This window comes from Rhinatrema bivittatum, chromosome 9 (genome assembly GCF_901001135.1).
Source record: "Rhinatrema bivittatum chromosome 9, aRhiBiv1.1, whole genome shotgun sequence".
NCBI classification, from domain to species: domain Eukaryota; kingdom Metazoa; phylum Chordata; class Amphibia; order Gymnophiona; family Rhinatrematidae; genus Rhinatrema; species Rhinatrema bivittatum.
In genome coordinates this window covers 97,027,937-97,132,926 of record NC_042623.1, presented here as the reverse complement: position 1 = coordinate 97,132,926, position 104,990 = coordinate 97,027,937, and the positions used below count along the sequence as shown (strand labels likewise).

General features: G+C 42.6%; 1 protein-coding gene across 3 annotated transcripts; it reads right to left on the bottom strand.

Moving 5' to 3' along the window:
• Positions 1–27,757: 27,757 nt before the first annotated feature.
• TMEM168 (transmembrane protein 168) lies at positions 27,758–94,371 on the bottom strand. 3 transcript variants are annotated; one of them, XM_029615457.1, is made up of 6 exons: positions 94,067–94,371; positions 89,775–89,909; positions 80,585–81,844; positions 45,047–45,189; positions 42,007–42,281; positions 27,758–32,702 (listed from the first exon to the last, which is right to left on the bottom strand). In XM_029615457.1, exons 3-6 carry the CDS (start codon positions 81,719–81,721, stop codon positions 32,155–32,157), a joined length of 2,103 nt encoding a protein of 700 aa, XP_029471317.1. In that variant the 5' UTR covers positions 81,722–81,844; positions 89,775–89,909; positions 94,067–94,371; the 3' UTR covers positions 27,758–32,154. The 3 variants fall into 3 exon arrangements, with proteins under 3 accessions (XP_029471317.1, XP_029471316.1, XP_029471318.1); XM_029615456.1 differs by lacking the exon at positions 89,775–89,909; XM_029615458.1 differs by lacking the exons at positions 80,585–81,844; positions 89,775–89,909; positions 94,067–94,371 and adding an exon at positions 54,189–54,338.
• Positions 94,372–104,990: the final 10,619 nt, after the last annotated feature.

Genomic DNA, 104,990 nt, shown 5'->3' with positions numbered 1-104,990 from the left:
CCAATAGTAATCATTTTTATAGATATATGCAATACTGTGTGCAGCTATACATATCCTACAGTTCCTGTCTTTGTGGAGTTTATAATCTAGTCTAGACACAGACACAAGACAAATAAGAGTCTCCAGGAAATTTGCTTATTATAGTAAACATGGTAAATCAACAAGGCTGTGATCAGGAAAAGCCAGGATTTAAGATTTAAAAGGTGAGTTTTAGGTGGGACTTGAATATGACCGGAGAGAGCATGACACACCAAATCAAATAACCTCAGGTAGGCAGATCGGTGGGACACTACAGAGTCTGGAATTGGCAATGGAGGAGAATGGCAACTGAGTTAAAGCAGCTTTCCTGATGAATGAGAGGTTGTGAGGGGACAGGAAGGGGAAAAAAGAGAAGAGGTAATAAGAGCTACTGTGATTGTACCTGAAGGTGAAAAAGAGAAACTTGAACTGTATGTAAAAGTGGCTAGGCAGCTAATGTAGTGACTTGAGAAGAGACGTTATAATGACACTGGAGGAAGATAAATCATGCAGCTGAATTTTGCATAAATCGTAGTGGAGAGAGATCATTCATGGAAGACCCGTGAGAAGCAGGTCAAAATAGTGTAAGTGAGAGGTGATGAGACAGTGACAGTGTTTTCAGAAAGAAAGGGGCAGATTTTAGTGGTGATACAGAGAAGGAAACAACTTGTTTTGGTAGTGGTTGAATGTGTTCAGAGAAAGAGAAAAGAAGTCAAAGATGATCCCAAGCTGTGTGCTTCAACTTCTTCTAAATTCCTATAATTTAACAAAATTGCTGAAGTGAAGACCTGTTTAACCCAGTGCACAGGGATTAAGATTTTGTGATGTATTGATGTAAGATTCCTCTGAGCTCTGGCCTGTTTTCTTATCTATCTAGCAGCATTCTGGAATTATTTCTGTCTCTTTATGTTTTTATTTTTATGTATGTTTACTGTGAGCAGTTTAGCGCGATGTATTAGCAGCATATAATTCCTGAACTAAATAAAAATAAACCGGCGTGGCTCCCATCCTGGTCAACTCTTGGGTATGGGACGCACAGGGAGGGTCCCAGACCACACAAGACCACCATGACCTCCCGATGTTTCTGCATAAGGGGGAAAAAGACAGTCTTTTCAAGACCCTTCGGGTTTTTTGCCCCTCTGGGCTCTTCTGCTTACCAGTTCCATACCACAAAAATCACACTTCACTCCAAAACTGTTATTCAAAATAAAAGTCTGACTGAACTGATAGCTGTAAAAATACAGAACTTGGAATCCTCTCTCGTATTTTGATCACCCTGACTGCGTCACCTGGGTGCAGCAGTTTTATACATCGCTACATCTCTACCATCCCTCCCAGTGTGCAGTGGCACACTTTACTTACACATCCCACTACACTGAGGGGCAGGGTCTGTTCAGACCTCGGATACCTACTGAGGCCACTGATACTGTAAAGATAAAGGTCAAGTAACAGTGCTAGTAAGGGGCAGATTTTGACACCCTTTTACACTGGTTATGGTTAAGGACACAAGCACAAATACAATTCAGAATTTGATCATTCTTCCATTGGGGCCAGTGCAATATGGGGCAGATTTTAAATGTTACGCGCACGGGGTACATTTGTGCGTGCTACCCGGCGCGCACAAATGTACACCTGATTTTATAACATGCGCGTGCTGCCGCGCGCATGTTATAAAATCTAGGGTCGGCGCGCGCAAGGCGGTGCACATATGTGCACCTTGCGCACGCCGAGCCCAAGGGGAGCCCCGATGGCTTTCCCCGTTCCCTCCAATTTCAGAGCGGCCTTGGAGGGAACTTTTTTTTTGGCCCCCCCACCTTCCCCTATCTAACCCACCCCCCAGCCCTAACTAAATCCCCCCACCTTTGTTTCAAAAGTTACGCCTGACCAAGGCAGGAGTAACTTGCGCGCGCCAGCCAGCTGCTGGCACGCCATCCCCCGGCACAGGCTGCTGTGCTGGAGGACTCGGGACCGCCCCCGGACCGCCGCCATGCCCCCAGCCACGCCCCCGGACTGCGGCCCTGCCCCCGGCCCGGTCATGTTTGAAAGTCCCGGGACATACGCGAGTCCCAGGGCTTGTGCGTGCCTCCAAGCCTACGCAAAATAGGCTCGGTAGGTTTTCGGGGGTTACGTGCATAACCCTTTGAAAATCTACCTTTATGTGAGCAGAAAACGGCGCTCAGTGTTGAGTGCCCAGTTTCCTAACACGCGCCCAGCCACCTCTCCTGGGTGCATGATGCAATATTTAAATTAGGGGTAGCGCTAAAAAGGAGGTGCTAGGGAAAATTGTGCGATCCTAGTGCTTCCTCGGCATTGGGCGCGCAGGAGAGGTGGCTATCAGTGCGGGTTGGGGAAAATGAACTCTCAATCTACGAGCGTCCATTTTCTCCTGCTACTGGCATATACATGCACAAGATACACAGCCTGGACCATGTGTCTTGTGTGTGTATATTGGGCATCCAGAATTTTCTTTTTCAAAAACTTTTTTTTTTTTAACCTAAATCTGCTTTCTTTGTGTCCTCCTACGTAGTATCATGATGATACTATTAGGAGGAATCACAGAAAGCAGGATTTTTCTTTTTTTTTTTTTCAATGCACCCTTGAGCATGGCATACCTTTAAGCCAGCCCCAGGTTGGTGAAAATTTGACGTGTTGCAATGTGCGTGTTAAAACTGTGCACTAGCCGCTGCGCATGGTATTGCATCAGCCTCCTAATGACTGATGCAATGAAGGATAGAGTATGGTCTTTAAGTGGAGACAAGATTAGTAATTCTTCCTGCACTTCAAAGCTTCCAGTGACCTGTCTAATTCTGATGTACAGCCGTGTTGTGTCGCTCGCCTGTGGACTCATCAAGCGCAAAACTAAATGCCGGGCAGGAGTTCAGTTTCTTTTTGTTTTTCTTCAATGTTCTCAGTCAAATCTACAATTCTTCTAGCTGCCGTGAGTTGGCTCCAGGACATCATCTTTCTTTACTCTTTTGACCAGCTTTTCCTTCTCCCTCAAATCAAATGCAAGTGCTTCCAGTGCTATTAACAGGGTTTCTATCAAAATTTCTGCATCTGAAAATGACTTTTTTCATCTTGCCAAGATCCAAGCACATCTGATTGTAGAAATCTGAATCCTGTCACCTTTACCTCTGACGTTTTCAATGTGCTCCTTCTGCATATTTAGTCCAGTTTTAACTTTTCTATATCCTGCTTTCTTTCCTCAGATTTGGGAAGACATCTCTTCTCAGTTTCACTGTGATTCGCATCATAATGGTGTTTTAATATTGTATTTCTTACCAACAAACGGAATCTTGTTGCAGAATAAGGTAGTATAGTTTAGTCTCTCTTTCTATACTAAATAACTGCATTTCCCATTGGGGACTGATTCTGTGATATTCAGCTTCCAAAGTTTGAGCCACCTTCTTTGGTGGTTCATGGCCACTGTTGGCATGTTGGGATTCCTGGGAATTTGTGCTTTTTATCTATTTATTCATCTTCAAAGTACACGACAAGACCTGAATATAAGTGGGGAAACATCAGTAAAGTAAAAAAATCAGTCTAATACAGTTTGCATTACATTATTTAAGGAGCAATTACAATTTAATTACAATTACTTTTCCAAAGTTTTTAATTACAAATACAATTATAAGTACTTGGTCACATTAATTTTCAAATTACAATTACAAATTCAAATTACAAGTTCATGAGCAAAGTTAATTAGGTAAAAGTTTTTTTTTCTAGAAAATCTCAGACGAGCCGCACCCCAGGGTTAGGTGGGTCGTATTTGGCTGCAGAATGCATGTTGGATGCCCCTGATGTACTGAAAGGTTGGCTTAGTGTACTGGAAGCATTTTATTGTAGAAGTATTCTTTGTTCTTATTTGCCTGCCAGCTTATCATTGCAAGTGTGACAGTATAAACAGAGCGGTGGTAGGTAGAGACTGCCCATCCTCAGAAAGTGAAGGAGCAGAGCCACATACTGTGGAATTTGCCTTTGTTGGAAAACTATTATTGAATCGCACTGGAAAATGCAAGGATCATTTGCTATATTGTCTATGTCTGCTTTCTTTGCTATCTCAACTGTAAGTATTGTCTGTGGGAATGACTAACACTTGTGTGAGAGCAATAGTTATTGAATGTTGTGAAGGTAAAGTAAAATGGGATGTTTTTTTTTCCGCTGGCAAGCCTAACAGACACAGAACTAAATTGTTGAATTGGTGCTTGAAAGTAAAATTGTACAAATATCTGGAGGTAGTTAGACCCTGCTCCTTAAACCACAGTTAATGGTTTAGTTGACTGGCTATGGGGCCACCAGGACAGCTTGTAATTTGAATTTGGGAAGCCCTGATTATGATTCAATATGCCATAATAAAAATCCAATTCTCAAGGGCTGCAAACCAATCTGGTCTTCAGGATTTCTACCAGGACTACACATGAGAATGCAAACAAATGCGTTTCATGAAAATTCATTATGGAAGTCTTGAAAAACCAGCCCAACTTGGGGCCCTCAAGGATTGGAATTGGGACTCCTGTGTTACACTACTAAAAGTATGACATGGCCATGGCCTACTGCATGGATTTTAAAATATTACACACCAGGTTGGTCCTGCTCCTTGAAAAAGGAAAAAAAAATAATATTTTTTGGCCCATCTGTTTATCTCAGTTTCTTTGGGCTTCCAGCTCAATCCAAACTGGTTTCTACTGGGAATGTAGCACTGTTTCCTTGGCTTCCCCTTCCCCATTTTTAGACCACCTTCTACTTAACCCAACCATTATAATGACAATCCTTCAGCCAGTGGCCACATATCCTCTGGAACCTGGTAAGCGTCCATTAAGGTGTCACCGTTTTGCAATAATTGGGACTGCTCCCTTTCCTCTGGTAGTGCTAATGTTGCCTCTACAGCAATCCACAACCCCGTAACACAGTTTTGTAGCTTGTAGCCAGTGTAAGACCTACTCAGAAAGATAAGAAAGCAACAACATTCCCTGTAGCCTGGCACGGTGGATGATAAAGTCAGAACAACCTTACCTCAGCACTATTATTAAGCAAAATCTGTTTCGACCAAATAATTACTAGTAGCTGTCGCTGTATCTACCTATCTAATCACTTTCCTTAACACAAGCAATTAACTTAAAAGTCTGCAAATCTGCAGCAGTGTTTTGTTTACTTTGCAGCAGTGAATTATTGTATCCCGTAAAGGAACTACAAAATATAGCGAAGAAATCCTATTGCTCATGTCCTGGCATCAACTTTTCTAGGATGCCCCATAAAAGTAATTATTCTGCACTTAGCCTAATCCATCTTGCTTTCTGACTTGCTGCATATGTTGAATGTTACCTTGATTTTGATATGATTTATTTATTTAAAATGCTTATATTCCAACATAATCCAATACAGTCAATAAGCATACCAATAATATCATAAACCAGGGGAATGCAGACATAAAATTCATTCTGCATTATTTTCTTGTCAGTGCTCTACAAAAGAATTTAGTGGGAAAGGTTTTAAAAAGAAAAAAAATACTAGGCATGCACATATTGGTGAAAGTTTCACTTTAACCAAACAAATTCACAAAATAGATTTCTACTGATGTGAATGCTGGTAAATCTCAGTGCATTAATGTGATCCTCCATACTCAGGAGAACAACACATGAGCATCTTACGGGGAACATATAAATGTGAAGAAAGGGGACAGGGAAATAACTACAGTACCTGCAATGTAATCCACGTTGAAGTGCAAAAAGTGGAATATAAAACAAACAAATTAATTAATTAATTAATTCATTAAATAAAAGGTGGCTACTAAAGAACCCAGTAAACCCCATTTTTGGCTATTAAGGACATGGAGGTGGAATAGAGGGCAGGCTAACAGGAGCTAAACACATTACCCCAAAATTCTAACGAGGTGTTAACAGATTCAGAAACATCACACTGTATGCAGGAGGTTTCAAGCATGCTTAATGGGATGAGATGAGGGGGAAGCTTTTGTAGGAGTGGAGTAGAAAAATCTCTGGAGAGGAGTAAGGGAAAGGAAAGACAAGAGAGATCTTTTATCCAAAAAATGCATCAAACATTCATTTTCTGGAATCTGTTCTTGGGGTTAATTTCGCTATAAAACAACTTTCAGTCCTTTTCCATGTTATCACCATCAACCCACTGCCTCTGCTATTGTAAGGAACTACATTAATCTTACAATGGCTTATCTGACATTTAAATATGATAAAATAAGGACCAAGTCATGCAAAGAGAGCAAAATGTCTGCACCTTTTCTTGAGGTTAAGATAGTAATTTTTTTATAGCAGCATAAAATATACCTGGTTTTATATATGATCAGTGATGTTTATTTTGTTTAACAGAGTACATCACTCTTGTTGCATAGCTTATAAAAAAGACCTGAAGGCCATTGCTGGATAACTCAGAGGTTACTGAAATAAATGAAGATTTGGGTACTTATCCAGCTAAAATCAAGCTAGAAATTACCTAAATAAAGGTAATATAGGGGCGTTCGGAGCATAACTGGGAATAATTTAGTTAGACAGATAAGTTATCTGGCTAACTCTTGTAATTGGAATTATCTAGCCAACCCTGCTGGGCCTGTAAACTGGTCAGGTCAGCGGATACATTTATCTAGCTAACTTTAAGATAGCTAGATATATTTACGGCAGAGGTGTGCTGCTGAATATATAGGCTAAGTTAGCCAGTTAATTAGCCAAGCCGCAGAGCAGCTGAATATGGACCTTCCTATGTCTAGCCCAAAGTTAACTTGCACTTCTCAAACACAATTCCAATTGAATACCCCACGTAAAATAGAATCATGACAGCTGAGAAAGACCATATGGCCTATCTAATCTACCCATCTACCTAACAGGTCGATACAGTAACGTGCGGTTGAAGATTTCCCGTCTGTAACGTGCTGGGAGCGCACAATACAGACGAGTAAGGCGATTCAGCGATACAGTCTCCAGTTTCACGCATCCCTAGCGCTTCCTAAAACAGACGCATAACCCTTTCCACACCCAGCATGTAAATGAACGAAAAAGCTGTATAATGAAGGAATTAGCTATTCCCCTCCGATACTGTAACGGGCGCTGATACTATCTCCTCAGTAACCCGCTGTTTTTCCGCGGCCTTAACATGTTAGTTTACCGCCTCCCCCTAGTAGGCGTTAGTGTAGTGTAAAAAACATTGCTTACCTGCCCTGGTCCCGTCCGGTCTCCGGTGTAGCCCCAGTCCGGTCTCCTGCAGCCCCGTCCAATCCCCTCCTCCCGAAGAAAAAAAAAAAAAAAACGAAAAAGTAGCAAGGCTCGGGCCTGCTACGGTAGTCCCTTCTCCCTTCCTCCCAATTTCGCCAAAATCGCACGGGCATTCATCCAGCAGAGGGAGCCGACGACCGCCGGCTCCCTCTGCCTGGATGACCGCACAGCCCCCGCCGGAATGAACGCCCGTGTGATTTTGGCGCTCATGCCATGAGCGCCAAAATCGCACGGGCATTCATCCAGGCAGAGGGAGCCGACGGCGAACGACCTCCGGCTCCCTCTGCCTGGATGAACGCACGACCCCCGCCGGAATGAACGCCCATGCGATTTTGGCGCTCATGCCATGAGCGCCAAAATCGCATGGGCATTCATCCAGCCGGACACGCGCCCACCCATCCAGGCAGCGGCGGGAGCCGGACACGCGCCACCCGCCCCCCGGGATCTGAAGCCATCAGCAGGATCGTAGCTCCCCCCGACGAAGACGAAGATGGCCGCCTGCACGGGGGAAAGCGTGCAATTGGCCGCTGAAGACGTGACGTCACATCCCATGACGCCAAACGTCGTGACGTCACGTCTTCAGCGGCCAATTGCACGCTTTCCCGTGCAGGCGGCCATCTTCGTCTTCATCGGGAGGAGCTACGATCTTGTTCCTGATGGCTTCAGAAAAGTAAGTTACTTTTGCGACTTACTTTTGGGATCTTGACAGATCCCAAAAGTAAGTCGCTTTTGGAAAAAACCAAAATTGTCGCTTTTTGAAAAAAAAAACAAAATTGCTTTTGGTTTTTTTTTCTTCTCTGCCCGCTGCTGCCACCTATCGAACACGCGCCCACCCGCCCGATCGAACACGCCTTTGGGTTTTTTTTTTGCTTCGCCGCTGTGTCCCACCTCCTCCCGGAGCAAGGCTGCTTTCGCGCCCTGCTCCGGGAGGAGGAGAGACACAGCAAGAAGTAAGTCGCTTCGCCGCTTCCCTCCTCCCGGTGCCTGTCATTCCAAATGTCATTTGAAATGACAGGTACCAGCGCACCCAGGTTACTGTATAGGCGCTGTATTAAGCGCCTATAGAAAATGGGTTGCGCGGGCATAACCCTTCCCTATCGCTTCACAGCCGCGGCATGCATTTGCATGCAATTAGAAGAGAGTATCAGGCGCTAGGTCTAGAGAACTGTGCGTGCGGGGAGGAAAGGTGCGCCTGACATTGCCGCACTGTTTCTACCGCGGCCTTACTGTATCGACCCGAAATTTAGCTTTACAGTTCCCATCACTCCCTCAGAGATTTCCTATATTTATCCCATGTTTTCTTGAATTCAAATACCATTTTTGTCTCCACCACCTCCTCTGGTGGAGACAGTGCATCCACTACTCCTTTTGCAAAGAAATATTTCTTAAAATTGCTCCTGAATCTACCCCCTTTCACCCTCATCCCAATACCCTCCATTTGTCACCTTCCACTCAGCCAGTTTCTAACCAGGTCAGCCACTCTAGATCCCATACCAAGTACTAATTAGTCAGTTAATATTGCACTGATCAGGAGTGCATGAAGACTTCTCAGAGAGTGTCTTAAGGCTCTCTCTCTCTCTCTCCACTGCAATGAGGTTGACCCTCTCAAAGGGTCTGGTCAGAGTCCTGTCTTGTGGCAAGCTACACTACCATCTCAGGGTGACAGGACCCAGAGTTTACAGAAGCTCTCTAAATTGTGTAGGCAGGGAACAAGGTTGGCTTATAATAACATAAGATATAAGAACATAAGGCTTGCCATACTGGGTCACATCAAGCCCAGTATCCTGTTCCCAAACAGTGCCAAACCAGGTCACATTACCTGGCAGGATCCCAAGGGGTAGACAGATTCCAAGCTGCTTATCATAAGAATAGCAGTGGATTTCTGCAACTCTACCTTAATAATGGTTAGTGGACTTTTCCTCCAGGAACTTGTTCAAACCTTTTTTTAAAATGCAGCTATAGTAATGGCTTTCACCATATTCTCTGTTAGCAAATTCCAGAGCTTAATTATGCGTTAAGTAAAAAAATATTTTCTCGTATTAGTTTTAAATGTATTACCCAGCAAGTTCATTGTGTGTCCCCTTATTTTTGTACTTTTTAAAAGAGTAAACAACTGATCAACATTTACTCGTTCCATTTCACTTATTTTATAGACCTCTATCATATCTCCCCTCAGCCATCTCTTCTCCAAGCTGAAGAGTTCTAACTTCTTTAGCCTTTCTTCCTAGGGAAGTTGTTCCATCCCCTTTATCATCCTGGTCACCATTCTCTGTACCTTTTGGAATTCTGCTAAATTTCTTGAGATGTGGTGACCAGAACTGAACACAATACTCAAGATGAGGTTGCACCATGGAGCGATACCATTCCAAGTAATCCTAGCATTCTATTTGCTTTCTTGGCTGCTGCTTCATACTGAGAAGCAGATTTCAATATATTTTCAAGGATGACATCTAGATCCTTTTCTAAAAGGTGACTCCTAATATGGAACCTTGCATTGTGTAGCTATAATTTGGGTTATTCTTCCCTAAGTGCATCACTTTACACTTGTCTAAATAAATTTCATTTGCATTTGCATGCACAGTCTCCTAATTTTGCAATGTCCTCTTGCAATTTCTCATAATCCTCTTGTGATTTAACAACTTTGAATAATTTTGTGTCATGGGCAAATTTGATCGCCTCACTTATTGTTCGCATTTCCAGGTCATTATTAATTACTAGCCGTTAAGCCGTTAAAACGGGGCAAGATTCCATCGGTCAGACCGGCACGGTTAGACCCGCTCTGTTCTCCACAACTTCCCTTTTCCTTCCATCCTATCCTGTCCTTACTCCTCCACTCTTTTTTCTCTTCTCCAGAATTTACCCTTCTCTGTTCAGTCATATCCTCTTCCCTTTCCTTCCCTCTCACCTTCTTCCCTTTTCCCCTTCTATCCTCTCCTCAGCCTTCTCCACTCCCTTTTGTTCTCTACTCCATTTTATCCTCCCACTTACTCACATCCTCTTCCTTCCATCTTCTCATCTTCCCTTCCTTCCCTCCCACCTCCTCAACCCCTTCCCTCTCCCTCAGCCCTCCTCCACTTCCTTTTCTGTACTCCAACTTTACCCTCCCCACTTACTCAATCCTCTTCCTTCCCTCCACCTCCTCCACAGCCCCTTCCCTCTCCCTCAGCCATCCTCCACTCCCTCTTTCTCTTATCCAGAACGAGCGCCTCACCACCGGGGGTCTCTCTCTTGTGTGCGCCTCTCCACCGGGCTCGTTGCTGGCCTGCCCGACGCTCGGTGATGAGGCACGCGCGAGAGAGAGACTCCCGAAGACCTCCCATTTCTGTCTGTGCCGCCGCCACTTCTCCCCGCGTGAGTGAGAGACCCCCCCCCTGAGACCTTCTGTGCTGCCGCCGTCGCTGCTGCTGCTCCTCCCCACCACTTCCAAGCAGCCCTCTGCTGCTCCATTCTTCCCAGCACCTTGTTGCTGCCCTCTGACGACGTGCTCTTGCGCATGCGCAGTAGAGCTGCTCTCTACTGCGCATTTGCGGCACGTCGGTCCAAGCCCATTTATATGGTAGAATAAAAAGCAGACATCCCAGAACAGATCCCTGGGGCACTCCACTATTCACCTTTTTCCATTGGGAACATTTACCATTTAGCTCTACTCTCTGTTTTCTATCTTTTAACCAGTTGGCAATCCACAATAAGATAGTTGGCAGTATCTCATAACATTCTAATTTCCTGAGAAGTCTCTCATGAGGGACTTTGTCAAATGCTTTCTAGAAATCCAGATACACTATATCAACTGGCTAACCTTTAGCCACATGTTTTACACCCTAAAAAAAAAAAAAAAAGTAGCAAATTTGTGAGGCAAGACTTCCCTTGGCTAAATCCATGTTGATTTTGTCCCATTAAACTATGCTGATCTATGTTCCTCATGATAGTTTCTACAATTTTGCCTGGCCCAGATGTCAGACTCACTGGTCTGCAATTTCATGGATCACCCTTGATCCCTTTTTAAAAGTTGGCATTACATTGGCAACCTCCAGTCTTCAGGTACCATAGATAATGCTATTATTAGTTTACAAATTTTCAATAGCAGGTCCACAATTTCATTTCTCAGTTCTTTCAGCACTCTGTGATTATACCATCTGGTCCAGGTGATTTGCTACTCTTTAGTTTGTCAATTTGCCCTAGTACATCTTCTAGGTTCACTAAGATTTGTTTCATTTCCTCTGAATCATCACCTTTGAATATCATTTGCTGACATAGGTTTATCTCTTACATCTTCCTTAGTGAATACTGAAGCAAAGAATTAATTTAGTCTCTCTGCTATGGCTTTGTCATCCTCTAAATGCACCTTTTACCTCTTGATCATTTAATGGTCCAACTGACTCCCTTGTAGGCTTTTTTACAATCAATGTACCTGAAAAAGTTTTTATTATGAGTCTTTGCTTCCATGGAATGTTTCTTTTCAAATTCTCTCTTTGCCTTCCTTATCAATGCTTTGCATCTGACTGGCCAGTGCTTATGCTGTTTCCTGTTTTCTTCATTCAGATCCCTTTCCATTTCTTGAAAGATGTTCTTTTAGATATTGTCGCCTCTCTCACCTCACATTTAGTCATATCAGTGGTCATTTAGCCTTCTTTCCACCTTTTCTAATGCATGGAATACATCTGTTCTGGGCTTCCAAGATGGTATTTTTAAATAACATTCATGCCTGAGATAAACTTTTAACCTTTGCAGTTGCTCCTTTCAGTTTTTTTTCTTTATTTTTTTTTCAATTTAATTTTTATTGAATTTTAATCAACTTTACAGAACATAAGTTCAGGATATCAGATAACATAAGTAATATCCCATGTGTATTAACAACCAATACAATACAAGTAAAATTAAAAAGTATTTCTTTTTCTTATCTGAAAAAATCATAGGTAAATGGGGAGTCCAATATACTTTGAGCAGTTTACCAAAGAAAAAAGGTAAAGCTATTATTTGACCAAGCATCTCGCCCTATAGAATGATTCCTGAAGGATTACTTAAATGCCCGGACATTGGGGCAATTTCAGAATGTGAGTCCAGATATATTCGCAGCTGTGCAGGATCTTGAAAAACATACCTAGAGTCTTGGACAATCAAAATACATTTTGAGGGAAAACGTAATATAAATTTTGCACCCCTATTTATGACTTCTGGTCGCATTTGTAGGAAACTCCTCCTTCTCACATGCGTAGCCTTTGTTACATCTGGATAAATCCAGATTCTGTAACCATGAAATGCAAGGTCTTGGTTTCTAAGAAAATTTCTCAGAACAGAATCACTTTCAGAGATAAAAACAAATGAAACAAACATTTCCCTTGTTGCTATTACAGTGTTCAGAGTCATTTCAAGGAGTGCAGTAACATACAAAGACTCTTCTTTCCCTCCTTGAAATTGTGTTGAATTTTCTTGTTTCTTTTCCTTGGCATTAGGCAAGTAATATATCCTAGATATGGCGGGTAACGCCTCCTCTGGGAATTTCAGGATATCTTTAACATAACTTCTGAACAAATCTCATGGTGACAGTCCCTTAGCCTTCGGAAAATTCAATATCCTCAGATTAACTTGTCTGTACTCATTTTCCATTCTCTTAATTCTATTGTAACTTATAGATTCAGATTTTACTAAGTTGTTTTGAATTTCTTTTATGTCCTTAATTCTTTGTTCATTCTCTGTCACTTTTTTTTCCAAAGTAGTAATTTTAGTGTCCACATACTTAGTATGTTGCAAGTTTTCTCTAAGTAAACTCAACTCATTTTTTTTCTGTTTTCCTCATTTTATCATAGTCACCTTTTTGAAAGTTATATGCTGTCATAATAGATTTCTTTTTTGTGCTCCCCCCAGATATTAAGTCAAATTTGATAATGTTATGATCACTATTGCCAAGTGGCTCCAACACTGTTACTTCTCACACCAAACCCTGTGTTCCACTAAGGACTAGGTCTAAAATAGTTTCCCCTCTTGTTGGTTCTTGTACCAGCTGCATCATGAAGCAGTCATTTATTTCATCTAGGAAGTTTACTTCTCAAAATGTCCTGATGTAACATTCACCCAGTCAATACTGAGGTAATTGAAATCACCCATTATTACTGTGCTGCTGATTTTGTTAGCTTCCTAATTTATTTTATTTCATTGTCTGTTAGTTCATACTGGCCAGGTAGACAGTAATACACCTCCCACTATTATTTTATTTCCTTTTTAACCTGGAATTTCTATCCATAAAGATTCAACATTGCATTTTGTTTCTTACAGAAGTTTTATCCTGTTTGACTCAATGCTCTCTTTAGCATATAGTGCCATCCTTCCACCAATTTGATCCATCCTATCATTTCGATATAATTAGTACGCTGGTATCACAGTGTACCATTGGTTATCCTCCTTTCACCGGGTCTCTGAGATGCCTCTACCTCTTCATCCAGTGCTATACACTCTAACTCTCTCATCTTGTTTTTTAGACCTCTAGCATTTGTATATAGACATTTCAAGTATGTTTCTTGTTTGTATCAACAACCTGCTCATCAGTTGACAGGCATAATTGGAATCTTTCTGCACTTTATTTGAAGGCACCTGTTTTCCCTTTGGCATTTATTGCAACCTCTCGATCAGGATGCCCTATTTTCCCTGTTCTCTTAGTATTCTTCAAAGATACATCATTCTGAACCATATGTTTCTGATTGACTATCAGCTTTCCCCCATCATCTAGTTTAAAAGCTTGGTTCCACTCTGGTTAAGGTGGAGACCATCCTTTCAGAAAAGCCCCCCCCCCCCTTCCCCCAAATGAAGCCCAGTTTCCTGACAAATCTAAAACTCTCTTCCTTGCACCATCATCTCATCCGTACATTGAGACTTTGGAGCTGTGCCTGCCTCTGAGGTCCTGCATGTGGAATGGGGAAGCATTTCAGAGAATGCTACCCTGGAAGTTCTGGATTTTAGCTTTCTATTAAAACCCTAAATTTGGCTTCCAGAACCTCCCTCCTGCACTTTCCTATGTCATTGGTACCCACATGTACCAAGGCAGCTAGCTCCTTTCCAGCATTACCTAAAATCCTATCTATGTGATGTGTGAGGTCTGCCACCTTCTCACCAGGCAAGCAAGTTACCAATTGATCCTCACATCCACCAGCCACCCAGCTATCAACTTTCCTAATAAGTGAATCATCAGCTACAATGGCCATCCTAACCCTTTCCTCCTGGGCACATGCCCCTGGAGACCTATCCTCAATGCGAGAGGATACTACATCAACTTGAGGGCAGGTCCAAGCTTCAGGATTACTTTCTACCTCATCAAGCTGATGCTTTCCTTCCAGGTGACCTTCCTCCTTCAAAGCAGCAAAGGCTTGCGCAAGCATAAGATTGGCAAGTATGATAAGACAGGTACCCCAAAGTTAATGGAGCAGGATTGTGCTGAGCAAAACTCAGTCTCAAAGCTTAGGTTTGAACTTCATTAATAGTCTCATGAAAAGTCTCATGTGTTAGGATGGAAAGTATGTGTGGGTGTGGGTATGTGTGTGTGTAAATAAAGTGAAAATTTCCAAAAATCTGTAAGTCTGAAGCCTTTTTCTTGATCAGGGCATCATGCATATGCATAGCATCCAAAAATTGATATTCATTGGAGATTACCACAATCCACTGGCATAGGGTTGGTCTGTTTCTGATATGACATCTTCTAGGTGATATGTTTATGTATATTCTCCCAAGAATGATGATGTGGGCTGGAAGACATCTGGTGAACAATATTGAGCTTCATAAGTAGATACAGAATTCATTACGGCCATAAGCTTAGCAAGTTTGTGTCCAGTGGCACCAACTAAATTGTAAGGTGAAGGCAGATTGCTTGATATGGGGAACAATAGCAACTTCTTCACTTAGGTGTAGTTCACAAGTATTCCATTAAAACTGTAGGGGGCCATCATGTGGTTCAATTTCCATCTTGTGTTGCTTGGGCTATACTCAGTTAGGTTTTCAGGGTAACTGGCTTATCCCTACACTGTTCTTCCAAGTTCACTTCTTTACATTCCTTAATTCCATTACTAAATGGAATTAAGGAATGTAAAGGGCTATATATATATATATATATATATATATATATATATATATATATAAAGAATGTATAGGGCTCCCTTACTCCACGATAAAACCCCTACAGATGTTACAAAACACCACAGCAAGACTCATCGCAAACTCCCGAAAACATGACCACATCACTCCCATCCTCGGGGACCTTCACTGGCTCCCCAATCCCCGCCCGTATTCATTACAAAACCCTAACCATAGTCCACAAAGCCATCCACGCCCACAACTCCAATTGGTTAGACCTTCCCTTCGCTGCCCCCCAGTCCACCCGCCCTACCAGAACTGCCAACAAAGGTACCCTCTTTGTGCCCTCACTGAAAACAGCCCACCTCTCATTTGCACGCAACCGTGCCCTCTCGGTCGCACGTCCCACCTTATGGAATACCTTGCCTCCCAACATGCACCTCGAACCATGTGTGAGCAAATTCAAAAAGAAATTAAAAACGTTTCTATTCAAACAAGCCTATCCAGAATAGGCTTTCCTTCAAATCCACCACTCTTTAAGCATCACTTGTATTTTCTATGCATTCCTCATATTGAGGCCACAGTTGTTTTGTAATCTTCTCTTCATAACTGCTCTTTGTTACCCCCTCCCAGTTCTTGTTTTCCTTGTTATCATGTAATTTCCAAGCTTAATTTTGTTTAATTTGTTGTATGTAAACCGGTATGATGTCCCAACTAATACCGGTATATAAAAAAAAAAAAAATTCAAATAAATAAATAAAATTCTTGTCATGTGCTCTCTTTACTCAACCCACCTGATTATCTTATTGTTTATATATTATTTAGGACTGGAATGAGAAAAGACTCCATTTGCTCTGTCTCTTGGAATAGGTAATAGCACTCTACTTTTATGTCCAACACAGATGTTATGCTCAGGCTTGTGAACCCTTGGGCCGACAGGAGGATGGAATACCTTAGGTGGAAGATCCATAGGTTCTCCCATTGGGTGGTGAGGCAGGAACAGAAGACGTGACCAGCTGACCCTCGGCACTGAAGACAGAGGCGACTGTGGAGGCAGATGAAGAATCGTGACGTCGAAGGAAGGGAGTGTGTCTTCGCCACTGGAAGTCCTCAGTCCCCCCAGGAGGCGCCCCCGTAGGGACCCAGACCGCTGGGACTTAGGTGGACCTTTGAGAAGTCAAGAAGTTCGGTGCAAGGGCTGACTGGAGCTTCACCCCTGGAAGCCCGCAGTCCCCCTGGGAGGAGCCCTTAGGGACCCAGGCCGCTGGGACTTAGGCAGGCCCTTGGAGACAACGGTCAAGAAGAAGTCCGAGGTCAAGTGCCAGAGGGTCATCGCTTACCAGTCCGAGGTCACGCACCGAGGGATCACCACTTGCCGGTCTGAAGTCACACACCAGAGAATCACCGCTAGCCGATCCGAAGTCACACACCAGGAATCACCGCTAGCCAATCCGAAGTCAGGAACCCGGAACACCAAGACGAACCAGGAACAAGGATCCAAAGCACAAGAACTCACTGAAGCAAGCAGACCTGACTAATCACGGAAGTTGCCAAGTCAAGGAATAATCAGAGGAAGCCTCCTTATATACTTCCTCTGCTCTGGATCATTGAAGGCAGCTGAGTGTAATTAAAGGGCTTAGATCCCTTTAATTCTGGTGAGGAGGCGTGGCCTCGCGCCTAAGATGGCGGCGGCCATCTTGGATTCCACGCAGGGGAGAAGCTGTAGTTGCCGCACCGGGGAAGCAGGGATGGCTCCCAGCCATATGGGAACCCCAGGGGCCCGAGCCGACATGCAGGAACCGCAGCACTGGACCGGGGCTTCTCACCCGGTGTTTGCCGCGGTGGGTCACCACCGCGGTCAGGTAGGGGGACACGCCTGTGGACAGCCACAGGCGCGGACCACAACAACAGACATGTCTATTGAGCTTGCTGTGTGATGGGCACTGCTTGTACTTAATTAACTATTCCATGGAACTAGTAAGGTAGTTAACTTCTAATATTTCTGATTTGCAATACCAATCTCATCTCCCTAATATGGATGTGTACTTTTTTTTTTTTTTTTTAAAGCAAAATGAAAAACATGACAAAATTGTTTTTCATTTCATTTCATTTGCAATAAAATGAGATAAACTGGCAAACAAAAAATGAATTCCATTTTAGTTTATTTCATCGTGTTGTCCATTAAAACCAACGGGTGAAGTAATGCATTTTTTTTTTTTTAAGTCAGACAGCTTGGAGCCAGTGGGGGATGGCAGAAGACATAGTTTTGCTATCAGCCTACCCAGTTTCTCTGAAAATCAAAGGAGACCTTGAACAGACATGAGTTTTAGTCACTTCAGTATGTGACTTCTGAGCATAAATGCAAGAGGTTCAGAAGTTTATTAGAGTTGAGAGTTAGAAGAAAGATTATTAAAAAAAGAATTCTGATGATTGAGAAAGTCTGCTGCCATTCACTGTGCACCTCTCTGCTTCTTAGTATGCAATGTTATTAGAAGCTGTGTAAATTCAGCTAAGCCCTAAGGTTTGCTGTTTGTTACTTTTAGAGTGATACAATATAGCTGCAAGATTGAAAGCCCACGCAGTCATTGTCAGATTAATCTCGTGTGTGTGTCTTTAGGAGAGGTAGATATTAGATTTTCTGTGTTTTTTTCAGTGGGTGCTGTGCATGTGTACTGTGAAAGCTTGTCTGTTTAAGATTGCAATACTGAGAACAACACAGCAGCAGAGTTTGTTAGCACATAGCAGAGCAATACTATTTCTCTCAATACAACCAATTACAGTGGCTCCCTATTGATAAAAAAGTAGAATTCAAAGTTCTCTCTATACTCCACAAAGCAATATACAAAGCCGACTACACTGCCTTTGATGACATCATTCACATACATTGCTCTCAACGAACAACAAGAACTACTAATAAAATTCAACTAGTGATTCCCTCACTTCCACAGGCCAAATTATCCTCCACAAGAAACAGAGCCTTCTCCATTATTGGCCCAAAGCTATGGAATTCGCTACCTCACTTCCTCTCCAATCAAGAAAACTTAAAATCCTTCAAAAAAGACCTAAAATCCTGGCTACTCAGCCAATCTTTTAAGGACAGCACTCAATGACTTTTTAAGGACAGCACTCAATGACATTTAAGTACAATTAAAGTTCAATAACATAGCCTGCTATCTTTCAATATCCTCCTAAGTCAATCTCCCCTATTTCATGATACAGATGCCCCCTTTCTACGATGCCCAGATATCTCTGTTCATCTATTCAGGGTTTCTACCCTGTGTTATCTTGTTCCGTTCATTCTCCTAGCTATGTCATCTCAGGATCTGCCCACAGTTGGTTCAAATCTTTCCTCTATAATAGATCCTTCAAAGTTAAAATCAACAACAAAGAATCGCCATTAACAAAATCCAATCTAGGAGTACCACAAGGATCTTCCCTTTCCCCAACCCTTTTTAATATTTACCTCCTACCCCTTTGCCAACTGCTATCCGACCTTAATTTAATTCATTATCTGTATGCAGACGATGTACAGATTCTTATTCCTATTACAGAATCTATTTCAAAAGCACTTTCCCACTGGAATAACTGCCTTATATCTATCACTAACCTCCTCAATAGATTAAATCTGGTCTTTAATTCTTCAAAGACGGAGCTCTTCCTCATTTCTGCAAATGAAGAAAATACTCCCATACCATACCCTCACAACGCATTCATCACTCATAAGCAGGTGAGAGATCTAGGAGTAATTCTGGATAATAGACTAAACCTTAAGAAAATGGTCAATACTACATCCAAAGACTGTTTTTACAGACTCCAGGTTCTGAAACGACTCAAGCCACTTCTTTTTTTCAAAGATTTCAGAACAGTACTCCAGGCGTTGTTATTCTCCAAGATAGACTATTGCAGTGCCCTCCTCCTTGGCCTACCCAAATCGACCACTAAACCGCTTCAGATGATTCAAAACGCTGCAGCAAGATTACTGACTAACACCAGCCGAGGAAATCACATCTCACCCATCCTCAGAAACCTACATTGGCTACCAGTAAATTTTAGAATCCTTTATAAAGCAATCACCTTAATACATAAGTCCATCCATCATCAACTCCAACTCGACCTTGAAATCCCCTTCAAAATTCATTCCTCCAATAGGCCAATTAGAGATAATCATAAAGGTACTTTGAATTACCCCCCAACTAAAGCCTCACGACTTTCCTCGACCAAAGACCGAGCTTTTTCTATAGCAGGTCCATCTATTTGGAACAACATTCCTTCAAGGCTCCGACTAGAACCCTGTCTCATTACATTCAGAAAAAAACTTAAGACGTGGCTATTCCACCAAGCCTTTGATGATCCTCCAGACAACCCTTAGTCTTCTTTTTCCTCACTTGGATTTAGAAGATTAAAGTCCTACAACCTTTCAAACGAAGAACTCTGGCACTTACTGATTAAAGCATCTTTTTGCTCTAATCCAAATTCCTTTTGGATTATGCTTCTTCAATTATTTTTGACCTTTATCTTCCTTCCAGCTCTTAAGCTTCCCAAGTTTTTACTCCTTGTTAAATGTAACTTTATCTTATTCTCTTCTCTTGTTAATTACTTTTATTTATTGCTTCTGTTATACCCTTGTTTTATGTAAACCGATCTGATATGGTTTAATTTACTATGAAGGTCGGTATAAAAAACTGTTAAATAAATAAATAAATAAAATTGTTAATTTTTTAAATTTCAAACATCGTTCAATGTAACATGTTGTTTTGTATGTAAACCGGAGTGAAGGCAACCCTGCTATACCTCGGTATATAAAAAAAATGCTAAATAAAATAAATAAATAAATAATCACTGTCTATGTGTGTGTATGTGTTTTCACTCTAATGTGCAGATTGGAACACTCCAAACCTCTCTACACTGGTGATCTCTTGAAGAAAAGAAAAAAAAAAGGCCATCATGGCATTAAGAGGCAGACATGGCAATGGGAAAGGACAGAAGCCTGCTTAAAGGAACGCTGTGCCAATGATAGCTGTGGAGAATACTAGCTACAATGGTGATGATAACCATGGAATCAGCAGCCTCAGTTCCCCGGCCAAGATCAAACATGATTTTTTTTTTTTAAGACGGAGAAACAAGCTAGAGAGGTACTGTAGGTTTGGGTGGAAAGCTAGAACAGTAGTGCCTGCTTCCATCTCCACTGTTATGATGGTGCAGGGACAAAAGGAGGCAGAATCAGTGGAGGGTAGCAGCAGCAGTAGAGAGTCACTAGGAGGGCATCAGCTGAAGCTAGCATAGCTCTCCCTGCTCTATTCTGACCAGTGTCTAGAGCAGACCTTTCAAGATTCTACTGATTAAGATGAATCATATTGGGATTTTAAAAAATGAGAGGAAGTGGATTTTTAAAGTGCAGTAATTTCAGAGTTTGGAGAACCTGGTTATTAGCATGATACCTGGTGAGCAGCTACAAGTAGACAGCATAGCTGAAGAGGTAATAACTGTTATTGCTGAGGCCAACAGCACCCCCTAGTAACAGCTGAGTATAGGGTGTGAAGTACAATGGACTGGAAAAGGGCAAGGTAATGTTAAACATATTTGATTGATCTCTTTGATTGGATGAACAGGGAATTTAAATAGTGACGTGCAGCATACACTAAAAGGAAACAAAAGGAATTTCGGCCAACTCTTCCCCACCACCCAGCCTTGCCCCTCATCCCCAGGTTACCCAATCCAAAGGGGGCAGGAGGAAGCCCCAGTCATTCTTGCCCCTCAGGTGCTGTATTTCAAAATAGCACCAGCTGCCCCAAGGCCTGCACCATTTTGAAATCTGGAACCAACAGGGAAGGGTGAGTGGGGATTTCCTCCGCCATTTTTGGATCAGATAAGCCGGGGATGGTAGGCTACCCTGAAACAGCTTTTTTTTTTCTTTAAGTTGCAGGAGCGAGGGGGGGGTGAGAGGTCAGGGGGATGCGAGAAACGAGTAAGTCCCTTAGTGCATACTATATGAATGTAGCGCACACTACATTAATTTAATGCACATTATTCATCAACAGCACATAGGGGTAGATTTTCAAAAAGGGCGCCCTCGCGTACTTTTGTAGGCGCATCAGGCGCAAACAAAAGTACGCTGGATTTTAGCAGATACGCGCGTAGCCGCGCGTATCTGCTAAAATCCTGGATCGGCGCGCGCAAGGCTACCGATTTCGTGTAGCCGGCGCGCGCCGAGCCGCGCAGCCTACCTCCATTCCCTCCGAGGCCGCTCCGAAATCAGAGCGGCCTCGGAGGGAATTCGCTAACGCCCTTCCCTCACCTTCCCCTCCCTTCCTCTACCTAACCCCCCCCCCTACCTTTGTTGGGGGATTTACGCCTCCCAGAAGGAGAAGTAAATCCCTGCACGCCTAGACGCGACCCGGGGGCGGTTCCGGAGGGCCGGCCACGCCCCCGGACCGCCCCGGGCTGAAACCATGCCCCCGGGCCCGCCCCCGAAACACTGCGTCCCGCCCCGAAAACGGCGCGCCGCTCGGCCCCGCCCCGACACGCCCCCCTCGGAAAACCCCGGGACTTACGCGAGTCCCGGGGCTCTGCGCACGCCGGCAGGCCTATGTAAAATAGGCGCACCGGCGCGCAAGCCCTGCTCGCGTAAATCCGGGCGGATTTACGCGAGCAGGGCTCTTAAAATCAGCCCCATAGTAAATACATGCAGTGTGTGCTATTTGCAAATAGTGTGTGCTAACCATAGAGAACATGAAACAAAATTAAATAAAAATACACAAAAAAACCAAACCTAACCTCCAAAATAAAATGAACATATTTTGTATGCATGCCCCTAGAATTAAATGGGAAGTGGGTCTTCATCCTGGACTCTCAGCTATTCCTATCAGCCCCTTCTTTGCTCTCTCCCCCTGCTCCCATCTCCTCATTGTTATAATAATAATCAATTATGGTTTACTCAAAGAATGAATGCAAGAAAGAATGACAATTATATCAGAGGCTAGAGTCGGGGGGCAATTTGTATGCCCCCCCCAACCAAACCAAAAAGGTGTTCCACTGCCTTTGATTTATTCAGCCTTAGAATTATTGTACTACTTTGCTCCTGGCAAGAAATTAACTTTCAAATGAGAATACCCACACTTCTCAAAGTGTTGTACTGAAAAACATATTAGAAATGTAAAACCCCTAGAATTCAACTATAAATAAAAAAAACCCAAGCATTTCAAAAGAATAAGAGTATAGTAAAAACCTTTAATCTATCAATAAATAAAACCAAATGTGCTCAAATAGATTTATTGAATGGACAAATTAGATCATATAATCCTGGTTTCCTATATTATGCATCTATATATGAATCTATACCTATTTATATACACAGAAGCCCAGATGTATGCATAGGCAATGCCATCTGCTCCCTATACCTGTTTTTACTGTTTCAGCCCCTCCCCTTCAAGCTCCATGCAGGGAACAATTTTTTTTTTCTGCCTTACATGCGAAGAGAAACAGATGGGGAGAGGCTGAAAAGGGAGCAACACAATCGTCTTCTACTACGTATCTGCTCTAACTTCACTCCCTCCATGCCTATGGAAACAGGCGGCATGCGAGGACAAACAAGAAGGGATAGGCTGAAGCAGATACAGTTTAGCCTGCAGGCGCCTGTGATCGCAAGACTTGGGACTCAGCAGAGGCGAAAGGAGGTACCCCTGAGCACAAGTGAGGTACCTGTGAGTGATTTATGGGGGTAGGAAGGAAGAATGCTGGGGCCAGGGAGGTGTTAAAGGAAAAAGTGCTGGAGTGAGGCCTGAGGGAAGAGAGAGTATGCTGGGTTCATCCCTGGAAAAGGTAAAAGACAGAGAATGTGGGTGAGAAAAAAAAAAGTGTGGATTAATGGCAGGAAGGTAGAGAAAGTTGACAGGCATCCTCCCCACCCTGCTAATCAACAGCAATCTCAGGGTGACCAGAACTTAAACATCCCCAATAGGCCGATCCCATCTCTGGCACCAGACTACAGCTTGAAGCAAACCAGTGGGGATCCAGATGGCACCATGCTCTCCTCTAGCCCAGCCAGCAGCAATGGAAAGAAGGTATCATGGGGCTTGTGAGCAGGTTTGTGCTCATAGACCCTGCAGATGCATGAGTTTGCCTTAGTAATAGCAAAACCTTATAGAGAGGGGGGCAGGGCCTGCGAGCATGCACCTACTTACTAACTTCTTTTCATTGCTGCTATAGGCCAATGCGGAGAAGACAAGGTGAGAAGAGGAGTAATAAAAGCCAGGGTGAATATATCATCAGGGTTTTGTGCAAAAAAAGTATGCTAAACCTCAAAGCTGTGAACAATATTAAAATAATGAACAAATATGAAAATAGGCTTGAAAATGAGCTTTAATATAGAAATTAGGTATTCCTTCCAGTGCAGGGAATTGAGCTTTAACTAATTAATTAATTAATCTAATTAATTAAATCAATTAATTTAATTAATTAAATCAATTAATTAAATTAATTACTTAATTTAATCAATCAATCAATTACTTAATTAATGATTTTAATGCTGAATTTTTACTTCAGGGTCTGAAATGAAGTTAAGTTTAACTTCCATTTATTTACCTAATAAAAATAAATGGGGAAAAAAAAAATCACCTAGGAACCCCAAACTCCTAGTACCAAGAATCTCCAAGTTAGGAGCCCTGGGCCCGAGTCTAGACCACATGAACAGACAGCCCAGAGTTGGAGTATTCCAGACCCCATCGCTCAAAGTCAGGGACCCCAGACCGAGGTCCTCTGATCCAGCAGCCCTTTCACCCAGGGCTCAGAATCTAGGCCCCACAGACCTGAGAGTCCAAAATCAGGGACCCCTGGTCCTGAGACTTTCTAACCCAGGACCTTGGGCCTCGAGTACAGCCCCAGACTCCTAAGACCAGGGTTCCCTGATCTGAGAGTCACAAATTGGGGCCTGAAGGGTCCAGGGGTCTTTAAAGCCATGATTCAGGGACCCCTATGCACAAACCCTCCAAGCCAAGATCTCCAGGCCAACTAACACCCCCCCAAAAAACCTCTGCACCTGCTATATCTGCTACCCACTAATACACCTCCTTTCCACTAATGTACCTAACCAAATCCACCACCAAGCTCCCTGACTTCCAACTCTTCCTTCTCTGAAGGCCATTTAAAAATGGCACCAGGTTATTTTAAGTTTAAGTTTTTTTTTTAGGTTATGCCTATTTAAGTCATAAACTTGGGTAGGGGCCTCCATAGGCAATTCCAGGTTCAGATGAATTCACTAAAATCAGAAACAGGTCTGAGCTGCAGCTGTGTTTACTTAACTCTGCTGTGCCATAACCCCAGGTTAGAAGGGTTAAGAAAACAAAGCTGCAGTTCAATTAGTTTAGCACAGTGAACTTAGCTGCAAATGTCATTGCCTGCATTGCCCAAGGGGATGAGTGGGGGCTTAGAGGGGGAGTGTTAGTAGATGAGGGGCTTTAGTGAGTGCTGGATTTACTGGGGGTGTGTTAGTGGGCAGCAGTAGGGTACATTGGGGGGGGGGGGGGGAGAGCAGAACTGAGTGGAGAATTGCATTAATGTGTGGGGGCTCTCTAGCCTGGGATGTTTTCTGGCCTGGGACATAGAATCTATGGTTCAAGGATCTCAGGTCAGAGGCTCTCTGGGCAAAGGATCCTTGAGCCTGAGATCCTGGTTCAGAAGCTCTCTAATGCTGGGGTCTTACATCAAAGGGTATCAGGCCAGGGGTTCCCTGGCCTGATACCCTTTGATGTAAGACCTTTGATGTAACTTGCACCTTCAACTACTTTAGTAGTTGAAGGTGCAAGTTAAAACACAATTTGTGCACTACAGATTATTCAAAATGCTGCAGCCCACATTTTGACTGGGTCGAGCATTCATGACCATATTACACCAGTGTTAAATGCCTTCCAATGGCCCCCAGTAGTGTGGCATGCAATGCAAGCTGGCCACCATCATATATAACCACCCATACAACATCACCACCCCCTCAAATAAGCTCCACACTAAGGCTATATACCCCAAACTGAACCCTTCGCTTCTCTAGTCAGCATCTCTGACATTCTGTCCCCATGACATGCCTGCCTTGTTTCATGTGGAACAGCCTTGCTCAGTAGCTGGTCCTGTCTTCCCTCACTACTCCACAGCAGTGATGACACTAAAGAATTTTAAAACACCCTCAAGACCTTTTCATTTATTAAGACCTTTAAGCTGCCTGACCATCATATGACTGTTGAGCTCCCATTTAGTACATCCCTGCTCTCTTTGCATGCTTCTTTAAGCACTTAGGCTCAGCTGAATCTTTATCCTTGATCATCACTCCCCCTGCTCCAGCAGTGTCCATATGTTAGTTTTTATTGACTGTTTAGCTTTATGTATAGTTTAATATTGAATTTTATGTTCTTATGTACCCCACCCCAAACCTCAGAGGGTGCCAGTTAAAAATTATTTTAAATAAATTAAGAACAGCAGTAAAGTTAAAAATAATTACTTTTTCAGTGCACTAGTGTTTTAGTGTAGTTTTTAACACACATTTTTTTAAACTATAGTACGTTATGCATATTACATTAGTACATGTTGATTTTATTGCAATAGCCCTATAGATGACTGCTTTACTGTTGGATCAGCCTTTCATGAGCATGTGCGACTTTGATACAAAGAGTTCACGCTGTGCTTTTTTTTTTTTTCTTTTGCATGTTTTCAGATCATAGCTAGTTTCTTAATGTCATGATCCTAGACTGCATTCTGCTTTTCTCTCTCTCCTTTGACCTCAACTAGTAGTTCAGGTTTTTAAAAAAAGTGTTCCAGAGTAAAAATTTGAGAGACTCTCTGTGCTGAATTAGATTTTAAAACCTTGATAAGCTGCTATATTTCTACTGGCTTCTGTTGTCACATATCCAATCTATTTCTTTATGATGTCCCCTGGTGGTGATGTGGAACATTTTTACAAAGCTCTTGATATATAGCACATGACAAGAAAATTCATTATATTCTTATTGGACTTATATCAGATACGTAAATATCTTAAAGAAGCAGCATGAACAAACATTTCATTTTTGTTTTAATTATATTAGTGATCCTTTTATTTCTGCGGGTGCAGTAAGTTTTTGCTCTGTCTGTACTTGTCACCATGGCTTTGTCACATTAGTACTGGGTTGGCATCTCAAGCAGTTATGAACACAGATTTCTCTTCTCATGCATTTTGAATTAGGCTGCCGCAGGCGATCCATAGTCTTACGAACAAGGATTCATATTGCAGGTCATCCCCAGCCTGTTTTGTTCTGGATTTTCTTTTCCAAAACTTCCAGCACTAGCCACTTCTAAGCAAATCACATTTCTGTCATTATTTGCTCCTGCAAGTATACCCTAACCACACAGAGGATTATTAGCAAATAAGTGTAGAGTTTAATTAATCTGGCTCATGCTCCTTTTCAAATAAGTATGACTCTAATTGCCTTTGTAATGTGGTGGAATGATACAGCCTTTTAACATTTTGCTTTCTTAACAGGTTTCCTTGTCTCACAATGTGACCTTTGCCCCCTTTTACTAGTGGAAAGGCAAATCATTTATTAGAGGTCTCGGCAATATTAGCCTCACTGCTACTGCCTTTCCACTCAAGTTTAGCATGTAGGTGCAGATGATCTCATGCATAGTTTTGCATATTAAGTATTTAAATAAATGTGTGATTTTAAATTTGTATTTCCATTATCCCAACCTTATTTAGCATTTTTCTTTACTTCTTCAGCCCCTACTGCTTAAATATCCAAACACCTTTCTTTAACCACGTCTGCACAAAGCTTCCTGAACATACTTAAGTAAGCACAACCTTTTGAAGATGCTTTCAAATTTAATATTCTTATTTGTAATTTTACTCAAGTTCATTTGCCCCTGTATCAGTTTTGTAGTGCAGGATCTGTTTCAATACTATTGATTTTACTGCACAGTTTCCTATCACTGCATGTCCTGCTTTTGGTCTTACCAGTACTGTTCTTTTGGCATGATGCTGACCTCTTTCTTCCACAACTAGACAGAGGGCTCGCCAATGAGCAAGCTACAGCAATTCTTGAAATGCTGAGTAAGGACAACCTACTATGGTCTTCAGCTCTTACGCTTGAATAAGTTCTTCTGACTGCAGATCTTTCCAACATTATTGGGCAGAAAAGCAAAATCAGGACAAAACAAGTTACCCATTTAAAATGTACATTTCAAATTCTTTGTTTTCCTGTTGCCTTGCTGAACTCTCTCGCCTTTGAAAAGATTACAAGCATCATCCTCTCCTTTTTTGTCTTATACAGTTCTGGAGACTCCATGAACAATTACCAACCCTAAAAATGTATTCAGGATGTACTAATTCTGATAGTCTTTTCTAAAAGCCTCAGTGGCTATGTATTGGACGATATTGGCTTACACATTTTAGCAGCAGGAGACATGTGGCATGTGCTGTTTGATTTATCAGGAACTTATGCAGGAAATAACACAAATAGGCATGAACTTCCACTAATTGCATAATCTATACATACCATACTGATTTTGTATTTGAGGAACATTTTGCATTTATTGTGACTTTACTTAGGATAAAAGTGATTGGACCGATTCAATTCTTACATTTGGTAGACGTTTAGCTACACATCAGGACTTTGTTTACCAGAGAAAACACAGTTAAAGTAGCCGATTTGGCATTTTTTAGTGAATAATTTTCTGTACATAGCAAATATACGGCTACATACAAGGTCTGAATTACATCACAGTTGCTTTAAGATATCATACATTTCTTATTGAACTTGTTTTCCTGAATGCTGTTACAGCAGTTGCACAAATTCTTTGTTTTATCAAATAGTAGACAATGGTCCCTTTATATAGGCCCAAAAATCTCTCCCCCTCCCCAGATTCACCTGCTTATGCCTTCAAACAATACATTTTTTATTATGTTCCAGTTTGGGCTTTCATGGACTAATAGAAAACCTTAAAAACATATATATTAGAGTGGACATGCTAAGAAACTTGGGTCTGCCAAGGAGTTTTTCAGAAGCTTTTAAAAAGAAAAGTAAAATAAAATTAAGAAAGCCTACGAGTAATGACAAGTATTATGGAAAATCTAAAGGGCCTACTGAGGGAGAGATAGTCCCTTTGAAACAACTTTTAATATCAAAATTATTAGTCAAGCTTATTTTACAAACTCGGATTACAAAAATAAAGATTTTACACCCAACATACCTCCCAAATGTGTCAGTAAAGGAGGCCAGATGTTTTAACAAACATCAGTAAATTCTGCTATAAAACACATTCCTCTGTGCTTTCTGCAGCATTGCACCACTTCATTCCCGACAAATTCCCATTGCAGCAAAAAATACTCTGGCATCAGGGGAAACAACGTGAACACATTAAACAGTCCAAACTAAGCCTGAACAGCACAGGACACATTTTCATTAACTACGGAACTGCATATATAGGAACTGAATTTAGCAAGATGGGAGGCAGTTGTTTGTTTTGCGACAATTATTGTGAATAAGTTACCCGTAAGATCTGAAAGTCCAGGTACCACATTCTGCACACTCAAGTCCTAACTCCACAATGTTCTAAAATGTTGCTGCAGACTTTTCTTAAGTGTAGCTTTCAAATATGCATGTTAAATAATTTAAAAATGGCTTGTAAACAGCACACTCTCTCCGGCTAACTTGCATGCTTTTTAGATACTGTACATTTCTCAAGCACTTAGTTCGATATATTTTTTTTTTAACCTCCACAAAGGAAAATGGTTCATCCATGCCTCATATTTCCTCTCAGCCAACTGCTGAACAAAATGATGGATTTATTTAAAAGGAAAAATAAATCATATTTTGATGTATGTGGAATCTGGAAGGAACAATGCCATCAATTTGCTGAATCATAGCAAAATAACAGAACCACTATGGTCCACCAGTCCCCCATCTTAGCCATGGCAAGTTGCAGTAGAAATTTGGTGCACAATTATAAAACATACTTTACAGATATCAGTTTTGAAAACTGATGCATAGCTCCATTGCAGTTCATCACTGTAAAATGCCCCAATTATAAACAAACCATACTGAATCAGATTGGTTGGTTCAGATAATTAGGTTGCACACACACTTGATTGACAGCACTGTGTATGTATAACAATTTGTGACTGTGGGAGATTTCCTTAAACGCAGAACTGTGGGTTGTGCTGACCTGACTATAGTCTTATGTACATATCATCTTGCTCATTTTATAAAGAATAATAAAAAATGGTTTCTAAACTGGCATTTTTATAGGATAGGAATAAAAAGTAAAGTTTGATGGTCAGTTCATAACTCCTAAATTATTTTCTTGTTAATATTAGTGCTGTTTATTTTTGAATGGGGAATAGATGGAATATCTGTGTATGCCTACTCTAGAGCATATGGCCCAGGGCCAACAGATGATATTGAAGAAGTTACAGGACCTATCCAGTGCGCATGAATCTGCACATTTTCTCTAACCAGTCATGTTTAATAAACAGGTTTCCATTCTTATGTCTATTTCAGGCCTCAGGGTACCAAAATGGAAAATAGATATTTCTGACCCATTTACCACATTTTTGAAACTTCTTCTCATGTTACTACTTCTATTATGGAATTAGCTACAGGAAAGTATCAGATTATATGTAAAAATTCAAATTGTTGAAAAACAGAAAGATGACTATTGCACACAGAATCAAAAGTTTGAAAGGAATTTTTTTCGTCATGTAACAGTAGTCCTCCATTTCCAAGTGCCAAAATAAAATGTAGGCAAAATGTAAATCATGAAAAACTACCAGTGAAGGCACTATGGTTTTCATTGTAGACTAGTGAGTCTAGATTTTACTTATGCTGTGTTATACAAAATGCTGGTTTTTATGATGCCAACTTAAAGGTTTGAAATGGACAAAAAGCATTCATGTGAAACACAATTAGTCAAAAAGTGTTGAGAAGGATGCAAGCCATGTCCAACACAGGAACACAGTTGCTGCCTTAAAATAGTGCTTACAGGATTATGCACAAAACCATTTCACTTTTTCATTTTGCTTAGGCACTAGTCTAAAATTTCTGCATTACAAAAAATAAGTGAAAATAATGTATATTTAGAGAGAAAAATGCAAAAATATATAGATGTACAATTTTACATTATGCAGTTAGAAATCCTCAAAATAATAAATTGCATATTTGGTTTTTAAATTGATCTTTTAAAGAATAATTTTAAAGTGTTTAATTAATCATTTGTGCACAGGTACCCTAATAGCTGAAATAGACCCTTGTATACAAATTTGTAACAAAGTTCCAAACCACAGTGCCATATCTGAGATACCAACCCAAACCAATGTCTCATGTAAAACAATGGTAAGGTACAAATCTTCCTTAGCCCTCTCACTAAGGAGAGCCTTCGTCAGCACCTGGGCAACCAGGTCTCTTGACCTCTACCCCAAAATTAAAAAAAAACAAACTACAAACTGTAAAAGAATTACGTGCATCTAAATAAGGAGTGTTTCATGGCTTCCACACTGTAGCATTCTACCTTCAAAGAAATGAGCTTTAATCCAGCTCCTGCGCCTCATCTCTCTCAGAGGCACGTTAGTCCTGAACCTGTGCATTTCCCTCAGCTCTGCTGCTATTCTGGACTCAGCAGACACATGAAGATATTCATTTAGGCTAACCACTGGGTCTCCTAGTCATAACTTGGTCATTTCAGCACATCTTTCACATTTTTATTTGTACTTGGAAGCGAGAGGATATGCTTTCAGTCTACAACAGTTCAAGAGGGTCACTTTGGAGTTGTCAGATGCTAAAGACACAATTACCTACTCTTAGAGAAAAATGAACATGCTGGCTGAAAAGGACTGCAGCAAAAGCAATAAGAGGACCCGGATTAGACCACATGAATCTGTTTACATATTCCTTGCATCAGCAGCAAACCAGAGCATGAGAGAAGTAAGTAACTAGGCTACAGTATGGAAATCAGAGGAGACACACGCAAGTGCTTTCCCTCTGTTTGGGAGGCTGATCTATTTATGCCTGGCAGTTTTCTCCCGCTCTTTTATTTGCAACTATCTAGGTTGTTCATCCCCTTTTTCTTTACTCCCCTGCCATCTAGTTCAGCCTTGAACAGAGCACATAGAGTTGGGCCATTAGTGCCACCTCAGTGAGAGAGCAGATATTCTCCCCCCCTCCCTCTCCCCAGGGAAATACGAATGCCACCTCTGCAGCCCCAGCCGACCTGAGCAGTAGATGGGCTCATGGATGTTCTGGGAGTGATTGTAAAGTTTGGGGTGTGGAAGACATTTTTAATAACTTGCTTTTGAAGCCTGAGAAAAATGTGTTCCGGTGAAGCCATAATCCTTCCACTCTCAGCTACTTTTCTTAGGGAAAGATTATTATTTTACACACACAATTTCTGTTAAAAACAAAATGAATGATAGCTAATACTTTCCAGGTGCAGAGTATAATGGGATGTTAACATTGCTCAAGGATTAAACCTCATAGTGCACGCACACACACACACACACGACATGGCAATATCCTCCAACACCAAAGCTGCTGTTCTAGCTTATTGCTTGAACTAAGTCTTCCCCCTGTTGTCTTCATAGCAGCTGCTCAAGAAGATGAATAATGGGTGTATGGCTACTGAAGTAGCATGATTTCTGAAACACAGAAAACTATTATGTATATGTATAACAATAATAAATATATCTATATCTATATCTAGCTATATAGAATGTCACATATATATATACATAGATATAGATATATATATTTATATATATAGAGAGAGAGATATCACTCTCACACCTAAGAAATCTCCCAGTTATCTCACAACTGCATATATCTTTGTATCTCAATTAAGATTTGACAAGTTTAAAGCCTTGCCCTGTGTCCAGAACTGCTGGAAGAAACCAGCTCATTTTTAACCTTTTTAAACATCTGAAACAGGCCTTACAAGCCCAGAAAAGGTTCAGACTACCACACCAGATTGCTAAATGTACCAGTGGATAGGTAATACGGGGGAAGTAGATCATCCAGTGTTTGGCAACATCACTTCCAGTTGGCAAATGCAGAGTGTAGTCACTCCAGCGTTTGGACACCCCATACACTGCTTTCACAGTCCGCCCCTTTTCAGACCAGCTGATGTTATTGTCAGGGTTAGTATTGTATTCCACCCATTCTCTTGTAAAATCACCCAGCTGTGGAGCGTCTGCTTCTTCAATGTCTACAACTTTTGACAATTCTGCTCCTTGCACAGCAATGTACTGGTCTCCAACCTTTCTAACTTCTTTAACCCAGGGCTGAGCATGCTCAGAGTCAAGTACAACGATAAGCCGAGAACACAACGCAGTGTTCTTCTCCCGCCACCATTCTAAGAGTGAATCAAAGCGTAGTGTATCACCACCTGTAGAAGAACAAAAGATATATAAATAACGTATAGTACATTTGACATAAACAGTTATGATATGCCAAACTACACATTTTATTCATAACACTCTGTATTTTTCATTTTAAAATTAGTGGACAGAAGTGCAGTTAACCCTTTTAGCACAATTCTGACATAGGATTAGGACATATATTCATATGCCCTTACACCCCCCATGTCTTATCTGCTAGCCCCCAAATACTAGGTGCAACAATGTAAGTTCCAACAGACCATTCGCTTGACTGACACCTCTGTATTGTAAGCAATGAGGATCAGCCAGCAATTTCAGCATGGCTCCAACAATTGTAGCATCATGGTTTATACTGGCCAATGATAGAGTTAAACAGATTTTAGTAGCATCAGTATAATAGCTTGACCCTTGTCATCAGATCGATTCCTCAAGCTGCTTCATGAACAAAATTAGTAACAATACTGGAGACTCCATGGACACAATGAGAAATCACATGCAAGTGACACCCTTCGGAAAAAATGCAGTGTCAATCTCTTCCCCCCCTCCACCTCCCAATCAAAGCACTTTCTATCCGCACAGCAGCAGTAAAGGATCACTGGTAACAATGGGAGACAGCAACCTGCTCCTCACAAGCCTCGCACTGAACCATCTCGCTCCACTAAAATCTGTGAATTCAGCTGCATGACTTATCTTCCATGAATATCACTACACCTACATAACCCCTCTTGTCAAGTCACTTCATTGGCTATCTGTTCTTGCATAAAGTTCAAGCTTCCCTTACTCATCTACAAGCACATTCATTCTGCAGCTTCTCATTACCCTCTCTTTTCTGATCTTTCCCTACACTTGTGTCTGCCTGTCTTGCTTTGTGGCAAAGTGCTAGAGGGGTGAGGGACGGGCTTTTGGAATGAAGCAATTGTCAACATTCTACAGCACTAACAGGTTCCCAAACAAACCAAGGAAATAGTTTTGGTAAGCATGGTTCTCTGAAAAAACTGACTTCATGTTCCTGGTTTCGAAACTTGTTCAAGATGTTCACATTTTTTTCCTGAATACCAAACTGAGTCAATTTTCATACCTTTTTGGAGAGTTTTTGTGACTACAGACTGATGGATGAAGAGATGAGCATCAATCCTTTTTATATAATTCCTTCCAACATTCCATATGTTGGAAAGCATAAAAGGATCTGCTCTGCCATTCAGAAAAGACAAGTATGTCTCATTCCATAAAGAGAGCTATTGTGGGGTATGGGGAAGACGTGGCATATTTAGTATTGGCAATAAATGATAATTCAAGAATAAAACATGACTCCATTGAAATCACGGATCCCATCTCATAGAGTTGTTTTATCTTCTGAATAAAACTATGAGAAGTATAATAGGGAGAAATTTTGCTGGTGCAATAAAACACTGAATCAGATTTTTCAGTTTATTGCAGTAAGAAAATCCCCAAAGCATCTTAAATGAATCTCATGCCTACAAAAGAGGTATCTTTTTTATGATAGATAAGGGTTACTTTTAGATTCTTATTCTTCTTTTAGTTTTAACCACTTTGTGAATTTCAAGAATGTTTCCCTTGAGTGTGCCCACATAAAAAAAATGAGTTTTCCAACTGTTTTCAACAAATAAAGGTTACTGTAATGAGAACTACAGTGGCACCAGATCTAGCTAACTTCTTTGGAGCACAGTTTGAAAAGAAATATATTTGTATTTAGGAAATTTGAGCTCTCAAATGTTGGGACGAGCATGGAAGTCTCACAGCCAACCAGGAGGAAGTGCTGAACTAAGCCATGGCAGACTCCCTCAGTTACAGCCAGACTCGCTCCCTTCCAATCCTGGCACCTAAGGTTAAAAACGGTTTAAACAGACTAACACTTACCGGTTAACTATTAAATATATTACATCCTTAATGGGGCCAATTTCGAAACTGCCTAGGAAGCTTGTGGTACTCATAATATTGGATGCTACTTTTGAAAGGGAAACTCATTGCGGAGTCTGCTTTTGAAAACTTAGGATTAGTGGGGACACTTATTTTGCAGTACATGCAAAGTACGAATAGAGATTTCAAAATAAAATTCCTGTGCGTACTTTGCTTTCCTCTGTAGTGAAAAGTTGCGTGCTGTTTATAATCACTGAAGGGAAGGCAATTTTCAGCTTGGCTACCCTGGCAAACTCCTTTGAAATCTGTCTTCTATAGAGTATTATAAAATAAATATCAACAAAAAAAAAAAAAGCTTTTTTGGCACTATTACTATTTTAGTTCGCATTTTATCATTCAAACAACTACTGGTCTTGTTTCAGTGATAAGCATTTCAGAATTCTTCAAGGGAACCAAAAACAATGAAGGTGTTACAAGTAAAAGAAAATTGGTTCTTACCTGCTAATTTTCGTTCCTATAGTACCAAGGATCAGTCCAGAGAAGTGGGTTGTGTATCCCTACCAGCAGGTGGAGTCAGAAAACAATTAGAACTTTGGGCTCTGCTACATAACAAGAGTGCCACCTGCAGTCCCTCAGTATTGACCTGTTCCCAAGCCAAACAACCAATACTAATGGGCGAAGGGGCGACCAAAAACCACTGTCCCCCACTTCGCCCCAAGGAAACAACATGAGTAAATAAACCGTTAGAAAAAAACTGCTCCAACAATCATAATCTGGAAAAAAGGAGCTCTATGAAAAACTAGGCAAATTGTAGCCAAAACAGTCTTTCGGTAACTGAAGTAAGGGGTGGGCCTCTGGACTGATCCTTGGTACTATAGGAACGAAAATTAGCATGTAAGAACCAATTTTCTTTTCCCTATACGTACAAGGATCAGTCCAGAGAAGTGGGATGTACCCAAGACACCCTACACTGGGCGGGAACCCAAAAGACCCCCACGTAGAATACTTGCACCGAAGGATGCCTCATCAGAGGCCTTAAGGCCCAAGCGATATTGCTTAGTAAATGTGTGCAAAGAGGGCCACACCGCCACCCAGCAGATCTCCTGAGGTGATAGCAACTGACACTCTGCCCAGGAAGTAGCCTGAGCCCTGGTGGAATGAGCTCAGAGACCCAAAGGCACTTGGCGGCCGCTGATCAAGTATGCTGAAGTAATAGTCTCTTTAATCCATTGAGAAATGGTCACTTTAGACGCCTTGTCACCTTTCTTTGCACCCCCGAAAAGAATGAACAAATGACCAGAGCGTCTGAAGACATTGGTAACCTTTAGATAACGCAATAAGACCCGACGCACATCCAAAAGAATAAGATCCTTGTCCTGAGGAGACCCCCTGGAACCCTGCGGGAACCCTGGAAGCTCCACTGTCTGATTAAATGAAAGGCCAAAACCACCTTAGGAACAAAAGGAAGGAACCGTGCATAACGTCACCCTATCGTCGTGAATCTGCAAAAAAGGGTCACGGCACCACAGGGCCTGCAATTCAGAAATCTGACGCGCCGAGCAAATGGCCACCAAGAACACAGTCTTCAAGGTTAGATCTTTCAGGGAAGCAGTGCTTAGAGGTTCGAAAGGAGCGCCACAGAGCACACGCAATACAAGATTTAAACTCCAATCTGGACACACCGCACGGACGGGAGGTCGTAAATGTTTGACCCCCTTGAGAAATCAAACAATGTCAGGGTGTGCTGCAAGAGAACCACCGGCAAACTTTCCCCGCAAGGCTCCCAAGGCTGCTACCTGGACCTGAAGAGAATTGAATGCCAAACCCTTCTTGAGCCCCTGTTGCAGAAAATCCAGTACCAGAGAGACCTCAACCGTTAAAGGATTGCAAGAGCGCTGATGACACCAGGTCTCAAAGAGCCTTCAAACCCTCACATAGGTCAGGGAAGTGGACAGACGTCTTGCCTGCAATACAGTGGAAATAACTTGTTCAGAATAACCACTCAATCGTAAACATCGCCTCTCAAAAGCCAAGCCGCGAAAGAGAAGTGATCCTCCCGATCTGAAAAGATGGGGCCTTGACGAAATAGATGCGGTAGATGAGCCAGCTGCAAAGGACCCTCTAGGGTCAAGCGAATCAGATCCACGAACCATGGGCAGCGTGGCCACTCTGGAGCCACCAGCACCACCCTTCCGGGGTGGAATTCTTTTCGACGGAGAAGCCGACCGATGAGAGGCCAGGGGGGAAAGGCATACAACAGAATCCCGTTGGCCAGGGGCACACCAGAGCGTCAAGACCGACTGAGCCTTGTTCTTTTCGACGGCTGAAGAAGCGTTCTGTCTTCGCATTCCCCTGCGTTGCCATCAGATCAAACTGTGGGACCCCCCCATCTGGCACAAATGCGGTTCCATGCTTCGGGAGACAGTTCCAACTTCCTGGGTCGAGTTGTCGCCTGCTGAGAAAAAACACCTGCACGTTGTCCACGCCTGTGACATGGCAATTCCCCCGAGATGATGCTCTGCCCAAGCGAACAGAAGACGTGCTTCGAGCGCCACCGCGGTACTTCTCGTCCCGCCTTGTCGATTGACGTAGGCCACCATCGTCGTATTGTCTGAGAACACTCGAACCATGCGTCCCTGAATCCAGGGTAGAAACGCTTGTAGGGCAAGACGTACTGCTCTTGTTTCAAGACGACTGATGGACCACGAGCCCTCTGTTGGAGACCAAAGCCCTTGGGCGGATCTGGTGTCACACACAGCTCCCCAACCTGAGAGACTCGCATCGGTGGAGACTATCAACCAATTCGGTGGGTTCAAATCCACCCCCTTCTCCAGACTGTCGCACGAAAGCCACCATGACAGATTGGCTTTGGACTCTGGAAGCAGAACAAGGGTAGGTGGAATTGCTCCAACACCGGACTCCAACAGCGCATGCTGTAGCGGACGTAAGTGGGTGAACGCCCACGGAACCAAGTCTAAGATGGATGCCATTGATCCCAGCACTTGCAGATGATGCCACACAGTGGGTGTTTGTCTGAGAAGAAGTGTCTGTATCTGGCTCTGCAACCTGGCTACCCGATCCGATGCCAGAAAGACTCTGCCTCGCAAGGTATCGAAACGGGCTCCCAAATAGGTCAGCTCTTGGGTGGGTTCCAGGTGACTCTTCTGAAGATTGATGACCCATCCGAGCGATCTCAAGGTGAATATCACCATGCGAACCAATCTTTCGCAGTCCTCCCTGGTCTTGGCGTGACTCAGCCAGTCATCCAGGTATGGATGGACCAGGATCCCCTGCTTGCGAAGGAAGGCTGCTACCACCACCATGACTTTGGTGAAAGTTCGAGAAGCCATCACCAGACCAAATGGAAGGGCCTGACACTGGAAGTGTTGTCCCAAGACCTTGAAGCGTAGAAACCTCTGGTGACATAGCCATATCGGAATATGGAGATAAGCCTCCATAAGATCCAGGAACGCAAGGAACTCCTCCGTCCGAACAGCAGTCAGTACCGTCCGCAGGGTTTCCATGCAAAAATGAGAGATTCGAAGACAAAGGTTCACCTTCTGTAGGACTAGGATGGGACGAACCGTGCCCTCCTTTTTGGGAACCACAAAGTAAACCGAGTAATATCCCCGACCCTCTCTGCCTCCAGAACCGGGACAATGGCCTGTAGCTGGATCAGGTGCTGCGGGGTCTCCCGTACCGCTTCCTGTGCGAGGCCACGCGGGACTCCACGAACACCTCCTGCACGGGACGTGAAAACTCTAGAGCGTAGTCATCTCTGATCACCTCCAGGACCCAACGGTCTGAGGTGATCCTTGCCCATTCCGTGTAAAAGCTGGACAATCTGCCCCCAACAGCTTTGACGACGAAATGGGGACTTGTGGCTTCATTGGGAGGGTTTACTACCTCCTGTCCCGAGGTGTCCAGAATCCCGGCCGGGACAACGACCCCCTTGAAAGGACTGTTGCCGTCCTGAGGTCTGCTTAGACGTGGAAGGCGAGGAATACCTGCCGGAACGAAAAATGCTGCCAGGCCCGTTGCAACGGGTTGCGCTGCTGAGCGCGGTGAGCCGTGCCAAAAACTGGCCGGTGAAGAAAAGACTTACCCCATCCCGTCAGAGCAACCCGGAGCCCCAGGAGTAGAGGGAAAGGGAGCCGAAGGGCTGCCAAACACCCCGGAGTGCCTGGAAGGCTGGCTGTCCCAACCAGACTCCTTACCTCAGCTCAAAACCATAGAGGAAGTCTCACTCAGTTTTACTGTTTTTTTTTTTTTTAAACTTTACTGAGTCCTGTAGAGCAGAGAGGGTCGAAGGAGCAGCTTTGGAGGAGCAGCCACGGAGGTGAGTAACCAGGAGCTCCTGGTCTTCACACTCCAAGTGGTGACGGACGAAACCCAGATGGAGGTAACCAAGCCCCCGGATGTTTGGCTTCGACTGAGGGATGGCCCACGAAGGTGCCTAACACCTCAGGAAGCAATCCTGAAGAAAAAAACCCGGAGAAAAAAATCTAACTAAACTGAAAAATTAACTAAAGACTGCAGGTGCCTGTCTTCCAGCTGCTGGAGTCAGAGAAATACTGAGGGACTGCAGGTGGCACTCTCGTTATGTAGCAGTGCCCAAAGTTCTAACTGTTCTCTGACTCCACTTGCTGGTAGGGATACACAACCCACTTCTCTGGACTGATCCTTGTACGTATAGGGAACTAAATGCTCACCAGAAATCTGTGGAGGGGGGAGATTTTATTAGTGCTATTCACTAAGGGGCAGATATTAAAAGCCCTGCTCGCGTATATCCGCCCGGATTTACGCGAGCAGGGCCTTGCGTGCCGGTGCGCCTATGTTCCATAGGCCTGCCGGCGCGCGCAGAGCCCCGGGACTCGCGAAAGTCCCGGGGTTTTTCAAGGGGGGCGTGTGGGGGGGGGGGGGGGGGGCCGATCGGCGTGGCATTTTGGGGGCGGGACGCGGCGTTTCGGGGGCGGGCCCGGGGGCGTGGTTTCGGCCCGGGGCGGTCCGGGGGCGTGGCCGTGCCCTCCGGAACCGCCCCCGGGTCGCGTCTCGGCGCGCTAGCGGCCCGCTGGTGCGCGGGGATTTACTTCTCCCTCCAGGAGGCGTAAATCCCCCGACAAAGGTGGGGGGGGGGTTTAGACAGGGCCGGGGGGGTGGGTTAGGTAGAGGAAGGGAGGGGAAGGTGAGGGGAGGGCGAAAGAGAATTCCCTCCGAGGCCGCTCCGATTTCGGGAGGGAACGGAGGTAGGCTGCGCGGCTCGGCGCGCGCCGGCTACATGAAATTGGCAGCCTTGCGAGCACCGATCCAGGATTTTAGCAGCTACGCGCGTATCTACTAAAATCCAGCGTACTTTTGTTTGCGCCTGATGCGCCAACAAAAGTACGCGAAGGCGCACTTTTTTAAAATCTACCCCTAAGTGAAAACTGAACAAGCTTCAATGCTAAATTTCACTAAACCGATCAAATAGGAAGTTATCACTTTTTCAAATGACAACAATCAGATTACCCGGGAAAAAAATCCTCCACATGGCAAAACCCTGCAAACAGTGAATACCTCCCTGGAATCTACAGACAAAGATAAATCTAACTAATATACAAGTAAGTGACACAGCAAAAAGGAAAAAATTATACTGAGGTGCTTCTAGCACTGTTGTTAAGTTTTAACGTCTTGGACCTTAAAGACCCTGAGCTCTAAACATTACTGTGCTCTGTAAATCTAAATAGCCCAATGCCATGACAAACTGGGTAATAAGCCCTTCTTCCTTTATTTAGCAACATATGGCAGAATTAGTCATAAGAGGACCCAAATGTGGAGCCTTAAAATAAAGATACTCATCTCTAGTAGTATTGGACTTGTTTAACAGGCTTCATGGGCAGTGAAGCCGACAGCTCCACTAATAGATACAAAGCTTTACATTTAAAAAAAAAACAAACAAACTGACTCTTGCCTTTCATATTCATTCAGTGAACATGAGCTCCCTGGCTATTTTATAGCTCATAGTGTATGCATGATCAGTTAACAGCTTCTTTCATCTACTGCTGCGTTACTTCCCAGCTTCCAACCACGATGAGAGATTGTTAGCGATCTGATATCAACAGCATGTTTCCCTTACAGATATCATTACCAGGAAAAGATTACAGCACTGCTGCTGTGCAACATTAGGGCCAAGGCCTCCAGTAAATGCGGCTTTTCTGCTACAGCGCAGGGTGTCATCGTTTTATTGCTACCATCTCTTCAAATCCTCTCCAGAGGTCAGAGGATGGCACAGATAAGAGGTGCTAATGACTGTTTGTTCCATCTGTCATACAACATCAGTGCATAACCATATTAGTATAAATCCCTTCAGTTATTTAGTCTATAATTCCTGGTGGCCTCCAAAGGCTCTAACAAGCAGAAGGAGATCTCCACCGCAAACTATACTTTAGCCCCTCTAAAGATAAGAAAATCTGTTAAAAAAAAATAAAAATGCTCGGCCACAACAAAAAATCCAGGCATTGTTTTTTTTTTTGTTTTCTCCCTTGGATTGTATGTCACATCTTCCTCATTTAGCAAATTACAGAGCCATATACAAGGCCAAGTAATTGGAGATATTCAGCCCAAGATCTATTTGTTCATGCTACAAAAATGTTCAGGCTAGCTCAGGAAGTATCCAGCTGTCCTGTGAAAATGTACTTTTCATGTGGTGGAAGAGACCATTATGTGCCCTCTTGACTCTACCCTTTGCTGAGTTTAAAACGCTGTAAGCAAAAATCTCTGACTCCAGGAAGTCACTAAGGCATTCTCAGACTGAATACATTTACATGTGCTTCAGGCAGGAGCAAATCCACTTAGCTTCTGTATACAGGTGAAGTTGCTGGCAGCCCCCTCTCCCAAGAGCAGGAGAGGAAAAGACAGGTGCGAGAGGGGAAAGGGGAGGCAGGAGCGATGAGCAATATTAGTAGCAGAGGGGGCAGGGAAGTGATATAAAGTAAGAGGGAGGCAGAGGTGATGGCGAAATATGAGAGGAGAGGAAAGGGTCAAGCACTGAGTGAGAGGGCTGGCAAATAAGCAAAAGGTGAGATAAAGGGTTCAGAGGAAAGAAAGGGAGAAAAATATGGTAGGGAAACAAAGAGGTGAATCGGAGATGATGTAGTGATAGATGGTTTATTTCATCACTTAAATATAGTTATTTATCTAAAGCTTGATTCCTAAAGTTCCCCACTTAATATTATTCCTATTATATTGCTGTGGAGCCTTCAGATTTGTGAGTTCTTCTCTCTGAGATATTACCCTAATGCTGGCTCATGCACAGATGGAAACAAAAACAATGAACTTTATTTCTTTCAGATGTAATCACAAGCTCTCTCTACATCCTCAAATGTAAGATTTATTTTATTTTATTTTTTTACTGCACATACTCTTTAGAACACAAGCACACTAAACATGGATTACCTGCTAGCGCCCATTCTCCACTGCTATGGGAGTGCCCACTATAGTATATAATGTAAGTATCATGTCTAGGCCCATCGGCTGTCCGGAGCTCCAGGAAACTCTTTAGCTTGGAATGAAGTGCATCAAAAGTAAAGCCACTTGTAGAGTAGTCACAGCCATAGGTCTCTACCATGTGATAAGCAAAAAACCTCTGGATTGCATTCAGCATGCCCGTAGACTTCAGGTTTAGCTCCTGTACATGCTCTGGAGGAAGTAGGGTTGGTTGGCCATCGGGACTAAAAAGGGGAAAGAAGAGGAGTTATTCGTTTAACTGGAGGAATTGCTCTTTAATCACGTAACTGACTCCAAAAGGCATTATATTCACATTGGGGTCAATTTTCAAGAAATGTAGTGCTTCATTTAGGTGCCTAAATAAGTGGATTGTCGGACAAATTTTGCAGCTAAGTTTTTGGCTGAAAACTCAGCCATATTTTCAGACCTAAATCATAATTTACAAAATTTAGGCCTACAATTCATGTGCCTATATTTAGACTCAAGTTAGATGCATACTGCTAAAAACAAGAAACAGGATGGATTTTGAAACAATATAGCCATTAGGGCTATGCATTTGTTTTGGTAGCCTATGCATATACAATTTTTTTCAAGCATAAAATTTGATTTTATTTGCGAAAGTGCAACCTATGTGCATAAATTCAACACTAGAGTATTTACTCATATAAGCTACCAAAATGATTGAAACAAATTGAAAAACATGCAACAAAAATAGGACAAAGCAAAAGATCAAACTGAAAATGTTTTGTGTGCATAATCCCTATTAGCCATCCAAAGTTACATCTGAATATTAGATTGTAATGATAACTGAGAGCTCCTGTTAGATACCTAAATCCTTGGTGCAGCATTATATGGAATACTAAGACATCCAATATAGTGCATATTAGCTCAGTTTATTCAATGTACATTCATATTTTGAATGACCAGCTTTTTAGCTGTATAACAGTACTCAGATGCTAACTTGATTGTTGAAAAAGTATTAGTAGGTATCTACCTGGTTTCTGTACACACATGCATTTCTATTTTAGACAGCTAATGGCTGTGCAATTATTTGAAGTGTTAGCCTTATATAAAAAGTGTCATCTTCGAAATATTCCCTATACTTCAGGCTATTTCTGTTTCAAAGCGTAGGTGAATTCTTTTGATCTTTTTTTTTTTTTTTTTTTTTTTAATAAATAGTGCTTTCACATATTACTAGATCGTTTTTGCATTATGCAATTCTTTTAATATTCTAGAAAGAAAAAAAAATGCATGACTTTTCAGGTTTCCAAAATTTCTCTAAAAGATGTATATTAAGTTCTGAAGCCAGAGATATCACATAATCCTTTCAATAGTTGGATCCTTATACACAATTTTAAATTATTTGGGATAAACTTCAGCTGTGCTGAAACTTTGATACTGGGGATTTTCATTCAGTTTCTTGAACTTTAAACTCTAGAATCAGAAGGAAGGCACTGAATACTTATACTCCATAATTAATTATGCTTGAATGCACCATCATACATGTAGCATGCAAGAAACAGCAATGTAATCTGTTTTTTCATTTAGGTAGTAATTCAACCTGAAATGCTTTTTTTAAGCCAAGCTGGGACAGTATGCAACTACTAATATGAGTACTGATTACAGTTCTTATGTTCCTCGGTTTTGATTTCTACCAATATACAGTTTTATCCTTGACTGAAAATTTGCTAGTACCATACTGAACCAATTATAAGATTTTTGTTTTTACATTCTTCATATCCAAAATCTCACCTCATCTTGTATTTACAATCATTAAAAACTGGGTAGGAAACAGTGCAATTCTGCCCAGGTTGCAGCAGGGAAACAATCTGCAGAGTCCTACTGGGTTCAGGTAGGGAAAGAAGCAGCAGTGCCCCACTGGGCCTAGTGGAACAGGAGACAGCGGTGGCAGTGGTGCCCCATTTGAGCCCAGTGGAGGAGGGAGCAGCTGTATCATGCCCATGCTTAGAGAAGGAGGTTTTATATAAGGTGAGTCTGAATATAACAGGACCATCTTATATTTGAGGTAATTTCATAATAGGGTCAATATGATATGCCTTCTTGTCCATATAACTCACAATGTTCTGAAGTGTTCAATGGTGTATTTACTAGCACTAACCCAGATACACCAACCACTAACTCAAAAATTATATTTATTAATAGAATGCTATAGCACTGAATGCTGCGCCATAAGAACATAAGTGCCATGATAGGTCAGACCAAGGTCCATTGAGCCCATCATTCTCTTTCTGACAGTGGCCAGTCCAGGTCACAGGTATCCATCAGATCCCCAATAGTTGATCTATTTCTTGTATCTTGTTCCCAGGAATAAGCACTGGTTTTCCCATGTCTCCCTGCTAATAATTGTTTATAGACTTTTCATTCAGGAACATGCCCAATTCTCTTTTAAACCCCACTGTTAGCTGTGTTGACCATGTCCTTCGGCAACAGATTCCAAAGCTTGATTGTGTGCTGAGTGAAAATATTCTTCCTACGATTTGTTTTAAATATGCTGGTTGCTAGTTTTATGAATTGTCCCCTAGTCCTAGTGTTGCTTGAAAGTGAAAATTACTGCTCCTTATTTACCTATTCAACCCCACTCATGATTTTATAAATTTCAATCATATCCTCTCCTCTCTGTGTCATTTCTTTTCCAAGGTAAAAAGCCCTAATCTGTTTAGCCTTTCTCCATAAGGAAACTTTTCTATTCATTTTATCAATTGTGTCTCCCTTTTCTGTACCTTTTCTATGTCTGCTATGTCTTTTTTTTTTTTGAGATGGGTGACCAGAACTGCACACAATACTCAAGATGCAGCCGCACTATGAATCTATACAAAGGCATGATGATAGTCTTAGTTTTGTTCTCTATTCCATTCCAAATAATTCCTAAAGTTTTATTTGCCTTTTGACCGCCACAGTAGACTGAATAATGAATAATAAGTAATACAATATTATCTGTATAAGGTGCAATTAAGAAAGGTAACTATACCTGCAAAAACTGGTAGGAATCACAACAGCATATCCAACACATGTTCCACCCAAACAGTTGCCCAGTTCATGGAAAAGCCCATGAGCCATAGATTCCAGCGGTAAAACCATCAGGAACACACTCATAAAGATTCCATTAGAAGACTGTTTAAAAGAAAAAGTGTTTACAAAGTCAGTCTTCCAAATTAAGATAGAGGAAACCCCCTCCCAATAAAACACATTTTAGAGTTACATCTAAAGAAAAGACCTATAAGGTCTAGAAGGTTAACATACTACATCTTCTTTGGATTACTTTTACATTACTCCAAAAAAAAAAAAAAAAAAAAAAGCATTACAACTTGCAGAGAAGGCAAGTTTGCTTACCGTAAAATAGGGTTCTCCATAAACAGCAAGATGACTTCGCTATGACACATGGGTGATGCCATCTGATGGGACAGAACAAACTCTTCTCATTTAGCTCATAGAGCTTTTGCTTTATTGAGCAAGCATGGGAGTTCCTGCACACCAACTGCCTCTTGAGTGCTTCAGTTGATCTACAGAGAACCCCGTTTACAGTAAACAAACTTGCTTTCTCCATTGACAAGCAGAGCTGAATTAGCCATGACATGTGGGGAGTTCCTAACTGAGAGTTGCAGAGGTGTACTTACTGAAAAGCAACCCAGACTGCACCATGGAGAATGGATTATTGGGAGAACAGGCTGTGCAAAATTGCTTGCCCAAAATTACTGTCACTTCTTGATAGATTGTTCAGAAAGTAATGGGCCGTAAAGGTGTGAAGTGAGAACCAAGTTGCAGCTTTTAAGCATGGTTCACAGATGAGCCACTGAAGTAGCCCTGGCTCTCACTTGATGAGCTTTGACAGAGTCTGAGCTGGAGGCCAGCCAGAGCACAGCAGTCTGCCAGCCACCTGGACAATATGTGCTTTGCAACCACCAATCCTAGTCTGTTAGGATCGTAAGAGTCAAAAAGTTGAGAAGCCTGACAATGTGGTTGAGTTCTCTTCAGATAATATGCCAAGGCTCTTTTGCAGTCCAGTGAATGGAGGGTGTTCATGTGCATAAAGTCTTGGGAAAACATGAGCAACACAATGGCTTGATTCAGATGAAAAGCCAAAACCACTTTTGGCAGAAACTTGGGGTGAATGCAGAGCACCACTCTGTTGTGGAAAAACTGCATGTACAGCGAGTAATGAACCACTCACTGTCTGAAGCTCACTGATTTTTAAAGCCAACATAATGGTTACTAGGAACATTGCTTTCCAGGTGAAGAACTTTAAGGAAGCCAATTCTAATGGCTCATAAGGCAGTTTCATTAGTTGTGAGATCCCATGGCACCGGTGGCTTGGTGACCAGAAGTCTCATATGCCACAAGTCTAACACTAAAGAATGTATGGATGTTGGTTTGCCATCCATTTGGATGTAGTAAGCCACAATGGCATGGAGATGCACTTTGACTGATGACGTACTGAGACTCGAAGAGGAGAGGGAGAAGAAGGACTGTAGCAGCTCCTTTGGCTCGCAGGCCAACAAGTCCAGTGAGCTTGCTTTACTCCAAGATGAAATTCTTTTCCATTTAAAACTGTAAGCTCTTCTAGTTGAAGACTTCCTGGTGGAGATTACAATATCCTTGCTTTCCTTAGACAATGTCACTAGCGAGGGTTCAACATCTATATTGTCAAGATGAGATGACACAGACAACCCTCCTTGAGTTACCAACATCGGACTGGATCCCAGAGGGATTGGATCACTGATTGACAATCAGATGAAATAAGAGAACCATACTTCTCTGGGCCACACTGGAGCAATGAGGATCAGGTGCATCCAGTCCTTCAGTGTCTTCTTGCTACCAGCGGAAGTGGTGGAAAAGCATACAACAGATATGCATCCCACTTGAGCAGAAAAGCAGTCAAAGCAGACCTGAACTTGCTTTGAAGAATGGAGCAAACTTTTTCTATTTTCCTCTTGTTCTTTGATATGAACAAATCGATCAACAAGTGATCCCAGAGATCGAACAACCCATCTGCCACTGTTTGATCTAGAGACCACTTCTTGGGATGAAACACTCTGCTGAGGCGATCTACCAATTTGTTGGAGATCCCAGGAAGGTAGGTCATTTGCAGGAAGGGTTTGTTGCTACAAGCCCACTCCAAAATTCTTAGGGATTCATGGCAAAGGGTCCATGATCCTATGCCTCCTTGTTTATTCACAAACAACATTTCTACTTGGATGTCGGTTTGGATCAGAATTCTCTTTCTCCAAAGGAGATGTGAAAAAACTGTCAATGCACGTCTGATTTCTTGTAGCTCCAGATTTATCTGAAACAGACATTCTGGCTCTTTCAGAACTCTTTGGGTTCTGAAAGAGCCAGAATGTGCGCCCCCATCCCTGGTGGATGCATCCGTTGCCAGTGTTACTTGATGAGGCAGAAGTCAAAGGGGAGCTCCCATTTCCAGTATGTTTGGGTCTAGCCACCATTGGAAAGACCCTTTCACATTTGTGGTGAAGCTCACAGGGAACAAGGGCTGAAGCAACTGATCCCATTGAGTAAAGAAGCTCCACCGGAGAATCTGCATGTTGCAACGGGTCATGGGAGCCACATGCACCACTGCCGCCATATGTCCCAGGATAATCAAACCTTTTCAGGCTGGGACTTGATCCTGCTACAGTAGGCTCTGGCTCAAAACTCGAAGGCAGCATACTCTTTCCAATGGGAGGAACATTCTCTTCTCCAGGAACATAAGAACATAGAAAGCTGCCATACTGGGTCAGACCAAGGATCCATCAAGCCCAGCATCCTGTTTCCAACAGTGGCCAATTAAGGTTACAAGTACCTGGCAAATACATATATATTAAAATAGATCATATGCTACTAATGCCAGTATTAAGCAATGGCTACTTATAGGAAGCTGATCCATGCCCTGATGAATTAGATTATTTGGGTCGGAACAAGGTTTGACTTGAAGTTGATAATGAACCCTAATGAATGAAGGAGCTGGTTTGTCTTCTGCAGGTCCAGTACCCTTGCTTGGGAAGGCCCCATCACTAACTAGCTGTCCATGTAAGGAAGGATACAAATGCCCTGACCTCAAAGGTGTACTGCTGCTGCTGCTCTACTGCTAGGCTTTTTGTGGAGACCCTCAGGGATGCAGAGTGCCCAAAAGGAAAAGAAAATTACTTCTTACCTGCTAATTTTCGTTCCTGTAGTACTAGGATCAGTCCAGACGGTGGGTTATGTCCCCCGTCCAGCAGATGGAGTCAGAGTAAAGTTTTGAGGGTGCTGGTATATAAGCTGGTGCACCCTCCTAGATCCTCAGTATCGAGAATATCAAAGCCAAGCCAGAGAACTGGACAGAGCAAGAATGATGGATCAAGCATAAATGCAAACAAAAGCTTAGACAGCTAACCAAATTGATGCAACGTGCAATGAGAACTGTCAAACAGAACAACACGCAAATAACCACTACCCCCGAAGGGGAAGAGTAGAGAACAAAAGGACAGGAGATAATAGTCGAGCAGGTTCACACCGGGTGGGCGTCTGGACTGATCCTAGTACTACAGGAACGAAAATTAGCAGGTAAGAAGTAATTTTCTTTTCCCTGTACGTACAGGATCAGTCCAGACGGTGGGATGTACCAAAGCTTCCCTAAACCGGGTGGGTCCCTGAGAACCCTGCTCAAAGTACCCTGTCCCCAAACGAACCAGCCTCCTCTACTGGTACATGAAGTCTGTAGTGTCTGGAAAAAGTGTGGAGAGACTTCCAAGTCGCCGCCCTGCAGATTTCTTGTATGGAGACGAGTTGAGACTCTGCATGGGAAGTGGCCTGGGCCCGCAACGAGTGGGCCTTGATGCCCGCCGGAGGATCCTTCCCGGAACCAATATAAGCAGCAGCCACCGCCTCCTTGAGCCAGCGCGCGATGGTAGTCTTTGTCGCCTGTTGGCCCTTTCTAGCACCGGACCAAAGGACAAAGAGATGATCGGATATCCGAAATTCATTCGTCACCTCCAAATAGCGAAGAATCGCTCGTTTAACATCCAGGCACCGAAGCGCCGCAGGGGCGTCCACTGAGAAGGCTGGAAGTTCCACCACCTGGTTCAAGTGAAACGAGGAGACCACCTTAGGCAAGAACGAGGGCACCGTTCGCAGAGAAACCCCGGAGTCCGTGAACCGCAGGAAGGGCTCCCTGCACGACAGCGCCTGTAGCTCTGAGATACGCCTTGCCGAAGCTATAGCAACCAGGAAGATCGTCTTTAGGGTGACGTCCTTGATGGAAGCCTGACGCAAAGGCTCGAAGGGGAGCCCCCCCAGGGCACGTAGTACCAAGTTGAGACTCCAGGAGGAGCAGAGAGGACGCACCGGCGGCCGCAAGTGCTTGACTCCCCTGAGGAACCGGGATATGTCCGGATGGGAGGACGGATCCGGCCTGCCTGAGGCGCGAGCCAAGGACGCGAGGGCTGACATCTGCACTCGAAGCGAATTGTAGGAAAGACCCTTCTCCAGCCCGTCCTGCAAGAACGCCAGGATGTGATGTCGTGAAGCCTCGGTCGCGAGGGCACCCCGCGCCGAGCACCAAACCTCAAAGACCTTCCAAACCCGCACATAGGCGACCGATGTTGACGCCTTACGCGCCTTGAGGAGTGTGTCCACCACGGGAATAGCGTAGCCCTTGTTCAGGAGCCCCCTCCTCTCAAAAGCCACGCCGCAAGACAGAAGGGTTCCGCCTGCTCCACAAATACTGGGCCCTGATGCAGAAGACGTGGAAGGTGCGCGAGTCGAAGTGGACCGTCCACCGACACGCCGAGCAGATCCGCGAACCATGGACGCCGCGGCCATTCCGGAGCCACCAAGATGACCTGACCGCAGTGTCGCTCCACCCTCCGGATCACCTTTCCCACCAGTGGCCAGGGGGGAAAGACATAGAGTAGAATCCGAGTGGGCCAGGGGAGAGCCAGAGCATCGACGCCTTCCGCGCCGCGCTCCCGTCTGCGGCTGAAGAAGCGAGGAGCTTTTGCGTTGGCGGCGGACGCCATGAGATCCATCGCCGGCGTCCCCCACCGGCGGGAGATGAGCAACATCGCCCCGTCGGAGAGAGACCACTCCCCCGGATCCAAAACCTGACGACTCAGGAAGTCTGCTTGAATGTTGTCCACCCTGGCAATGTGGGACGCCGCCAATTGATCCAGGAAACGCTCCGCCCACGCCATCAGGCGCGCGGCCTCCCACGCGACCAGGCGGCTCTTGGTGCCCCCTTGCCGGTTGATGTACGCCACCGTCGTCGCATTGTCGGAGAGGACTCGAACCGCTCGACCCCTGATCAGAGGCAGGAACTGCACGAGGGCCAGACGAACCGCCCTGGTCTCCAGGCGGTTGATTGACCAGGTCGACTGGTCCGTTGTCCACCGGCCCTGAGTCGAGCTCCTGAGACACACAGCTCCCCAACCGGACAGACTGGCATCGGTAGTGACCACTACCCAGTCCGGCGTTTCCAGGGAGCAGCCTTGAGCTAGGTTCCTGGGATCCAGCCACCACCTCAAGCTGGACCTGGCGGCCGGAGGGAGCGGGAGAACCGCCTGGTAGTCCTGAGAGACTGGTTTCCACCTCGAGAGCAAGGACATTTGTAGAGGCTGCAGGTGTGCGAAGGCCCAGGGCACCAAGCTGATCGCGAACGCCATGGACCCTAGGACTTGGAGATAATCCCACGCCGTGTGTGTCGGAAGAGAAGCAAACCGGATGATTTGATCCCGCAGAGATTGAGCCTTGTCCAGACGCAGGAAGACCTTGCCCAGAGCCGTGTCGAAACGCGCTCCCAGGAAATCCAACTGTTGGGCTGGCCGCAAGTTGCTTTTGCTGAAGTTCACCACCCAGCCAAGGGACTGTAGGAAGGACACCACCCTGTCGACCGCCGCCCGTCCCTGCGACAGAGACTTCGCACGAATGAGCCAGTCGTCCAAGTAAGGGTGAACCAAAATGCCCTCCTTCCGGAGAGCGGCCGCTACCACCACCATAATCTTGGTGAAGGTTCTGGGCGCGGTCGCCAGACCGAAGGGCAGAGCCTGGAACTGAAAATGTTGTCCCAAGATCTTGAAGCGAAGGAATCTGTGATGGGCCGGGTGGATCGGAATATGCAGATACGCTTCCGTGAGGTCGAGGGAAGCCAAGAACTCCCCTTGATGCACCGCTGCAATCACAGAGCGGAGTGTTTCCATGCGAAACTTGGAGACCCGGAGCACCTTGTTGATTTCCTTGAGGTCCAGTATGGGACGAAAGGATCCGTCCTTTTTGGGAACCACGAAGTAAATTGAATAATGCCCCGAGCCCACCTCTCCTAAGGGGACGGGCGAAATGGCTCCTAGGGTCAACAGCCTGTCTAGCGTGTGTTGCACTCCCAGGCGCTTGAGACTTGACCCGCAGGGAGAGAAAATGAAGCGGTCCCTGGGCGCCCGCACAAAGTCCAACGCGTAACCGTCGCTTAGGATGTCCAGGACCCATTGGTCCGTGGTGATGTTGGTCCATTCCTCGCGAAACAAAGCAATGCGACCTCCAATCCGGGGCAGCGAGGAATGGACTGGCCTGGCATCATTGTGAAGGCTTGCCCGAGGCTCCCTGTGCCGAGGAGTCCCTGGCAGGTCTGCGACCCCGAAAGGGCCGCGTCCACGTTTGCGACCTGGTGGAAGGTGTCCTAGGTCCCTGCGGCCTGGAACCTCGGTAACGCCTCTGGGCGCGGTAGCGATTCCTGGGAGTTCCAGAGGACGATCGAAAACCACGCTGCCGGTCCTCAGGCAACCTGTGGACCGAATTTTCACCCAGGGTCTTTATGATCTGATCGAGGTCTTCTCCAAAGAGATACCTGCCTTTGAAGGGCAGAGCTCCCAGACTCGCCTTGGAAGAGGCGTCCGCCGCCCAGTTTCTGAGCCACAGAAGGCGCCTGGCAGAAACAGCCGAGGCCATGGTCCTCGCCAGGACCCTCAGCAGATCGTGCAGGGTATCTGCCCCGTAAGCAATGACCGCCTCCAGACGGTCTGCCTGGGCTGCCTCCTCGGGCGGTAACTGTTGAGAGGTGAGGAGCTGTTGAACCCATCGAAGCCCGGCTCTCTGAGTCAGAGAACCGCAGATAGCCGCCCGGACCCCCAGCGCCGAGACTTCGAAGATCTTCTTGAGGGCGACCTCCAGCTTTCTATCCTGTATATCTCGCAGCGCGGTGCCCCCTGTGACCGGGATGGTAGTTCTCTTCGTGACGGCGGACACCGCTGAATCAACCTTGGGGACCCTAAGAAGGTCCAGGAAGTCCCCCGGAAGAGGATAGAGCTTGTCCATTGCCCTGCCGACCCGAAGGGACGCCTCCGGGTTATCCCACTCTCTCACCAGAAGATGGAGAAAGGAATCGTGAATGGGAAAAGTCTTCGCTATGGGACGCAGGCCTGCCAAGACAGGGTCCCCCTTAGAGGTAGCGGAGGCTACGGAAGGAGCCGGGGGTCCCGGTGGCTCAATGGGAGGGTCGAGATCCAGTTCCTTGAGAACGTGAGGGATGAGATCCGCCAATTCCTCCTTGCGAAAGATGCGAAGGACCCGTGGGTCATCGCATTCCAGGTGTGCTGTTACGCCCAAATCATCATCCACTTGTGCCAAAGGGTCGCCCCCCGGATCCGGCGAGGGCGACGGACCACCTAGGAACAGCGGTATACTCTGGGCCCCCGTGGCGCCGCTCCCTACGGCCCCCGGTATCGATGTCGTAGCGCCCGAGGGTCTGGGGGACTTGGCGGGGGGAGGAGAGAGAACTGCTCCCCCCTGAGGAGTCAGGCTCTGCAAATAAGCCTGGTGCATAAGTACCACGAAATCCGCCGAAAAACTGAGCGGCACCGCCGAGGGCGGAGGCATGGGGTCCCTGGAGGGTCCGGCCGAGGAAGGCAGAGGCCCGGCATCCAAGATCGGGGGCGCGGAAGGCAGAAAATCATCCGACGGCTCCTCCGTGTCTGAGCCCACGCTGCCCTCTAACTCTAAGATGGCCACCGCTCCCGCCAAAGACGGGGGCGGGGCTATCCCTCGAGGGCCGCGGCGCTCCGAGCGCGGCGGCGAGGTCGTCGGTGGGCCGGCGCCCGCTTCACCCCCGGGGGGGCATCGACCACACGGACCGTCCCTCGAGGCGCCGTGACTCGGACCGCCGCAGGACGGGCAACGAGCGCGCTGCATCGCGCGAGGCCCGAAACAGACGCAGCAGCCCGAGCACGCAGTAGACGACGATCGCGGCGCGGGGAGAGCGGGCTCGCCGTGCCCTCAACCACCACCCAAACACCCTCAACCCCGGGGGCGGCAGGGGAATGGGACCTCCTTGCCGCCTGCGGCCCCGGGGAATGAGCGTCGCAGGGCCGCGGGGGAGGCGCGTCGCCGCGAGAGAAAGGAGGGGAGAGGCTGGCCCCACCAGCATCCACCTCAGGCTGCGCCGAACCTGTGCTGAAAGAAAAGGAACACAAGCCCCAAACAACCCGCTTCCCCCAGCTTACCCCTCAAGAATACAAGGAGCGCGAGAGACAAACAGAGCAGGTAAGACAGTCCTGATGGCAGGATCAGCAGAGGGGCCAAGGGAACCGGCTTCCCTCTGACAGGAACAAAGTTTCCTTCTTCCTCTTTTTTTTCAAACTTGATCCATCATACGAAAGATAGAAAAATCAGTAAATGTATAGCGGAAAACCACTAAATAGGGGAAACCATGAGATCCCCTCCTCACATCTGCTGGAGTCAGAGAGATACTGAGGATCTAGGAGGGTGCACCAGCTTATATACCAGCACCCTCAAAACTTTACTCTGACTCCATCTGCTGGACGGGGGACATAACCCACCGTCTGGACTGATCCTGTACGTACAGGGAAGGACCTTTTATTGGTAGTGAGAGGAATCCACTATGAAAGAGGTATTTCCAATGGGATTGATAGATGGGAATATGAACATATGCTTTGATGAGCTGTGTGGGGCTTGCAAAGTGCTTACAGACCCTAGTTTGCAGTGCTTCTGTGCTTTGCTCAACCCTGCTGGAGCTGGAAACCAGTGCCACAGAAGGGGAGCTTTGCTAGAGGAGCTTTTACTCAATGGCATGAAGGGAACATAAAGAGGCCCCAATCCAAGAGGAGGAACAACTTCAGCTTTTCACCAACCTGTGAAATTCTATCTTCCAAGCTATGTTCTTCTGGCACCTCGGTGACTTTCAGCCACAGTCCTAGCAGTTTCTGCATTGTGGTCTGGACCTAGAGATTTATAACAAATATCATGGGCATCATTGATGGCCACACACATCCAGTCCTTGAAGCTACTGGATACAGCCTTCTTGTTTTGGACATACCACTGAAAAGTACTGTTGAGGGGTAGCTGAGGCAGTGGAGCAACTCAAAGTGAGTTACAACTAAAGAAATTATCAAGTACCAAACAACTTAGAGATCATATCCATCCATGCAGAAGCTCAGACAAAAAAAAAAAAAAGACTGTGGGGCCTCATGAGGCAGCATGCACCAGGAACTCCCATGAATGCTCAGTTCAGCAAAAGCTTTATGAGCTAGGAGAAAAGGGTCCATTTGGTGCCATCAGATGATATCACCATTGTGTCATGGCTAATTCAGCCCTGTTTGTCGATGGAAAATCCAACTCTAAGTTCCTTGTTACACATTTTCTAAATATCATTTGAGAAACTTTCAATCAAATTAATTACATTTGAAAAAGAAATCGTTGCAAGGGGATAGTTATAGGTTCAATAAAACTCTTGATAAGAGTTAAATCCACAGTAGATAAATGTTAAGTAAAGTTTCAAAAACAGAAAACATCTAGAAACAGACTACATGAAGAGAAAACTAAACATGCGAGGAATAAAAGCAATCAAAATGTGTCACTTTTTTTTTTTTTCAAATTTCTGTTCAACAAAGGTATTACCAGTTAACCTTAAGTATAATCCTTTTAAATATCCCACAGTCTGCATTCACATCCTCCAATTTCCTGTGGCAGCTCAAGTGTAGATTCTGCGGTATTAGAAAATTCTATGGCAAAGTTTCTGAAATTCTGCGGCACAATAAATACTGCAAATTTGGATTTTGTTTATAAAAATAAAATTATTTTCCTATATTTTGTATCCAGATCATTTATTATTTTTTTCTTTATGGAAAAAGGATCTTAAGGACTGTGCTGGGAAGGGAGAAAGGGGACAGGAAAGAGGATCTTGGAGGAGATGGAACAGGAATATTGTGGGAGGGCGCACTCAAAGTGCAGAGGAAGGAGAAGATGGGGAATCAAAGAGCAGAGGGAAGGGGGATCAGAGGAAAAGAGGAAAGGAAATGGGAACTGAACAATAAGCAGAAGATGGAGGGGCATCCTGGACTGGGAAGAGGGAGATACCAGATCTCTACATTGATTCCTTCTTTTAAAACATACACCCCTTTGATACCCTCACTCACTCTCACAAGGTTAAAACTTCTTCCCCTAGCCAATTTACTCTTCCCCACCCCCAAATCAATCCCTTCCTCACTGATTTGATCTTAGATGTTAGAAAGAGACAGCAGTGGTGCCTCTAGCTAATTCCTCTTCTTCTGTTGCCAGGATCCATAGGGTTGTATTTTGAACCATGTGACTGAGATGGCTACATTCCAGTAATGGGCACTAGAGGAACAGAAAGCAGTCTGAGATACTGTGCCGATGATGGGGCCACTGCCATGATCTCTACTTCTAATTTGACTTGGCTTTTGATTTACCAGTGATTCTGCAGGGAATGGGGAATTCTGCAGCAAAGACTGGATTGTGTGGCCCTTTCTGCCATTTCATGGCAGGCTAGGGGCTCTGCTTGTATTACATGTTAGAACATTTTGAGCAGCTTGAATGGTCATTTGCAATCAGCTGATCAAAGATAGTGTCCTAAAAAGTATATACCCTTGCTACTATTAGCTAGTTACTTTTAAAATGATTAAATTTCAATACATTATACAGTATCATAGGCAATCTGTGCTGATTAACAATATTCAACATATCTTGGGAGCTTTATGGTACTCAAATGCAACTTGTGTCAGCACTAGAATCACTTTATCAGATGCAACCACAGAACAGTCCTACCTCCTTGTGTCCAAGTGCTTAAATATGTTACCTCACCTTTTATCATAGGACCAAGCATTCCCCAATAGGTAGATTTGATAAAATTGCACTTCAGCTCACTTCAAATAATGAATGATGTAAAAAAATGTCTGCATTCTCCTCTTTGTTGCTGATTTTTGGTGTTTTCCATGAATCCTTATTTATGTGTTCTTCTCTTTCATATAGTGTACACCAAGCAAATAGCATAGTTTCTCTTAGTTTCTCTCTTTTTCCATTTTTCTTAGTAAAATTTTCCAGCAATTATTCAGCGTTTAAAGACTTAAATATCAGATAAAAATTAGTGCAACAACAAAAAAAAAAAGTTCAAGTAGTCAGAATTAATAACATTCAAAGTTATGTGGAATTGTTTGCAAACAAGCAGGTTCTAGATTGATGCCATTGGCAAAGTTATACTTTCATTTCTTCAGTATTTCTGCTCAGCAGCTAAATAACAGAATTTTTCAGATTGTAGGAATACCAGTAAAACCAAGTTACTTATCTGTAATGGGTGTTCTCCATAGATGGCAGAATAATCAGCCACACAAATGGATGATGTTATCTGATGCTGCCAACATGGAGCATTTCATAACAAGTCATAGAAACATCTAGAAGGCTTTATTTGACGTACGCAGAACTTCCTGTTCTGCTGCCACAAGGGGCCTCCCTCATCAGTCCAATGTAAAAATTAAGCAGCCAATTTCACAAAGGGAAAATGGGAGGGTATTTATGACTAATTATCCTGCTGTCCACAGAAAATACCTATTACAGGTAAGCCACTTAGTTTTCTCCGCAGTCAGCAGGATTTTATTTTATTTATTTACCATTTTTCTATACCGAACTTCATGACAAGCTTCATATCAGGCCGGTTTACATCAAACTTGGGGGTTAACTGAACAAAACCATATAACAGGAAGGCCGAGGCGCAGATACAAATAACAGGGAGAATGAACTTGGGGGCTAGAGTAGATTAGTCAGCCATACAAGTGGAAATCTCTAAGGGATTTTTTTCCAACAAAAAGAAGAAAATAATGGACTGCCAATGAGCAGGTCAACAATATTTTTATGGAGTTAGACTCCTATTCATTTCTGTTCTTTTTTTCCTCCCCAAAAGAAGACAACTCAAAATCATAAAAAATGGGAGTGGAGGGAGTCAGATTCTATCCCTCATAAAGACCCTACACAGCAGACTGACCAAACTTACTGTTGCACTAGGAGTCAGTGTCCCAACAATAATGAGAATTTAGTGTGTGGACAGAAGGCCATGTCCCAGCCTTTAAAATCACCTCAATAGAAGCTGATCCCAGATGGGAAACTAACGCAGCCATGGCTCTGACATTATGAGCCTTGGCATGATCTTTTAGAATCAGATCTGCTTGGACATAACGAAAGGAGATGGTATCCGCTATCCAATTAGAAATGGTTCATTTGGTTGCAGCAAGTGAAATGAAACAAAAAGTTGGATGGACCTTCTAAGGGCTAATGCCCACTCCGGGAAGAATTTCTTTTGCCTTCCAAATAGTGTAGGCCCTGTTCACCTTGGAAAGCATGGGTACTAAGAAAAAATGCTGGAAAGCAATTTAATGGTTAAGGTGAAAAAATACCACCTTAGACGAGAACTAGGGACAAGTGTGCGGCAGTAACTTATTCTGATGAAACAATAGAACGTGGATAAATCATTAAGGCCTGGAATTCAACGACTCTGCGGGCTGAAGTGACTGCCACCGAAAATATATTTCATTTCATTTGATATTCTGGTGTGCCATTGCCATTACCATTACAAAGTGGATTATATTACAGTTAAATATGCCACTACAATAAAAATACAGTAGCTATAATAAAAGTTTTAAAAAATCATAATAAAAGAAGATTCCATTAAATCTACTGACATCCTAACTAGCCAAAAATGTGTCTTAACAATCAAGTCAATTATTTTCCTGAAGGAAAGGAAATAAGTTTTGGTGTGAACTTCAGTGGGGATAGCATGCCACATGGTCTGTGCAAAATAACAAAAGCTTTCCACCTGATAGATGTTAGTTTACTGCTGACAGCGACTGAGTAATCAGTAAAGCTTGCAGCAATAATTTAAGATTTCTGGATAGCTGATAGTATAACAACTGTCAACTATTCAGGGTCCATTCAGTTAAGGCATTTAAAATCTATGCACAGAACTTTAAACAAGCAACCAAAGCAACTCCTTCAGAGCCAGCATAGTATTGTTGCTTTTCCCCCTACCAACAACCTAGCTACTGTGTTCTGGAGGAGTTGAGGATCCTCTATATCTATTCTACAAAATTCCTTGGTATACAGAGAAGTAATAATCAATGTGGTTGATGACCAGTGAATGTGGTTTTTACATTGATTATATGTAAATCTGGAGCCTCAGATAAACCAGAAGTATATACTGTTAAAGTCTAAAGCAGTTATATATCATGAAATTATTCATTTGGTAAATATAATCAAAATTTAAGATAGGAGTACACTCCATTGAACTAACACTACTAAGAAGCCATTTGGAATTAATATAGTACTGCAAAATCTGAAGGACTGGATGACAGTAGTTTTCAGTAGAACAGATGGCAAACATTTGCAGATAGAGGGAGAAAGGATGGAGCATGCCTTTTTCAATGAATCTGGATTGTATTCGACTGTAAAACCTCGCAGCCAGAGCAGCAAGTAAATTGCATCTGTAATCTTAACTAAGCCAGTAAAATCACTGAGGAAAGTGAGTCTGGATTTTCTTTTCTACCACTGCTGTTTCTCCAGCACCAATTAGAAAAGTATCAATTTATCGAGTTCCAACGGTGTGAAAACTGAACAAACCTCATTATTTGAATATGACCAGCGTTAATGTACATACATAACACTTTAAGAAACTGCAAGTGATATTTTAACATATGCATGCTAAAGTAATCTAGCCCTTCAATTATAAAATGTCCTGAAATGATTCCAGTAACATAGTGTTTCTCATAAATAATGTTCAGGCCTTTGTTATCTGCTGAATTAATAGGAGGAGGATTGTGTAGCAGGGCCAGCCACAAGTGAAAAGAAATGCTAAATGAACTTGAGAATGTTATCAATAAGCACATTTCATGATGGACAGACTACCTTTGGAGAGTTATGACCCTGATATAGTACTGGGAAAATCAACAGAAAACAATAGGAAGTGATGAATGAGGGAAATAAATTAATAACAAAACCAAGTGATGAGAGCTGAAAATACAATAGAAAGAGGAAGGACAGAAGGAATGCATTAGAGATAAACTTTAGACTTAGCTGATTGCAAAAGTAGGCTAAACTGAGATGTCCCTTGGGGTATATGGTTCTAAACTATAGCATTAGACATTTTCAGAGATATAAAAAAAGGGACTGGAAAACAGCCAAGCAGAGAACAGAAAGCTCCTGAAGCAAACTAAGCCTAGAATTACAGAGAAAATGCTTCAAAACATTTAACAGTAATATTTCTGATCAGCATAGTTGCTTTATTCAGATATATTCCCATTGACTATGCCTATTATGAAACATTTTGCTGCATATTATCCGACACCTGATAACATGCTCTTCAGATACTAGCTCATCACCCCTATGCTATTTTAAGGTGAAGCTGAAAGTCTAGACTGTAAGAATATTAAAAGAGCTATAACTAAACTGTGGTTGAAAAGATATGCTTTACCATGCATGTTCTAATTCTCGATATTAAATTACCTAAATGTCATTACCAGTCCTGGCCAGACAAGACAATAAATCACACAAACTAGAACAGTACTAGTTTATCCATTCATATTGCAACAGCATGAAAAACATATTGAGGTTCATATTCAAAGCCATTTAGTTATTGGCTAGCAATAATCTAGACTTCAGCTCAGCTAATAATCTAGCTAACACTGAATTCCGGCCTGTTGTCAATAAGGGATAAAATTGTACTGTGCAAAGCTGAAACCAAGCTCCATGTGAATTGTAGGGTGCCATTGTACAATCATGAATTAATATGCAGCAAAAGGGAGATGAGGAAGGCAGAAAGGAAATGGTGGAAGTGTTCCACTACCTCCTCCCACCAGCATTTTATTAAGCTGTGGGCTGAATACAGGGCTCTCTTTGTGGCTATCAGAAATGGTTTTAGGACCCAGCTTCAGTCCTCCCTTAAATCACCCACAAGGACTATTAGTTTTTTGATTGGTGGTCCTAGGAAGTAGTAATGTCAATTTCAATTTAGCCCTTAAGTTTTTGCTAACTCTATTCTTCAAAAGATCAGCTTAACACTGCCAGTATCACAGCCTTCCTCTCTCCCTATTTGCCCCAATGTAAATGGACCACCTTTATGTAACTGTTGTCCCTAACTGTAATTTCATTGTGGTTGGTAGATCTGAAATTGAAGATGTTATGGGTCAACTTAAAAAGTCCTCCAGTATTTTAGACCCTTGCTCGTTTTCAGTTTTATATTCACAAAATTTAGTTGATATATTTGTGCAACTTGTGAACTATTCTCTCCGTGAGGGAATTGTTCCAGTTGCTTTGAAGAAAGTGGTAGTATGGCTCGTCCTTAAGAGGAACAATTTGGCTGTTGAGTTACCCTGTAGCTACTGGCCCATTTCCATCTTAATCACCATTAGGAAGCTACTCGAAAAAGTTGTTTATACTCAGTTTGATGAATTTCTTCAGGATAATGATATAATTACACGTCTATCAGTGTGGATTTTGGAAAAAACAAGTACAGTACAGAGAACTTGTTACCTGTGACAGATTTTCTTTCACAGCAATTTGATAAAGGAGGGACTGTGATTTTTTTGGATGTTTCATCCACTTTTGACATGGTCTCCCATGCTATTTCATTAGAGCGTTTACAGAAATTTGGTTTGGAGGAGCAGTACTCATATTTTAAGATGAGGTAACAACAAGTTGTTATTGACTGATATGTTCCATCTTCTGCTATCAGCCGCACTTTTTAATGTTTATATGAGACCTTTATATCCTTTGTTGAAGCAAAATTCCATCCTATTTAGTCTATACGGTGATGATGTTCAGCTTTACTTTCTGGTTATCAGTGATCCCTCTAGGGTGCTAAATAGGATTTCTAGTACCTTTTCACCGATTAATAACTGGATGTGTTCAAACAAACTGAAGCTAAATATAGGGAAAACTGAAGCAATTTGTTTCTCGGATTGAGAGTTTCTGGCCAAACACGATATTGTGTCTATTTCTTTGTTGGGGGACCTCAGTTGTTTTCAAAACACAGTTTGTAATCTGGGTTTTATCTTTTACTCAAGACTTTCATTTAAACTTCACATTCACCAGGTACTTAGGATCAGAATATTTCAAGTTATGTCTACTTAGACATTTAAAAAGCATTTTTAGAGTCTAATGATTTCAAGACTATTGCCCAAGCCTTTGTAATTATAGTTATTGATTATTATGACGCACTGTTTTCTGGGCTTCCAGCTTCTTCTACCAGGGCCCTTCAGGTTTTACAAAATTTGGCTGCTCATTTGCTAATGGGAGGCCACCGATCGGAACATGTATCCCTGCTATTATGAAAACTTCACTGGTTCTCCATTAAGCAGAGAGTGTACTTCAACATTGTTATTAGTTTTTTTAAATTATGAAACTAGGCAGACCACTTTCTTAATGATTTGCTTAAACTGTATTTGCCCGCTCAATCTATGTGAGTCTCTGATAATTTTTTTTACTCAAGGTGCCCTTTGTGAAGACTGCTTGGCTTGCCAAAACATGGAACCGAGCTTTGCATGTAAGGGCTCCTCTTTTATGGAACATCTTATCAGAATCCCTGTGTGTAATTGATGATTTAGTTATTATTCATAAGTAGTTGAAAGCTCTGTTATTTATATCTGCTTTCTCAGGTTCAGAACAATGAACCTAACAGCTTGGAAGTCATTTATTTAAATTGCCTGTTTAACTGTTGTATTAAGGATTTTTTCTTTATTAGTTTTTTTTAAATTGTATTTATATTTTAAACTGTAATCCCTTAGCACAGGACAACTTGTATTTGCAGAATTATAAATATTTTTAATAAATAAAACAGCTAGTTAACTCAAGTTTTCCTGCTAAATGGCAATTTTTTGAATACTGGGGCTCTTGTCTGGCTAGATTTTAGCTGGATAAATCCAACGAAAATGGGGGCGGGGAGGTGGACTTGCGAAAGCCGGCAGCCATTGCACCGCCGCAGTGTTATAGCTGCGGATTTCGCACCCAATAGTGCCACTGTGAAAGGTGGAGCTATTGGGCGTGACACTGGCAACAATAACGGCGCTTACCTTATCGCCGCCAGCGAAGACATCGCAGCGTCCGCCTCCTTGCCGCCCCCCCGGCAAAACTAGATTAAAACTTCACAAAGGCATCAGTAACCACAAGGAAGGACAAAGATGCTTTTAAGAAATGGACCACATCTGGATAAACAGACAAGGGTCCACCATCCACCTGACCTTGGAATAGTCAACAGCCAGCACCTATACCTTAAATGAATTAAAGGCCAACCCTTTATGTATAAACAATAGATATCCATCCTGCAAAAATTCCAAAAAGAGCAGGATCTTAATCAAATAAGGAAGAACCCCTCAATCTTTACACCAAGCCTCAAACATTCGCCAAACCCCTAGATAGGCTAAGGAAGTGGAGAACGTTCTAGCTCGCAGCAAGTTGGCAATCACCGGATTACAATATCCACGCTTCAGCAACCAAGCTCTCTCAAGGGCCATGCCATAAGATAAAATACAGTCAGATCTACATGAAGAATAGGCCTCTGCCATAGCAGATCCCTGTGAGCCGGAAACCAGAAGAGGAGAGTACATCAAAAGCCTTCAAAAATCTGCATATCACAGTCTCCTGGGCCAGTCTGGTGCCACCAGAAGTACCATTCCTGAGTGACTCTCGATCCTTCAAATCATTCTGCCTAACATGGACCACAGGGGAAAGGCATACATCAGCTTTCCCTCCGGCCACTCCTGTATGAGGGTATCGATTCTCAAGGATTTTTGATCCTTCATGCAACTGAAGAAGCAAGGAACCTTTGCATTGTGAGAAGTTGTTAGCAGGTCCAGAAAACAGAAGGCCCCAACAATTCTCTATGAGCTGGAACACCTTGTTTGACAATTCCCATTTACCCGGATCCAGACTCTGCTGAGAAAGTCTTTTCCTGCAAAGTGTGAGGCTGAGATCTCCTTAAGATGCACTTCAGCCCATTACATAAGTTGGGCTAGTTCCTGTGACACTTGCTGGCTCGTGGTTCCTCCCTGCCGATTGATGTAAGCCACCGTCGTCGCATTGTCAAACATTATCCGGACCACTTGACCTTGCAAGCGGTCGCCAAATCGCAAGCATGCCAACTGTATGGCACAGGCCTCCAGCCGAATGATGCTCCAGAGAGACTCTTCTGTACTCCAGTGCCCTTGCACTGTAAACTCTTGACAGTGAGACACCCAACCCTGGAGGCTCGCATCTGTAGTGAGTACTAGCCAGTTCAGTGATCTTAGGTAAACCTCCTTTCTTGGATGATCCACTTGTAACCACTACTGCAGTTGTATGCAGGTTTCCACTGGAAAGAGAAGCTAAACTGAATAGTCCTGAGATTGTGGGCTCCAACGAGCCAGCAGAGTGCGCTGAAGGGGGTGTATATGTGCCCTTGTCCACGGTACCACCAACAGGGAGGCCGCCATCAAACCGAGTAAATGTAGATAAGATCACACTGTGGAGCGGATAGTGCTTGTCAATAGACGCTCTTGCACCATCAGTTTCTGAATACGGCATTCCGGCAGGAACACTCTGTCCTGTTTGTGTCAAACTGAACAGCAATATACTCTCTGAGCTGAGTTCACTTTCACCTCAGCATAAGAGCTGTGGGGTGGCTGATATGGGAAGCCAGGTTTCCATACACATTATTTCAGATCTGGATGATAAGAGCTCTAGTCATCATGAATCTGAGCATACGTTCCTTGTCAGCTCTTCTATATCTACCCAAGGTCTAACGATTCTGCTATGAACATCTTCTTTAATGCACATAAAATAGTAGATACATTCTTAGCATCACTGAGATATATATAGAAGTATATCCATCTTTGCTAAATGGAAAGTTTAGCACAACCCTTCTTCCTGCTTCTTTTGTAAAAGATGCTGGTGAATTTGGGAAATCAACATATGATGCATTCAGATGTTTTTAATGAGCAAAAATATAATTGCTGAACTTTTGAGTTGACTTTTCGCTATGCTTAATTTATGCTCCTCCCAAGCTTTTGTCTAATGATTTGTCACCTCTATTTGAATCTTTACTTCTCTCTAAGGCTGATCTTAACAATATGGTCATCCTTGGGGACTTCAACTTACATGATGATGTCATTCCCCAATCTAACCAAGGTGATTTATTCCTACACATCCTTCAATCTCTCGGTTGGACGCAAATTGTCCAATGCCCGACCCACAGGCTTGGTCATACACTTGACCTAATTTTTGTTAATAATTCTCTCTCATCTCCCTGCATGCAATCTGTAAGCTCATTTCCTATTCCTTGGTCAGACCATCATTGTATCAAATTTCTTTTACCAGTCAGGAATGATGGTATTTCCACTACATCTCTTGCCATTCCACAGTTTCGCCGTGGTCTCATAGATTACACTCTCTTCCATGACTCCTTATCGCCAATTCTCTCATCTATTGTTTTTGACAATTTTGACGCAGCATTTTCCCCAATGAGACTCCATTTTACTTGATGTTCTTGAGCGAATTGCCCCTCTTGAGTCTTCCACGCCATTAAATTCTTCGAAAGTCCCTTGGTTTTATTTTTATTTATCTTATGTCAAAGATGCCCGTTCCTCCTTAAGGAAAACTGAACGTGCTTGGAAAAAAAATCCTTCATCTGAACAAGTCCAATCTTTTCGGATCCATCTTCTTGAATTCCAGGCTTTAACAAACCATGCTATGAAAGATCCCTTCTCAAAGAAAATTCGGGAAGTTGGACATAATCCCAAAGTTCTTTTCAAAATTGCCAAAAGACTAACTCCTCCTATTTCCTTCACTGCTGCCCTTCCTAATTCTCTCAATGCTGAATCTTTCTCAGGTCACTTCAATCTCAAAATTCAGAATCTCTGTCTTTCTTTTGCGTCAGTTCCCAATTGGTTTCAGAACCCTCCTCCTATTGTTTTACTCAGTTGGAATAATTTTGAACCCACTTCTTCCACAGAAGTTGATACCATGATTTCAAACATGAATGACAATATATGTCCTCATATTCTTTGTTCAACTTCTTTGTTGAAGGCCTTGAGGAATATTTTATCCTCTACTTTTGCAAATCTCATTAATCTCTCTTTGAATGAAGGCTTTATTCCATCTCCACTTAAAAAAGCAATTGTCCACCCTCTTTTGAAGAAGGGCACCCTTGATTCTTCAGATCCTGGTAACCATCTTCCTATTTCTTCGCTACCCTTTTTGCTAAATTACTCAAATCTTCTGTCTTTCACAACTTACTGAATATCTTGAGAACCACGAGATCTTGGACCCACATCAGTTTGGATTTTGATGTAACCTTAGAACAGAAATTCTACTTCTATCTCTTACAGATTTCCTACGTAGAAGAATTAATTCTAGTCACAAATTTCTGTTGGTTTCCTTATATACATCCTCCACGTTTGACACTCTAGATCACGACATCTTGTTGTATCAACTACAAGAATCCGGAATCACAGGAACTGTCCTCAATTGGTTTAAATCCTACCTGAGCGATCGATCTCATAGTGTCAAATTCAATAACAACCTGTCATCTTTTTCCGAGATCAAATTTGGAGTCCCTCAAGGATCAGCTTTATCTGCCTCTCTGTTTAATATCTATATAGCCCCTATCTGTAAAATCCTCGCTGCTTTAACTGACTGTTATAAAATAACATCCAGTTTGTTATCCAAATTCGGAATTCTTGGGATGAGACTCTAGAAATGATAAATATTTGTTTTTCTACTCTCCAGAAATGGCTATATCACAATATGCTTTCACTAAACATGACCAAGCCTGAATTTCTCACAATCCACAGTACTTTCTCAGCTTTTGATGAAAAGACCATTTTGATTAACAACACTTCCTTTACAATTCTAAAGAAGATCAAGAGTCTTGGTTTCATTTTAGATGAGACCTTATTTTGTGACCAAATCAAGAAGTTACCAAACATGGCTTCTATAGATTACGTGTTCTTTCTGGTTTAAAAAGGTTCTGTTTAACAATGATTTTGGCACCGTTCTTCAGGCATCAATTTTTCCCATAACTGACTATTGCAACAGTCTATCTAGGTCTATTTTACTTTTCTCTTTGTCCTTTACAGTTACTCCTTAATTCCGCTGCCCGCCTACTCACTGGTCTAAAAAGATCTGAGCAAATTACCAGTGTGTTTACTGAATCCATTGGCTCTAAATACAAGAAAGAATCAAATACAAAATTGCAATGCTAATTTTCAAGTTCTTAAATGCTGATTTTTCCCACTGGGCTATTTGCTCAAATTTTATCAGCCCACACGAGCCCTAAGATCACTTCAACTTCATCTTCTCGAAGTTCCATCTCCTAAGACAGCCTGACTGCATATTTCCAGAGAATGCGCCTTTTCAGTGGCTAGACCGACATTCTGGAATACACTTCTATTGGATTTGAAACAATAAGAATCTCTTAAGGATTTTAGGATAGCAATAAAAATATTTTTATTTAAACAATGTTATTTCTGAGAGTCTACATTATGTTGTATTTTCATTTATTTTATTTCCCTTTTATCTATTTTAATTTGTAACGTTAGTGTTTTTATTTATAACTAATCATGTTTTATTAATTTATATTTGAGTTTGCTGCATTGTTTTTATTCTTTTGAATATTGTTGTTTACATGATTATATTATGTATGTTTTATTTTTCATCGCTCAGGCCGGTACCATGTTGAGCGATTAAGAAATACAATTAATGTAAATGTAAATGAAAAGGGCATCTTGTTGCAACACTGCAGAATATAAATTTTGAGACATCAGGTGCTACTGTTCTCAGAAAGCATTATAGTGGTAAGAACATAAGAAATTGCCATGCTGGGTCAGACCAAGGGTCCATCAAGCCCAGCATCCTGTTTCCAGCAGAGGCCAAAACCAGGCCACAAGAACCTGGCAATTACCCAAACACTAAGAAGATCCCATGCTACTCATGCAATTAATAGCAGTGGCTATTCCCTAAGTAAAATTGATTAATAGCCATTAATGGACTTCTCCTCCAAGAACTTATCCAAACCTTTTTTGAACTCAGCTACACTAACTGTACTAACCACATCCTCTGGCAACAAATTCCAGAGCTTTATTGTGCGTTGAGTGAAAAAGAATTTTCTCCGATTAGTCTTAAATGTGCTACTTGCTAACTTCATGGAATGCCCCCTAGTCCTTCTATTATTCGAAAGTGAAAATAACCGAGTCACATCTACTCGTTCAAGACCTCTCATGATCTTAAAGCAGGAACAGTGCCATTGGATCATCACCTTCATTTTAGTCCTCCAGTTTCAATAATGGGATATATACTGAGAAGAATGTGGTACTATCTCTTTAAAAATAGCAAGAAATGGCTCTGAAACAATTTAAAATCTGTTTATAGAAGCTTCTCTTATATTCCATTCTAATGAATATGAAAGAAGGCAGTCCCATTGACTTTCATGACTTTTCATGGAAAGGGGGGCAGGGCTAACATATTTATTCCTGCCAAATATGTGATTAATCCCTGGTGGGTGAGTCAGGACAGAGTGGAGTGGAGGTTATCATGGCATCTTTGGTAGTTTTGCCTTTTCTGTGCCCCAAATCAGTTTGTGAGTCATGCCAATGACATTTTTGGCATCCCCAAATAGCTCCAGATTTCCCTCAAATTTTTCCTTTTATGACAGTTGATGTGCAACTAAACCCAAACTAAATTTGTAGGAAAATTTCATGAAAAGGGGGGAGGGGTAAATTTGTAGGAAAATTACAGACTAAGGCTAACTGAGCTAGGCCTCAGATTTCATATTAATGGTTATTGTAAGTGATAAAAAAGGAAGTGTAAGTTACATGCCAAGGTTAACCAACATGAAGAAATAGAAGGAACAGAATGTGCCTCAAAGATAAGATGGTTTGCAGTGTTCTTCCCTTGGAATAATAAATTTGCAGTTTTAGTACTCTCTTATCTTTAATAGCCCGTGAACTGCAAAAAGCGGAATTGGGAAAGCTTGCAAAATTTAAGCCTTGCTAGAATATTCCTCAGAAATGTTATAAAAAGCATGATCAAGCTGTCAATCAGGGCCCATGTCATTTTACTCACTGTTCAGAAGAGCAGGGAGCTCATACAATTGTATATGTTTGCCTTATGTAAAGTTTCAATTCTGACTGCCTTGTCTGGTGTTATCAGCCATGCCTAATTTCCACCACAAATTGAACCCTATGTAGGTAATTTTCAAAGGTTTTACAAGAGTAAATGGGATTTTAAAAATGTATACTTTTACTTGCAAATATCCTTTGAAAATTAATTCTTATATGAACATTCTCTTTATGAGCACTGGCATACATTTGTATCTTATTAAACATGTTTTATGTTATCAATAATTTCTACGTGGACTGGGGAGTGCTATGTTTTATCCAGTAGGGAGCCTTACAAAGTTTTGATATGAACTGCCTAGGGCCTAGGTATAGGTGACTCTGGAGTAACAATGCATAGATGAGACGATGGTGTAAGGAAGAAGGGCTCAGTTTTGTAAGGAACTGGGCAAACGTTTGGGGAAGGCAGCTCTTTTCCTAAATGACAGGCTCCACCTTAACCAGAGTGGAACCAGGATGTTGGCGCTAACTTTTAAAAAGGAGATAGAGCAGCTTTTAAACTATAACAAGGGGATAGCCAACAGTCACTCAGCAATGCATGATTCGGAGGGAGGTATCTTTGAAGTATACTACTGAAACAGGAGAGTTAGGGCATCCCAACAGAGAGGTTCTAATAAAAGCAAAAGTGGTCCAAGTGCCTAGAAGGAGAGACTCAACTGAACTAAAGGATTCTAAATTATCCTTATCAACTGAAAAACAGGTTGTTAATACCATCAAAAAACATACTTTGAAATGTCTGTATGTCAATGTCAGAAGTCTAAGATGGAAGAGAAACTGTATAGCAGTGAATGATGAAACAGACATAACTGGCATCTCAGAGACCTGGTGGAAGGAGGATAACCAATGGGACAGTGTTATACCAGGGTACAAATTATATTGCTATGATAGGGAGGATTAACTTGGTGGAGTGAAGTGGAGTGGCGCTTTACGTCCATGAGGGCATAAAGTTCAACAGGATAAAAATCATACAATGAGACTAAATGCACAGTACAATCTTTAGGGGGGAGAAATCCTGTGTGTGTTGGGAAAGAGTATAGTGATAGGAGTATACTATTGACCACTTGGCAAAAATGATGAAACAGATGATGAAATGCAAAGAGAAATCAGGGACGCTAACCAATTTGGCAGTTCAGTAATAATGGGAAATTTCAATTACCCCAATACTGACTGGGTAAATGTAATTTCAGGACATGTTGGAGAGGTAAAGTTCCTGGATGGAATAAATGACTGCATCATGGAGCAACTGGTTCAGGAACCTATGAGAGAGGGCACTATTTTAGATCTAATTCTTAGTGGAATGCAGGATTTGGTGAGAGATAAAATGAGGAAAATAGAAATAAAATAAAAAATAGAAAAAAAATAAAAGGTGCAGCTACTCAAAGGTTAAGAGTGCATAACAGGTGTGAACATTATTTAAAAATACTATCTTAGAAGCACAGTTCAGATGTATTCCACACATTAAAAAGCATAAGAACATAAGATATGCCATACTGGGTCAGACCAAGGGTCCATCAAGCCCAGTATCCTGTTTCCAACAGTACCCAATCCAAGTCACAACTACTTGGCAAGTACCCAAACATTAAATAAACCTCAAGCTAATAGTGCTTATTAATTAAACAGCAGTTTATGGATTTTTCCTCTATGAACTTATCCAAACCTTTTTTAAACCCAGTTATACTAAGTGCTCTAACCATATTCTCTGGCAATGAATTCCAGAGCTTAACTATGCGCCAAGTGAAAAAGAATTTTCTACAACTTGTTTTAAATGAGCTACTTGTTAACTTCACAGAGTGAAAGCCAAATGATTACTGGCATAGTTAAAAGGAGAGGTAAAATAGGCTATTTTAGTCAAAAAAAATTCCTTCAAAAATTGGAAGAAGGAGCTGTCTGAAGAAAACAGGTCAAAGCATAACCATTGTCAAGTTAAATGTAAAACATTGTTACGACAAGCCAAGAGAGAATTTGAAATTAAGTTGGCCGTAGAGGCAAAAACTCATAATAAAAACTTTTTAAAGTATACAAAGGAGGAAACTTGCGAGGGAGTCGGATGGACAGTTAGAAGATTCAGGGGTTAAAAGAGCTCTTAGGAAAGATGAGGCTATTGCTGGAAGACTAAATGAATTCTTTGCTTCCGTGTTTACTAATGAGGATGTCGGGGAGATACCTGTTCCAGAGACAGTTTTCAAAAGGGTGATGAGTCGGATGACCTGAACCAAATTATGGTGAACCTGGAAGATATAGTAGGCCAGATTTACAAACTAAAGAGGAGCAAATCACCTGGTCCAGACGGTATACACCCCAGGGTTCTGAAAAAAAAAATTCAAAAATGAAATTTAAGCTCGTTTAGTAAAAATTTGTAACCTATCATTAAACTTGTCCATTTACCTGAAGACTGAAGGGTGGCTAATATAACCCCATTATTTAAAAAGGGATCCAGGATGATCCAGGAAACTATAGACCGGTGAGCTAACTTCAGTGCTGGGAAAAATAGTGGAAACTATTCTAAACAACACAATCACAGAACATATAGACAGACATGGTTTAATGGAACACAGGCAGCATGGATTTACATTCGGCAAGTCTTGCCTCACAAATCTGGATGAGAAGTTTACTGACTTTGCCTGTCACTTTTCTGATATCAAGGCTGAGGACTTGGAGACCTCAGGGACAATTCAGGCACTCATGGGCCTGGGAGCCTGCAGTGCATGCTACACATGATAAGATGGAAGATTGGAGAACCGGAGTCACCAGAACATTAAGATACTCGGTGTGTCTGAAAATATATTTATTTATTTAACACTTTTCTATACCGACCTTCATGGTTAAAAGACCATATCAGATCGGTTTACATCGAATTGGGGAACTGTAACAAAACCATAATTTGAAAAAGGAAGAACAATGTTACATTCAACAAGGAAAGTCAACTTGGAAGCATAGACTGCTGGAAAGAAAGGCCTAAGAACGCAGTAAACAAATATACTAGATTCTAGATTATTAGAATGGTTTCTTCTAGATTATTAGAATGGTTTTAGTCTCGATTTTTGTAGGAATTGGGCTTTAGTGAGGAAGAATAAGCAAACATTCGTTTTTAGTATGTTCACTGGCATGGGAGCACAGGGTGTGATTAGTGACAGACTGCGACTGTGAATGGCCAGAATACTTGACTTTAATGATACGATGAAGATCATACATGCTTTTAAATAACTTGCTATGATTTGACAGGGATAAGCTATTGATCTTGCTCTTTGATTCATAAAAATGTAAAGAAATGTCTCATGTGCAACAGTTAGTATAAGAAGAGACAAAAGGAAACAATTGGAATACAATAATATCTGAAAATTTTAGATATTGAAATATTGAAAGGTGTCAGCAAGTCAGACAGTAACTTCTCTTGAGCATTACCTGGATGACACTCGAGGATCTGAAAAATTACTTCTACTGTTGAGTTTATGTCTTTTTTTCTTTTCATGTTTGGAATGGACAGGAGTCCTGCTCGTTAGCATGCTGCTTTAACTGAACCTGACCTTTTGCTATATGTGCTGTAACTACTTTTGCAGTTTCAGGACTTTTTTTCTGTCTTTGATTTTGATAGTTATCTTTGACTGTGGATTTGGAAAAACTGTTTTGCTTTGATAGTGCTGTGCCCATTTTCTTTTTGGCACACATGTTCTTTGTTATTATTTTTGAGCTACACCTTTTGGGAGAACTGTTGCTTATTTTTTCTGATTTGTCTGTTGGTGGGTGAATGCAGAGATGTGTATGTGTGCTGGGAAATGGTATGTCTATTCTGTATTAATTGTGTGTGAGTGAATGGGGGTGGCACCTGAGAGTAGAATATGTGGATTTGTTTTTGGTGTGTGTATATAGTTGAATTGTGTGATCTGTATTCCATTGGGAACAGGTGAGGATGTGTGGGTGGTTGGGAAGGGGTTTAGGGATGGGTGGGATATTGACTCCATGTGTTTCATGTGCAACCTTGTACAGTATAGTGGTCAGCTCCAAAGAGTAGATGTGGTCTGGTGTTTAGGCTAGGGAATGCCAGACCCTTTATTGTCTGTGCTATCTTGCTCTGTATTTTTAGTATTTTGTCACTTCCCAAGAGTACAATATAATTTATTGAAATGCTGCTGGAATTAGTTCATCAAAGGAAAAATATTGAGGATAAATTAGAAAATCCAAATCAATGGTCATAATTCAGATGCTCTTCTCCCGACTGAAGAATCTGTTAAAATATTAAGATGTGTTGTTTATTCAGGATTCAATAACACAAATTCATATTATTACTGTGTCCTGTACAACCTTCAGACATTATGGTCCCCTGACATAGCCATAGCCCTGTTTCACCTTATGGCTTCTTCAGGAGGGACTAGAACTGTCAAATAACATAAAATATAAAAGTCAGGGTCATCATAAAAAGAGTATCAGGACAAGCATTACATAAATATATTTAACAATAAAAGTGAAATTAATCAAAGGAATACAACCTAGCAGCTTGTTATGATTTAAGAAAAACAAAACACACATACCTGAGGAAACTTCAAACAGCATACCCCTCAGTGATATACACAAGACAGCGTTTGACAGAATCTGTTCAAAGCTCTCAAACGGTGTGAAAGGATCAAGTGATCATGAAAAACCAATCAGAAACAAGATATAAAGTTACATAAATAAAGACCAGTCTATCTCCCGATTGAGACCAGAGGGATGCAGGGTCTGTACCTTGAAAATTCATTTTTCCTTTTGCAATAAAACCCAATCCCTATTGCCGCGGCGAGGGTGCGGGGAAACCCAGTCAATAGCACAGAAACGGAGATCAAATGGCTAAAATCATGCCAGTAAGGGGTGCATTCTCAATCTGTCTGTGAATGTTCCTACAGTGTTCATAGATCAGGATTTTCAAGGGAAATATAGTTTTCCCCACATACAATAAATTGCAGGGACCCTTAACATACACCACCCAAGAAGAATTGCAATCAGATGTTAAACGCAAATCATAGGATACATTCAGAAAGGGGTGTCTGAATGTGGATAGTGTTAAAGAAAGATCGCATGCTAGGCATCCTCCACAGGGTCGGTGGCCTGTTGGTGAGTGTAGAGGAATCGTGCTTGAATTAAAATCAGAGGACACTAAAGTGTCTCTAAGATTATGGTCCCCCAAAAAAAGGCAAAGCGAGAAAGATCTTCAAAACATTTTAAAGGGGCCAATAAGGACCAAATGAAGTGGATAACTTTACAGATCTGGCCAACTTGAGATGAAAAAGGAAGAATACACGTGAGACCCAATGACTTGTCTTTAGGATGTGGAAGAAAAAGTAGGTCTATATTCACATAAAGGGCACATTTATAAGCCTGTTGTATGACTCTGCGTGGATAGCCATGTTCAAGAAATTGTTGAGACATGAATGTAGCCTGGGTAATAAAATTATGTCAAGAGGTACATACACGACGCCACAGGCAAAAATGTTGACTAATGGTACTCTCACGAAGAGAGAGCAAGTGTGATAAATATTATAAGCGAGGAGTGCGTTTTTATTGGTACTTTTCTTATAAATTGATGTAATCAACTTGTTCCGGACAATGATGACTAGCACATCTATGTGGCAGACTTTGAATCTTATCTATTCTTCTCTTTTCTGACCTTTGACAGTTACCTGGCATAGGTTCATTGATAAAACAAAGAAAAAATGTATGGCTCAAAAATTAATAAAGCACTGTTCAATACATAAGTCCCCAATATTATTTGATTAGAGACAACAAGGGAACTTTTCGAAATACAATACACTTATAGCCTGATTTTGAATCCCCCACGCGAGTAAAAAAACGGGGATATGCTCGTGGCCGGGCCTTGCACATGCCACGCGCATCTTCAAAAGGGCCCGGCCATGCGCGTAATCCCTGTTACGCACCGAAGTGCTGGGTCCAGAGGCGGCCGGTACAGTGGCCATTTGCTGCTGTACCGGGGAAGGGACTGCCGGCGTGTGCAAGTCGCTACTGCTCCAATGGAGCAGTAAGCAACAAAATAAAAATAAAAGAAAGGTAGGGTAAAGGGGAAGAGGGAGAAGCCCATTCGTCACCGCACAAAATTTGCTAAAATCTACCCCACCTTGTGCCGCCCACACATACACGCATGAATTACAAAATCCGGCGCGCGGCCCGCCAATTTTATAACATGCATGCGCCATTTTTGAGTGCTTTAAACTGGTTCTGTCAAATGCTATCTATATATATCACTGTGGGGTATGCTGTTTGAAGTGTTCTCAGGTATATGCCCATTGATTTGGAGTTTCTAGTTTATCCTCACATTTTTCCCTTGATGATTCCAAAACCTACGTGAGGTTTGTATATCCACTCTGACTTCATTATTTTACTGCAATCAGTTCCTCAATTAAAAGGAAAAAAATTATGTCTGCACTAAAGCAGATATGGTGTTAAAGTAGCATTATTGGGGGAAAACTGCTGCGTGTCCCGGCCGCATGGGTGCCGCGACCGGGCCTGCTCACCTCGCGCTTCCCTCCACTAGCTCCGGTCTTGCCGCTGCTGCCAGCTCCCGGAATCCCCAACGCTCACCGCGGCCCTCTCCGGCTTCTTCCATGCCGCAGGCCTCACAGTGAAGCTCGCGTCGGGGCTCCGTGTCTTCAGCCGCCTTGGCCCCACTCCTAGGCACGCACGCGACCGACGTCCTCAGTTTTAAAGGGCCAAGCGCGGGAACCTGACTCAGACGCACACTGATGACATCACGTAGCCCTAGTATAAATAGCAAGGCCCTGTCCCCAGGACCTCGCCTTAGCAATCGGGTCGACACTGTGGTGTACTAGTTTGCCTATTCCGTGTTCCAGTGTCTCCGTGTGTTCCTGTGTCCTTACTCAGGTAGTACCTTCTCGGACTGATTTTGGGTACTGACCTCAGCCTGACTACTCTCTTTGCCTGCTACGACCATTGCCATTCACATACACACACACACATACACTCATCCCAGGTAGCCTCCCATTCACACACACACACACACCCACACAACCCAACCTCCATTCACATCCTCACACCCCAGAGGCAAGCTCCCATCCACACACACACACACCCATCTCAGGCAACCTCCCATTCACTCACACACACATGCAGGCCAGGCAGGCAGGGTCCTTGGGTCATTACTCCTCTGCTGCTGCTGGCAACTTGAATCTTTTCCATTGGTGAGAGCAGCCATTCTGCACCTCCTCCTGCATTCTGGCATTGCGAGATGAGAATATAGGGAGTGCTAGCACCGCAAGGGTTAAATTATTGTGGAGCCGGCACTTGAGGAGAAGCTGCAGGACAGGCTTCTTCTGCCACCGGTGGAATGGGGCCCACTGGTGGACAGACAGGCCTCCTGCTTCTTTCACCGCGTCCCTTCCCCCCCCCCACGGACAGGCCTCCTGCTTCTTTCACCGCGTCCCTTCCCCCTCCCCCCGCCCCCGGATGTGCCACCCTGTGCAATTGCACGGTTTGCACACCTGTTTGCGCCAGGCCTAGGACTACATATTTGAATTTTATAAAATTCTGGTTGATTTAGTAACACAACTTTTATCTGCTATATTTGAGGCCTCTGTTACAAATGGAGAGCTGCGAGCTGCCACATTCACTTAAAGGTGCATTCATAACTGCTTTTCCTAAGAAAGGGAAAGATATGGAGCAACCCTCTTATAGACCCCATATAAGATAGCAATGCTTTTACTGGATTTGATTTCTAAAGAGGAGGTTGGTTTTATGCAGGGAGGAATGCTGCAATGAATGTGTGTAAGGCCCTGTAATTGCTATGCAAACATGAGACTGTATGAGGAAAAATAAACATTCAGGTTCAAACTTCTCTTGCTGGAGTGAAAAAAAAAACCCAGGTACCTAGTCATCCAGGCACCTAACACTTGTTTCTCTGTATCTTCCATGCAGCCCAATGGAGGCCATGATACTGGACCAAAATGAGGAAGAATGGCTGTTTTACTTCCAAAGAGGACCTGGGGATGTTACGACACAATCCTTTCCACCACCATATCTGGGCTTTGTTTACAGGATCAGCATCTATATGCTGGCAGCCATGAATCCTAAGTAAACATGTGTGTGTATGTGTGTGAGTGCCTGGGCCTCATGGTTCTCCCCTCTATTATGCTTCTAAATATGAGGAGGAGCTATAGGGCCTAGGAGTGCAAACTTTGGTTGGGTCTCCATGCTGCCAGCCCATGGACACTGTGTTTACAGACCTGGCCCAAGAGCGGGCACAGAAGCACTGAAGGAAGACATGGAAGCAAAATGGGAGGGGGGAGGGGCAGAAAAGCAGGAGCAGAGAAGAGGACCATGGGGTATTTAAAAAACAGAAGAGGAGGATATGGGAAAAAAAGAAGAGAAGCATGGAGAAGATAGGGAAATAAAGATGGAAGCATGAGGCAAAATGGAGAGAGGACAGACAAATGAACATATGACAACTCAACAAGATTACAGAAAAGTGAGAGGAAATGGGTGAAAGATGGTAGATATTGGTAGATGATAGAAGGATGATAGCGACTGGGTGTGAGAGGCTAAAAAAGACCCAATAAAAGGGAGAGTAGCCCTGCTTTTTTTTCCCCCCATTCCAACTCCTGGGTATAAAACTGTTACTTTAGTTCCTATCCACCTTTATCTCCTTCTCTCCTACACTTGCTTTTCACACCCCCTCAGGCTCTTGCTATCTCCCTACCCCCCCTCTCTCCCTTTTCCTCCGCTGCTCCCCTTCCCCCATTCCCGGTTATTTGTAATTTCTATTTAATTTCTCCATGAGTTTATTGTGAACTGGTATGATGTGACTCACGAATATCGGTATATTAAAAGTTCATAAATAAATAAATAAATAAATAAAATAAAATAAATAATGGAGGAATGCAGAAGAATAGACAATATACAAAAAAGGAGAGGAGGGGATGGAAGCAGAGAAGAGGAACAGAAGTGAAAAAAAAAAGCAAATAAAGAAAAATAAGTCCTCACTCAAAAAGCAAACTCTGCGCTATCCTCAACAAAATGAGCAAAATGAAAAAACCCCCACCATGAAATGGCAAACCAAATTAAGCGTGAAAATAAACAAAAAGAAGAAGAACAAAAATCATTTTTTACTTGGCTCCTAAATTTTTGGCTAATGTTTTCTAAATATTTTCCTACTCCGTTTCTTACCATTTTGGATAGCTACTAGTGTTTAGCTCCCACTGAACAGCTATTTTTGCAGAAAGCCAAACATTTTAAGATGGAAATTACTACCTCCAGAAGAGCCAAACAAGGGGCAGACATATGAAGGGTTTGTGATGGTGTCATTTTCATAGTAAGAGTTATGCGCTACTCTCTGCTGCATCAGTGCAACAGCAGCAGGCCTCAGTATAATAAACATGAAGGTAGTTCCTCAATGGGGAGTGGTGAGAGAGTTAGCATTCTGCACTGTGTTATTCAAACTTAATTATTCCATCTAATCAGGATTCTGTGGCATATTCCATAGCTTTCCATGAGGGACTGTTAAAGTGCTTTCCATCATAAATGCTTTTTTATAGATACATTGCATATATGTAACTTTTCATACGTTTATTCCACTTTACATGACATCCGATCCTTTTTTTTTTTTTTAAACCATGATAAAATTACACTAATATATTCCATCCTTGCAAGGGCAGATTTAGGATTTTGCCACCGCTAGGCACTCTGTACTTTCACCATACTACCTCTTGCAAGGGTTTGTTACAGGGTAGCAAAGGACTGTTTTCTGCAAAATAAAGATTCAGCAGAGCTAGGCAGCAAATATTGGCCTGCCTGCTGCCCCTAAAATGTTTGCTGCCCTAGGCATAGGCATAATGGGTGCCTACTGACAAATCCAGTACTGCATCTGTGGCACCAATTCCATTTTAGGGTAAAAGCCTGCATTTTCAAAAGAACTGTACAACTTGAAACCATATCTTAATTATTCTCATCACATGATTTTAGAGAGAGAGAGTCAAATATCACAAAAATATGAAGACCAAGCATCTACTGTGAGGACTCTGTGTATGGTGCTGCTCTCCTGCCAGCTGAGGCCCTCAGTGGATCATGTAATCTACTGCCCTATGGCTTGGACATCCTGCTGGCGGCCATATTCAAACTCTGCCACACCCTAATAAGCATGCCTCACCATTGCTCCCTGCCTCAGCTTGGAGTCTTCTTTGGTAGAATATAAGAACATAAGACTTACCATACTGGGTGAGACCAAAGGTCCAACAAGCCCAGCATCCTGTTTCCAACAGTGGCCAAGCCAGGTCACAATACGTGGCAGGATCCCAAGGGGTAAATTGATTCCAAGCTGCTTATCCCAAGAATAAACAGTGGATTTCTGCAACTCTCCCTTAATAATGGTTAATGGACATTTCCTCCAGGAACTTGTCCAAACATTTTTTTTAAACACAGCTACACTAATAGCTTTCACAACATCTTCTGGCAATGAATTCCAGAGCTTAATTAGAAGTTGAGTAAAAAAAAATATTTTCTTTTATTAGTTTTAAATGTATTACCTAGTGACTTCATTGTGTCCCCTAGTCTTTGTACTTTTTGAAACAGTAAACTGATTAATGTTTATTCATTCCATTCCACTCATTTTATAGACCTCTATCATATCTCCCCCCAGCAGTATCTTCTTCAAGCTGAAGAGTCCTAACCTCTTTAGCCTTTCTTCATAGGGGAATTGTTCCATCCCCTTTACCATTTTGATCACTCTTTTCTGCACTTTTTCTAATTCTGCTAAATCTTTCTTGAGTTGTGTTGACCAGAACTGAACACAATACTCAAGATAAGGTTGCACCATGGAGCAATACAGAGGCATGATGATATTCTCTGTTTTATTCTCCATTTCTTTCCTAATAATCCCTAGTATTCTATTTGCTTTCTTGGCTGCTGCTGCATACCAAGCAGAACATTTCAACATATTTTCAAGGATGACACCTAGATCATTTTCCTAAGTGGTGATTCCTAATGTGGAACCTTGCATTGTGTAGCTATAATTTGAGTTACTCTTTCTTAAATACATCACACTGCACTTGTCCACATTACATTTTGTTTGCTATTTGCATGCCCAATCCCCCAGTTTTGCAATTTTTCACAATCCTCTTATGATTTCACAATTTTAAATAATTTTGTATCATCTGCAAATTTGATCACCTCACTCGTTGTTCCCATTTCTAGCTTGTTTATAAATATATTAAAAAGCCGTAGTCCCAGAACAGATCCTGGGGCATTCCACTATTCAACTTTTTCCATTGGGTAAATCTACCATTTTGCCCTACTCTCTTTTTTCTTTTAACCAATTCGCAATCCACAATAGGACACTGCCCCCTATTCCATGACTTTTTAATTTCCTAAGTCTCTCATAAGGGACTTTGTCAAATGTTTTCTGGAAATCCAGATACACTATATCAGCTGACTCACCTTTATCCACATGTTTATTTATGCCCTCAAAAAAAAGTAGCAAATTTGTCTCTAGTTGTGGCCTCCTAATTCTTATACCCTAGCCTTGTTTCATGCTCTGTTTTGGGTCCCAGTAAGGTTGCCTTCTTAACCTGTGTTTAAGGCCTAGTTCTGACTATTTGGTTTGTTCCTAGTCTGAGCTTTTGTCATGTGTTTCCTAAACTGGCTCGAGGATTATGGCCTTCTGTTTGTCTTTGCCTTGTTCTTGTACCTTATCTGCTCCTCTGTTTCATGCTGCACTCTCCTGTCCTGTCTTGTGTTTCTGGGTGGGCACCTTTCTGTTCTTGTTTGCTTTATTACAGCCTTGCTCTATTCCAATGGGTGCCCCTTATATTCTGTTCCAATGCACCTTCAGTTCAAGTCCTGCTGGCCACCAGAAACTAAGGACTCAATCCGAAGGAGAGGCTGACAATAAAGGCAGAAAATCTTGCACACTTGTTGTTCCCGAGTCCAGCCTGCTCCTAGCCCTAGGGATTACCCAGCACCGGCAGTAATGCCCTGACATCTACCTCAAAACGTAGAGAGCTTCCAACAAAGCTCTGACTCGACCAAGTAAGCTATCAAGTTAAATAAACTTCAATATAATATTATAAATTGATTATACAAAGAAAAGGAATAAATTTAAAATTTACCTGCCAAGATACTGCACCCAAAACTGCTGTTGCCAGAAGGCTGAAAAAGACTAGTCGCTCTGAAATTAGGCAAAAATGGCGCATTCCTTTTGATGCCATGACTCTGTCAAGATTGTTGTGATCTCCCCTATGAGTATAATAGACTTTGTGACAATCATTCAGTTTGGTATGAAATCCCCAGAGTGTTATGAGAAAAATGATATGACAGACTAACCAAAAAAATCCAAAAATGGAAAATCCTGGTATTACAAAATACAAAAAATTCACTTCTCTTAATTTAAAGGCTGACAGAACAAAAAAGATGAGTTCAGTGATCCCAACCAAAATGACTGACAATCTTCTACAAATTCCACCACGGTATAAATAAGGTTTCCATCTTTCTGTAACTGAAAGTCCACTGAAGTATACATCAAGAACAGGGTCGCAAATTAGGCAGCTGAAGAAACAAGCCAAGGCATATGGGTTGGTATCAATCTTCAAAGACGGGAAAAATAGTAGGGATGCAAGGATGCCAAATATTGCCAAGTTTGGAACTGCAAGGAAAGATTTCATCCGCAAGTCAATAAGCAGCATGGCCAATGCTACAACCAACAAAACAATGCTTATAGACTTGTTGACCAGCATCATTGTGCTGGCAATAGCAAATCCAACCAGTTCTAAGAATTCTACTGTGGTCAACAATGTGGGTCGATAACGAACACAACCACAAACCCTCTCCACCAAAGAACACAGTGTCCTTAACACCATGGAAGAAAGCAGCAAATATTTGGTTGCTTCTTCTTTTACATCATCTTGAAATGCAGAGTTATCAAGAAAACAGAGCAGGCCAAGCAAAAATCCAAACCAAAGATTAGAAAGACTCAAACTTGCTGCTTCCATTGAAAAATAATAGTAGAGAATGCTGGCAATCCCAAGAACAAACAATCCCAAGATGAAGATTACTAGGATTAGAGTATCTGCTGTATTCTCCCATCTGACATACAGGCCCATGCAGATAGCTATTAATAAACTGACTCTGGCTAAGTAGCTCAGATATCGGATCGAAGAATGCATGTTTTCTTCTCTGTTTGCTTCTTCAAGTCTAGTCATTGCTGCATAAAGACAGTGACTGACACAGTAACGCAGTGATCTGCACATGTAAACTGGCTAGATCTTGACCCACTCCAGGAAATCTTTTGAGTTTCATGCATCAATGACCATTTCTGACACTGTCACAAAGTCATCAGCATTTCTTCAACCACAACCTTGTGTTTGGAAATCCTGGAAAAAAATAAGAACAAAAAAGTACTAAGTTCATATAACAAATCAAATCATACCAAGTTAAATGAAAATACAATTAAAAGTTTACCATGCAATATTCATAAGTCACTCAAAGTCCTCTCTTTATTAGGACAGTTAATTCCAATAATCACATACACACAGGACACACATACTAGTCTGGAGAATTTGCTTAGTCTTTTTCCTATATAGAGCAGGTATAGTTAAAAAAAAAATTACTGAATTATGAATACGATGACTGTGCATGCCGATTTTTTTGTTTGATATTCTTGACATAGTGAATATTCTTTAGAACTCTGCATGAATAAACATACAAAACAAAATTCACAGAACAGTTTATAATAGTGAATCAATGCTAAATACAGCAACTAAAGAGAGAGCTATGCACTTTTTAGACTGAACAAACAACTGTGGCCACCAGATTTTGAAATCTGGTGGCCACATTTATCTGGAGGCACAGGTGCACTAAAGAAATTTATGAGTCCCCCATGGTAGCAGCCTGGATAACTGTGAACATTAGAACCTAGATGTCCGAAGGAGAAGAAAGCTAATAAAGGCAAAGATCCTTTTGCTGATACAATCCACTAACAAGGTGAATCTTGCTTTTAGAATAAAGAACCTAAATCATTCTTTAAAACCCCTGGTTTTCAAAATATTTGAAAACGTTTTAAACTACCATATCACACTGAGATTCAGTGGGCTCCTGTCAGATCATGCCTACTAGATTCTGATGGCAAATCTTCTAATTAAATTTAAACTACCTTACACAGCTCAGTATAGTCATTTTGCAATTTTTGTTAAGCACAAATAGCTAAATTTTTGAAAACATATACAGTGCTGAGAAAAAGTTTGCGAACCCTCTAGGATGATCTGTATTTTGGCACAATTTATGCTGAAAATATGATTAGGTCCTAATTTAAACCCTGATGAGTGAGAAAGATAACCCCATTGAATAAATAACTGACAAAAAGGATATATTTTGATTTACATAAGAACATAAGATATGCCATACTGGGTCAGACCAAGGGTCCATCAAGCCCAGTATCCTGTTTCCAACAGTGGCCAATCCAAGTCACAAGTACCTGGCAACTACACAAACATTAAATAAATCCAATGCTACTAATGCCAGCAACAAACAGTTACTATTCCCTGTGGATTAATAGCAGTTTGTGGACTTCTCCTCCAGGAATTTATTCAAAAAGATTCAACAAATATCCATGTGTAAAAAAAGTATGGGAATCCTTCATTAAGTAACTGGTGGCACCTTCTTGAGAAACAATAACTTCATCTCAACATTTCCTGTAAATATTGATCAGTCTCTCATATTGCCCTTGAGAAATATTTGGCCCATTCTTTCATAAAGATTTGTTTCAACTCTGACATCTGAGGGCTTCCGTGCATGAACAGCTCGCCTCATTTTGCCACAACATTGGCCAATCTAAAACATGAAATCTCTTCTTCAGCCATTCTGTAGTATACTTATTTGAATATTTAGTCATTGTCTTACAGTATAACCCACTTTCCGTTCAGCTTCAGCTCACAGATTGACATCTTGATATCCTCCTCTAGGAATTTTCAGATATAAAACAGAATTCATGGTTCCATCAAGTATGGCAAGCTGTTCAGGTCCTAATGCAGCCCCACATTATGATACCTCCACTACACAGTCAGGATGAGATACTTTGGAAGGCAGTATTTGTTTTGTATCTAACAAAACGTTTGCTATTGTGACCAAAAAGTTCAATTTTTGACCCATCTGTCCAGAGAACACTATTCTAGAAATCTTGTGGGTCATCCATAGGCTTTCTGGCAAACCTGAGGCAGGCAGTAATGTTCTTTTTAGAGAGCAGTGGTTTCCTTCCTAGCAATCCTCCCATTCCCATTCCCATTCAGTTTTCCCATTCCCATTCCTTCCTAGCAATCCTCCCATTCCCATTCAGTTTTCCCATTCCCATTCCTTCCTAGCAATCCTCCCATTCCCATTCCCATTCAGTTTTCCCATTCCCATTCCTTCCTAGCAATCCTCCCATTCCCATTCCCTCCTAGCAATCCTCCCATTCCCATTCAGTTTTCCCATTCCCATTCAGTTTTCCCATTCCCATTCCTTCCTAGCAATCCTCCCATTCCCATTCAGTTTTCCCATTCCCATTCAGTTTTCCCCATTCCCATTCCTTCCTAGCAATCCTTCCATTCCCATTCAGTTTTCCCATTCCCATTCCTTCCTAGCAATCCTCCCATTCCCATTCCCCTTCAGTTTTTTCCTGATGGTTGATGTATGAATCCTTGTATCAGCTGTGAGAGACGCCTGCAGACCTTAGATGACAAGGTGATGCCACAGATGGATTTTCTGGTTTGCTCTTGGGGTGATCTTGGCTCAACTTTTCCCATTTGTAGATTATCTAATCTGGCAATGAAAAGATGGAGCTCCAGATGTTTAGATCAATTACTCTTATAGGTCCTCTGAAATTCCTTTTTTTTAAAAAAAATATTTATTTATAAATTTTCAATACAAAGCACAAACTTTGCAGGTCAGAAAGAAATGAGGAAATGAACAGAAAAAAAAAAAAGAATGACATCAATAAAAATAAAAAGTTATCAGAAACAAGCAGTCCAAATTTTCATAAACTCAGTACACTAAATATTGTAGGGGGTGGAAAAGAGTAGAGGAGTAATTCAGGCAACAAGAAAGACAAGAAACTGATAACATGTAAAGTCCTGATACAAAATAATAATCGTAAATTAGAGTTACATATGGGCTAGAGAAGAGGTGACAATCCTTTGAGAATCCACAAAATCTCAATTGTTCAAGAGCAAAAAAATACATAACACTCGTTTCTATAGTTGACAATGCATTTACAGGGATAGCTTAATAAAAAGGATTCCCCCATGGCAAGAACTTCAGATCTAAGTACCAAAAAGCCCTCCTTCTCTCTTGAGTTAATCTAGAGAGATTTATTTATTTATTTTTAATTTTTATATACCGATGTTCCTGTAAAGAATACATATCGCACCGGTTTACAAGGAACTGAGCAGTCGCCTCCAGGGCGGAAATACATTAAAACAGTCGCCTCAAGGCAGAATACATTAACACAAGTATACAGGAAAACTATTAAAGAGAACTTTCATAAACTCAATTAAATGTAACTGGGAACCATAAATCAGGAACATATGAGAAGGGCACCCCGACGGAGTATCGGGGTGCCCGGGCATAATGTGGGTGCCAGGCACACGCCGCGCCGGCACCCGGGGTGGGGGGGGGGGGGGGGTTGCAAGGGGGAAAGCGGGCCGCTGTGCGCGCATGCCTGCGCCGGCGTGCCCGCTTATTGGCTGCTATCCCCGAGGACGAATCCGGTCCTCGGGGAGGCAGGCCGGGAGCCCCAATTGGCTCCCTGCGAGGAAGGGAACCAATCAGCTGGAACCCAGCCGATTAGGTTCCCAGGGAGCGCCGGCAGCTCCCTCTTTGCCTGCCGACGCTCCTGGGATCGCATCCCACCCACCCACCCTCACGTCACTAGTTATGTTAAGTTATCATGTTTATATTTTATATGCTAAGTTATCATGTTCATATGGTCCTTGAGCCAATGTTGTCGCAACCGGGGAGGCGGGGTCGCCCGAGCCAATTGAGAGGCAATGTGTCGAGGGGCAGGACAATTTGGTGCTGTTGTCCTGCGGAAAGCTCCTTGCTGCAAGTGGCGGGAGCTGGTGGTCACAACCCCTTGCTGATGGCGGCGGGGGTAGTGGGTACAACGCAATGTTAACATCTGCGCACCTTGCTGACGGGTGGCGGGTGCGCAGGGAAGCTGATGTAAAATACTGGCTCGGGCACCTAATTGTGGTACAATAAAGTTGCGGCCTGTTTGATCCCACTCCTGTCTAAGTCTCGTTCATGTTATCGACTGCATTGCTTGTTATTGATTTGTGAGAGGGTGGGTGCTGGGAAAAGTCAGTCCTGGCTACCCATATTAGTACAGAGGTAGGTATATCGTCTGTCGCTTCACCAGATTTTAGCTCTCAGGGAAAGCTTGAGTGAATAGCCAAGTCTTTAGCTTCTTTTTGAATGTCAGAAGGCATGGTTCTTGGCGGAGGTCCGGTGGGAGCGGGTTCCAAAGATGGGGACCTGCAGTGGACAGAGCTCCTTTCCTCAATGAGGTTTTTGTTGGCTGGGTGTGAAGCATGTTCTGGTATGCACTTCTGATTGGTCTATTGGAGATGTGTTGCTGTAGTTGGAAGGATAGGTTGAGGGGGGAGATGTTGTGAAGATCTGAACATATTTTGACCTAAGAAAGTAGAGTTCATATTCTGAAAATAGTTTTTCATAAGCATACTTAAATCATGTTCTGATACAATTGATGCCAACAATGTTGAGCATTTTATAATCTCAGGAGCTGACAGCTCAAGAAATGCTGTCAAATTAGATAAATGTAAAGGTAATTGAGAGGACTGAGCTTGTTGTTGAGAAGAAGAATGATTAGGTAGGAAAAACACTTGGTTAATTGAAAGAAATTCTGTTGATGCTTCTATTTCCTGTCTGAGGGGGGCGTTTCTGGAGGAGGCGGGACAAAGACTTGGACTTTAAATTTCAGCATTGCTGCGGCACGCAGCAGAGCCAGCGCGCTGCTAAAGCCACGCGCGCTTAAGGGGCGCACGGCTAAGCAGGGCTTTGCCGGGCCTTTGCTGGGAGTTCGCTGGGTTGATTGGGATTTATATTTCTTTGGAATTATTTTATTAAGCTCTCTCTCTCCCGACCCCATAGAAGTGATAATTCGGTTTTATTTAATCTCCCAAGTAGGGCATTATAAAACTCAATACTGGTTTTCCTATAATAATTTCTTGGGAATGCCACACACAAAAAGGAAGGCCAAATTAAGGCCTCCTAGTGAGGTGGTATCAGTAGAAGTCAGACAAAAAACAGTATTGGATTGGTTAGATCCTCAAAATTCCCCAATAGGGCAGACCGCTCTAGAAGAGGCACTAGAACGAAGTGCATCTCCTCAGGTCAATGAAATATCTTTGAGCCCTGGGGCACCAGCTCCACCATTGCCCCCTGGGAAAGAGGGTCAGGAGGCCCAAGAGAAACCAGGGGTAAGTCAGGAGGGTGTATTGAGTCTATTGGAGATACAAGGAAAAGAAAGTCATCTCAACGATTTGCATGTAATAGAGAATAAGTCAGATGAAAATGTGCGTTTGAGTTTACTACAAAGTCCAACTGTGTTTCCCATTGAGTCTTGTACACCAAAGATGAGTAACTTATCAAAAGATAATCATCAGAATACAGAAGTGGTTATAAAATCTAATACTTTAATGCCTAAACCAAATAATATAACTATGGAAAGTCTTTGGAATGGTTTGGTGAAATTAGATTCATCTATAAATAAATTGACTGAGGTAGTATTGAGAACCTCTAATTCCTTGGTAATTAATGCAGCTGAATTAGAAAAGCAAAAGGTAGTAGTGGATAAAATAGAGAAGAAAATTACTCAGGGGAAAAAACTGAAAGTGAACAGATTGTTGAAGGTGAAGAAGTAAGAAAAAGATTGGAAAACTTGGAAAACTTGGTAAGATCATTAAACATAAGAGTTAATAATTTTCCAATTATAAAGAAAATAAATCCTATTGAATTATTTAGAAATTATTTATTACAAATTTTAAAAATGCCAGAGAAATGTCTACCAGTTACAGTAAGGGCATTTTACCTAGGGGATAAGAAAAATGTGAAAGAATGGGAACAAAAGGAATTAAGTGATAAAGCATTGGAGAATGCTAATAGATACATAGACATATCGGAATTACTTCAGAAATTTCAAGATGAGTTAGACGCAAATACAAGGGGAACATTGTTGGTTCAATTAGCTTTCTCAACGGATAAAGATAACATCATGAGATCCTTTTTTCGGAATAGAACTAGTACTTTCTATGGCCAGAAGGTCTGGATTTTTCCTGACCTTATTAAAATTACACAGGTTCGTAGAAAAAATGTCCTTCGTTATAGAGAGAAAGTACTAGAAAAAGGAGGTAGTTTTAAACTGATGTATCCATGCAAATGTAGTATAAGATTGAATAGTTGTAATTACCTATTTTTAGATCCAATCGATTTAAAGAACCTTCTTGAAAATTAATATAGAGAAAATTAATATAGAGAATGTATTAGAGAGGATCTAGATAAATGTTATATTACCTAAGTTTATATCGTTCAACTGTACCAGAATTTACACTTCTTCTTTTCCTTATGATATATAATTGAAGATAGGAAGGTGTCTGATTGATTGATACAATTTGTCACAGTCAATCCGGATACTCTTGTGTTTATTTATCGTTTCAAATAATCAACAAATAAATTAATTAAAAAAAAAAGAAATTCTGTTGAGGCATTTTTGAAAGCTTCAGAAAAATATTTTCTTAGAGTAATTTTCCCATTACCCTAGAAAAGTTAAGCAGTCTCAAAATTAAATGTCTGACAGTTCTCAAGAAATCCACTCCTGCGTGACAGAAAACGTTGTTTCTTGACCATTTCTGTATTGAGTTTTTTAATATTCTTTATTTCCTTTTGAACCTCAGAAAATCTATTTGAGTGATCTTTCAACAGGCCCCGGTGGATGAGAGGTTCTAGCTGAGTTGACATATAGTCTGTTTTCTGCCCATATAACTTTAAAGTATTCCCAAAACTTGAAACCAGCTCCCAGATGGACTCTAAAGTCATCATGGTTGGTTTCATGGGGAAAAGACAATTCACAGGAAGGTACAGATCTTACCAAAGCAGCCTCAGTGAAAAGCATCTCAGCAGCTCCAAAGCGTCCCAGCAGCTCCTTCAGCCATCATGGAAGCCTTTGTTGATATAAAAACACCACTGGTATCTGGAACCCAATCGTCTCACCCGAAGTTGGAAACTGCAAGGATGATGAGACTCTGTAGGCCCCCTTCACCACCGTCGTGCCGGTGACATCATCCTCTGGGCCGTTTCAGACCCAGCCAGAGTCACATCCAGTTAACCGCAGTGGCCATTGACCGTAAGGGCTGAGGGAAATCTCGCCTCCAGGGGAAATCAATGCTCCTCCATCAATATCTCCATCAGAGATCATGATCCCCACTAAAGCAGGACTGAGAGATATGGACGTGGTCATTAATTGCTGGCTGGGAAGCTGCACTTTCTCGGAAGGGAAAACCCTTGGCTTCCTCTTCCTTTTAGGAGGCATGCTCCAGCTAGAAAACCGGTATAAAGGAAATCAGGTAGTCACAGCAAACACTCATGACTCGCATGCCACCATCTTGCCATCCCCCCCCCCCCCCCGCCGAAATTCCTTTTGATCGTGGCAGGATGAGTTCCCACTAACTTTTATGGTGAAGACCAAACTCAAGACTCTTTGGACTTTCATAGAGGGTAGAGAGTACAAATTCAGTCATGCAGATTTACTCTGCAAGGTTATTTACTTATTATTCCATGTTTTAAGCACCTGATTCTAAATTAGCCAATTAATTGCGCTAAGAAAACTAGGTGTTCGCTTACTATTTCACACACACTGATTATAAATTATTCTGCTTGTGCCTTCTTTGTACATTACTGTACCTCAGAAACCCAGAGTTGTTTAGTTTATACTCTATTTTTGGCATAAGACTGGTTTCAATTAAACAAGGATATCATGGTAAGAACGTGCAATTCTCATTATACTTGGAGTTCACAAACTTTTTCACAGCACTGTATGGAAGATAAATTGCTGGTTTGCGTTTCTAATATAAATATATAAAAGCATAGTAGAATTTACTGCATTAGTATAGCCCCCATGAAAAATTTGTAAGTTGAGAATTATCTTTTTTTTTTTTTTTTTTAAAGGCATCTCCCTTTGACTACTGCTTCATTGACAATTTTACCAAGCACATAGGGGAGAGTGAAGTAAAGATTACCGTATACTAAACATACATGTTTGGCAGCAACCTGAAGGACTAAAGACTAGTAAAATGAAGTAAAAATAGATGTAGGCTGCAGTCCCAGTTCAGGATCCTGCTTCTTGGCTGAGCAGAGCTAGGAAGGCTGCAGAGGCAACAAGAACACCCCCTGGAGGAAGACAGAACACAATATAGCTCTTATAGCAATGTGGTAGCTGGTGAAACAGTAGAACAAAAAGTGGATATTGCAAGATCTGTGAGGGCTGCTGTAGTATTTATCCCATTTAGTCCATTACCTGCTATTAAGTTCACTTAGAGAATAGCCACTGCCATTAGCAATGGTTACATGGAATAGACTTAGTTTTTGGGTACTTGCCAGGTTCTTATGGCCTGGATTGGCCACTGTTGGAAACAGGATGCTGGGCTTGATGGACCCTTGGTCTGACCCAGTATGGCATTTTCTTATGTTCTTAAGTAAGAGTCTGATATAGATGAACACAGGAGAAACACTGGAGGATCTCTGACTGGAGCAGGATGGGGAGAATTATGGAGAGAACACTTGTAGGGAAGAAAAAAATCAATGCAAACAGAAACATAGGTGTTCTTACAAACAAAACAGTCTAACTGGCCAGGTACATCTGATTATATTAACTAAAGCTATCTGCAAGTTTAGTCTTAAAACTGCTTTTTATTTCTAAAATATTTTTCTCTCATAGCTTTTAAGGTAAGATATACACTGTTTTCACGACAGTCATAAAAAAATAATTTGTACGGTCATTTCAGCTGTTTCGATGTAGTAATAGTTTATGAAAATCATGATAGTGTTAGCACAGGCTTTTGCTAATGATCAGCACAGAATCACCCTAATGAAATCAGATTGTTAGGGATGGGCGAGTAGGACTAGCTTTCCAACAGTCATAATACCTGAGAACTTAAAGTCAGAAATAAAAAAGATAATATCAATGACACTATTTGTTGTAATAGCTGACAATAACTTACAAGTGTTTTTGTAATATTACCAATTTATGGGTATAGAATGGATAAACTATCATTTATTAATGTGTTCTATTAGCAAGGGCATCATTATGAACACCTCCACTGTGAGAGGGGGCCAGAGAGTCTTTCTACCATTCTAAGGGGGTCATTTTCTATCCCTATCGCACGCGAAAAGGGACTTTTTGTGTGCGATAGGTAGATAGGGGCGAAGTTGGGGCGGCATCGGCACCAGAAGAGGAGGAGTCGGGGTGGCGTTGGGGCGGACACTGCAGAAACTGCTGGCGGCAAAAAGGTAAGACCCCTTATCGCCGCCAGTAGCGCGCCCAATAGCGCCACCTTTCACGGTGGCGCTATTGGGTGCGAAAGCCGGCAGAGATAACACCGCGGTGGTGCAATCGCTGCTGGCTTTTGCAGGCCCGCCTCCCGCTTCACCCCCCCCCCGCCCCCTGTTACCGTGTGATTCAGGAAGGCGTGTGATTTTAGAAAATCCAGGCCTAAGTTTTTTGTAGTACAGTTCTCATTTACCTCCTGCTTATCCCATAAACTTGAATGAAAAAAAACATACAAACAAATGAAAAACAGCCATAAGACATGTAGAACAAACAAACAGAGATTGTCCTTTTAGCCATTCATTTTGATGTGATCAAGAAGTATAAACCTTTCCCAAGTTCCACATCAGATGGATTAGAAATACTTAGTCAGTAATGCAAGTGAACTTCTAATTGAGATTATCTAAAATATTTAACATGATGTGATTTACAGATGTACACAGTAAATACTCACATATTACTTACACACTAATCAAATTTTTCACTGCATTGCAAGATAAACACCACTACTGCCAGAGATATACACAAGTCCTATTTGTATTCTATTAATATTTTGAAGCAATGCAGAGTGCTTGAGTTATTTTGATGCATGTTTTTTAAGCTACACTTCTTGGAAAATGAAAAGAATCATAATTCATTAACCACTCTAAGTATAAAATTACTCAGAGAATATAAATTGTATCTTCTAGAGGGCCCTCCACAAACTCTGTCTTCTTCCTTTAATAGTGTAATACATTATCAGGCCGATACAGAAAAACGCACGGGAGAGCCAGCGAGCGCACAGGCCACTCTCCTGGGTGCGCGATTCAGGAGGGTAGCCTATGCAAATTAAGGCCCGCAGGAGCGGCGGCTGTCAGCGAGTTTGACAGCCGATGCTCAATTTAGCCTGCATTGGTTCTCAAACCCGCTGACAGCCACGGGTTCGGAAAACGGACGCCAGCATAATTAAGCGTCCGTCTTCCGACCCGTGGGCCGATTTTACATTTTTTTTATTTTTTATATTTTTGGGGCCTCCGACTTAATATTACTATGATATTAAGTCGGAGGGTGTACAGAAAAGCAGTTTTTTCTGCTTTTCTGTACACTTCCCTGGCGCCGGCAGAAATTAACACCAGCCTTTGGCAGGCGTTAATTTCTGAAAGTAAAATGTGTGGCTTGGCTGCACATTTTGCTTTCTGGATCGGGTGGGAATAACTAATAGGGCCATCAACATGCATTTGCATGTTGCGGGCGCTATTAGTTTCGGGGGGGTTGGACGCGTGTTTTTGATGCGCTATTACCCCTTAAGCTAGCGCGTCCAAATGCGGGCTAATAGTGCACTGTACTGTATCGGCCTGTTTATAAGTTATTAGGTGAGTGATGTATGTGGTGATATTAAACAGCAAGGAAGGAACAGGCTTATCAAAAGTCTTTATTACCTCTTATGAAACTCATATTTTTGTATGAAAGTCTCAAGAGCTAAAATATGGCAAAAATATTTCCAGAAGATTCTACTACTTTTCACACTCCAGATAAAATATTAATGCATCTTGGCGGCATCGTTGTATCTTCTTGAGCACTTTCCTTCACTAGAATCACTTACAAATATGGACAAGACCACACAACAGAATAATAATTTTTGGTTTATTTTTAGCTCTCCTCTCCAAATGATGCTTGAGGCAGCATATAACATTATTACTATTCAGGTACAAAATAAAGAATAATTGAACGTACCTCCAGCCAAATTGAACGTACCTCCAGCCAAAACTACCAGACACATCACGCTTAGAGATCGGGCATTCTCCACAGCCGGTCCAACTTTATGGAACTCCATTCCCCCAGATCTTAGAATGGAACCCAGCATCTCAACATTCAAGAAAAAACTCAAGACGTGGCTGTTCACGCAGGCATTTCCTAACTCCAACATTATTTAATCTCCCATCAATCAACACGTTTCGCTAGTAATAACGTTAATAAATGTTATTTATTCAATGCTATCTATACTTATATATAATTATCTGATCTTCATTTTCCTTCTCACTCCAAGTTATTGATTTCCTTGTTATATGTAACTGCTTTTTCTGCACTATTGTTCAAATTGTAAAGTTTTATTATTATTACACCCCTGTTTCTTGTGAACCAGCATGATGGGACTATCGTCCTGAATGTTGGTATATAAAAAAACTTAAATAAATAAATAAATAAATAAACTCAACTTTAATATGCAAGTATAATCACCATCTGCTAAGTTTGAAACAAAAATACAAAATGAAAAGGTTTGACCTGTTTCCATTTTGCTTGCACTAACTACCGACAATTGGTGGGGTTTTTTTTTTTTGTTTTTTTTTTTTTTAAGAAATACAAATCTACCTTGTGTTGTGGGCAGGGAGACTGCCACAGTTCTTCAGCGCTAGGGCACAAAAGTGCTGCAAGGCAAATACTTCTTAAACTTTATTTATGAACCTCTATTATATATTCTATGTATATTTTAGCAGGTGATCCAGAGTTCTCCAGTAGTAACCAGAAACCAAATTTCGTAAGGGAGACTTTTGGCCAGTCCTAGCTTTTGAATTAAAAAAAAACATCACAGTGCACTGTGCTGTTGTAGTCCTGCTTCTTCCATTTGAAATCAACAATTACAGGTACCGAACTGTAGCCGATGGCAGAAATAAAAAATATATAAGATTTGCCCCATCTGGCGCAAGATCGCTGGAGCGACTATTTCATACCGCCGTTACAGCACACCTGCGACCGTCAGGCCTTGTTAGCGCCACTCAGCAATACCCTCCATACTAAGCACTGTAACTGCAGTTGCTGGCCGAGTAAACGACTAAAAAAGCCTCCCCCCGCCTTCAAGAAAGAAAGAAAGAAAGAAAGAAAAGAAATCTAGATAAGGGACCTGAAGAGAAAGAAGCCGCCATAACTACAAGGAATAACAGCGCCCAGATTTTACTTCCGGGTTTTTCGGGATACAGGAGAAAAGGTCTGTGGTAACTCCAGGGCCTCATCTTTTTCCACTTACCTCCGCTCGGTCGCGGGAAGAAATCTTCTTTGCTCCAAGGGCGAGGGAGGGCTGATGAAAGGCTTTCACAACTGGGCAACTAAAACGGGCTCGACTTTCTTTCTATAAAGTTTGTGTTTTGACCACCATATTGGGCAACATATCACCGCGAGCTACGGCGCGCGAGCTGGGACAAAGTGTGTTGACTCGCGCTGAATCGAGCTCTCAGAGTGGGTCGCAGACGTTCAGCTTTGGGAATAGAACGGCACTGAAGTGCAATCCGTTAGTAAGCTGGCATCTGTTTTATTTTTTTGTTTGTGTGTTTGCTAAATAAAAGGAACAAAAAAAAAAAACCAATCAAAATACACAAGATTGCCATAGAATACCCCCCAAAACAAAACATGGTAACATTGGTAAGCATCACAGCGAAGCAGTATAACACAATCAGCTCATTATATACTCCACCTGGTCCACCGCTGTAGCACATTATAGGACAGTCACTGCGTATTAGGTCTCGTTTTATATATGAAATTCCTCCTCCCAAGGGAGTGAGGTGGTTTGAACTTCAGGTAGAGGATTTGTATGTCACAGCCTCCTTTACTTCTTTTGGTAATTTTGCAGTGAAATTTCACTTTAAATCCAAGGATAACAACTCCTAAATTACAGAACTATGACAGAAAGGGATTTATGAGAGAAATGTACTGAAAAACAGACTGAGCATGCAAACAGATTCTCACCCTGACTAACAACGGCAGTCATACCTGTGGGTTCCCAGTTAAGAACAAAAAAAACCTCTTATGCAGGATGAAAGAATGTATATGCATTGTTTTTCTATGGTTCTGCTTAGTTCTTGGCTTTTTAGTTAAGTAGTGATTCAGACAGGATCAAATTATAGAGAAAAAGTAGACTAAGACAGAGTATACATACAATCTCTTCCCATGGTCTTTTTTGAGTCAAGAAATAGGTAGCCTCTCTTGAAAGAATAATAGTAATGACCACCCTTGCCATTGTTTTTTGGTTTTTTTAGCTGCTGTGTAAATATTTTGAGGAGGTCCACATTCATGAAGTTCTTTTTATTTACCACACAAAATATACTGGATTGCCATGGAAAAAAAAAACAGCAGCTTGTTAAGCCCTGAAACCCCCAACCCATCAAATTCAATTACCTATAATCCCTCCCAACTCCCCCCCACCCCCCAACTTGCCAAAAATATCTGGTGGTCCTTGGGGGGTATCTCCCCCCCTCTAAGCTGTCAGCTGCCACTAATCAAAATGGTGCCGGTGGCTCTTTATTTAATTAATTAATTAATTAATTAATTATTTAAAATTTTTGTATACCGACGGGTTTCCATGTAACATAAAACTGGCCACCAGGGCTTTACATTGAAACTGATAAGAGAACTGGGAGGTGGTGGTGGTGGGGGAAACATGATGGGAATTACTGTATAAGAAAAATATAAGCAAAGTAATATGATTATAAGCGAGAGGACATGATTATATATAGGCAATAAAATTATATACAAATATTATATACAAGTAAATTGTTTACAATGAAAAAGTTCTGGGTAAGGGGGAGAGGAGAAGGGGAGGGGAGAGTAGAGGGGCAGGAGAGGGGTTTGGAGAAGAGGAGTGAAAAGCGGGGGGTTCAAGTGTAGGCTCGTGCGAAAAGCCAGGTCTTGAGGTTTTGTCTGAATTTTTTGGGGCAGGTTTCATGGCGTAGATAGGTGGGGATAGAGTTCCATAGGGAAGGTCCAGCTAGGGAAAGCACACGTTGTTTGGTGGTTGTTAGGTGGTAAATTTTGGGGGATGGAGTGTGAATATTTGCTGTGTAGGGTGTTCTGGTGGGTCTGGAGGGGAGTCGGAAGTGTAGACTGTCAGAGAACCATAGCATGTCAGGATTGTGGACGGTTTTGTGTATGAGGGTGAGGGTTTTAAACTGGATTCTGGCAGTGATAGGAAGCCAATGTAGTTGTTTGAGGACAGGTGTAATGTGTTCTTTTCTGCGGGAGCCGGTTAATATACATGCAGCTGCGTTTTGCAGTAGTTGAAGGGGGGCAAGGCTGTTTTTCGGGAGACCTAGGAGCAAGGAGTTTGAGTAGTCTATTTTGGACAAAATAAGGGCTTGTAGGGCGGTTCTGAAGTCATTGAAGTGCAAGAGGGGTTTAAGGGTGTGAAGTTTGTAATAGCAGTCTTTGATGGTGGATGATATGAATTTTTGCAGGCTGAATTGGGGGTCGAGTGTGACACCTAGGTTTCTAACAGTTTGGGAGAAAGTGTGTAGTGGGGGGGGGGGGGGGGGAGCATTGGTTGTCGGTGTGGGTAAAGAATTGATGGATTGAGGAGAGATGATCATAAGTTCTGTTTTGTTGGGGTTTAGGGCTAGGTTGAGCTGAGTGAGGAGAGAGTTAATGGATGTAAGGGCGCTGTCCCATCTTTTTAGGGCATTGGTGATGGAATCGGAGATAGGTATAAGAACCTGTACGTCATCTGCGTAGACGAAGTGTGGTAGACTGAGATTTGAAAGCAGCTGGCAAAGGGGGAGGAGGTATATGTTAAAGAGTGTGGATGATAAAGAGGAGACTTGAGGGACGCCCCTTGTGATGTTGATTGGTTCAGATTCATGGTTTTCTATTTTTACCTTGTATTGTCTGTCGCTTATGTATGATTTGAACCAGCGTAGGGGAGTCCCAGATATGCCAATGTCAGCTAGCCTATCGAGTAGAATGGTATGGTTGATGGTATCGAAGGCTGCTGAGATGTCTAATAGGGCTAGGACAGTGATGGCTAACCTATGACACGCATGTCAGAGGTGACACGCCGAGCCGTTTTTGCTGACACGCGTAGTATTTCGGGTCTATCAAATTTTTTTTTTTAATTGGCTGCGCCGAGCCTTTTTTTTTTTTTTTAATCGGCTGCGCCAACCCTTTAAAATTAGTTTTTTTAGTATCCCCCCAATGCCCCCGGGCGCATGCGGCGCAGCGACAGGCCCACGTCACCACAGCCTAAAGAAAAAGATCGCGTTTAAACGCGCTGATGCTCCTCCTCCTTCCTGTGCGGCCCCGGAAGTAAACGTTGCCGGAGCCGCGTGGGCAGGAAGGAGAGAAGCATCAGCGCGTGCAGAAGAGGAGCATCGCTTACGCTTACGGGCCGCCGCGAATCCCAAGTCGCAGCGGCCCGACAAGAGGAAGAAGCCCGGTAGCAGGGCCGCTGCAGAGCCCATCCTGCGGCAACCCGCGAAGAGGAGGCCCAGAGGTGAGAGAGAGGCTGAGGGTCTGTAGAGGGTGGGTGGGTGGGTGTGTGTGTATGTGTGTGTGTGTGTGTGTGTGTGTGTGCACGCGCGTGTATGAGATGAGTTGAGAGATTGTGTGTGAGGACCTGAATGTTTGCAGAGACTGCATGTGCTTGAGTCAGACAGCATGTGCCAGTGAGAGCCTGTGTGTATGAATGATTGTATGAGAGAGAGCGTGTGCCAGTGAGAGCCTGTGTGTATGAATGATTGTATGAGAGAGAGCATGTGCATTGAGAGCCTGTCTGTATGAATGATTGTATGAGAGAGAGCATGTGCCAGTGAGAGCCTGTGTGTGAGAGAGAGAAATGCATGTGAGAATGAGAACCTGACTGTGTGTTTGAGGGAAGAAGATGAAGAGAAAAGAAACAGAAAAAAAGACAATATAAAAGGAATTGGTGAAAAAAAAGAAAGGGAAGGTGGGAAAAAAAAAGCCTGTGACCAACCAATTAGAAAACAAAGATCAGACAGCAAAGGTAAAAAAAAAAAAATTCTTTTTAGTGATTGGCACATGTAATCTTTGGGAATGTGCAAGAATAGCAACATCCCCAGTAGTCATGTGGCAGCAGTGACAGTGGCAGCAGAGGAATGAGAGAGGTTCTGAGGTTGCTGGCAAAAGAGAGGGGGGGTCTGCCTTCAGTGTGTGCATGTGTATGAATGGGACTCTGCCTGGGGGTGTATGTGTGTGAATGCATGGGTGCCTGCCTGGGGTCTGTGTGTGTGAGAATGAATTGGTGCCTGCCTGGAGGATGGAGCGGGAGTGGTGTGAAAATGACTGGAAGCCTGCCTGGGTGTGTGTGTATGTGAGGGAGCCAGTGAGTGTGAGAGCATGAGTGTGTATGAGAAAATCCAGGGGAGTAAGAGTTTGGGTGGAGGGGGAGAGAGTGTTTTAATTGAAGATTTAGCCGATGAAATTCAGCAACAAAAAAGTCACTAAGCAGGTAAGGTAAAGAATTATTTGTTTTTGCTTTATTAATAAATACAGTACATATTAAAATTATAACTGTTATTAATTAGAGCTACAAATATCACAATTATGGATTTTTCTAGAAGTGACACACCACCCGAGTTATGCTCGGTTTTTTTTAATGAATTTTGACACACTGAGCTCAAAAGGTTGGCCATCACTGGGCTAGGATGTAAGTTTGACCTTGGTCAAATCCTCTGATGATGAAATCAGAGAGGGAGAGAAGAAGGGTTTCAGTGCTGAAACGCTTTCTGAAGCCGTGTTGTGATGGGTAGAGAATTTGGTGTTGGTCTAAGTAGTTTGAGAGTTGGTTATTAACGGTTTTTTCAAGGATTTTGGCAACAAATGGCAGGTTGGAGATAGGGCGGTAGTTGGATGGGTCGGAGGGGTCAAGTTTAGGTTTCTTAAGAATAGGTTTGACAACAGCTAGTTTAAGTTGTGTGGGAACCTCCCCAGTGGCGATGGATGTGTTGATGATATCAGCCAGGAGTAGGGAGATGCTGTCAGGGATGGTCAGGAGTATTTTGGAGGGGATCAAATCATAGGGGTGTGTAGAGGGGTGCATTTTCTTGAGAATAGCAGAGATTTCAGTAGGGGACGTGTTTTCGAAAGTGTCCATTTTGAAATCGGAGATTTTTGGAGTAGAATGGGCCTGAGGGGGAACATGGGAAAAGCGGGAGGCAATGGTGGTAACCTTGTTGTGGAAATATTGGGCGAGTTGGTTGCATTTGGTGTTAGAGTCCTCACATGGTGAGGTTGTTGTGTGTGACTTGGTGAGGTTTGAGATGAGGGAGAACAGGGTTCTCGGGTTGAATTGAAAGTCGTGAATTTTGGAGGAGTAGTGGTCGCGTTTGGCATTGAGGGTGTTAGTTCTGTAGTTGTGTAGTAAGGTTCTGTATTTGGCAAGTTGCTTGGCAGATGGGTCTTTGCGCCATGTTTTTTCTTGGGTTCTATTGCCCTTACAATATGACAGGGGCTACCGGTGCTATTGGTCGGCCCCTGTCCCATGGTAGGAGCAATGGATGGGCCCGCGCCTATTTGTTAAGATGGTGCCAGCCATCGATTCCTCCTACCATGGGACAGGGGCCGAGCAATGGCACCGGTAGCCCCTATCATATGGTAAGGGCAAAGGGCCACCGGTGCCATTTTGATTCCTGGCAGGCCCGACAGCCCAAGAGTAGAAGATCGTTCCAGGACCCCTGCTGGACCACAGGGCTTTCAGTAAGTCTTGGGGGAGGGTTGTAAGTAAGTACATTTGAAGGGTTGGGTTTGTTTGTTTTTTTTAAATAAATGTACCCCTCCCCCCACCTAAACCGAAAAACAAATTTTTTCCCACATTTCAGGAAAAATCCATTTCGGGGCTCCTGAACCAGGACGAATTAGGCAATTTTGTTGAAATTGCTTAATTCATTCTAAACGAATGCACATCCTTAGAAGTTGCTGAGACCTTAGCAAGAAATGTTATACTTTACTTGATCTTGCTCTCTGAAGTTATCATGGATTAGGGGGTGGGGTGGTGGAAGGCATATGCACACAAAACTATTACTCATACACACACACACTGATTTTTGCTCTCACATACATATATGCTCATTCTTCCCCACACTCTCTCACATGCTCGCTCACTCACTTCTCTCCCTATTTTACATATACTTGTACACAAGGTTCCAGTTCATCAACTGACCGGCAAGGGATGGAGCACCAGCGGCTTCCCCTGAAGGCTTTTGACAAAGTCCCTCATGAGAGGCTTCTAAGGAAACTAAAAAGTCATGGGATAGGAGGGGTATCCTTTCATGGATTACAAACTGGTTAAAAGACAGGAAACAGAGAATAGGATTAAATGGTCAATTTTTTCAGTTAGTGTAGCTGGGTTCAAAAAAGGTTTGGATAAGTTCTTGGAGAAGTCCATTAACTGCTATTAATCAAGTTGTCTTTGAGAATACCCACTGCTATTACTGGCATCAGTAGCATGGGATCTGCTTAGTGTTTTGGTACTTGTAGCCTGGATTGGCCACTGTTGGAAACAGGAGGCTGGGCTTGATGGACTCTTGGTCTGACCCAGTATGGCAATTTCTGATGTTCTTATAAGCTAACATGGGAGAGATTGAAAGACATACTCGACTTCTGTGGGAGGGGAAGACTCCCCACACTACCTTTCTGGTTTTCATACCATGGTTTGACCAGGAATGCAGTATTAGGTCACTCTTGTGGCTACGGCGCACAACCTGTTGTGCTTGCCATGAGAGAAATACACACATCCCTAAACTAGAGGGAAACTGGAAGAATAGTGCCCTCCACTTTAAAAGCACAATGACAAATACCCCATCCTGTAGATGGCAATACACATATGTACCCCATTGCTACACTCATGGGTAGAATCCCATGGCACAGCAAGGACCGAGCACCACCTGTTACAGTTGCCAAAAAGCAATCAAGAATGTGTGACGGCACCCTCTTTGCGAGTGCTCCATAGCACCCTATGGTGCAAAACAGATGAAGAAGCTGATACCTTGATGTGACGATGGTGGTCCCGCTATCTCTGGCATGGCACCGACAGAGAGAATGGTGCCTGCTAGTGCCTTGAAGCGCTTGGAATAGACGACCCCCTCCTGAATACTAACTGCACATGATGCACTCCACTGTCACACTAACTCCTAATGGAGTCAGCAGGTACAGTGTGACGATGACATACCCAATGCCACTTGATCCATTGTGGTGGTGGTAATCTGAGGTGTCTGATAATACTCCAAGAGACTGATTGCTGCTCTTAAAATGGCATTGTAAATGGCTCATCACGCTTTCTATTACTTACTGGTGTCAGGAAGCCTCTGGTGACCAACTGTGTCCATGGTGCTCTATGGTGGTGTCCTGCAGCATCCGACCACAACCATCAGTGCCCACAGAGGTGACTGTGCCCTCGGTGCCAAAGGGGCTCTTGGCACTCAGCAGTGATGGATCACCTTTATGGCACCAAACAGCATTGGGCATTGATGGTGCTTTACCTTCTCGCAGGCACTCGACACATTTGATGTCATATAGCCCCATCAAAGGTGCCCTGGGTGCCTGCAGACATCAACAGCCTAGCTGCACTCATGGTGCCCATGGCGTTTGAAGGTGTCGATAACTCGCTAACACCGAAGGCTGAAAAATTTGGAAGGTTGATGGGACTGATGGAGACCTCAGTACCCAAAGGCGTCAATGGTTTGGCAGTACCAATGACACCAGTGGTGCCTGAAGGAAGAGCCTATGTGGGATAGACATGCCACTGAGTGCCTTGAGGCACTGACATGCTGCATTGATGCTCAAAGGAACCCATTCTTGACAGATGGGCAGCCAACAGGTACACCCCCCCACTCAAACAGGTCATTAAGTTCTTTAAAATCCAGGAATACAGTGGGCTCAGGTAGAATTAGACCTGTGATGAGGAGACACACAATGTACCAAATGCAAAAAGAACAAGCCATCTCTATATTAAAAACTGAAGAAGTTCTTCAGAAAAACATTGAAGTGTTACCAGAAATGAGAGAAAAAACACAATGCATGCAGTATTTCAAGATCCATAACCAAAAGAAAAATCTAATTCAGATGAATAACTCTGTCAACAGAGGCACAACTAAAAAAAGAGAGAGTGAAGTGAATAGCAAATCTCAACTAATATCTTATAAGGAGTCCAGGAAAAGCAATAACCTTAAAGAGAGTACCTGGAAGGCTATGACCACAAATGCTCATAGTTTGGGAAATAAAATCCCAGATCTGCAGGCCCTAATGGCTGAGGCAGAATTGGACATTGTTGCTATCACAGAGACATGGTTCACAGAATCTCATGATTGGGATACAACAATACCAGGCTATAACTTGTTAAGGAAGGACAGAGAGGATAGAAAAGGGGGAGGTGTGGCTCTTTATGTCAGAAACAACATCCAAGCATCTGAGCTACAAGGAAGTTGGGGTAAGGAAGAAGCTCTATGGCTCGACCTAAAAAAAGATGACGGAGCGTCCATTTATATTGGAGTGGTTTACAGGCCTCCAAACCAAAAGGAAGAGCTGGACAGAGACCTGGTTGAAGACATCCATAAGATAGGTAAGAAGGGAGAAGTGGTGATCGTGGGTGACTTTAATATGCCAGATGTAGACTGGAAAATCCCATCTGCAGAAACTAAAAATAGCAGAGCGATAGTGGATGCCATGCAAGTATCTTTGTTCAAACAAATGGTGTTGGAACCCACCAGAGAAGGAGCTATACTCGACTTAGTGCTCACTAATGCAGATAATGTCTCAGATGTCCAGGTGGGTACCCACCTCAGCAGCAGTGATCATCAAACGGTATGGTTTAATATCACTAAAAGAATAGGGAAAAGAACCACAAAGACCCGAGTTTTACAGTTCAAAAACACAGACTTTGAGGAAATGGGGAAGTACCTGGAGGAAGAACTTAAAGGATGGGAGAACGAGAGAGATGTGGATCAGCAGTGGACCAATCTAAAAGGAGCAATCGCCAAGGCAACTGCTCTATACGTTAGAAATGTAAAGAAAAGCAAAAGAAAATTGAAACCTATCTGGTTCTCAAAGGAGGTGGCAGACAAAATTAAAGCTAAAAGAACAGCATTCAAGACATATAAAAGATCCCAAAGGGAGGAACACAAAGAAGAATATTTGTATCAACTGAGGGAGACAAAGAAATTAATCAAGTTGGCAAAAAGTCAAGCGGAAGAGAGGATTGCCAAGGAGATAAAAAATGGTGACAAAACATTTTTCAGATACATCAGCGAAAAGAGAAAGATACAAAGTGGTATAGTGAAATTGAAAGATGGTAATGATCAATGTGTGGAGGGAGACGAAGAAATGGCAGAAATATTAAACGAATACTTCAGCTCTGTGTTCACTAAAGAAGACCCTGGAGAAGGACCATCTCTACACAACAAAAAACTGGTGGGAAGTGGAATAGATGAAAATCCTTTTACAGTAGAAAATGTGTGGGAAGAGCTAAAGAACCTGAAAGTGGACAAAGCCATGGGGCCTGATGGGATTCATCCAAGGATATTGAGGGAGCTCAGAGATGTTCTGGCGGCTCCACTGTGTGACCTGTTCAATAGATCCCTAGAAACGGGAGTGGTGCCGAGTGATTGGAGAAGAGTGGTGGTGGTCCCACTTCACAAGAGTGGGAACAGGGAGGAGGCTGGCAACTACAGACCAGTCAGCCTCACTTCGGTGGTGGGAAAAGTAATGGAGTCACTGCTGAAAGAGAGAATAGTGAACTATCTACAGTCCGGAGAATTGATGGACCAGAGGCAACATGGATTCACCAGGGGAAGATCCTGTCAGACAAATCTGATTGACTTTTTTGACTGGGTAACCAAGGAATTGGATCGAGGAAGAGCGCTCGATATCATATACTTGGATTTCAGCAAAGCTTTTGACACGGTTCCGCACAGGAGACTGGTGAATAAAACGAGAAGCTTGGGAGTGAGTGCCGAGGTGGTGACCTGGATTGCAAATTGGTTGACGGACAGAAGACAATGTGTGATGGTAAATGGAACCTTCTCTAAAGAGAGAGCGGTTTTAAGTGGTGTTCCGCAAGGATCGGTGTTGGGACCGGTCCTGTTCAATATCTTTGTGAGCGACATTGCGGACGGGATAGAAGGCAAGGTTTGTCTTTTCGCGGATGACACTAAGATCTGCAACAGAGTGGACACGCCGGAAGGAGTGGAGAGAATGAGACGGGATCTAAGGAAACTGGAGGAGTGGTCGAAGATATGGCAGCTGAGATTCAATGCCAAGAAGTGCAAAGTCATGCATATGGGGAGTGGAAACCCGAATGAACTGTATTCGATGGGGGGGGGAAAGGCTGATGTGCACGGAGCAGGAGAGGGACCTTGGGGTGATAGTGTCAAATGATATGAAGTCTGTGAAACAATGCGACAAGGCTATAGCAAAAGCCAGAAGAATGCTGGGCTGCATAGAGAGAGGAATATCGAGTAAGAAAAGGGAAGTGATTATTCCCTTGTACAGGTCCTTGGTGAGGCCTCACCTGGAGTACTGTGTTCAGTTCTGGAGACCGTATCTACAAAAAGACAAAGACAAGATGGAAGCGGTACAGAGAAGGGCGACCAGGAAGGTGGAGGATCTTCATCGGATGACGTACGAGGAGAGATTGAAGAATCTAAATATGTACACCCTGGAGGAAAGGAGGAGCAGAGGCGATATGATACAGACTTTCAGATACTTGAAAGGTTTTAATGATCCAAAGACAACGACAAACCTTTTCCGTAGGAAAAAAATCAGCAGAACCAGGGGTCACGATTTGAAGCTCCAGGGAGGAAGATTCAGAACCAATGTTAGGAAGTATTTCTTCACGGAAAGGGTGGTGGATGCCTGGAATGCCCTTCCGGAGGATGTGGTGAAGACCAGAACTGTGAAGGACTTCAAAGGGGCGTGGGATAAACACTGTGGATCCATAAAGTCAAGAGGCCGCCAATGAAGAGTGGGTGACTCGCCAGAATGATGGCTAATGCCTGGAGCCAATACCCTTATTCAATAAACGTACACATGCTTACTGTGACTCCAACATCATTCTAGCTTCAACAGCAAGAGGAAATGTGGAATAAAGGATCTGCACTCACAAAGGGGGGAGTAGCTGGCTTGTTACGGCGGTTACTACCCCAAACCAAATAAGCCTGTTACTTCAATTTCTA

Excerpts from the sequence above, each read along its gene's own strand:
- TMEM168 (XM_029615457.1), bottom strand. The coding sequence starts at position 81,721 with ATGTGCAGATCACTGCGTTACTGTGTCAGTCACTGTCTTTATGCAGCA. Across the intron at positions 42,282-45,046 it reads ATTCCTACCAGTTTTTGCAG|TCCCGATGGCCAACCAACCC; the intron begins GTATAGTTACCT and ends TCCCCTTTTTAG. Across the intron at positions 32,703-42,006 it reads TGGAGAATGGGCGCTAGCAG|GTGGTGATACACTACGCTTT; the intron begins GTAATCCATGTT and ends GTTCTTCTACAG.